The following is a 128,441-nucleotide window of genomic DNA, read 5'->3' on the forward strand; positions in this document are numbered from 1 at the left end:
TATGCTGAGGCAGTGAAGAAAGTAGAGAAAGATGGGCCAAAGGGGGATCCTGAGAGGAGTGGTGTGAGTAGGTGATCTGTACCAGTACAGAGGGATAAACCAACAAGTGATATGTTTCAGTAAGATTGGATTTTTAGCATTGATAGCAATGGTTAATAACTATACTGCAGGGATGGAATGTACACTACCGGTCACAAGTTTTAGAACAAGGGTTTTTCTTTATTTTTACTATTTTCTACATTGTAGAATAAATAGTGAAGACATCAAAACTATGAAAAAATACATATGGAATCATGTAACCAAAAAAGTGTTAAACAAATCAAAATATATTTTATATTTGAGATTGCTCAAATTGGTGAAGTGCCGCAGAGATGGTTGTCCTTCTGGAAGGTTCTCTCATCTCCAGAGAGGAATTCTAGAGCTCTGTCAGAGTGACCATCAGGTTCTTGGTCACCTCCCTGGCCAAGGCCTTTCTCCCCTGATTGCTCAGTTTGGCCAGCTCTAAGAGTCTTGGTGGTCTTGGTGGAAGAGAGAGTCTTGGTGGTTCTAAACATCTTCCATTTAAGAATGATGGAGGCTACTGTGTTCTTGGGGACCTTCAATGCTGTAGATGTTTTTTGGTACCCTTCTCCAGATCTGTGCCTTGAAATAATTCTGTCTCTGAGCTCTACGGACAATTCCTTTGACCTCATAGCGTTGTTTTTGCTCTGACATGCACTATGAACTCTGGGACCTTATATAGACAGGTGTGTGCCTTTCCAAATCATGTCCAATCAATTTACCATAGGTCGACTCCAATCAAGTTGTATAAACACCTCAAGGATGATCAATGGAAACAGGATGCACCTGAGCTCAATTGCGAGTTTCATAGTGAGGGTCTGACTATGTAAATAAGGTATGTTTTTTTTTAGTTTTAATACATTTGTAGATATTAAAAATAAAATAAACTTTTCTCTTTGTCATTATGGGGTATTGTGTGTAGATTGCTGAGGATTTTAATTTATTTTATCCATTTTAGAATACGGCTGTACCGTAACAAAATGTGGAAAAAGTCAAGTGATCTGAATATTTTCAGATTGGCCGTATACCACACCCAGTCATGCCTTATTGCTTAAGTATAGTAGGTGGCTGTAATGCAACATTTATTGTATGCCAACCGCCGTTAAACCTCATCGAAGAAGAAGATGTGCCACCTCGAGTCAGGTTATGTGTGTGTGTGTGTGTTTGCTTCTTTTATGCAAATTCAAAGTAATGAGACAGTGTGCTGACAAGAACAAAGAAACTTTATGATTGAATTTTTATTTCACCTTTATTTAACCAGGTAGGCTAGTTGAGAACAAGTTCTCATTTACAACTGCGACCTGGCCAAGATAAAGCATAGCAGTGTGAACAGACAACAACACAAAGTTACACATGGAGTAAACAATAAACAAGTCAATAACAAGTCTATATACATTGTGTGCAAAAGGCATGAGGAGGTAGGCGAATAATTACAATTTGGCAGATTAACACTGGAGTGATAAATTATCAAACGGTCATGTGCAGGTAGAGATACTGGTGTGCAAAAGAGCAAAAGTAAATAAATAAAAACAGTATGGGGATGAGGTAGGTAAATTGGGTGGGCTATTTACTGATGGACTATGTACAGCTGCAGCGATCGGTTAGCTGCTCAGATAGCAGATGTTTAAAGTTGGCGAGGGAGATAAAAGTCTCCAACTTCAGCGATTTTTGCAAATCGTTCCAGTCACAGGCAGCAGAGAACTGGAAAGAAAGGCGGCCAAATGAGGTGTTGGCTTTAGGGATGGTCAGTGAGATACACCTGCTGGAGCGCGTGCTATGGGTGGGTGTTGCCATCGTGACCAGTGAACTGAGATAAGGCGGAGCTTTACCTAGCATGGACTTGTAGATGACCTGGAGCCAGTGGGTCTGGCGACGAATATGTAGCGAGGACCAGCCGACTAGAGCATACAGGTCGCAGTGGTGGGTGGTATAAGGTGCTTTAGTAACAAAACGGATGGCACTGTGATAAACTGCATCCAGTTTGCTGAGTAGAGTATTGGAAGTTATTTTGTAGATGACATCGCCGAAGTCGAGGATTGGTAGGATAGTCAGTTTTACTAGGGTAAGTTTGGCGGCGTGAGTGAAGGAGGCTTTGTTGCGGAATAGAAAGCCGACTCTAGATTTGATTTTAGATTGGAGATGTTTGATATGAGTCTGGAAGGAGAGTTTACAGTCTAGCCAGACACCTAGGTACTTATAGATGTCCACATATTCTAGGTCGGAACCATCCAGGGTGGTGATGCTAGTCGGGCGTGCGGGTGCAGGCAGCGAACGGTTGAAAAGCATGCATTTGGTTTTACTAGCGTTTAAGAGCAGTTGGAGGCCACAGAAGGTGTTATATGGCATTGGAGCTCGTTTGGAGGTTAGATAGCACAGTGTCCAAGGAAGGGTCAGAAGTATACAGAATGGTGTCGTCTGCGTAGACGTGGATCAGGGAATCGCCCGCAGCAAGAGCAACATCATTGATATATACAGAGAAAAGAGTCGGCCCGAGAATTGAACCCTGTGGCACCCCCATAGAGACTGAATGATAATTCAGATGTATTTGCTTAGGGGCCAGACATTGTTGCAATATCTTACCAGAATCAAAAGCAATTTCTTTCCTTTTCTCTGTTGTCCTTGACAGGTGATTGGTTGCTGATTGTAGCTGCCAGGCAAGAAGAATTGAGTCCATAGATGTCTATCTGAGCGACTACCATCTATGGAATTCAGTTCTCATGGCCAAACACTCATTTGCATCCGCAAATCAAGACTAATGCAGCATCAGGTACACAATTACATTGTATTAGTAGACCACAAAGTAGTACACCAGAAGGCCCAGAAATAAATGTTGTCATACTTTATTGATTTATTTGATAGACATATTAATATGAAATAGCATAGCACTGTTGACATTTAAAGCGAAACATACCTCTACTCTTTGACAGCACATATATGTGCTTATGTCCATTGAGAGTACATTGAAAGTACAATGAATTGACATTGCTCGGGCTGATTCAAAACCCTCCCCACAATCCTAGCTGGAATGACAGTGAAATGTCTCGTCCATTAGCGGGGGAAAAAAGAGTGGCAAAAGCATTACACAATAGATTTGCAGAGAAAACAAACCCCCATGAGAATGAATGAGTCAGGGATATCTCTAGGCCACTCTGAGTCACAGCATGCAGATGTGTGTGATCAGACATGCTGTGTCACATGAGGCCCAGGGTTGGCATCTGATTCCCTACATGGAATGACATACAGTATGTACAACACATACTGTAGGATATAGCCTGCTGTGTCGTGATATGTAGGTTGTGGACCAGTGTAAAGTGATTGATTGATCTTTGTCTTGTTGTTGAGTCCAATTTATGTCACAACTGTTTAATCTCTCTTTTTCTCTCTCCTGTTCACTCTTTCAAACAATACAAGTATGTCGATAAACTAAAAATGATCAAAAACCATCCACTTTACTGAGGTTTTAATTCACAGAATAAAATTGGATAGAGAGCAGTCAAAAGCAACTGTTAGAGGGCGACTAGTAACAATATTGAACAGCATTGGCATAATAATACAAGAGAGAGAATCACAAACTTACCCGTTTCCATTTCTCACTGAAGCTGAAGTTCCACCGGTCCCCAGTCCTTGTTGGAATTGTCACTGTAACCACGTTGTACAACAGATATCTGTTGAAAGAAAAAGACAACTTTGATCCAAAGAAAATGATGTGCTGTCTTCTGTTTGACTTTGATTATTGCAAGCCTTTCTGATACGTACTGTTAGTGTATGACGAGCTCTCTACATACCCTCTGTGCCATATCTACCTCGGTGTCTGTCTTTCTACAAGTTAAGCCAAGCAGTCACTTCCAAGTAATAGGGGAAGGGATGGGAGGGAGCCTCTGAATCAATACAAATATACAGTACAATGCAGTTCTGAGAATAGAGAAACAGATGACTGGCTGGCCGGCCCTTGGTTCCCATAAAAATACAAAAGGGACTGCTTGGAAAAGGAACTAGGAATTCCCCCAGTTGAGATTGAACTGTAACACAGTGCAGAGAGATGGGAACTAAAGATGGCCTGTGGACTAGAGGAAGAAAAACTTGTGATGCATAACAAAAACAAATCATCAAATGTCACCATGTAACCTACACCGTTCTGGCGTTAAAAATGATTATTGGATAGGATAGAGATAGGGGTAGAGATGAAAGGAAGGAAGGAAGGAAGAGACCCCTGCTTGCAGCTGTACACAGTAGATGTGATTCTAGAGGCGGTTCAGACCACTAGACCACCCCAGGGCTCAGGCCATTGTTTAACCTCTTTTTCTTAGAGGTTTATTATTGTAGGTTATAAAATGTGACTGTATGTCTCAGTAGGAGGTGAGTCCCTCAATTGGGAACTATTTGGGGTTTTGTCTCTTCATTTTGGGTCTTGTGTGATATTAGTTATGACTGAAAATCTATTTTAATTGAATAGCCTACTAAAATAAGGAATTGCCTATGTATCAAGCTTCTCAGAGTATGAGTGCTGATTAACGGATCAGTTTAGCCTCTTCGATCAAAATGAATACGGTTATTTAAACTTTATTTAAACAGTGAGGTTAGAACATTAAATGCACTGTGCATTATGTGGGTTGAATGCTGTAACAACACAGAATAAAACAATGAATAAAAGTTCCATGATGGTAGTGACTGCCCATTACTGCTGATCACTTATTAACCATCATTTATTCACATTACATTAAAAAAACATTTGTTTTATTTCATTCCTCTCATCTCTATATAGAGATGCTGTCTGACAAAATCATAATTTTACTAGTTCTTCAAGGTAAATAAGGCATACTTTTATGACTGCTGAATACCGACTATTAATCACTTAAATCATGTATTTTCAAGCTCCTGAAACAACTGCTTGGGATTGAACGTTCTCTTCCGCTCCGCACAAAACAGACGAGTTTAAATGGGTGCGCAATGGATTATGGTCATTGTAGTTCATTACCACATTTTCTGAGCTAAACTTCTGAGCTAAACTACATCGAATATTGGCCTGTTGGAAACTACAACTCCCTACAACATTGCACAGTTCAGGCTTAATCTGATTAACCGTTACAGAAAGGGTTGAGCTCACAGAAAAAAATGAAGAAATGGAATTCAAATAATTTACCTAACATAAGTCAAATTAGTTGTTTAAAAAAAATGAAAAAATAAAATGGTCACTCAGCACTAACAGATATTTAGGAGATCTCATGAGCTGTCCCAACCAGTTGAGTTACCAGGAGGCGTCTTGATAATAGAAAAATGCAATGAGTAAGTGCTTCCAGCAACACATGGAATTGCCTTGCAGTTGTTGATTTTTTTTTGACATAGCCCTCCACATCGCTAGCTTCCTCTGTACCACTGCGATACCCATGTTCCAATTCAGCGTCGCTGAGCCGGAGGTCTCAAAATGGACCCCGAGAATCCTCAGGGCCCCCTCAGAGAGAGAACCCCCGAGCACATCTGTCCTACCGCGCCATCTTCTGAAAAACTTAACGGAAGACTTTGCATGGTTCAGAACCGCTCCCGACGCTCGGGCGAAATCCCCAATGATGGCAAGGGACCTTGTCAGGCACGAGTCCTTGCACAGCAGCAAGGAAGTGTCGTCGGCGTACTGCGTCATCTTAATCTTAAGCCCCCAGAGGCTCCATGTACAGAACGAAGAGGAGAGCCGAGAGTGGGCACCCCTGCCTGACCCCAGACGAGAGGTCAAAAACGTCACCCAAGTGACTATTTACACTAACTCGGCACCCCGCTCCGACATATAATGTACGGATCCATCCTATGAACTTCTCCCCAAATCCTAATCTACCTAACACTCTGAATAGAAAATATCTATTCACGCGATCAAAGGCTTTCGCCTGATCTAGCGCTGCTACCATTAAAGGCAGACCTCTATCTTCAACCCAAGCGATGGAGTCCCTGATTAACTGTAGGTTCCATCTAATAGAGCGGCCCTCTACCCCGCACGTCTGATCCTCATGGACGACGTAGGGAAGGGCTGTGCGCAACCGGTCTGCTAAAACCTTTGCAAGTAGCTTGTAATCTACGCACAGCATGGTCAACGGCTGCCAGTTGCCAAGGTCTGTTGCTTCCCCCTTCTTATACAGAAGTGACAGCACACAAACAGCCATTAATCCCCCCGGGACCCCCGTCTCAAGGATGGCCTTCAAGACTTCGAGGACCACTGGTCCAAGTATACCCCAAAACCTGAGATAAAACTCAGCCGGCAGCCCATCCATCCCAGGCACCTTCCCTTTTCCCATCCTCCTAAGAGCGCTCTCAACCTCTTCTAGTGAGATCTGGGCCTCCATCACTTCTCTAATGTCCTCCGGCAACCGCCTGGAGAAGTGTTCTAAAAACACATTTCCCTGCTCTACATCTATTTCCCTTTCCTTAAATAAACCTCAGAAATTGTCAGTTGTCACCCTGACCATTTCCTCTGGTTTTCTAACTATACTACCATTTTCTTCCCTAATGCCATGCATTACCTTCCTACTCTGTCTGGCCCTAACCGACTTAAAGAACATAGCGGAACAAGTCTCATTGTGTTCTAGAAAGCCACTATGCGAATGCTCCAGGAAAGCTCGAGCCTTCCGCTCCTGCAGCTCCCTGAGCTGCGCCTTTAGGGTTGCGGATCTCTCCCAGTCAAACGACCCGCCGAGGTTGCCTGCCTCGTACTCGATTTCGATTAACCTTTGGATACGATCCACCTCCCTCCTCTACTCCCTTTTTTCCCTCTTGCAATACCCTATTATAAAAGCCCTAATCCTCACCTTAACCAATTCCCACCACTCTAACACCCCCTCGCACATGGACCGGAGGCTTTCAAGCCTCCAAAAGAAACCAAAAAAAGCGTTGACAAAAGCCTGCTCCTCCAGCACATCCCGATCTAACTTCCAGTACCCCCTACCGAAGAGGTAGACTGGCGACCCCACCTGCAGGAGCACCCCGTCGTGATCTGAAAAGAAAACAGGCAAAAGCCGCCCAGACAACTTACCCAAAGATCTGGATACAAAAATATAGTCGAGCCCAGGAACCCAGGATGCAGGAATAGTGTTTTGCACCGGGGTGTCCTGCACCCTGGGTCTACCCCCACACTCCTCCCCCTCCCCAGCGCTGTAGCTGGTTTGGAAAAAAAATAGGGAAGGCTGAGTCCCCAAACAAAAAAACTCCCCAGCTCCTCCTCTACCCAGTCCTGGGCCTTGTTAGGTGGGTCACCACCCAACAGGAGTTGAGGGCCTGGGGAAACCAGCAGCAACCCAGAGGTTTCTCCCACCCCCATCGCTCTCTTGGCCATCCCCTCCCTCTCACTGTCGGCCAATCGCACCCTCGTCTTCACTCTCTTCTCTGGTGATGGCGGCAGTGGAGAGATACCACTCTCACCCCCCGCCAGCTCCTCCACCATACCCCTCATCTCTTCCACCAGGGCACTTTCCCCCCACTTGCCCTTCCACCGTCTCCTTCTCCACCACCCCTCCCTCGCTTTCTTCTCTCTCATGCTCCTCCACTCGCTTGCCTTCTTCCGCCGCTTTTCCCTCCTCTCTTCCCGGTTCTCCTACTCCCGTGCCTTCCGTTTCCTTCTCTCTTCCATCCGCTGCTTCTTGCTCCTCCTCCTTCCTTGCGGCCTTCCCCTCTGAGCCTGTACTCTGGTCATGAGGCTTCCTTCCTTCCCCTCCTCTTCTTCCCCCATCCCCCGCTCCTGCTCCCCCAGCCGCAGACGCGTATGACCTCTGACGAGCCGGGCACCCCCGTCACAGGTGTGCTGACGAGCCACACCCGTGGCACGCCTTAGGGTCGTCACAATCCTTCGCCTCGTGCTCCCCAGATCCACAAAATCTGCACTTTCTTGTGCTGCACGAGGCGAGGATGTGGCCGTAGGCCATACAGCGCCTGCAAAATGGGGGCTGACGTGCATAAAACAACGTCCCCCATTCAGCCCCCAGGGAGAACATAGCAGGAGGATGGAGGTAGCCACCATGTCCCTTTGGGTCCTCCCTGAGGAGGGCCTGGAAGCCTCTACTCCCATTCTAAAACCCTAGGGAGTCCTTGAGGTGCCTTGCTGAGGAGATGTTATCCATGTATCTCCCCAGAAAAGCCCTCACCTCCTCGTCCTTAACGTATGGTTTGTAAATGTTTACAGTCACAACCCTAAAGTTGTTCCTCGCCAAGCTGGTTACTTCATAGTGACACATCGGCCTCTCACCTCCCACTGCTCTTGCCCTTCTCAGGATCTCATCATGTTTCTCCTCTGTGTGTAGTGCCACGTCGTATGCTCCCTCCAACGAGTTGCCTTGGAAGCAAAACACGTCCTTCACCGTCAGCTTTAGGATCCCCAACAAGATGGTCCTTCCAAATGTTTCCCGTCCTAAAGGCTCCATCTCCTTTTCCTTCCATGCAAAACGAATCGTGTTGGCCAGCCCAATCCCAGGGACCGACCGTGTTGAAGTTTGCGCCATCTCCGCAAGGAGAATGGCACACCCGGCTCACGTTCTCTTCCAAAACAAGGAAAAAAGAAAATCCAAAGTGACAGAGAATCTGAAGCTATATATGATAAGTGCAGACACAGGCAACGGACACAGGCAACGGACACAGGCAACGGACACAGGCAACGGACACAGGCAACGGACACAGGCAACGGACACAGGCAACGGACACAGGCAACGGACACAGGCAACTGACACAGGCAACTGCAGGCAACTGACACAGGCAATAACCCACAAATTACCCAAAGAATATGGCCGCCTAAATATGGTTTCCAATTAGAGATGACGATAAACAGTTGCCTCTGATTGAGAACCAATCTAGGCAACCATAGACATACAAAACACCTAGATAGTAAACAACCCCATAAAACATACAAAACCCCTAGACAGTACAAAAACACATATCACCCTTGTCACACCCTGACCCTAACCAAAATAATAAAGAAAACAAAGCAAACTAAGTTCAGGGCGTGACAGCGATGCCAAGGGCTAAAATAGAAGTCATTCCTATTTCTGACACAGATCTCGCTGTAAGTCCTGCCTCTCCCATCTCCTCATTGGTTTATAGAAGCAGGTACCCACGTGCCATCTCCTCATTGGTTATACCCACGTGGGTGATTGAAAGACGAACTGTTTTGCCGGTAGTCGTGGGGTAAATTCTAAGATGAAAAAGCCTGGAAGGAGGAGAGATGACTAGAAACGATTCGGTTGACTGTTATATGTGTGGATTAATTGTCGGAGTAGAGGTCCTTGTGCATTTCAGGTAAAATAACAACTCAATGTTTATATCCCAGGACAAATTAGCTAGCAACAGCAAGCTAGCTAAATAGGACAAATTCATGTTAGCTAGCAAGTGCAAGCTAACTAGCTAAATTGCCATACATGTTTAATGCTTTTCGACCTGTCCACAAATTAATGTCATTGGTTCAGTTTGTTTTGATATTTTAACCTGCGTGTCTTGATCGTGTTTGGAGTGGGGGGGGGATAAATGTATGCACGATGGCGCATGGCAGCTGGTTTGGGTTCCGTGTAACTGTGCCAAAGCTGTTTAGAGTTATCAAACGGGAGTGACGAGTAGCCTGTTCATTTAACAGAATTTTGACAACCATCAGATTTGGTAAAACATTTTTTTTTATAATAAAGGTTATGCGTGTGTTAGTAATTAGATATGTAGAAGGGTGAGCCGGTCAAGGATCGATTCAGACAAAGTGGTAAATTGTTTGACAAGCGACAGTTTATTCAGAGTAAAGATATCTGGTACAGCGTAATTACGGCTCTTCCGTTAGCTCGCACAGAACAGCAGGAAAAGAGACCGTTAACAATTTACATAATCCTTATAAGTGGAACAGAAAGTAGGTTGATTCTAGAAGATCGGATCTTTGGATTGGTTCAGGCTGGGGTGTAGTCTGTAGTCTTCCGCCATTGGCTCAGTTGCCTGTCCGTCATCGTAGAATCCTCTTCGGGCACACAATGTTCGGCTAGAAAGGAGATTATGTGTGTGCGCTGGTTTGGCAGTTAGTGTGTAATGTGGGAGCTATCCTGTAGGGGACCCCACAGGCTTTACTGTGAGTTATAGAAATGTAATAGCAGTATGCTGGTCACCTGCATAAGAAATAGCATTTCTTTACAAAACCCTCTCTTCACGTCTCACCAGAGACGTGACACAACCTAACTAGATCCAGACACAAAGAGAAACTTCTCCCAAAGGGACTATGAAATAAGGCACGGTATTAAACAGAAATAGATATATATGTATTACCATCATGTTCTCCATTCAATCCCACTATGTACTAAGTTGGCTACCAGCCACCTAGGAACTTACAACCCTCATTTAACAGAGCGGAGAACAACAGCTCAAAATAAAAGTAAAATGCTTGTCCACATAAGCCAACTTTTTCCCGCAGGAAAAAGTTGTGATTCCCTCTCTTCACATCTCCAAAGAGATGTGACTTAAACTAGGCAAGTCAGGCGGAATGATCCACTTGCATAACACATACATACATCCCCACAAGGCAACAGCAGATATAATGTAAACTTAATAGGCACTCTCCTCCTCATCCTCGAATTCAAGTAGGTCTTTATCCAGCAGAGGAAACATCTGGGAAGGGGAGGAAGGGTCAATAGCTCTAGAGATAACCCTAGTGGTAAGGGAACGGATGCATGGAATGCAACAGCATCCACAGAGAACTAAAATGGCAGCGAACACCGAAATGGATACCAAAATGGAGGAAACCAGGGTTTTATATTTACCAAACGCACTCATCCAGGAGTCCCACATCGAGGTATCTATCCCAGAATGAGATTTCATTTTACCATTAAGCGTCCGCAGACCCTCCAAAGCGACCGTCAAACTACCATCCGAGGCTGTGTTATTAGGGATGAAAGTACAACACTGGTCACCAAACATAGAGCAAACTCCGCCCTTCTCAGAGAGTAACATATCGATGGCAATACGATTTTGGAAAGCCATCAGGCTGGTTGCAGCCAGTTGACCATGTACTGCTTCAAAACCCTGCTGAGTCCAGTTGCCTAGTCTTTGGACGTTGTAATGTATATAGTTAATACGATCAACATTCTTGTTAATTGTGCACCACCAACAGATGGATGATTCAAACCCTGCAGCTACCTGATCTATTAACTTATACTCATCAGGCACTCCCCTAGGGACTCCGATAGCGTCTATGTAGGAGGGGTCTCCACTAGATGGGGTGGTGTCTCTCCTGGAACGTCCCCTATATCCGGGATTCACTCCCTGGATCCGCAGAACAAGGTCCTCGACTCCTATAGGGTAGATAGAAACAGGCAACAAGAGAGTAACAAGTGCACAGCGTCCAGTACTGTTGGAGGGTAACTTATCAAACAGGACCGTACTACCACACCACCACCACACATCTGCTCTGGATATTGGCCTGAGGCTCCCTTAATATTAACTGTATCCAGACACCAATCCGCAGGAATCCATCCCACCTCGGTTCCTCCTCCCGTCATATTGACACAAGTAAAATTTGCCCTTGCAACCTGGTTGGAAAACACTGGGTTCCTAGTGGTGAATTTAGTAACCGGATAGACCTCATCCCAGGCAGTACAATTATCCCTGGGGTTATCTGTAGTCATAAAAGGGATTAGACATGCTAGAGTCACTACTGCTGGGACAATGCGGAGCAATGGACGAGCTCCCATGCACACCACACAACTCTGCCTGGTGGTATTTGCAGCTTCCTCGGTCAACAATAGCCAATTATTGGAAAAACCTGAGACTCCTGTGGCTGTTAAAATTACATCATCCGGACTTTTAAGCCTGGATATTGCCTCCACCGGGCCAAACAGTGGGGATGACGGGGACCCTTTTACGGGTGTGGTCATGTCATTCCTTACTGTAACCGAAGTCGGTTTAGGATTATTAGTCACGCAAATTCGCCACAACCAATATCTGACCCCGGAATTCCCTGGGGCCAGTATGAAATCATAACACCCTAAGGGCTGGCCCCTGGCCTAACAGTAAGTTTCAGTCCCGTATTTGTCTTAGTTAAAGTCAGTCGCTTCCGCCATTTCACTGCCCCCTCGTCTGTTGTCCAGTCTTCCCACCCATTACCTGTCTCCCCACCAAATTCCTCCAAGACCAATCGCCAACCTTCCCTAATGTCATATACCAGACATGTCCGGCAAACCAGAGTGCATTGGCCCCCACCTGTTCCCTCCCCTTTAGCCTAGAGTACCCTAAAGTCCCCCAAGGGATGTTAATGATATTAGTTGCGTTTGCGGGGACGCAAACGGTCGTGCTCCGTATGTCGTTGGCCTTACAATCAGTGTCAGGGGTGGTGGAATGCCTCTTGCACAAATGATTGGTCAGTTCTATATGTGCCATGGATGTGGTCAGGTTGGATGACCCATTAGAGGGTCCTATATCTGCTTGTAATGTAGGTGTATGATGCTCTAATACCCACAGGAGAATCCCCATGGAAACTCCTGTGACTACAATAAAAATAACAAACATGGGGCCCGATATCCCCAATCTCGTCCAGGGATAGCCCCTATCTCTGGACGACCTGTTAGTTGGTGTGCTGGGGAGTTGCTCCCACATCCTCACCAACTAAGGGTTCTGTGGTTGTAATCAAATTTAGGTCGCTCAAATCGACCCTGACTTCAGTCAGAGTTCTGGAAGGAGTCGGTGCTGGTGTACAATGAGTCAAGTGGTGCCAAGGTGCGCCCGATTTACCTTTGACCTGGACTGAGTGTGAAGTAACCTCCTTCACTTCGTACGGTCCAGTCCACCTGGGATCCGCCCACTTTCTTTTGTGGACCTTGATCCTTACCCAATCGCCGACCTTTACCCTCAGTTGCTCCGGATCTCCCGTCAGCTCCCCTCATGGACTTTGTGTATCTGTTTGGAAAGAGCTGCGGACAGTTCCGTCAATTTTCTTACATAGTCAGTCATACCTATCTGGTGTACATCAAGAGGGGGCATATGACCTCCCTCTCTTGGTGGACCTGGCATTACTCTCCCTGTCATTATTTCGTGGGGTGAGAGATGAGTCCCTGCCCCAGGTGATGACCTCACGGCCATCAACGCCAGTGGCAGGGCCTCCACCCATGTCAGTTTTGTACCAGCACACACTTTGGCTATCTTACACTTCAGAGATTGGTTGCAGCGCTCCACAAGGCCTTGGGCCCGCGGCTTATACACGGAACCAAACTTGTGTATAATGCCGAACCTCTCCTCCACCTGTCTCAGGTGTTTGTTTGCGAAGTGGGACCCATTGTCAGAACGGATATATCTAGGGACCCCATATCTAGGTATGAGTTCTGTCTGTAGCCACTTAATTAATAACTTGTTATGGAAGCGCTTCCCCATTGGGAATCGAATTTTCTGAAATTTCAAGTGCACCACGCATAGTTTATGATAACAATCAAAATTTCATAAAAATTGACATCCAATATACCAAATTAAAGCTACACTCGTTGTGAATCTATCCACCAAGTCAGATTTGTAAAATGCTTTTCGGGGAAAGCATGAGACGCTATTATCTGTACCATGCAGCCTCACATACTGCAACGTCACAAAAACGACAGATTTTTCGTTAGCGCTCGCAAACGAAAAGGCTGAAATAAAATATAAAACATTCCTTACCTTTGACGAGCTTCATTCTTGGCACTCCTAGATGTCCCATAAACATCATTTAGGGTCTTTTTTCGATTAAATCGGTCCATATATAGCCTAGATATCGAGCTAGGAATACCTTGGAATTGGAGGAAAAAATTAGCATTTCATAACGTAACGTCATTTTTTAAAATGCCAAAAGTCGACGATAAACTTTCACAAAACACTTGAAATACTTTTGTAATGCAACTTTAGGTATTAGTACACGTTAATAAGCGATAAAATACCTCAGGAGGCGGTGTGAAATCGTTAGCTTGTCCGTGGAGAAAAATATGTTTGGAAATGGTCGCTCCAAAATCTGGGCGGTGGCAGTAGGAAAGTAGTTCCCTTGTTTGGGTTAGACCAAGAATCAATTGCGAAACTAATGACGTAACTCTAGACAGCATGGGGAAGCTGTAGCCAATGAGAACTCGGCTCTATTTAATTCTGTTCTCTGTAAACAATTGCCTGCAGGCGCGGAAGAATATATTTTTACATTTTCAGTGAACAGATTTTCATGCACTATTCGACCGAAACGCACGTTCTGTAAATGGCACAGGCGTGATTTAAACAGTTTTGGAAAGGTCTGACTGTTTCCTAGCCACACACACTAACCAAATGAACGTACTATATTCCTGGCATGAATAGCAGGGCGCTGAAATGTTGCGCGATTTTTTTTTAAAGACTGCGAAAATTTGCATGCTCCATAACCGTTTTCCCATCCTCCTTAGCTGTTGGAATTGCTTCTACCCATCTAGAGAATCTATCTACCATTACTAGCAAATATCTCTTCCCGTTCTTTACATTGTCTTCTCCCATGTCTGTATAGTCTATACTGATGTCTTGGAAACATGCGTTTGGCACCGGGTAGGCCCCCATCGGGGTTTGGTAAGGCTTCTTTGGATTGTGGCTCCCACATATGTTGCATTCGTCACAGAATAAATCTGTCATGTCCTTCATGTGGGGGTGCCACCATATGTACGAAACCTTCTGTAAAGTTCTGAGTTTCCCTTCATGAGTGGGTCCATGGGCTTCCCTTATCAGTTCTGGACAGAGATTAGCCGGAGCCACCAGTCGGCCATCATGGCATCTCCATATTCCATCTGGTCCCTTAGAGCCTCCCTTCTGTGTCCAAACCGAATGTTCGTAAGGGCCTGCCTCTTCCTGTAGTTCTAGTATGTGTTGGCTTGTCAATTCAGTCCTTGCCGGTTCTATCCCGAGCACCATCTGTCGGGGGCTGTATCCCCCTGCGGCCTTGGCTGCCAGGTCTGCGGCATCATTTCCTTGATTGATTCTGCTGGTCAGTCTTTGGTGGCCTCGGCATTTCATTATGGCCACTGTCTTTGGTAAGGACACGGCATGCATCAAACGTTCCATTTGGGCTCGGTGCTTGATGGGTAGGTTACCTGTGGTGGTAAAGTTGCGCCTAACCCATTGTGGTCCATCTATGTGCACAGCTCCGTGTGCGTATGCCGAGTCCGTGTAAATGTTTACAGTTTTTCCTTCGGCTTTCTCTAGAGCTTGAGTCAAAGCCACAATTTCCGCAAGTTGTGCCGATGCTGGCTGGGGGATAATTCCTGATTCCAACGCGATGTGTTCCAATGTGTTTTGTCATGCAGCTGCTGTACGACCGCATAGGCAGCTACGTTTCCTGTGTCTCCCTTGTAGCAACATCCGTCTGTGTACAGCCATAGGTCTGGAGATGTCAGTGTTCATTTTCCAGGTCTGGTCTCAGTTTGAGCTCTTGTGCAGCCCTCCTCTTGGCAGGAGTGTGCTAGGCCATCTTCTGCGGTGAGTGCATCTGCCATGTTCTTGTCGGTGTTCACAAAAGTGATGTGTGACTGGGTGCATTTGTTCTGGATTTTGTTTTTTCTGTCCGCACTGAAGGTAAATTCTTTGCTGATGAGGTATGCTGCCACCCCGTGGTGGGTGTGTATTTGCATCTTGTGCCACATTACCAAATGGGCTGTCTTCTCAATCGCCTTGGCTACCGCCGCAACGTATCTGGAATAGGCGGTCTGGCCGGTTTCAATGTGGTCAAGTTTTGAAGAGTGGTGCATGAGTACTCTTCTCTCCCCCTCATGTTTCTGAAAAAGGACGGCGGATGCAAAGCCTTCCTTTTCAGAAACATCCAGGTGAAATGTTTTACCGTAGTCTGGTGCCGTGAGAGCAGCAGCCACAGACAGGTCAGTCTTCAGGAGTCCAAACGCCATTGAAGCTTCAGGAGTCCATGTAAGTGGGGCCTGTAGGTTTCTTGGGCCAGCTTCTCGAACAATTTCTCTCAGAGGTTCAGTTCTTTCAGTATAGTCTGGGATGTGAGTACGGCTGTATCCCGTCAACCCCAGGAAAGAGAGCATTCCTGAAACAGTAATGGGCCTGGGATGGTGTAGGATTGAGTCTCGGTGTGATTTTGAGAGGCCGGCCCCCTCGCTTGAGATTTCCCTTCCCAGGAACAGAACGGTTCGTCTGCATGATTGGACTTTTGACATCTTGACTTTGTAGCCTTTGACTGCCAGAAAGTCTAACAGGGTTTTAGTCATTTCTAGACAGAGGTGTGAGGTGGGAGCCCCCAGCAACAGGTCGTCTACGTATTGTATGAGTATCACTCCTGGGATTTTCAGTTCTGCCAGGTGAGTCTTCAGAATATGATTGAAGATTCCAGGGGAAGAAGTGTAACCTTGGGGAAGTACGGAATAGGTAAATTGCTGATTCTCGTAGGTAAAGGCAAAAAGTGGCTGGGAAGCCTTATCCAATGGGATGCTGAAAAAGGCATTGGCCAAGTCCACTACGGTGAAATACCGATGTTTGGGTAACAGGTTGCTCAGTATGATGTGTGGGTCTGGAACAGGGAGATCGATAGGTGTGGTAACTTCATTTACAGCCCGGAAATCCTGCACCATCCGGTATGTTTCTCCTCCTGCCTTCAGAACAGGAAGTATGGGGGTGTTCCAGGGTGACCGAGTCCTGTATATGCACCCAGCTCCAAGGAGGCCTTCGATAGTGGGTCTGATCCCCTCTGTCTGTTCATGCTTCAGTCGATATTGGGTTCGAAATATTGGTACCTGTGCCGGATTGGTTAGGGTAATGCACACTGGTTGGACCTGTAACTTTCCCACGTCAAATGGTGTGGTTGTCCATATTGCCTTGTCTATGGAGTCCAAGACAGCAGGGGAGGAAGGGTGATCAGAATATGGTTTCCCGTGATGCCTGGGGAGAGTGAGGCGCTCAGGCTGGCACTGTTCCTCAGTGTCCACCATAGTCAGACGCCACATCTCTTCGGTGGTTGCTTTCAACAGGCCAGGTGTATGAGTCGCTTCCCAAGTGAGTTTCGAGGCCCTTTTTATCACTGGACCCAGACTTCGGGCCTCGTGTCCATTCCCTACTGCGAGGGTCACGTGTGGAGCAGAGTCGGGTCCCAGTTGATACCAAGGTTTAATATGGTGTGGGAGTATGACTGGGGCTGCCACCCCCTCAGGGCCGCACACGATGGTAAGGCAGCATATGTTTGGGGTAAGATGCATCATGTTTTCATCCCAATCTTGTGTGTACGGCGTGTCTTCGTCGTCAGTGACGTTGAGTGTGCAGTGCAACTCTGCCTGTGGTGTCTTATAGGGATGAAAGGTGTATATTAGCTTCCTCCATTGGTTGAATTGAAATTGGATGGCAGGAGTTCCAGGTCCAGATGGTAGGCATTTGAGCCAGTAAACCTCCTGTGTGGTGGATAGAGCAGGTGCGGGCAGAATTGGGAGCATCAGGATTCGGGCCCTTGGCGGTGGATCGAGCGCGACCTCCACACCTGACTCAGTTAGGTAGATTGCGCATCCTAACTTACAGAGTAGGTCTCGACCTAGTAGGCTGATTGGGCAATTTGGACAATATAGGAATTGGTGTTTCAAACTGGAAAGGCCCCACTGGAACAATAGTGGAGTAGTTTTGTATTGATCTTCAGGATTTCCTGAAACCCCCACCACCTTTATCTTGTCTGAAGAGAGGGGTTGATGAGAATTGATGGCGGAATATGTACATCCAGTGTCCACAAGGAACCTGTGGGTGACCCCTTGTACTACGCATGTAATAGTGGGTTCCGTGTGGACAGAGAATTGTTGGCCATCTACCCCGACTGGTGGTGGTGGGCAGCCTCATTCCCATGGGGGTATCCTCGGACATCCCCTGGAAGGTGGGACCGTAGGGGGCGCTGGGTTGTAGGCTGGTTGATATCCCTGGGCAGGGGCTGGTGGATATCCCTGGGCAGGGGCTGGTGGATATCCCTGGGCAGGGGCTGGTGGATATCCCTGGGCAGGGGCTGGGTACCTTGGGGCCCCTCTTCCCCGTTGTCCACCTCTCCTCCCCCTGTAGGCCAAGTATGACTGGCGCTGCTGTGAGAGGGGAGCGGGGCAGTCTCTGGCGTAATGGCCTTCGTGGTTACAGTTGTAGCAATGAATGGGTCTTGCTTGTGGCGGTCCCCCCCCTGTTTGTGGTTCCCCCCCCCCCCATGCTGGTCCTGGGGGGTTGGAGAAACTCGGCTGGGCATAACCTCCATATCCGTAGCTGGCTCCTGGATTTGGAGGGGCGGCGTATACGACCGGTGCGGGGGTCGGTGGTGCTGGAGCGGCCACCAACATCTGGTTCATGGTCTGAGTCACAATCTTGGCTATATCAGTGGGTTCCTCCGCCACCATTTGCTTTTTAGGCTTTGCGGTCTTTTGGGCCTCATTCAATTGTAATTTGAGCAACTGGAGTTGCAGCGACTGAACTTGTGAATCAGCCGTGCCTTTGTCTTTGTTGTATTGAGAGATGTGATGGTGGACATGGGAGTTGAATTGGGCAGTGGGCAAGGCCATCAGCCCCACTGTGGCCCTAAGCTTGGTTTTCACTTCTGTGGGCGTCCCATTCACCACCATCTCCTTCCACATGCTGAGAGTGGTTCCGCTCTGGTCATGGGGTTCAATGTGGACTGACCTCCAGGTGGTCTTGGCCCTATCTAGGTATTGAGCTGCCTGCTCCCGTCTTCCATGGCAAAAGAGGTAAGGGTTGCATAATTTTTCTCGGTGGGATATGCCCTTCTGAGCTCGTTCCACAGTGATACTCTGTATTTCTCAGGTTCTGTTGCTGACCCAAATGTTCCCAGTCCTGCTGTGTTTATTAGGGCATTCATGGTCGTGTAGTCGGTTGACCTAGCCAATAAGGCCTTCATGTCCCCCAAGGCAAGCCGGACCCCGGAAGTTAGGGACTGAAGCTGAAGCAGCCAGGCTGAGGCACTCCCATGTAAGCTCGGGAGCTGTTCCATCAGGGCCGTCAAATCTTGCATCTTCCAGGCAACGTATTCCTCTCGGTGCGTTGTGTCGTCCATCCTGAGTGGCATTTGATACAGCCCATGTCGTCTTTGGGCTTCTTCTTCTTCTTCTCTCCTTTGTCTGGCTATGATGCGCTTCGACCGTCTTACTGCCGTTTCAACGGGGGTTGATTTTCCCTTAAAAACTCCTTGTATCAGGACTATTTCACCCGTTTCTGCTGCGACTTCTTCCATGAGTTTCAGAAGGCTTTTTGCCTCCCATACACCTGCAGCCGTGAGGGGAACGTCTTCCTCTGTCTCCTCTTGTGGTTCCATATCATCTCCTCCCTGTTCTTCCGGTTCGCTGAAAGTCATTAAATTTTCTTCTTGTCGGCGGCCACTTGTGAAATACTCCTTACTAATATCGCTCCTTGGTTCCCCTCTATGTTCTCTGTACACACTGGATGTGCAGGAGGTGGGGGTTCCCCTCCCCTCTGACTTCAAGCTGCTCCCGTTGCCCCCTGCTCCATCTATGAATGGATTCCTTGTGTGGCCACTGGGGTGGAGCTGTTCTCGCATAGATCGAGGGGCATGCATGTCAGATGGCCCTGGTCTGCACCTTTGTGCACCCCCTGGTGTGGAGTAACCCTGTGGGCCAGGCTTTAATTCTTCACACTCCAGGTGGCCCCCTTTGATCAACGTATCCCCTCGGAGTACTCCTTCTTTTACAAGGAACACAGGGGCCTGTGTTGACGCGGGCCCGGCCCTTTTCCCCTTATCAGTATAAGGTGGAGGCAAATTTGATAGGACCGGGTAAAGGGGTCGGGTCGTTGAGGGCACATGTGTTGGCGGGGCAGAGGGAAATGGATTTGGCGACATCTCCTGGTGGTGGCCCGTCTGCTCATCTTCCCCTTCTGAGGGAGTGGCCACCCCCATCATTTCCGGTTTTTTATTCAGTTGTGCTCTTAGCGCCTCTTCGATGGCCCAAGTTCCTATCTTCAGTTCCACTTCTGCCCTTTCTCTCGGTTTAGTCCCTTCTTTCTTAAATACGTGATTTTTGTTCTTTTCTGCCTCTTTATCTCTAGCTTCCTGCAGCGTCTCTCTTAACCCACATTCCATTGTTTTCAGCTGGACCCCGGTTGGCGGTCCCCCTCCTAAATAACCTGCTTGTGTCCATCTTAGCTTTAATCCCTCCCAAACTTTCTTCATGTGCTTCCATTGTTCCTTTCCCCCTGATCTATATTCTATTTTTTGTTCTAGGAACTCATTAAACCTCAGCTTTGGAGTATTGGGGGTCGCCATTGTGAATTTGCTTTAATCGTAATTTAATTTAATTCAATCGGAATTTAATCGTAGTTTTAATCGGAATTCTCTCCGGCTATCTGAATATAGTTAGCATATACTTCGCCCGACGTTGATTTAATACCCACGATGTATTCGAAGAGACACTGCTGCTCGTGCTCTGTCTTATCTCTGAGCTTCTCCTTAGTATGTTTTAGTTCGAGTAAAAACAAATGGGTTGGTATAGCATTTGTGGAGCGCACAACCAAGGGATCTATTCGACTATTTAGTCTCAATATTTAAATATTATATTCAGATATTATTTCAATTATACATCAGTCATTTTGTTCCTGATTATACATTTAACAAAGAAGTCATAGGTACATACAACATAGAAGTTTCGGATTTATCCAATAACCCTTATTATAATTCTCTCTCTCTCTCTCTATCTAACCACCAACAATCTTAATGGAAACAATTACAACCACATTGCATTTTAATATAAACAGTTACAAATAGACAAAACAAGACAAAACAACACGTTATATCTCTGACCCCTGAAAGCCGACCCCTATCAGTGAATCTCTATCAGACTAGCCTCGACCGGGTCACGGGACAAAATTACAATTTCTCCCCTCGGCGCCAGGTTTAATGAATAGTAGTTAACTATCCCCTTACTGATCTCTATTCCTGACCCCTATCGAGCTGACCCCTATCAGAATTATTACACATGGCCGACCCCTATCAGTGAACCTCTATCAGACTAGCCTCGACCGGGTCACGGGACAAAATTACAATTTCTCCCCTCGGCGCCAGGTTTAATGAATAGTAGTTAACTATCCCCTTACTGATCTCTATTCCTGACCCCTATCGAGCTGACCCCTATCAGAATTATTACACATGGCCGACCCCTATCAGTGAACCTCTATCAGACTAGCCTCGACCGGGTCACGGGACAAAATTACAATTTCTCCCCTCGGCGCCAGGTTTAACCTCTTGCTTCTACCCTCTACTTTTTTGAACATTCTGTTAAAAATCGCGCAACATTTCAGCGCCCTGCTACTCATGCCAGGAATATAGTATATGCATTTGCTTAGTCTGTGTGGATAGAAAACACTCAGACGTTTATAAAACTGGTTAAATCACTGCTGTGGCTTTACCAGAACGGCATTTACATCGAAAAGCACAGGAAAAACTGATCACTGAAAATGGAAAAATATATTGCTGCGCTACTTGAACCCATTGATAAAGGTGAACCACAATTAATTGGCTGAGGTTGCAGTACCTACAGCTTCCAAACGGTGTCTAGAGTCTTGTCATTTGCCTACGAGTTTTTTCTTGGTCAAACACATGCAAGGCAGCGCATTTCTTCAGGTCTAGGACCGGATATTTTGGTTGAGTTTCTAGCCGGACATTTTTCCAGACGGACAGCTAATGATTTTTACATCGCCTCCTGATGAATTTTATCGCTTATTAACGTTTACTAATACCTAAAGTTGCATTACAAAAGTATTTCGAAGTGTTTTGTGAAAGTTTATCGTCGACTTTTTGAATTTTAAAAAATGACGTTACGTTTTGAAACAATGTTTTTTTCGTTTATCACACAGTCTACATATAACGATATCTAGGCTTTATATGGACCGATTTAATCGAAATAAAGACCCAAATAGTGTTTATGGGACATCTAGGAGTGCCAACAAAGAATATGGTGAAAGGTAATGAATGTTTTCTATTTTATTGTGCGGTTTGTGTAGCGCCGAATATGCTAATTATTTTGTTTACATCCCCTGCGGGTCTTTTGTGTTGTAGTGTATTGTTACATGCTATCAGATAATAGCTTCTCATGCTTTCGCCGAAAAGCATTTTAAAAATCTGACTTGTTGCCTGGATTCACAACGAGTGTAGCTTTAATTCAATACCCTGCATGTGTATTTTAATGAACGTTTGAGTTTTAACTAATACTATTAGCATTTAGCGTAGCGCATTTGCATTTCCAGAGCTCTAGTTGAGACGCAAGCGTCCCGAGTAGAAGCAAGAGGTTAATGAATAGTAGTTAACTATCCCCTCACTGATCTCTATTCCTGACCCCTATCGGAACTATCCAGGCCTTAAAGTGATCTCTCATCAATTGAAAGCTATCAGACTGTGCTGACCGGGTCGCGGGACAAAATTACAATTTATCCCCTCGGCGCCAGATTTAATGAATAGTAATTAACTATCCCCTTACTGATATCTCATCAATGATTTATATCACTCCGGCCGTCGCCGGATTGTTACCACATATGTTCACTTCACTGTCTTTGACTCGTCAGCAAATTATAAATTTACACAAGAATTCATACTTACTCGGAAATACTGATCAAAATTTAGACAGACTATACGTCAATATGCAAAGTTTGATTTAACAGGTTTTGCTTACCTTATTTATGGTGCACCTTTAGATCAGTTTCCCGAGTTGAGCAGAATTGTTGTCCACCCCCCGAAAAGTCTTCACCCGTCCTTCTTGAATCGTCCTTCCACCAACTCACCCCCTCTCTCACACCCAATCAGCTCACTTCGACTGGACCGTTAGTTAACTATCCTCTGCTTACCAAGTTCTGTTAGTAATTAGATATGTAGAAGGGTGAGCCGGTCAAGGATCGATTCAGACAAAGTGGTAAATTGTATGACAAGCGACAGTTTATTCAGAGTAAAGATATCTGGTACAGCGTAATTACGGCTCTTCCGTTAGCTCGCACAGAACAGCAGGAAAAGAGACCGTTAACAATTTACATAATCCTTATAAGTGGAACAGAAAGTAGGTTGATTCTAGAAGATCGGATCTTTGGATTGGTTCAGGCTGTAGTCTGTAGTCTTCCGCCATTGGCTCAGTTGCCTGTCCGTCATCGTAGAATCCTCTTCGGGCACACAATGTTCGGCTAGAAAGGAGATTATGTGTGTGCGCTGGTTTGGCAGTTAGTGTGTAATGTGGGAGCTATCCTGTAGGGGACCCCACAGGCTTTACTGTGAGTTATAGAAATGTAATAGCAGTATGCTGGTCACCTGCATAAGAAATAGCATTTCTTTACACATGCCAACATATTTGGCAATAATTAAGATTAATCAAAAAATTATATCAAACGTTTTACCATGACAACATTTGATGTACAGTCACGTTCACTGTGGTTGTTTTAAGCGTGCTATATAGTTCACAGCTGGCGGTGCCTCATTGGTTATTGCTTATTGTCCATAATTTGATTGGTTATTTTCCATAATTTGCAACAGTGTCAATGAGCGTCATCTCTATCTTCCCTTTGCGGTACCTCAAACTGTGCGATTACCAGTGAGATAAACTTTTAGGAGTTGATTTTACTCTTTGCTCAGAGTTTGTCTAGGCAGTGTCTTAACTTCGTCCTAAAACCTACTCTGAGCTGGGGTTTTAAAAACAGGGTTTAACATGATTCCTAGGACCTTACAAAACATTTTTTACATTTGGACCCTGATATCACTTCAACTCCCATGGTCCCCCAACTGGTGGTGCTAAGTCGATGTGAGTGCAGGAGTGCATCTTTATTATGATAAAGTAAGTTTCCTGTATAACCTGTGTGAAATTAATTTGTTGCCACACACACGCACGCATAAAACATTTATTATATTAATTTTAATATACAATCGTAGGAAGCTATTAGAATTGTATATAGGCTTTCCACATCAGGTGCACATTAAGTCACACCAATTCAAATATCATGTTTTTTTAACTAGGCAAGTCAGTTAAGAACAAATGATTGGTTACAATGGCGGTCTACCCCTGTCAAACCCTAACCTGGGTGTGCCACCCTATGGGACTCCCAATCACAGCCGGTTGTGATACAGCCTGGAATCAAACCAGGGTCTGTAGTGACGCCTCTAGCACTGAGATGCAGTGTCTTAGATTGCTGCGCCACTCGGAAACCAACATTTCAACCTATGTGTAGGGACACATCTGACCAATGAGTTGCATGTTACCATGTCAGAAGTAGCAAGGATATGAGCATAGAGATAATTGTTTACAATGGCAAGAAGGGATTGATTAACATTCTAATTTGAAACCATTTGCGAATGTATTGAGAAAGCGAGAGAGCGTGAGCGCGACACCGGTGTGGGGACTAGAATAGACATATGCATGCGCAATATGCTGGTTTGACAGAGCAGAGGCTGGCATATGCGCGCTGGACTGCGCACCACTCCAACACCACGCGGGGACTCACAAATAATTATTCTATAGAAGAGTATTCTCTAGTTTCGTAGAACATTTGCAAGGTAAGGTTTACAACATTGTAACTACAGTAGACTAACTGTACTGTACCCTACTGTACAGTGCTCTGTATTCTATTTCGTTCAGTTTACCTATTCAGTCTTGAATGGGGTGTGAGTTATATGACAAATCGCAGGCAGGTGAAGGTGTGTGAGAAAGCGCTTTAAGTATTTTTAAAATGCTGCAGTGTTCGTCAGACACGTAACATTGTGGAAATGTGTATTGCGTCGCGGTGGTGTATTAGGCTAAATAGGATCATTTATTTCAGACAGAGCACATTGCATGGTTATTATCGGTAGGCTACTCTGAAAATGGGTAATAATAACATAAGACAACGCTTGCGCGCGTGGCAGAATGATCCGAAGTTATGTTGCGATGTGTACAATTAGGTGCTGGGATGCAAATGAAGCCCATGACGGTTTTGTCTGATCTCGGTCATAATGTAAAATATTTATCCTACAAACTTGCTATGATATTGAGAGCATATATAGCACTCGAGTTTACTTATCTATAAGCAACATTTTCCTGGCCATATACAGTGCATTGCTGTTGAAGTTTTCTGATAGGCAAAGCCATATAGGTCAATTTATGTTCACTAGAACAAGCAATGGTGAGGCAAAATATTTCAACTTGGTTTCAGAGCATGTCCTATTATTCTAGTCTAATCCAAGATACTCCATTTAGTATGATATGTTACGTTTCTATGATATCTGACACTTCATATGGTATGTAATAATGCATTTGTGGATCCATCATATATTTTGTATGATAAGTTACGAATTACAATTTGTATATCTTACAAATTGCAATTCGTACAATATGTTATGAATTGCAATTCGTCCATATGTTCACAAATTTGCTAAACGTACAATATGTTATGAATTTGCGAAATGTAAATGTACTCCCTGTTCATCAACAACACCGTGAAAAAGCACGACTCCAACACCATCATTAAGTTTGCTGACGACAAAACAGTGGTAGCCCTGATCACCGACAACAATGCGACAGCCTATAGGGAGGAGGTCAGAGACCTGGCAGTGTGGTGCCTGGACAGCAACCTCTGCCTCAATGTGAGCAAGACAAAGGAGATGATCGTGAAGTTAGGTGAATGATTAGCTAAAATTGTTCAGGTTAGGGGAAGGTTAGCTAACATACTAGGTAATTGCAAAGTAGCTAAAAAGTAGGGAAAAGTATCAAAGTTGCTAATTATCTAAAATGCTAAAGTTGTCCATGATGAGATTCGAACACACAACCTTTGGTTTGCTAGATGTTCCCATCAACTGCACCCTTGCTGTGTGTTTGTGTGTGTGTTTAGGACTGGTAACAAATTGATTTCACACTGGAAACTGCCTTTGGTGCTCTCTTCAAGTATTAGTGGACTGAGCAAGGCCTTTATATTAGATTACTTTATTAGTCATTATTCATGACATGAGCCTTTGGAATACAGGTACATTCCGAAGAGGACAACTCACCAGTCCAGCCAGGGGCGCGACTTTGGTTTTAGAAGTGGAGGGGACATAACCTCGCAGGGGGATCTGGGGGTCCTGCCTCAGATTTGTTTTGGGTCATCGAAAGCTAATTTCCTAGTTTCTATACAATCTACAGTACCAGTCAAAAGTTTGAACACACCAACTCATTCAACAGTTTCTTTATTTGTACTATTTTCTACATTGTAGAATAATAGTGAACACATCAAACTATGAAATAACACATATGGAATCATGTAGTAACCAAAAAAGTGTTTGAGATTCTTCAAAGTAGCCACCCTTTACCTTGATGACAGCTTTGCACACTCTTGGCATTCTCTCAACCAGCTTCATGGGGTAGTCACCTGGAATGCATTTCAATTAACAGGTGTGCCTTGTTAAAAGTTAATTTGTGGAATTTCTTTCCTTAATGCGTTTGAGCCAATGAGTTGTGTTGTGACAAAGCAGGGATGGTATACAGAAGATTGGCAAAAGACCAAGTCCATATTATGGCAAGAACTGGTCAAATAAGCAAATAGAAATGACAGTCCATCATTGCTTTAGACATAAAGTCAGTCAATCCGGAAAATTGTAACAGACACACCTCAACATCAACTGTTCAGAAGAGACTGCGTAAATCAGGCCTTCATGGTCGATTTTCTGCAAATAAACCGCTACTAAAGAACAGCAGTAAGAAGAGACTTGCTTGGACCAAGAAACACCAGCAATGGACATTAGAATGGTGGAAATCTGTCCTTTGGTCTGATGAGTCCAAATTTGAGATTTTTGGTACCAACCACCTTGACTTTGTGAGAGTAGGTGAATGGATGATCTCCGCATGTGTGGTTCCCACCGAGAAGCATGGAGGAGGAGGTGTGATGCGGTGGGGGTGCTTTGCTGGTGACACTGTCAGTGATTTATTTAGAATTCAAGGCACACTTAACCAGCATGGCTACCACAGCATTCTGCAGCAATACGCCATCCCATCTGGTTTGCGCTTAGTGGAACTATAATTTGTTTTTCAACAGGAAAATGACCCACCACACCCCCAGGCTGTGTATGGGCTATTTGACCAAGAAGGAGATTGATGGAGTGCTGCATCAGATGACCTGGCCTGCACAATCACCCGACCTCAACTGAATTCAAATGGTTTGGGATGAGTTGGACAGCAGAGTGAAGGAAAAGCAGCCAACATGTGCTCAGCATATGTGTGAAATCCTTCAAGACTGTTGGAAAAGCATTCCAGGTGAAGCAGGTTGAGAGAATGCCAAGAGTGTGCAAAGCTGTCATCAAGGCAAAGGGTGTCTTCTTTGAAGAATCTAAAATATCTTTTGATTTGTTTAACACTATTTTGGTTACGACATGATTTCATGTGTTATTTCATCGTTTTGATGTCTTCACTATTATTCTACAATGTAGAAAACAGTAAAAATAAAGAAAAACCCATGAATGTGTCCAAAAGTTTGGCTGGTACTGTAATATTACCCCTTTGGGGACATTTTGGGTGAACTTTTATTGTAAAAAGAATATAATGTTTCTAAATACTTCTACATGAATGTGGATGCTACCATGATTATGGATAATCATCTATGAATCATGAATAATGATGAGTGAGAAAGTTAGATGCACAAATATCATATCCCCCAAAAATGCTAACCTCCCCTGTTATTGTAGTGGTAAGAAGTTAGTTTTAGGGGTATGAAATTTGTGCATCTAACTTTCTCTCTTATCATTAGTCATGATTCATTCAGGATTATCCGTAATCATGGTATCATCCATATTAATATAGAAAATGTTTAACACTTCTACTCAGATTTACAATAAAAGTGACTCCAAAATGACATAATACATTATTTACCATTCATTTCTATTGGGCACAAAATAATCTGAAACGCATCCAAAACACATCCAAAACAAATAGATTCAACCAATTTGTAGTCACAAGCTTGATGTAGTCAATGCCTGCTATGAACGGAGATCTTAACTACTTTAATACACATACAAGTTAATTTATCCCAATACTTTTGCTCTCCTAAAATGGGGGGAATATGTACAAAAAGGGCTATAATTTTTAAACGGTTCCCTCGATATCGATTAAAATACTCTCAAATTAATGCTCAGGGTCTGCACTTTAATTTCACAATCATTGTTTGATTTCAAATCCTCACTTTTGGACTAAAAAGCCAAAAGAAAAAAATGCTTAATTGACCCAATAATTACAGAGGGCAATGTAATTCATATCATAGGCCTAATAGTACTGTAGAGCTCTTTTTAATTGCACACAACATAGCTGGATTGCCACTTCCTTCCCCTAGAGATCCACCACCCTGCAGAGCCCCAACCCAACACATCCCACTCAGCTTTAAGATCTTAGTGCAACATTCATTATTGGTTTCAGGTGTGTTAGGCCAAGGCCAGAGTGATAACCAAGAGTATGGCAGACCCCCAGTGCCAGGACTTAGCAGCCCAGCAGCTAGGGATTGTAAGCTTGCTAGCTAACGTTAGAACTAGCCAAAAGTTGGCTAATGGTCCATCAACTGCCGAAAACTAGCCAAGTTACTTTACTTCTGTTGAAACAGGACAAAACAAAGGCTACAAAACATGTCCATACACACAACAGCTGTTAGATACTGTTACCTTACAGAAAACTAGAGGCTATAGCTAAACTGGCTGTGGTAGCTAATTGCTAGCTAGTTAATTCACTTCAGACAGAACTTCAGTCGAGAGGGGATGAAACATGTGTAACTGACACGTTTCATGTCAGTTATACTACTAACTCAGCACTGGGAATAAATCAATTTTTCTGTTAAATCAAACAGCAGTTACCTTGCCAGCTACGTCAGTCAAATGAAGAGTAGCCAGTTTCTGGTCTGCATGCTTTTACAACGCTGATAAAAAGCACCACACACACAGACCACAGCTGTCTCTGTTGGCACGTTCTGTGGTGTCCGCGTGGTTTGAAATCCAGCCTGTTGATTCGCCAAACAGCCTACCCAATAGCTCAGAGGCATCCGCATGGTCCTAAAGCACACCGATGCCGCTTTTTGTATCACAGTGCAGTGAAACTGTGGGGGACCAAAATGCATTTTCAGAATGTGGGGGGGATCATGTCCCCCCGTCCCCAGTGAAAGTTGCGGCCGAGTCCAGCAAATATGCATGGTGACAACTTAGAGCTGGGACAAACTGATGCTGCAGTATATGGAAGCTTTCCTTTGTTACAATATAAGGCACATAATCCCCACGCAATTTATAGGTCAAGTTCAAATGTACAGTGAATGTCTTCCCGAAGGTCTTGCTAATTTCTACCTGTCCTGATGGAGTGAAGCAATAAGGCCAGAGGAGGTGTGGTATATGGCCAATATACCACTGCTAAGGGCTGTTCAAATCAAATCAAATGTTATTTGTCACATACACATGGTTAGCAGATGTTAATGCGAGTGTAGCGAAATGCTTGTGCTTCTAGTTCCGACAATGCAGTAATAACCAACAAGTAACCTAACTAACAATTCCAAAACTACTGTCTTATACACAGTGTAAGGGGATAAAGAATATGTACATAAGGATATATGAATGAGTGATGGTACAGGGTAGCATACAGTAGATGGTATCGAGTACAGTATATACATATGAGATGAGTATGTAAACAAAGTGGCATAGTTAAAGTGGCTAGTGATACATGTATTACATAAGGATGCAGTCGATGATATAGAGTACAGTATATACGTATGCATATGAGATGAATAATGTAGGGTAAGTAACATTATATAAGGTAGCATTGTTTAAAGTGGCTAGTGATATATTTACATCATTTCCCATCAATTCCCATTATTAAAGTGGCTGGAGTTGAGTCAGTGTCAATGTCAGTGTGTTGGCAGCAGCCACTCAATGTTAGTGGTGGCTGTTTAACAGTCTGATGGCCTTGAGATAGAAGCTGTTTTTCAGTCTCTCGGTCCCAGCTTTGATGCACCTGTACTGACCTCGCCTTCTGGATGATAGCGGGGTGAACAAGCAGTGGCTCGGGTGGTTGTTGTCCTTGATGATCTTTATGGCCTTCCTGTAACATCGGGTGGTGTAGGTGTCCTGGAGGGCAGGTAGTTTGCCCCCGGTGATGCGTTGTGCAGACCTCACTACCCTCTGGAGAGCCTTACGGTTGTGGGCGGAGCAGTTGCCGTACCAGGCGGTGATACAGCCCGCCAGGATGCTCTCGATTGTGCATCTATAGAAGTTTGTGAGTGCTTTTGGTGACAAGCCGAATTTCTTCAGCCTCCTGAGGTTGAAGAGGCGCTGCTGCGCCTTCTTCACGACGCTGTCTGTGTGAGTGGACCAATTCAGTTTGTCTGTGATGTGTATGCCGAGGAACTTAAAACTTGCTACCCTCTCCACTACTGTTCCATCGATGTGGATAAGGGGGTGTTCCCTCTGCTGTTTCCTGAAGTCCACAATCATCTCCTTAGTTTTGTTGACGTTGAGTGTGAGGTTATTTTCCTGACACCACACTCCGAGGGCCCTCACCTCCTCCCTGTAGGCCGTCTCGTCGTTGTTGGTAATCAAGCCTACCACTGTTGTGTCGTCCGCAAACTTGATGATTGAGTTGAGGCGTGCGTGGCCACGCAGTCGTGGGTGAACAGGGACTACAGGAGAGGGCTCAGAACGCACCCTGTGGGGCCCCGTGTTGAGGATCAGCGGGGAGGAGATGTTGTTGCCTACCCTCACCACCTGGGGGCGGCCCGTCAGGAAGTCCAGTACCCAGTTGCACAGGGCGGGTCGAGACCCAGGGTCTCGAGCTTGATGACGAGCTTGGAGGGTACTATGGTGTTGAATGCCGAGCTGTAGTCGATGAACAGCATTCTCACATTGGTATTCCTCTTGTCCAGATGGGTTAGGGCAGTGTGCAGTGTGGTTGAGATTGCATCGTCTGTGGACCTATTTGGGCGGTAAGCAAATTGGAGTGGGTCTAGGGTGTCAGGTAGGGTGGAGGTGATATGGTCCTTGACTAGTCTCTCAAAGCACTTCATGATGACGGAAGTGAGTGCTACGGGGCGGTAGTCGTTTAGCTCAGTTACCTTAGCTTTCTTGGGAACAGGAACAATGGTGGCCCTCTTGAAGCATGTGGGAACAGCAGACTGGTATAGGGATTGATTGAATATGTCCGTAAACACACCGGCCAGCTGGTCTGCGCATGCTCTGAGGGCGCGGCTGAGGATGCCGTCTGGGCCTGCAGCCTTGCGAGGGTTAACATGTTTAAATGTCTTACTCACCTCGGCTGCAGTGAAGGAGAGACCGCATGTTTTCGTTGCAGGCCGTGTCAGTGGCACTGTATTGTCCTCAAAGCGAGCAAAAAAATTGCGAAGGGAAAACCGGCCACCTCTTTCCTCCATTCCATTGGCCAATTGATAATAAGATGGATGACCTCCAAATCACAGATTTGCTAACAACGGGACTCTCGTAACTACAATATTGTCAGCTATTCTGGAGCATGGCTTTCAAGAAGATACCCCCCATGGCTATCCAACTGTATGGATTCTCCATTCACTAAGCGGACAGTGGAGTCAGGGAAATCGAGAGGGGATTTGCCTCTTCATCACCAACAAATGATGTGCTGACTCAAGCTCAGTCGAGATCTCAATCCCATTGTTCACGTGTTGGAATACCTGATCGTCAAATGCCAACCCTTTTACCTCCCGAGGGAGTTTTCAGCTGTTATCGTGACTGGTATTTACAAGCAGAAGCTCAAACAGGAAGTACCCGTGACTCGCTCCATTGAGAAATGGACATCAGATCCAGAGATTATGCTACAGGACTGCTTTTCTAGCGCTGATCGGAATATTTTCAAAACTCCGAAAATATCGGCGAGTTAACCACCTCCGTTACCGGCTTCATTAGGAAATACATTGGCGACGTTGTCCCCACAGTGAAAGTTCTCTGCTTCTCCAATAAAAAGCCCTGGTTAACACTGAGGTTCAAGGACAGGGCTACCGCACACAGGGCTATCGTAGACAACTCTGAGGCTATGGCTGAGGACAGGAACAAGAATTTCCACTACGACATCTGCAGTCATTAAACAAGCAAAATGATAATATAGGAATAAGGTAGTAGCATATGACACAGGTTCCGAAGCCTGCCGCATGTGGCAGGGTCTACAGTCATTACGGATTACAAAGGAAGACCCAGTCGTGATCTGCCTAACGATGCCTCTCTACCAGATGAACTCAATGCATTTTATGCATGCTTCGACAATAACAAAACCAACACTAATGCCGACCTAGAGGACTGGGTGATCTTGGTCTCCGAGGCAGACATGAGTAAGGCCTTTAATCAGGCCAACACTCGTAAGGCCGCGGAGCCGGACGGTATCCCAGGGTGCTTTCTCAGAGCATGTGCAGAGTAGCTGGTAGGCATATTCATGGTCATTTTCAACCTTTCCTTGTCCCAGTCTGTAATCCCCATGTCTTAAGTAGAAGTTCATTATTCCTGTTCCCAAGAACTCTACCGCTTCTTGCCACAATGACTACCGCCCTGTTGCACTCACGTTTCAAATTGTTTTATTTTATTTCACCTTTAATTAGCAGGTAGGCCAGTTGAGAACAAGTTACCAAAATAAAGCAAAGCAGTGCGACACAACACAGATTTACACATGGAATAAACAAATGTACAGTCAATAACACAATAGAAAAGTGTATATACAGTGTGTGCAAATGAAGTAAGATTAGAGGGCCAATAAATAGGCCATAGTGGCAAAATAATTTCAATTTATTAATTAAACACGGTTTAATAAATGTGCAGAAGTAATAAATGTAATAAATGTGCAGAAGATGAATGTGCAAGTAGAGATACTGGGGTGCAAAGGAGCAAAACAATAAATGACATGGGAATGAGGTAGTTGGGTGTGCTCTTTACAGATGGGCTATGTACAGGTACAATGATCTGTAAGCTTCTCTGACAGCTGATGCTTAAAGTTAGTGAGGGAGATATGAGTCTCCAGCTTCAGTGATTTTTGCAGTTCGTTCCAGTGATTGGCAGCAGAGAACTGGAAGGAAAGGTAGCCAAACGAGGAGTTGGCATTGGGGGTGACCAGTGAAATATACCTGCTGGAGCGCGTGCTATGGGTGGGTGCTGCTATGGTAACCAGTGAGCTGAGATAAGGTGGGGCTTAACCTAGCAAAGACTTCTAGATGACCTGGAGCCAGTGGGTTTGGCAACGAATATGAAGCGAGGGCCAGCCAACGAGAGCATACAGGTTGCAGTGGTGGGTGGTATATGGGGCTTTGGTGACAAAACTTGATGGCACTGTGATAGCAAATTGGATGCAGTCTAAGTAGAGTGTTGGAGGCTATTTTGTAAATGACATTGCCGAAGTCAAGGATCGGTAGGATAGTCAGTTTCACAAGGGTATGTTTGGCAGCATGAGTGAAGGATGCTTTGTTGCGAAATAGGAAGCCGATTCTAGATTTAATTTTGGATTGGAGATGTTTAATGCGAGTCTGGAAGGAGAGTTTACAGTCTAACCAGACACCTAGGTATTTGTAGTTGTCCACATATTCTAGGTCAGAACCGTCCAGAGTAGTGATGCTAGACGGGCGGGCGGGTGCGGGCAGCGATCGGTTGAAGAGCATGCATTTAGTTTTACTTGCATTTAAAAGCATTTGGAGGCCACGGAAGGAGAGTTGTATGGCATTGAAGCTCGTCTGAAGGTTTCAAAAGTCCAAAGAATGGCCATAAGTATACAGAATGGTGTCGTCTGCGTAGAGGTGGATCAGAGAATCACCAGCACCAAGAGCGACATAATTGATGTATACAGAGAAGAGAGTCGGCCCAAGAATTGAACCCTGTGGCACCCCCATAGAGACTGCCAGAGGTCCGGACAACAGGTCCTCCGATTTGACACAATGAACCTTGGTGAACCAGGCTAGGTAGTCATTTGAGAAACCAAGGCTGTTGAGACAGCCGATAAGAATGTGGTGATAGACAGAGTCAAAAGCCTTGGCCAGGTCGATGAACATGGCTGCATAGTGTTGTCTTTTATCAATGGCGGTTATGATATCGTTTAGGACCTTGAGCGTGACTGAGGTGCATCCATGACCAGCTCGGAAACCAGTTTGCCTAGTGGAGAAGGTATGGTGGGATTCGAAATGGCCGGGGATCTGTTTGTTAACTTGGCTTTTGAAGCCCTTGGAAAGGCCGGGTGGGATAGATATAGGTCTGTAACAGTTTGGGTCTAGAGTGTGTCCCCCTTTGAAGTGGGGGATAACCGCGGCAGCTTTCCAATCTTTGGTTATCTCAGATGATACGAAAGAGGTTGACAGGCTAGTAATTGGGTTTGCAACAATTGATGATTTTAGAAAGAGAGGGTCCAGATTGTCTAGCCCAGCTGATTTGTAGGGGTCCAGATTTTGCAGCTCTTTCAGAACATCAGCTATCTGGATTTGGGTGAAGGAGAAATGGGGGAGGCTTGGGCAAGTTTCTGTGGGGGGTGCAGAGCTGTTGACTGGGTTAGGGGTAGCCAGGTGGAAAGCCTGGCTAGCCGTAGAAAAATGCTTATTGAAATTCTCGATTATCGTAGATTTATCAGTGGTGACAGTGTTTTCTAGCTTCCTAGCAGTGGGCAGCTGGGAGGAGGTGCTCTTATTCTCCATGGACCTTACAGTGTCCCAGAACTTTTTGGAGTTTGTGCTACAGGATGCAAATTTTGGTTTGAAAAAGCTAGCCTTTGCTTTCCTAACTGACTGTGTATGCTGGTTCCTAACTTCCCTCAAAAGTTGCATATCGTGGGGGCTATTCAATGCTAATGCAGTACGCCACAGGATGTTTTTGTGCTGGTCAAGGGCAGTCAGGTCTGGAGTGAACCAAGGGCCTATATCTTTTCTTACTTCTACATTTTTTGAATGGGGCATGCTTATTTCAGATGGTGAGGAAAGCACTTTTAAAGAATAACCAGTCATCCTCTACTGACAGAATGAGGTCAATATCCTTCCAGGATACCCGGGCCGGGTCGATTAGAAAGGCCTGCTCGCTGAAGTGTTTTAGGGAGCGTTTGACAGTGATGAGGGGTGGTCTTTTGTCCGCAGACCTATTACAGATGCAGGCAATGAGGCAGTGATCACTGAGATCCTGGTTGAAGACAGCAGAGGTGTATTTAGAGGGCAGGTTGATCACAATGATATCTATGAGGGTGCCCTTGTTTAGGATTGTACCTGGTAGGTTCCATGATGATTTATGTGAGATTGAGGGCATCTAGTTTAGATTGTAGGACGGCCGGGGTGTTAAGCATATCCCAGTTTAGGTCACCTAACAGTACAAACTCTGAAGATAAATAGGGGGGAGATTAATTCACATGTAATGTCCAGGGCAGAGCTGTGGGCTGAGGGGGGTCTATAACAAGTGGCAACAGTGACAGACCTATTTCTGAAAAGGTGGATTTTTAAAAGTAGAAGCTCAAACTGCTTGGGCACAGACCTGGATAGCATGACAGAACTCTGCAGGCTGTCTCTGCAGTAGATTGCAACTCAACCCCTTTTGGCAGTTCTATCTTGGTGGAAAATGTTGTAGTTGATGATGGAAATTTCTGAATTTTTGGTGGCCTTCCTAAGCCAGGATTCAGACATGGCTAGGACATCAGGGTTTTGGAGGAGTGTGCTAAAGCAGTGAAAAAAACAAATGTAGGGAGGAGGCTTCTGATGTTAACATGCATGAAACCAAGGCTTTTACAGTTACAGAAGTCAACAAGTGCTTAGGGAATAGGAGTGGAACTGGGGGCTACAGGGCCTGGGTTAAGCTTTACATCACCAGAGGAACAGAGGAAGAGTAGGATAAGGGTACGGCTAAAGGCTATAAGAACTGGGCATCTGGTGTGTTGGGGACAAAGAATAAAAGAAGCAGATTTCTGGGCGTGGTGGAATAGATTCAAGGCATAATGTACAGACAAGGGTATGGTAGGATGTGAGTACAGTGGAGGTAAACCTATACATTGGGTGACGATGAGAGATGTTTCGTCTCTGGAGGAATCAGTTAACCTAGGTGAGGTCTCCGCATGTGTGTGGGGTGGGACGAAAGAGCTATTTAGCGGGACTGAGGGCTCTACAGTGAAATAAAACAACAAAAACTAGCTAAGACAGCAGTAGACAAGGCATATTGACATTAGAGAGAGGCATAAAGCAATCACCGGTGTTGAACAGGAGAGCTAAGACAACAATGGGTAAATGGCGATGAATGGGCAGAGTGGGTCAGTTAGGAACATACAGGACCTGAGTTCGAGAATGGGTCCGACAGGTAAACAAAATGAGGTACCGTGTTATTGAAACAGTCCAGGGGGCATCAGCTGTGTAGCTGAGTGATCATAGTCAAAAGAGCAGCAAAAGGTGAGTCAGGTTGCTGTTCAGTAGTCACTACTACGCTAGGCGAGCAGGGGACACAGCGTTCAGAAAAGCTAGCTGGCCGGGGCTAGTAGATGGTTCTTCGGCGATATCGTAACAGAATAGCCTGTGATCGGGTGATCACGTCGGCAGTCCAGTCGTGATGGATCGGCTGGGCTCCATGTAGACAATAAAGGGTCCAGGCCAATTGGCAAATGAGTTATTGTAGCCCTAGAATTAGCTGGTATGTGGGCCTAGCTTGAGGCTAGCTCAAGGCTAGCTGGTGCTTGCTTCGGGACAGAGGCATTAGCTAACAGTAGCCACTCGGTTACAGCTAGCTAGCTGCGATGATCCAGAGTAATGATCCGGTGTAATGATCCAGAGCGGCAGGAATCTGGTGATATGGTAGAGAGAAGCAGTTCGATATGCTCGGATATCGCGCTATGCAGACTGGACTGTTGTCCGAGCTAAGGCTGGCTGATGCCGGGGGGAAAAAGGCGAGGACTGCTAGCTGTGGCTAACAAAGAGTAGTAGCTAGTTAGCTGGCTAGCTTCTGATGGAAGTTCCAGTTATAAGGAAAATAAAAATAGCAGATCCATACCACATTGGGTGAGGCGGGTTGCAGGAAAGTATATTAAGTTCGTAGATAGAAAGCGAGATTAAGATATATATGAAAAAGACTGGCTATTTACATGGGATAAGACACGGGATAAGACAAAGACAGATATTACACGTCCTACTGCGCTGACAGCGTGGAACAAGATCTGTAATCATGAAGTGCTTTGCAAGGCTGGTTATGGCTCACATCAACTCCATCATCCCAGATACCCTAGACCCACTCCAATTTGCATACTGCTGCAATGGATCCATAGACGACATAATCTCAATTGCACTTCATACTGCCCTCACCCATCTAGATTAGAGAAATACCTATGTGAGAATGCAGTTCAGTGACTACATCTCAGCGTTCAACACCATTGTCCCCTCCAAGCTTGTCACCAAGCTTATGACCCAGGGATGGAACACCTCCCTCTGCAATTGGATCCTGGACTTCCTGACAGGCCGACCCCAGGTGGTGACAGTAGGCAACATCACCTCAGCCACACTGACCCTCAACACTGGGGGCCCCAAAGGGATTTGTGCATATTCCCCTTGCTGTACTCCCCGTTTACTCATGACTGCGTGGCCACTCCCCACTCCAACGCCATCATCAAGTCTGCTGATGACACAACAGTGGTAGACCTGGTCACCGGCGACAATGAGAAAGCCTACAGGAGCCTCAACGTCAACAAGGAGCTGATCGTGGACTACAGGCGAACGCGCTCCTATTCACATCAGCGGGGTTGCAGCGGAGTGGGCTTGAAAGCTTCAAGTTCCTCGGTTACAAATCACTAAGGTCTTAAAATTTAACACACACGCGCACAGTTGTCAAAAAGGCGCGACAGCGTCTCTTCCCCCTTGGGGAGTTGAAAAGGTTTGGCATGCACCCTCAGATCCTCAAAAGGTTCTATAGCTGTCCCATTGAGAGCCTTTTGACTGGCCGTATCACTGCTTGGTATGGCAACAGCACTGCCCCCAATTGCATGGCGCTACAGAGGGTGTTGTGGACATCCCAGTGCATCACTGGGGCTGAGCTCCCCGCCATCCAAGATCTTCACATCAGGTAGTGTGAAAGGAAGGCCCAGAAAATTGTTAGACTCCAGCCACCCAAGCCATAGACTGTTCTTTCTGCTTCCGCACGGCAAACAGTACCGGTGCATCAAGTCTGACACCAACAGGCTCCTGAACAACTTCTATCTCCAAGCCATAAGACTGCTAAATAGCTAACAAAATAACTAGACAGAATATTTGAGTTGACCCTTATAATTATTTGTATTTTTTTCTCTATGCATACACACAGCTGTTTATTCAAATGACTGGCACACAGCTCAGACACCCATGCATACCCCACAAGACATGCAACAAGTCCAGAACAGACTGGAAACCGGACAGTACTACACAGAGCCATGACAACATGGAACTCTATTCCACATCATGTGACTCATGCAAGCAATAAAATCAGATACAAAACAGATACAACTACACCTTATGGAACAACGTAGACTGTGAAGAGACACAAACACTCTCCCCATCTTGAAAGCAACAATTTGTAAGTCGCTCTGGATAAGAGCGTCTGCTAAATGACTTAAATGTAAATGTAAATCTTAGCTACCATTGCATCAATATGTTTTGACCATGACAGTTGCCAATCCAGGGTTATACCAAGCAGCTTAGTCTCCTCAACCTGCTCAATTTCCACATTATTCAGTAAAATATTTAGTTGCAGTTTAGGGTTTAGTGAATGATTTATCCCAAATAAAATGTTTTTAGTTTAAAAAATATTTAGTACTATCTTATTTCTAGCCACCAATTCTAAAACGGACTGCAGTTCTTTGTTAACTGTTGCAGTGATTTCACTTGATGTGGTAGCTGATGTGAATAATGTTGAGTCATCGGCATACTGTACATAGATGCATAAGCTGTACTCAGTGCCAGTGGCAGGTCATTAGGAAAGATTGAAAAAATTAAGGGGCCTAGACAACTGCCCTGGCGAATGCCTGACTCTACCTGGATTATGTTGGAGAGGCTAACGTCCCACCAGGCCAACATCCGGTGAAACTGCAGAGAGCTAACATTCTAAATACACCATTTGTTATAGTAAACATTCTTGTAAATACATGTATCTTACATCATTTAAAAGATGAACGTCTTATTAATCCAACCGCTGTGTCAGATTTCAAAAAGCCGAAAACGTGCTATTTTCTGAGGACGGCGCCACGCGCACACACAAGTATTACTAGCATTTTTCAACCAAGCATTAGCGTCATGAAAGTCAGAAATAACAATAAAATAAATTGCTTACCATTGAAGATCTTCCTCTGGTGGCAATGCCAAGTGTCCTAACTACACAGTGAATGTTCATTTTGTTTGATAAAATTCATTTTTATAGCCTAACACGAAACATTTGTAAACTGCTTGTGTCATAATATCCGTCTCATTCAACTTTGGACGATGCTTCGTGGTAATTACACACCCTAAACAAACGTTTATCCAGTCATGGTTGGTTTCATTGCAATCCTCTGGTTGTTACTAACACAACCATACTTGATGGTTCTTTTCCCGGGACGTATTGACCGAAACAAACCGATTTGAAGACACCAATCAATGACATCATTGCGCACCAATGGTAGGACCGGTCTATCATTGATTGACTGTATTCTGGACCAATGACCACTGATCATCTTGAAATCTAGCTTGGAAGATAGCCAATGAGCTGAGGTAAACGGCAATATGTAATGGTTATACGTTTGAAAAACAGCCTTTGTCGTAAACTCTGGCATTGCAAATCCTACTTGACGGAGCCACGGGTGTTGTGCATAGCAGTACATATTCAATAGCATTTTCAACAAGTTTCTATATTTAAAATATGGCGAATAAATCAGGAAAAGCTAAAACAAAGTCTAGGTATACAGATTTAACCCAAATTATAGAGGAAATAGATAGATATGTCGTCAGGCGTGTGAAGGACGGTGCCGGGTCATGGAACACAAAAAATGTCCCCATTCCAGCTGCTCTGAAGGACTACAACAAGAGCATGGGAGGTGTGGACCTGTCATATGCGCTGATAGGATACTACAATGTTCTCCACAAGACCATGAAATGGTACAAGACATTTTTTCATAATTTCATTGACATTGCTGTGGTGAATGCCTTCATCCTCCAGAAGGAAATGGCTGAGAGCTGTGGACAGCCCCCCATCTCACAGCTAGCCTTCAGGGAGCTGCTCATCCAGGAGCTTGCTAGCTACAGCAAGTCCACTGTAGAACCTTCTGTCCCCTCTACCTCTGTCCCTTCTGCTTCCTCCAACCAGTGGTGTTCAGATAGCCAGAACATGCAGGAGGAAAGCCTAGATTCATCTCTGCAGGCATGAATGTGCTCGGGGCAAAAAGGGCGACAGTAGGGAGACGTCGTTGTGCCCTTTGTCACAGGAAATGGAAGAACCCCATCACCAGCACCACCTGTTGAGTTAAAGTCGCCCAGAAAGCCTTTGCTTTACAGCAGAAAGAGAATGCAAAGGAGGCGATGACAGATGGGAAGGGGAGAAAGGAGAATGACCATTGGGAGATCCCGGTGCCACCAGCTGACCAGCAGCACAATATTGTGTAGAGGACTGAGGGTCTTCACAATATTGTAAATAGAAAATATGTAAATAGTTACCCTTGTTAATTGTTTGTATTATTATTTTATATATATATATATATATATATTGTGTTAGAATAGCATTTATGTATTTTGTATATAGATCTTTCCTTCAAAATGTATCACTGTACCAATTCGGCCACTTGGGTACATTTGGTTACATTTGTATGGGACAGCTGGGTGAGTTCATGCTCAATGTCATTTAGCTCGCTCATTTTTTAAGTTATCTGTCCAGAACTTTGCTCAGCTATTGTTGCCATCTTATGTTCTTCATTCAAATCAACCCCAGCATCCTATCTGTATGTTTGGCTGTTCGCGGTCATTTGAAAGAAAACGTATGTTTATTTCCTTGTATTTTCTTCTACCAGATCTATTGTGTTATAGTCTCCTACATTCAATTCACATTTCCACAATATTCAGGGTGTTTCCTTTCAAATGATACCAAGATTATGCATATCCTTGCCTCTGGGCCTGAGCTACAGGCAGTTAGATTAGGGTATGTCTTTAGGCGGAAATTGAGAAGAAGGGGGGGGGTACCCCAAAGAAGTTAAGAACACCTTCTGTGTTCTGTTAGACAGGTAACTCTCTATCCACAATATATCAGGGAATGTAAACCCATAACACATATGTTTTTCCAACAGCAGATTATGATTGATAATGTCAACAGCTGCACTGAAGTCGCACAAAACAGCTCTCACAAGCTTATTTTCGTCTTCATATATGGTACTGCTACTCTGTTTATCATATTTCCTGATGCCTAGTCCCCTTACCGCTATACATATCTACCTTTATCTCTCCAGTATCCCTGCACATTGTAAATATGGAATTGGAACAGACACTATATATATATATCTTATGTGTTTTTCTTATTTCTATTTCACGTGTTTTTTTACCCTACATGATTACAGAATTGTTGGGGTTAGAGCTTTAAAGAAAAGCATTTCACTGTACTTGTGCATGTGACATTACAACTTGAAACTCTGTATACAGTTCTTTAGACTTCTCCAGAATATAATATTCAGATTATTTTAGACACAATCCCCATTTCATGCTACTTTGCCTTGGTCCATTTGAAGTGTGCTTTCTCGGGGTGGATATGAATTTCATTCATCCATCCTCATTCATTGGATAAAGCTCTTCAGTTTCGGTTATTTCATACTTGCGTAACAAGTGTCCAACAGCAGTGATAGCCTAACTCTTTTCCCTCTGCTTTGTGGGTCACAAAATGTAGATCAACCCAATCACTTGAGAGAATAGATGAATACACACTATCGTAAAACTAAACAGCTCAAGTGAGAACAAGACTAGAGACACAGGCATAACTGTGGCTTTGATCAAGTCTAATCACAATCACCTGTGTCAGTTGGCCAAAATTACAGAGCAGCCAATCGGGAAACAGGAACACTTAACAGAACAATTAACAAAAGTACATACAACAGATGCGGCGATTAGTGCTGGTGTGATAGTATAGCCAGAGATGGATGATATAATTACAAGATGCTTGTGTCTCTGCCCTAAACAATGGGAGTCAAAAGTCCACAAAGACGGAAGGCAGGTGGGAGGTGGCGAGATCAGGTGGGAACATTCTACCTAATGAGAGGGCAGATACGCGTGAACAAGTCACAACTCAGATATAAAATATTTTTCTAAAAGTTGCCCGATTGACACTTGAGTCCACTTATATCAATCAGTACACTCGTAACAATAGAATCATTGCAAAACTTCAATGCGATCAAATAAGAATCACGTAGCAAATTATCAGTTACATTTTTTGTTGACCAAATCCGACACTCTCTCGTTGACCATACAAACCATTTCCTCACTTTGTGGAATTCTTTTCGTGGACAGATTCGGGGCGGAGTAAACCCTCTCGCTTCACCCCTTCCTCTCAAGTATAGCTATCTACAGGGTTCATACACATTTTGTCAGATGGAATTTCATGACTTTTCCATGACTTCTTCCTGACTTCTAAGCTGACATATGGAATTGTTTTAAAATGGTCATACCATGGATAATTTACCTATTTGATTTTAGGTCTCCTTTAGGTGTAATTTTTTGAATAAAAAATGTATTTGATAAAATATTGAATTTTACCTTTAATAACTACTATAGTAGAAACACATTGAATAACACATGAATAAATGGCAAAAAAGACAGTAAAACATTTATCATAAGGAATATGGTTTTGAAGGGTCTGTCCTATATGTAGGAGATATAAGAAAGCTCAGGAAATATGTATACAGTACCAATCAAAAGTTTGGACACACCTACTCATTCCAGGGTTTCTCTTTAGGCAGCAGGTAACCACTAGGCGGCAGGTATCCTAGTGGTTAGAGTGTTGGACTAGTAACCAACCGATAGGTTGCGAGATCGAATCCCAGAAAGGACAAGATAAAAAATGGTTGTTCTACCCCTGAACAAGGCAGTTATCCAACTGTTCCTAGGCTTTTATTGGAAATAAGAATTTGTTCTTAACTGACATGCCTAGTTAAATAAAGGTAAAAACACATTTAAAAAAAACTATTATCTACATTGTAGAATAATAGTGAAGACATCAAAACTAAAAAACAACACATATGCAATCATGTAATAACCAGAAAAGTGTTAATACAAGTCAAAATATATTTTATATTTGAGATACTTCAAAGTAGCCATCTTTTGTGCTGATGACAGCTTTGCACACTCTTGGCATTCTCTCAACCAGCTTCATGAGGTAGTCACCTGGAAAGCATTTCAATTAACAGGTGTGCCTTGTTAAAAGTTCATTTGTGGAATTTCTTTCTTTCTTAATGAGTTTGAGCCAATGAGTTGTGTTGTGACAAGGTAGGGGTGGTGTACAGAAGACAGCCCTATTTAATAAAAGACCAAGTCCATATTATGGCAAGAACAGCAAGAAACCACAGTCCATAATCCATCATTACTTTAAAGTCAGTCAATCCAAAAAAAAGTTAAACGTTTCTTCAATTGCAGTCGCAAAAACCATCAAGCGCTATGATGAAACTGGCGTTCATGAGGACCGCCACAGGAAAGGATGACCCAGAGTTACCTCTGCTGCAGAGGATAAGTTCATTATAGTTACCAGCCTCAGAAATTGCAGCCCAAATAAATGCTTCACAGAGTTCAAGTAACAGACACATTTCAACATCAACTGTTCAGAGGAGACTGCATGAATCAGGCCTTAATGGTCGAATTGCTGCAATGAAACCACTACTAAGGACACCAATAAGACGAAGAGACTTGCTTGGGCCAAGAAACATTAACAATGGACATTAGAACAGTGGAAATCTGTCCTTTGATCTGAGTCCAAATGTGAGATTTTTGGTTCCAACCGTCTTGTCTTTGTGAGACACAGAGAAGGCGAACGGATGATCTCCGCATGTGTGGTTCCCACCGTGAAGCATGGAGGAGGAGGTGTGATGCTGTGGGGGTGCCACTGTCAGTGATTTATTTAGAATTCAAGGCACACTTAACCAGCATGGCTACGACAGCATTCTGCAGCAATACGCCATCCCATCTGGTTTGCACTTAGTGGGACTATCATCTGTTTTTCTACAGAACAATGACCCAACACACCTCCAGGCTGTGTAAGGGCTATTTTACCAAGAAGGAGAGTGATGGAGTGCTGCATCAGATGACCTGGCCTCGACAATCACCCGACCTCAACCGAATTGAGATGGTTTGGGATGAGTTGGACAGCAGAGTCAAGGAAAAGCAGCCAACAAGTGCTCAGCATATGTGGGAACTCCTTCAAGACTGTTGGAAAAGCATTCCAGGTGAAGCTGATTGAAAGAATGCCAAGAGTGTGTAAAGCTGTCATCAAGGCAAAGGGTGGCTAGTTTGAAGAATCTCAAATCTAAAATATATTTTGATTTGTTTAACACTTTTTTTGTAAAAATAAAGAAAAACGCTTCTGATGCTGCAAACAGAAGTTGGCACATCGACAGTACCGATTTCACCATAGTCCTTTGGAGCTTGTGGGGGTCGTAGAGCAAAACAGAGATCACCATTGTGTTCGTGGGAGTCTCATCGTTTCATAGAGTGGGCAAACCGTTTGGATGCTTTAGACGTTTTGGTGAGAATACCTATTTTTTTCGGGATGTCTCATGGTCTGATAAATGTGGTGGTTTGAGATGCAGCCCATGCAAATGAATTGACAGATTTTGCTGGAGATTTTTTTGTTATGTTACTTAGCATCAATACACTCTAGGGGGTTAATATTTAATTTTGAAGAAAATCTAGAAACTCTACCAAATTAGGGGTATAGTAGAGAAAATGCTTATTTGCTGGGGTTTTAAGCTTTTAGTATTAGGTGATATTATCTTTTCATAGCTACAGTAAAGCAAGGATTATATGAGACACTTGGGTAATATGAGCGTATTCCTTGGCCATCTGTAGAAATGTCAGGCTGGATAATATCTTTCATATCATTATGTCTTGCCTGACAGATGGCCATATCAAGAGAGACTATAACTCCATTTTATATCTTTTCACATTCTGTAGGCCATCAATCAATATAACTGGGCTTTCTGAACAGGGAGGCAACTAAGGTAAATTTGTGGGAAACTAGTCAGAGACTCTCATGGGAAGTAGCCTACAACATCAGTGCTAAAAAAGTAACATGCAACTGAGCTTCTACAGATAAAACCCTTCAAAATATTTTCAGTCCATGTCAACAGTTAATGCATTTAAAATGTTTGAGCAAAAAATACATGTCAAAAGATGTTTTGGTCAGATTTGAGCAATTTTACCAAGCGTTTCAGAGGACATCCTTCTCGTGCTTTGTGTTCTACCCTTTCTAATTGTTCATGCGTGTTTTTATCCAGGCGTGACATGGCTCAGGCAGATGTGTTTATCTTTCCATGTGCAGTTTCCATGTTGTCGTCACGGTGATGACAGATAGGCGGTCATCGCCCGGGCCACATTCCACACGCAACACCATCGACCCAATATAGTGTCAGATGGGTGAGACGCTGGTGTGTTTACACTGTAGGTTAGGGAGGAGAACATGATTCATGTTAGAGGCCTTTGATCAGTGACAGAGCACAAGAGTGCGGCCAACCAGGCGGAGACTGATCCGATGGCATCGGGCCTAATCACTAGATTAGCCATCAGATAGCCTACCCTGCCAAGCCTAGCCCCCCAACACACACTGCTAATTAGGAAGTGGAGAAGTGGAACCATGTTCCAGAACATTAGAGAAAACAACAATTCTTCTTCATCATCAACTTTTGTAATTGGTGTTTTATGTAATGCATCTTGACTCATGGGGTGACCTATGGTGGAAACAGTGTGATTATGCAAAAATTCAAACAGGCTCAGGAAATGTGTACCTACACACGCGTGTACACACACACACACACTCATCTACAACGACGAGACGGCCTACAGGGAGGAGGTGAGGGCCCTCGGAGTGTGGTGTCAGGAAAATCCTGTCGGGCTGTATCACCGCGTGCTCCGCCCACAACCGTAAGGCTCTCCAGAGGGTAGTGAGGTCTGCACAACGCATCACCGGGTGCAAACTACCTGCCCTCCAGGACACCTACACCACCCGATGTCACAGGAAGGCCATGAAGATCATCAAGGACAACAACCACCCGAGCTACTGCCTGTGCACCCCGCTACAGGTGCATCAAAGCTGGGACCGAGAGAATGAAAAACAGCTTCTATCTCAAGGCCATCAGACTGTTAAACAGCCATCACTAACATTGAGTGGCTGCTACCAACATACTGACTCAACTCCAGCCACTTTAATAATGGAAAAATTGATGTAAAAATGTATCACTTGCCACTTGAAACAATGCCACTTAATATAATGTTTACATACCCTACATTCTCCATCTCATATGTATATATGTAACGGTTTTCTTGACTTGAAGGAGAGGCGGACCAAAGCGCAGCGTGGTGGTTATTCATGTTTAATTTATAAAGACACTATACATGAATAAACTAACAAGAACAAGAAACGTGAAAACCCAAAACAGTCCTATCTGGTGCAAACACAGAGACAGGAACAATCAACCACAAAACCCAACACCAAACAGGCTACCTAAATATGGTTCCCAATCAGAGACAATGACTAACACCTGCCTCTGATTGAGAACCATATCAGGCCAAACATAGAACTAGACAAACTAGACATGTAACATAGAATGCCCACTCAGATCACACCCTGACCAACCAAAACATAGAAACATACAAAGCAAACTATGGTCAGGGTGTGACAATATACTGTACTATATACCATCTACTGTATCTTGCCATCTTTATGTAATACATGTATCACTAGCTACTTTAAACAATGCCACTTTTATATGTTTACATACCCTACATTACTCATCTCATTACTCATCATACATTACATACCCTACATTACTCATAAATCCGGACCCCTACTAATCAGCCGGGCTAGACAATCTGGACCCTTTCTTTCTAAAATTATCTGCCGAAATTGTTGCCACCCCATATTACTAGCCTGTTCAACCTCTCTTTTGTGTCGTCTGAGATTCCCAAAGATTGGAAAGCAGCTGCGGTCATCCCCCTCTTCAAACCCCCTCCCCCTGAAAAGATTTAGATGCACTACTGTTCCACTGGAGGTCATATGTGGGAGCCCAGTCAAAACTGTTCCTCTGACAATGGAGGACACTCTTGACCCAAACTGCTACAGACCTATATCTATCCTACCCTACCTTTCTAAGGTCTTCGAAAGCCAAGTCAACAAACAGATTACTGACCATTTTGAATCTCACCATACCTTCTCTGCTATGCAATCTGGTTTCAGAGCTGGTCATAGGTGCATCTCAGCCACGCTCAAGGTCCTAAGCGATATCTTAACCGCCATCGATAAGAAACATTACTGTGCAGCCGTATTCATTGATCTGGCCAGGACTTTCGACTCTGTCAATCACCACATCCTCATCGGCAGACTCGACAGCCTTGGTTTCTCAGATGCTTGCCTCGCCTGGTTCACCAACTACTTCTCTGATAGAGTTCAGTGTGTCAAATCGGAGGGTCTGCTGTCCGGACCTCTGGCAGTCTCTATGGGGGTGCCACAGGGTTCAATTCTTGGACCGACTCTCTTCTCTGTATACATCAATGATGTCGCTCTTGCTGCTGGTGAGTCTCTGATCCACCTCTATGCAGACAACACTATTCTGTATACTTCTGGCCCTTCTTTGGACACTGTGTTAACAACCCTCCAGGCAAGCTTCAATGCCATACAACTCTCCTTCCGTGGCCTCCAATTGCTCTTAAATACAAGTAAAACTAAATGCATGCTCTTCAACCGATCGCTGCCTGCACCTGCCCGCCTGTCCAACATCACTACTCTGGACGGCTCTGACTTAGAATACGTGGACAACTACAAATACCTAGGTGTCTGGTTAGACTGTAAACTCTCCTTCCAGACCCACATCAAACATCTCCAATCCAAAGTTAAATCTAGAATTGGCTTCCTATTTTGCAACAAAGCATCCTTCGCTCATACTGCCAAACATACCCTTGTAAAGCTGACCATCCTACCAATCCTCGACTTCGGCGATGTCATTTACAAAGTGGCCTCCATTACCCTACTCAGCAAATTGGATGCAGTCTATCACAGTGCAATCTGTTTTGTCACCAAAGCCTCATATACTACCCACCATTGCGACCTGTACGCTCTCGTTGGCTGGCCCTCGCTTCATACTCGTCGCCAAACCCACTGGCTCCATGTCATCTACAAGACCCTGCTAGGTAAAGTCCCCCCTTATCTCAGCTCTCTGGTCATCATAGCATCACCCTCTCTGGTCACCCCCAAAACAAATTATTTCTTTGGCCGCCTCTCCTTCCAGTTCTCTGCTGCCAATGACTGGAACGAACTACAAAAATCTCTGAAACTGGAAATAATTATCTCCCTCACTAGCTTTAAGCACCAACTGTCAGAGCAGCTCACAGATTACTGCACCTATACATAGCCCACCTATAATTTAGCCCAAACAACTACCTCTTTCCCTACTGTATTTATTTATTTTATTTATTTATTTTGCTCCTTTGCACCCCATTATTTGTATTTCTACTTTGCACATTCTTCCACTGCAAATCTACCATTCCAGTGTTTTACTTGCTATATTGTATTTACTTTGCCACCATGGCCTTTTTTTGCCTTTACCTCCCTTATCTCACCTCATTTGCTCACATCGTATATAGACTTGTTTATACTGTATTATTGACTGTATGTTTGTTTTATTCCATGTGTAACTCTGTGTTGTTGTATGTGTCGAACTGCTTTGCTTTATCTTGGCCAGGTCGCAATTGTAAATGAGAACTTGTTCTCAACTTGCCTACCTGGTTAAATAAAGGTGAAATAAAAAATAAATAAAAAAATCTCATATGTATATACTGTACTCTATACCATCTACTGCATCTTGCCTATGCCGTTCGGCCATCACTCATTCATATATTTTTATGTACATATTCTTCATCCCTTTACACTTGTGTGTATAAGGTAGTTGTTGTGAAATTGTTAGGTCGTTACTCGTTGGTTATTACTGCATTGTCGGCACTAGAAGCACAAGCATTTCGCTACACTCTCATTAACATCTGCTAACCATGTGTATGTGACAAATAACATTTGATTTGATCTAAACAATGGCATCTACAGTGTGGGATACTATCTGTTTTTCTTCTTTGTCCTCTGTGCAGTGAGCCTTCCAACAGACAGAGGATGACCTAGAAGCCACCACTGCTGAGCCCAACAGAGGATAATATCACTTGTGTGTGTAAGCAACAAAGGTGTGTGACAGCGCACAGGGCTCCACCTGCACCCAGGTCAGCCTGGCAAACATGGGGGACCACGTCACACTTCTGCCCCCCTTCCTACAGCTGCTCCTCTGTAGCCTGTCAGGGGTATGGGGGTTCCCCTTCGGCCCTGTCCTTGACGTCACCCCCAGGACCACGGTGCTCTACCAAGGTAAGACCAGACCAAGGCTCCAGGTTGCGGTACACTAGACCAGGAGGTTGTCCTAGAAAAGTGACTACACCTGACCTAAAGAAAACTCTGGGACCGAGTTATAGGCTGTGGCATAGGAGTTTTTTCTGGTCAGGCCATATGGCCTGAAAAAAATCCTGGCTGTACTTATAGAATGTGTACGATATACTAGTATCCCACTCACTGTGCTGATTCAATACAAAGGCTGCTCCAACTCCCTCCTGTTCACTTTAAACAAGTGGCACAGTTTTGGAAGTTGGCCCCGAAGACAGCCACCCCCTACTTCCAGGGAGTTGTTAATCCTCTCTCTCAAGTCCTGTCCTAGTTCACTTAGTTCACCATGCAGCTCTAATGAAACAATAGAGAATAGACAGACGCTCTCATCGCCCATAAAAGAGGAACCCTCTACGGTGGAGCCCTGTCCAGTGGCTGTGTTGAAAATGAAGTAGTGCTGAATAGATGATTGTACGAAGAAGGGTTAGGGTACGTCATTTATACACATCAGTCGTCCCCCCCACACACACACACACTCCCCCATAGCAGCTCAGCCTCTCTTTCTCTATCTACTGCAGCAGAAGCTACTGCAGAGGGATCAGCCATCCCTGGCAGGCTCTTCAGACAACTATACTGTACCTGGCTGCTGTCAGCTCTCCAGTCCTCTCCACTCCTGTCTTGAGAGGAGAAATATTATTAACAGACGAGGGGAGTGACGAGAGCCGGGTGCTTCGCCTGCCTGCACTGTGGTGCAGTCACAAAACCAGACTATTGCAGTAGAAAGAGATAGTTAGAGATAAGAGATAGACAGGGTGTTTAAATGGGCATTTTACTCAAAAGTCTTTGCTAGCTATGTTGCTCCTCACCGGAGGTAGTATTAAAATCATGTATGATGTGTAATTCACATGCAATGCTTGAGCACAACAGAAAAATGACATGAAACCACTGAAATGTAGGATGTCACTGGGTTCCCCATTCAGGGAAATGGATTCCAGATAGTGTGATGCAGAAGTATCAGTGAGTTCCTATGGGAACCATGTTAATGTCATGTTCATTTTTGTTCAGAAAGCCTCTACTGCTAATTTGGAACACTCTTTTATTATAGAAGTGTGTGGCACAGAGTCGGTCTATCTTATTTTTCTCCTTATCCTTGTAAAATGAAGCCATTGACCTACATTCGGACTCCCATGGGTTGTGTGTGTGTGTGCGTTTGGGCGTGTGCATGCATGTATGATCTCTACTCACATTGAGAATCTGCACGGGCATGCACCCCCTGTCATTTTCCCTTAGGAGAAACATGCCCAAGTGCAGAACTGGAGAGTGCAGAGTAGCACGTCCTAGAGGAAAATGGCCACCGGGCACTTGACTGCACTGTGTATGGAAATAAGGGCTATGTGGGTGGTGCTGGTGGTGACACTGTGTTTGGTAGAGTCGGAGCATAAATTTATGTGTCGCTCTGGGTGGATTTATAATGTTTTACAGTTGGTCTGTAGGAGTGGGTGTACATTAACTCGCAATAAAACAGAGAAATCATTTAGAACCATGATAGAAAAAGGGCATATTTGACATACTGTAATTGGGGGAAAAAAGTGTGTGTTTGTGTTCTTGTGTGTGTGTGTGTGTGTGTGTGTGTGTGTGTGTGTGTGTGTGTGTGTGTGTGTGTGTGTGTGTGTGTGTGTGTGTGTGTGTGTGTGTGTGTGTGTGTGCCCCTCTCTGTGGATAGATGAATGCCTGACTCTGGTCTGAACTAGGGCTGTGGTGGTCATGACATTTTGTCAGCAGTTTATTGTCATGCAAAAGATTGATCTGTCTATGCCCTACGTCATTGTGAGGACAGACGCTGCGAGACGAGAAGCAAGTACAGGGAGTGAATATTTAATAACAGACACGAAACAAGTCTGGACAAGGGAAACAGAACGACATTAATGCTGACACGGGGATGAAACTGAGGAATACACAGATATAGAGGAGGCAATCAATAAAGTCATGGAGTCCAGGTGAGTCCAGTGAAGCGCCGATGCATGTAATGATGGTGACAGGTGTGCGTAATGATGGGCAGCTTGGCGCCCTCGAGCGCCAGAGAGGGGGAGTGGGAGCAGGCGTGACTAAACTGTTGACAGCCCCCCTGCCTGCTCTAGAAAGGAATAAAGGAGAGAGAGGAGGAGATAGAAGAACATTGTTGGGGTGATATGCTGTATAGCTAAAGGTAATGTGTCACCCAATTAATTATGAAAATGCCCTATTAATAGGCTATTCAAAATCAAATACAAATTCACTATAATTGTAGGCTACCTCTGTAAGCCGCCATGCACAATCAATGAACCAACAGCATCGCCATGGCCTATATGTTCTCTCCCTGACTCGTGGATAGACATTTTGGACCATAGCATAAAGTAACCAGTCCATCCAGCATGAATAATAATACAGTCCACATTCAAAGGCGATTACTTCAATTTGTTTAATTTTTGAGTATTTGGGAGAACCAATTATTTACCAAAGACATCTTAAATCAGTTTAGATGTGTGTTGTTCTGCCATGCTTACTATGCAGTAGGCTATGTATTGTATAACGGCACAATGCTAAATATAGGATAAAGAAAATTAAAATGAACAATCGTCATTTTAATTCTGTTTTTTTGGGGCTCATAACCCTATGCGTATGGATGTTTTGAATGAATCATCACCTTAGAAAGTACTATCCATTTTGTTTTGTTAGGCTTTGAAACAACATCCACAACGAACATGTTTTACACTCAGTTTCAACCTGTCGTTGAACTTCTTTCTTCAAACTGATCATCACAGCGAGGTGAGTTTTAAAAGCAAGATACTGTTTTGATGATAAGTGTTTGATGTGATTTTTGACTGGATTTGCATTAATGTCAGAGTGGTTAGAGGGACACTAGAGCCCTGAGTAGGACCAGTCACTGCAACAGCCCTAGTCTGAACTCAAGGGTGTTCCTGAGGGGGTTGTCTCCCATGTCCTGCCCTCTTTGCTGGTGCCAACCAGACTTGAAGTAATGGAACCATGCAATATTGATGCATGTGTAAGATCTGTCTACTGTTGCTACGAGGAGAGGGCAGCGGAGGGCTTGATAGTAGTGGATTTCTGTGTATTATTTAGACATGGTTTAGAATAGTTTTTTCTCCTCTCGAGTGGTGCAGCGGTCTAAGGCACAGCATCGCAGTGTTAGAGGCGTCACTACAGATTCTGGTTCTCGACATAGCTCCCGCAGCCCGGGATCAACGTACAGACCATACAGGAGTTGCAGCGATGGGACAAGACTGTAACTACCATTTGGGGAGGAAATACTGGTTAAAATAAAATAATCTCCTTGAAATTGCAGTTTCATCAGTTGGGAGATTTTATGTAGACTAGCATACCAATCCTGAGGCATGAACCTATGCGATTGTAAGGTAAATAAATAATAAATGGCAATGTTGACCTGTAAATCACAGGTATTTATTCAAGTCAGTTGTTGTGACGAGATGAACAGACAAAACATTTAAAACATTTGTACAGAATAAAGGATAAATTACTCACAAAAATTCTAATGAGTTAACTCAATCTGGAAGCAAATGTTTTGTCTCTCTCAGCCTCTAGAGTAACTCTCTGCCTTTCATTCTTGTTGTTGTATACAGCATTTGACCATTTGTTCTCACCAGTCAGTGTTTGCAGAAAATGGCTTCTTTTAATGTGAAATTCCTCTGGTGACAATAGAGAGGAGTTGGAGTTATCCTCAGCTGCTTTGATCTATCTCTTTCCCTGGGCTCGGTTTTGACAGGATCTGAGCAGCGACAGACTTTGCGCAGATACAGTACCTGAAATAGCACCAGGATAGGAGTAGTGTACTGTATGCATTCACTGGGAGATTTTGTTTGATTTGTCACCGTGAGATAAAGATCTCTGCTCTCTGTTAATGCTGTGCGTGCACTGCTTTCATTGTTATATCATCATTCGAAACAGTCACGGCAAAAGTTTATATTCGAAATACACAGTCACGCTGATACAGGCAACCACGAGCACTGAGGTGAAAACCACAGTACTGCCAAAGATCACAAAGCGTGATGGTAAATATGACAGACTTCACTAGTGATCGAGAGAACAAGTCTTGTTTATGCTGACTGTGTGTGAACTGTTCCAGATGGGATGATTCACTTAAGGAAATTAAGCCACCGAGGCTGAGGCAGCTATGCCGATCCTTTGGTCCAAATAATCTATTGAGAGATACTTTCAGACATTTTGGAGGTTTTTGAAAATAGGAAACAGGAAATGTTGGTCCTCTGTAGCTCAGTTGGTAGAGCATGGTGCTTGCTACACCAGGATAGCGGCTTACATATCATTGATCAACTTAGCAACAGCTGACAGTATTCACCAGTGTCTACAGTGGTTAAGTCATGTGACAACAAAACTTGAAAATGATTGAAACTGTTGTCCCCCCAGCACATGTAAGGGAGTTGAGGCATTTTTTACATTCAGCATCACTCCGTCAAGGGAAATATAGTATTCTTTCCAACAAAGATGTCTACATATGGGGGTTACGGCCATCACAGCTCTGCAGATTTTGCTGCAAAGAGACAGAATCATTCGATAATTTGTTTTGGTACCGCCCATATGTAGCTTGTTTTTCGTCGCAGGGTCAGGAATGGCTTAATTAAGAATTGCAGCATTTACCTGGAGCTAACTCTGCAAATAGCGCTGCTGGGTGATTTCAAAAGTCACAGTCAATCGATCAATAATATAATAATACTCATAGCAAATGTATTTTTATGTACAATATGTAGAATCTATGAGAATAGAAAGGTTCAGAACTTTTGTGAAACATCACAGCACAGATAAAAAAATATATGGCAATTAGAAATCAAGACTGGATGGTGTTCAGAGATAGATGGGAGGTGTTGAGTGGAGCTGAACGCTGGGACTAACAACAAACAAAAGATAACTATTAAAGAAATAAGGCACGAGGGGGTGTGGCATATGATGCAACGTGGAGTGCCTGGATACAGCCCTTTCTCATGGTATATTGGCCATATACCACAAACCCCAGAATTGCCTTATTGCTATTATCAACTGGTTACCAACATAATTAGAACAGTAAAAATAAATGTTTTATCATACCCGTGGTATATGGTCCGATATACCACGGCTATCAGCCAATCAGCATTCAGGGCTCGAACCACCCAGTTTATAATGTAAAATATTCTGTCTGTAAAATGTATATAGTATGTACAGTTGAAGTCGGAAATTTACATACACTTAGGTTGGAGTCATTAAAACTAATTTCTCAATCACTCCACAAATGTCTTGTTAACAAACTAGTTTTGGCAAGTCGGTTAGTACATCTACTTTGTGCATGACACAAGTAATTTTTCCAACAATTGTTTACAGACAGATTATTTCACTTATAATTCACTGTATCACAATTCCAGTGGGTCAGAAGTTTACATACACTAAGTTGACTGTGCCAGATAGTAAACAGCTTGTACAATTCCAGAAAATGATGTCATAGCTTTAGAAGCTTCTGATAGGCTAATTGACATAATTTGAGTCAATTGGACGTGTACCTGTGGATGTATTTCAAGGCCTACCTTCAAACTCAGTGCCTCTTTGCTTGACATCATGGGAAAATCAAAATAAATCATCCAATACCTCAGAATAAAATTGTAGACCTCCACAAGTCTGGTTCATCCTTGGGAGCAATTTCCAAACGCCTGAGGTACCACGTTCATCTGTACAAACAATAGTACGCAAGTATAAACACCATGGGACCACGCAGCCGTCATACCGCTCAGGAAGGAGACGCGTTCTGTCTCCTAGAGATGAACATACTTTTGTACGAAAAGTGCAAATCAATCCCAGAGCAACAGCAAAGGACCTTGTGAAGATGCTGGAGGAAACAGGTACAAAAGTATCTATATCCACAGTAAAACAAGTCCTATATCAACATAACCTGAGAGGTCGCTCAGCAAGGAAGAAGCCACTGCTCCAAAACCGCCATAAAAAAGCCAGACTATGGTTTGCAACTGCACATGGGGACAAAGATCGTACTTTTAGGAGAAATGTCCTCTGGTCTGATGAAACAAAAATAGAAGTGTTTGGCCATAATGACCATCGTTATGTTTAGAGAAAAAAGGGGGGGCTAGCAAGCCGAAGAATACCATCCCAACTGTGAAGCACGGGGGTGACAGCATCATGTTGTGGGGGTGCTTTGCTGCAGGAGGGACTGGTGCACTTCACAAAATAGATGGCTTCATGAGGGAAGAAAATTAGGTGGATATATTGATGCAACATCTCAAGACATCAGTCAGCAAGTTAAAGCTTGGTCGCAAATGGGTCTTCCAAATGGACAATGACCCCAAGCATACTTCCAAAGTTGTGGCAAAATGGCTTAAGGACAACAAAGTCAAGGTATTGGAGTGGCCATCACAAAGCTCTGACCTCAATCCTATAGAAAATTTGTGGGCAGAACTGAGAAAGCGTGTGCGAGCAAGGAGGCCTACAAACCCGACTCAGTTACACCAGCTCTGTCAGGAGGAAGGGGCCAAAATTCACCCAACTTATTGTGGGAAGCTTGTGGAAGGCGTTTGACCCAAGTTAAACTATTTAAAGGCAATGCTACCAAATACTAATTGAGTGTATGTAAACTTCTGACCTACTGGGAATGTGATGAAAGAAATAAAAGCTTAAATAAATCATTCTCTCTACTATTATTCGGACATTTCACATTCTTAAAATAAAGTGGTGGTCCTAACTGACCTAAGACAGCGAAGTTGTACTTGGAATACATGTCAGGAATTGTGAAAAACTGAGTTTAAATGTACTTGGCTAAGGTGTATGTAAACTTCCTACTTCATCTGTATACGCTGGAAGTTGAAGCCTAAGTGTTGTTGTCTGTTAGTTTACTCTAATTAGGGGAGAGTTAGGGGAAAATAATATAGGAACATATTGGAAGTGATGATTGGAAGTGATGCAGACAATTACATTGATGGAAGCTACAATCTATCTGCAATATTAAAGCTGGTCTACCCCTAACTTAATACAAATTATAACAAATAATACTTTGTATGCTTAGAAATAATCAGAATTCATGTAAACATTCCATTTTATAAGCCATAGGTTGTCTTAAAAAGTGTTCTCTTGGCACAGCGTGGGGTAAACTGAGCCAAGGGGGTAAACTGAGCCAAGGACAGGGCAAGTTAAGCCGCCTACACATTTCTGTACTGAATTAAGTATTAACACTACTTTTTATATCATGTCTATCTTTATTTCCTAAACACTCTTCAACACAATCACAATCTCTTTTTGTCTTTTAATCATTTTAAGCATTTTATAACACAGTCTTAGCACCTAATAAAACGTTGTACTTTTTTTGAAACACTTTTAGCATGGGCCAGACCCTGTTGTTACCTCATATCCCAGTAATAATGCCTGGGAAGAAAACACTTCAATTTAATACATTTGCCATTGGCTCAATTTACCCCAAGGTTCCCACTCTCTCTCTCTCTCTCTCTCTCTCTCTCTCTCTCTCTCTCTCTCTCTCTCTGTCTATCTATCTATCTCTCTCTCTCTCTCTCTCTCTCTCTCTGTCTCTCTCTCTCTCTCTCTCTCTCTCTCTCTCTCTCTCTGTCTCTCTCTCTGTCTCTCTCTCTCTCTCTCTCTCTCTCTCTCTCTCACACACAGATACTGAAAGAGTTTTGAGTCAGGTGAACTGCCATAGATGCAAAGTGTGTGTGTTCAGTGTACACACAGGGTGCATTCGACAATGTTAAATAGAAACCGCCCTTTCAGCTCAGATTCAACTGGCATGCCCCCTCGCTTTGTCGACTCTCATCATCGATTAACAGAGCCCAATGTGCAGCTTGTGCTGTGGGTTTAGAGCAGGAACCGCAAGCCAATATATGTCTCTCTCTCTCTCTCTCTCTCTCTCTCTCTCTCTCTCTCCCTCTTTCTACCTGTCTTTTTGCTTAGTCAGGAGAAGGCGGGCCTTACTAATACTTATGTGTAGGGCTGTCACAATTATTGTATAATCTTGTAACCGACCTTGGTTTTTCTTGTCATAATCATTTTAGTACATTTGTTGTAGGAGGGGGGATTCAACTTTATTTTCAAGTAGATTTACCCAATAAACTTTGGAAAAAAATGTACGTGCAGAAAGGCAGAGGAGGAGCATCAATTCCAAAAGTTCCACGCTGTCAAAACCATTTGTTTTTGAGACAGGGTGTCACCAAAGCTGTGCTGTATTGATTAGGTATGTCGTAGGTCATTTTCAAAGATGCATTATGATACATTACAAGCTTAAAAAATTAATGAAATACAAATAAATTATGACATATACCTTGGTCATTAGCATGACAATTAATTTTTACCCAAAATTCCACAATTGTCATAGCTGTACATATATGCTTGTTTGGCCTCAGAACATTGCCTTTGGAGCAGCTCATTGGTCAGGCTTCAAACAGACATCAAGGAATCTTCGCCCCCAACTGCCTTGGGTGGCGGCCATTTTGCGTCATCCTCATCATTGTCATCATGCGTGGCATGTTACGTCATATGGTCTGCCACTATTTATTTTATGTAGAATCCAAGCCACTTCTCGTGCACACTCTTGGATGACTCATAGAATAAGTGAAAAATGAAATGTGTTTTAGATTGCCATGGGCTATCATTGTGATAGCCATGGGCTATCATTGTAATCTTAGACTAAACATACCGTTCCTGTGGGGTTCAAGTTGGGTTGTTTAGAAAGGGACAGTTATGGTGTGAGTGTGTGTCTGTATGTGTGTGTCTGTCTGTCTTCCTGCGCCTGTGTGTATTTGTGTCTGTGTGCACGCACGCACGTCTGTCAATGTGTTTGTGTGTCCTGCTGTGTCGTGAATGCACCTACCTCTCCTCATAACCCCCCCAGTGTGTCCTGACCTTTGAGTTTGTGAGTGGAGAAGAGATCATCATGGCTCTGCCTGTCTCTCTGCCTGCTTGTCTGCCTAGCTCTCTGCCTGCCTAGCTGCCTAGCTCTCTGCCTGCTTGTCTGCCTGGCTGCCTGTCTCTCTGCCTGCCTGGGTGCCTAGCTCTCTGCCTGCTTGTCTGCCTAGCTCTCTGCCTGCCTGGCTGACTGTCTCTCTGACTGCTTGTCTGACTAGCTCTCTGCCTGCCTAGCTGCCTAGCTCTCTGCCTGCTTGTCTGCCTGGCTGCCTGTCTCTCTGCCTGCCTGGGTGCCTAGCTCTCTGCCTGCTTGTCTGCCTAGCTCTCTGCCTGACTGGCTGCCTGTCTCTCTGCCTGCCTGGCTGCCTAGCTCTCTGCCTGCTTGTCTGACTAGCTCTCTGCCTGCCTGGCTGCCTGGTGCCCTCAAGACATAGGGGGTGGGCAGTGGGTTGACACCGACTCAGTCTGGTTATAGTCATGGGTGCTACTCATAGTATCACCATTGTATCCCTGAGAGACTATTTAGGTTGTTTGTGTGGGAAGGGGGTCTTCAAAGAGGTTTGACAATATATCAAAGTGACTTAACCAGTGACAGCAACATGTAGTATTTGTTGTAGTAACTGGCAGTCCCAAATTCATTTTAGCCATTGCAGTCTGCGAGGGTGGTTGAGGTATTTGTAATTGTGCACCTGCCCACAGAGATGTATTGACTTTTTTGTCCAAAACTTCAGTAATGCATTTAATTACATTATTAAAGGGATTCTCCGATTTGTTTGTGTACTTTTCAGCCAGTAGTTCTGAAAGTAGAGCTCACGAGCCAAAAGTGCTTCCCGAAAGTGACGTACTCTGTCACATATGTGCAGATATGTGGACCTTGTCATTGCTCTCTCTCCAGCTCTGCTGTGGGTGCATCATGTGCATCTTGCTAGCTGTCACTCATATGGCGAGGGGCTGAAGCTCATTGGCTGAACTGGAATTGCTAAGGGGCTGGCCTACATGGGGGAAAATGTAGGAAAAATAGTGCAGCACAGCTCCCAGAAAAACAATTGCTTTCAAACTAGGGATTTTGTGACTAATTAAGGCAAGACAATAATTCTGAATAAAGATTCTGCATGTATGAACTACACATTGATACATCCAGCCCAAAGTGGGAGATTTAAAAAATACTTTATAGCCACCAAAGTACCGGAGCATGTCTTTAACCCTATTAGAATAACCTAATCAATCTGACTGGCATTACTGTGTGTATCGTGTGCCTTGGCACCCTGCAAATCTATATTTCCAAATTTATGTGTTGTTTGACTATTAGAAGACCAAAGACTCAAAACATTGTTTCAATATACCTCACGGGAGCATCAAATCGATGAGTCTTTTCATATTTGCTGAATATGCACAGCACCCGCTCAAAACCATTGCATGTTTCTATGGGTTGTACATGTTGTACAGCGTCTGCGCTTCATATCCCTTGAAAAAAACACAGCACACAAACAACACAGGGTTACACATTCATTCCTTTGTGTTTTTCCCTTCATTCATGGAAAGTCATCCAACTAAATATTTGATCAGCAGTCTAGAACGTCTGAAATGGGGGCAAACTGCCCTACCTATGAGATACGAAGAAAGGTCATTGTTTTCATTGAGGTTGCTGCAATAATAAGATGTGGTCTTATTTAGTGATAAGATCGCAGATATTCATTTGATATAGGAGCGCTGAAAGTGAATCGATGGAGTTTGAAGATCAAGATGCAAAAGTGAGGATACGGGATAGAAAGAGAAAGAGCGATTAAGACGGAGATGGAAGCTGACAGAGATAGTGTGAATAAGTGAGAGATGAAGAGGGTGGGATGGACAGAAGGAGAGAGGAACAATGGAAAATACACTGAGTAACATGAGTCAGCGTGGTGCAGATGGGTATAATAATATAGCACACATCCTACCCTCCTCTCTATTATCCTCTCCTCCCCGTGTGCTTCTCTTTTTCCTTCCTCTATCCTCCTCCACCCTCCTTTCTCTGGTGAATTGATGGGAGTGTGTCCCAGGCTGCTCGCAGTAATAAGGGAATTTATGTTCATTTCGTCCCGCCCATTGATTTACTGGGGACAGATGAACGTTTGTTTCAGTCAATTTGTTACACTCCTTTACTTCTGATAGAGAGTCTATACTGCAGCTGTGTATGGAGCAGAGGGTCAGAGTTAAGATACTGGAAAAGAGAAAGAATTGGTAGAAAACACAGCCTGCTAAAGTGTCACAGAAACCATTGTAAAGAGAAAGTATGTGCATAATATTCCAACTATATTACTTTTAAGTACAACTTAGAGTACAGACAGTTTCATTCTATGAGGCAAGACATATACCCGAATACAAGAATAATACCAGACCCAACATAATGTTTTCTTATTCTGAAAAGTGGAAGCATGTACAGTTGAAGTCGGAAGTTTACATACACCTTAGCCAAAGACATTTAAAGTCATTTTTTCACAATCCCTGACATTTAATCCTAGTACAAATTCCCTGTCTTAGGTCAGTTTGGATCACCACTTTATTTTAAGAATGTGAAATGTCAGAATAATAGTAGAGAGAATGATTTATTTCAGCTTTTATTTATTTCATCACATTCCCAGTGGGTCAAAAGTTTACATACACTCAGTAAGTATTTGGTAGCATTGCCTTTAATTTTTTTTACTTGGGTCTGTCAAGACTTCTTCCGAAGTCGATTCCTCTCCTTGTTTGGGCGGTGTTCGGCGGTTGACGCCACCGGCCTTCTAGCCATCACTGATCCTTTTTTCATTTTCCATTTGTTTTGTCTCGTTTTCCCACACGCCTGGTTCTCATTGTCCCTCATTATGTGTTGTGTATTTAACCCTCTGTTTCCCCCATGTCTTTGTGTGGTATTGTTTATCTGTTTTGATGTATGTGCAACTTAGTCTGGTTGCGCTGGGTTATGTATACCCATTTTGTATTTCGTGTTCATTGTGCCGTGTGCTTTTGGTTCACCTGAATAAAAGGCTCTGTGTGCTACCCAATTTCTGCTCTCCTGCGCCAGACTCCCTTGCAGCCATTTACGCATACCAGACAGGATCAAATGTTTTGGGGTAGCCTTCCATAAGCTTCCCACAATAAGATGGATGAATTTTGGCCATTCCTTCTGACAGAGATGGTGTAACCGAGTCAGGTTTGTAGGCCTCCTTGCTCGCACATGCTTTTTCAGTTCTGTCCACAAATTTTCTATAGAATTGAGGTCAAGGCTTTGTGATGGCCAGTCCAATACCTTGACTTTGCTGTCCTTCAGCCATTTTGCCACAACTTTGGAAGTTGAAGCGACCAAGCTTTAACATCCTGACTGATGTCTTGAGATGTTGTTTCAATATATCCACATAATTGTCTTTCCTCATGATGCCAGCTATTTTGTGAAGTGCACCAGTCCCTCCTGCAACAAATCACCCCCAAAACATAATGATGCCACCCCCGTGCTTCATGGTTGGAATGGTGTTCTATGGCTTGCAAACCTCCCCCTTGGTCCTCCAAACATAACGATGGTCATTGCGGCCAAACAGTTTTTGTTTCATCAGACCAGAGGACATTTCTCTAAAAAGTACGATCTTTGTCCCCATGTGCAATTGCAAACCGTAGTTTGACGTTTTTATGGTGGTTTTGGAGCAGTGGCTCCTTCCTTGCTGTGTGGCCTTTCAGGTTATGTCGATATAGGACTTGTTTTACTGTGGATATAGATACTTTTGTACCCGTTTCCTCCAGCATCTTCACAGGGTCCTTTGCTGTTGTTCTGGGATTGATTTGCACTTTTTGCACCAAATTACGCTCATCTCTAGGGGACAGAACGCTTCTCCTTCCTGAACGGTATGATGGCTGCGAGGTCCTATGGTGTTTATACTTGCGTACTATTGATGGTACAGATGAACGTAGTACCTTCAGGCGTTTGGAATTTGCTCCCAAGGATGAACCAGACTTGTGGAGGTCTACAATTTATTTTCTGAGGTCTTGGCTGATTTCTTTTGTTTTCCCGATGATGTCAAGCAAAGAAGCACTGAGTTTGAAGGTAGGCCTTGAAATACATCCACAGGTACACCTCCAATTGACTCAAATGATGTCAATTAGTCTACCAGAAGCTGGAATTGTCCAAGCTGTTTAAAGGTACAGTCAACTTAGTGTATGTAAACTTTTGACCCACTGGAATTGTGAATTATAAGTGAAATAATCTGTCTGTAAACAATTGTTGGAAGAATTCCTTGTGTCGTGCACAAAGTAGATGTCCTAACCGACTTGCCAAAACTATCGTTTGTTAACAAGAAATGTGTGGAGTGGTTGAAAAACGAGTTTTAATGACTCCAACCTAAGTGTATGTAAACTTCCGACTTCAACTGTACCTGTGCTTGGCAGTAGTAATAGTAATTATAGGTTTTTCCAGTACCAAAACCATTCTGTGACTTTATTTGACCATTGGAAAACTGTGCAAATACCACATTGCAGGCTCAGTTAAATTGCCCCAAAGTCTCAGTAAGTTTGTGTGTTTGTTTTCAGGCCTGCTGGGTTGCCAGCGGTTCAGCAGCCCATCTCAGAACTACAGCACACTGCTACTGGAGGAGGACAATGGGGTGCTGTATGTAGGGGCCAGGGGGGCTCTCTACGCACTGGACACCACCAACATCTCTACACCTGGCAATCTCACGGTGAGCACCAGCCTGGACGCTAACTTTCCGTTTCGATGGGCAACAGAGTTGTATTGTTTTATAACTGCTAAACTGGTTAGCTGTGACAGCACAACATATCATATAACCGATATGTTGCAATGGCAAAACTAATCCTATTTCACAAATCTTTTTCTCTTTCACAACTTTTAAACAGGACTGGCTAATAATAGCCTTAAGGAGATTCAGTAAATCCTATAATAGGTACATTTTTTGCAGTGTGACTATTGGATTAAATGTAGGTGGCAAGTTTACTCACGGGCCAATAGAATAGATTAAAACACAATGATGTCGTTGATGGGAGTAACTGGAGTATTAAAATGGAGTATTCACTGGAGTATTCAAGTATTGCCATGGTACACTGCCCCATGCTCCCACTGGGTGGTCATTATTGTCTCCCAATGTTTGCAGATTGATTGGGAAGCTTCGGCAGAGCAGAAGAAGCAGTGTCTCAACAAAGGAAAAGACAATCAGGTATAACCAATGGCGTGTAGCACCCACTGCTCAACACACAAAATATCTCTCTCTGCTTCTGACTCTTTCTCTCTTTATTCGATGGCCCTATCTCGTATAACAATTATGTGGTGTTGTTATTATAATGTAACAATGTATTTCTGATCAAGAAGGAGTCAAGTGAATGTGTTAGCCTTCAAGATTAGGTGGATGTTATATAGATGTATAACCACACTGTTGTGTCTCTCCTACAGACAGATTGTTACAATCACATCCGCTTCCTGCAGAGGTACAATGAGACTCACCTGTACGTCTGTGGCACGCACGCCTTCAGGCCCCTCTGTGCTTACATAGTAAGAGCTGTCCTTCCTTTTGCTCGGGATTCCCTGGTTTACATTCAGGCTCCCAACAAACTGCCCATAGAGCCCCACTGTGGACACGTCATAAAACCCATAGAAACTAGTGGTCAAACACAGAAATGGTTCCAAATCTTTTTTCACCATCCATTTTTCCCTACGGGGACCACTTCAAACAAGGTCTGTGTTTCATGTAGGCTTTCCCTGGTGTGATGTTTTGATAACAGCGTAAATCTCTCTCGGACAAATGCTAATTAGCATCAAATGAGACGTCCTGCAACACTACAAATCCCTGCAAGCTCCTGCACGTCATCTGTAGTTGACACCTTTGCTGTCAGCTAGCTGGCTACTAGCTTCCTTGATCCAAAATGAAAGATATGTTGAACATTTTCATTTACTGTTCCATATTTTATTTAACTAATATTTGTTGTCTTATTTATGCATTTGGTCTTGTGTCTTGAACATAATACTAACCTAGTAGCAGTCAGATATTTACAATGTGCTACGAATTCTAGGCCACTCGAACAATTACATCAATGAAATAAAATAGTAAACAATGCATGCATATGCCTTTCATACATAACATATAAACATCTGACTTGAAGTAAAAATTACATTATTTATTCATCAATGCCAGGAACCTGGGACATCGAAGAGCACAGTATTAATTATTATTACTAACATATCCGAGAGAGCACAGATTCTCCTGCTTTTCCATTTGAGGAATTAGACCAGCACGAATAACAAAATGTAAAACGGCATGTTGTGATTTTTGGTGGGTGAGATACAAATGGAGAAACAACTGGGTGTGTAAGGTATGTTTCATCTAAAATACTAGCTCAACACCAGCAGAATGAGAAACCGACTCAAAACAAGGAAGCCATGCCTACAAGCAGCTGTGTCAACACCCATCTTGTCAATTTAACGGGTCCGTGTTGCTGCTGTCAATTGTGACCAGCATGAGAACTGCATTACACAGGCAAAAAAAGGTAGCAAAAACAGATGTAATCAAATCAAAAGTAGTAGTGAAGGAAGCAGCATAGGGAAATTGGGAAGGTAGGGTGGGTTTATAAGAGATAAGATGGAGAGTTCCAAAGTGTGCGAAGTTCGAGGGACCATCGGGCATAAATGGCATAGTCTGGAATAAGGGGTAGCTAGAGGGATGGTTGGTCATGGAATAAACATAAAGTGGGGTGTGTGTTTCTCCACCCCTTTTTAGGTCATTGTCACAAAAATCCAGTCGCAATCGGGGTCTCAGCGTAGTCATTCTGTCAGTTGCAGCATTCATATCATGGTCATTGTGTGTAAGTGAATCACAACATTAAAGGCGATGAGTGATCACAGCATTTCAACATATTGAGCCATACACAATATCACTTTTTTACATTTATTTTTATTTTACCAGGTAGGCTAGTTGAGAACAAGTTCTCATTTGCAACTGCTACCTGACCAAGATAAAGCATAGCAAGTCGACACATACAACAACACAGAGTTACACATGGAATAAACAAAACATAGTCAATAATACTGTAGAAAAAGTCTATATACAGTGAGTGCAAATGAGGTAAGATAAGGGAGTTAATGCAATAAATTGGCCATGGTGGCGAAGTCATTACAATATAGCAATTAAACACTGGAGTGATTGTTGTGCAGAAGATGAATGTGCAAGTAGAGATACTGGGGTACAAAGGAGCAAGATAAATAAATCAATAGAGTATGGGGATGAGGTAGGTAGATGGGCTGTTTACAGATGGGCAGGTGCAGTGATCTGTGAATTTAAGGCCAGTCACCACAGAATTAAATTACATTCTTTTTGAGATTTGTTGGTATTTTGGTCCATTAATATTAGTATTTTCAAAAAGTAAACATAAAAATGACAAAAACTTGATGAAAAAGTATATTTTCTTATACTACCTTCAACATTTTAATGAATTTTAAACACCTAAAAAATGGACATACATCAATGATTTGAAATCTCACTACATTAAATGATTTAATTTAAATGCCCATTTCATAGAGATTGTTACAAACTGGACTATATAAGGAACTTACTTTGAAAAGATGGTTATTGGGTCACAGAAGGGTTGGGTTAAATGTGGAAGACACATTTCAGTTGAACAACTGACTAGGCAACTAGGTTGCCCTTTCCCCTTTCTGAATAGACGTTTGGTAGTCTAAATTCAGTGTACTTGTCTTTAACTGCAATTTCCCGAAGGACAGACTCTTCCCACACACCAACTCATTTTTCTCAGCTTCAGAAGCATCTGAATAGATATATTCTCCAGACCTACCCAGAGGGAATTGTTGATATGCTTTTTAATTTTTTTATTATAGATGATTTTCTTTGGAAAAATATGCCAAAATGCAATTTACATACATGTCTTTTGTATTTTACAGATAGAAAGATTAAAAATGTATTTATCCACAATCTGCTCTGGACAAGTCCCATCATGAAGTGTCTTAAAATGAAATCAAAATATTTAGTCTTGACTTCATCCAGTGTCCTGAAAAATGGATTTGCGCGATATGGAAATATTTGCATATTTTAATAACATATTTCAGAAATGTTTCATATAAAATATTCATAAATTTGAGTCTACATTTAACTGGTAAAAGTTGATTGTGATATGATTAAGGGGGGGAAAGTACCCTATGAGGGTGTGGTGCCTGGCCTTAAGCATTGAAGACAGCATTTTGTTGACACTATGTCAATCAATCAATCAATCAATCAAATGTATTTATAATGCCCTTCTGACATCAGCTGATGTCACAAAGTGCTGTACAGAAACCCAGCCTAAAACCCCAAACAGCAAGCAATGCAGGTGTAGAAGCACAGTGGCTAGGAAAAACTCCCTAGAAAGGCCAGAACCTAGGAAGAAACCTAGAGAGGAACCAGGCTATGAGGGGTGGCCAGTCCTCTTCTGGCTGTGCCGGGTGGAGATTAGAACAGAACATGGTCAAGATGTTCAAATGTTCATTGATGACCAGCGGGGTCAAATAATAACATTCACAGTGGTTGTTGAGGGTGCACCAGGTCACCACCTCAGGAGTAAATGTCATTCGGCTTTTCATAGCCGATCATTCAGAGTATCTCTATTGCTCCTGCTGTCTCTAGAGAGTTGAAAACAGCAGGTCTAGGACAGGTAGCACGTCCGGGGAACAGGTCAAGGTTCCATAGCCGCAGGCAGAACAGTTGAAACTGGAGCAGCAGCACGGCCAGGTGGACTGGGGACAGCAAGGAGTCATATCAGGCCAGGTAGTCCTGCGGCATGGTCCTAAGGCTCAGGTCCTCCGAGAGAGAGAAAGAGAGAATTAGAGAGAGCATACTTAAATTCACACAGGACACCGGATAAAACAGGAGAAATACTCCAGATATAAGAGACCGACACATAAACTACTGCAGGCTGAGACAGGAGGGGTCGGGAGACACTGTGGCCCCATCCTACGATACCCCCGGACAGGGCCAAACAGGCAGGATATAAGCCCACCCACTTTGCCAAAGCACAGCCCCCACACCACTAGAGGAATATCTTCAACCACCAACTTACCATCCTGAGACAAGGCCGAGTATAGCCCACAAAGATCTCCGCCACGGCACAACCCAAGCGGGGGCGCCAACCCGGACAGGAAGATCACGTCAGTGACTCAACCCAGTCAAGTGACGCACCCCTCCTAGGGACGGCATGGTAAGCCAGTGACTCAGAGGCTGAGAAGAGGCAGAGAATCCCAGTGGAGAGAGGGGAACCGGCCAGGTTGAGACCGAGTCTGCGTCTCTCACATGGGTAGGCAGACCATTCCATAAAAATGTAGCTCTTATAGGAGAAAGCCCTGCCTCCAGCTGTTGCTTAGAAATTCTAGGGACAGTAAGGAGGCCTGCGTCTTGTGACTGTAGCGTAAGTGTAGGTATGTACTGCAGGACCAAATTGGAAAGATAGGTAGGAGCAAGCCCATGTAATGCTTTGTAGGTTAGCAGTAAAACCTTGAAATCAGCCCTTGCCTTAACAGGAAGCCAGTGTAGAGAGGCTAGCACTGGAGTAAGAGGATCACATTTTTTGGTTCTAGTCAAGATTCTAGCAGCCGTGTTTAGCACTAACTGAAGTTTATTTAGTGCTTTATCCGGGTAACCGGAATGTAGAGCATTGCAGTAGTCTAACCTATAAGTGACAAAAGCATGGGCTATGTCTACTGTGTGTGAATGATGAAAGAATCTTACCCTAGCTGGAGTTCCATTTGAGTGTGTGTGGTCACTTAGGCCTGCACATCAACCAGTACTGGGACCATTGAAGACTTACAGATACATGCTCTCAAAGTGCTGCTTGAATGTCTTTGGGTCTGCGTCTATAAAAGGTCAAGTACAAAATGAAGTAAGTTAACAATCTGTGGCTAAGATTGAATTCAAAGTTGACACAAATGATAAACTAAGCAATACGATGCAACAAATTACGACACATATGAAAGACTGCACCACAGAGGCCAGTACATTAACTTACAAATAGATAGGACAGGGCAGGTGTGGACCAGTGATACCTTGGCTGCAGTCTTCTGGTCTGCAGCTGCTCCCTTCATCTTCGCAACCACCGCCTTGGCATCAGTCAACAAGTTCAACTTGAGAGTGGAGCATGCGTTATATATAACATCTACAGTATATGAATCCATCCCTGATTACAAAGCATACCTGACTAGAAATCATAGCCTATCGCTGTGATTTGTTATGTTGATTATCAGGTGTTAGAGTTGGGCTGGGACAAAACCCTTCACACACTCCTGCTCTTCTGGACTTCCTGCAATGACTGAAATATTACAGGAAGTTGAAACAGCTTTCCTAGTGGAGGTGATAAGAGTTGATAAGACTCAGGGTCACCCATTGGTTCTGGAATAATGTTGGCAATTTGGCATCAATATCATGACAGTATTTCTACCTCAAAAACAAATGTGTGAATAACAATTCATTTAAAACCCACCAATGCAAATAGGACTAAATAAGGTTACATTACCTTTCCTTGTAGCTATACTGACGACCCTCCCACTCTGTCTGCTGTAATCTCTCTTTGTTCTTGTTTCCTTATTAGGATGCCGGTGGGCGGAGTTGGGAGGGTCGTCAGCTACATTTACTTTTGATACTTCAGTATATTTAAAACCAAATACTTTGACTTTTACTCAAGTATAATTTTACTGGGTGACTTTCACTTTTACTAAGTCATTTTCTATTAAGGTATCTACCGTAATTGCTGGACTATTAAGCGCACCTGAATATAAACCGCACCCACTGAATTATTAAAAAATATGTATTTTGTACATAAATAAGCCGCACATGTCTATAAGCCGCAGGTGCCTACCGGTACATTGAAACAAATTAACTTTACACAGCCTTTAAACGAAACACGGCGTTGTAACAAAAATAAATAGGCTTTAACGAAACACGGCTTGTAACAAAAATTAAAACAGTAGCCTACCAAGAAAGTCATTGGTCACTATCTTCCTCCTCCTGTGCACTGAAACCACTGAAGTCATCTCCTTCGGTGTCGGAGTTGAATAGCCTCAGAATTGCTTCATCCGATGTTGGATCGTTTTCATTGTCGCTCTCGTCACTTTCATCCGGAGGCAAATACCCAGCTGAGCTCATGCTGCCCCTTCAACACGCAGCAGTCCAGCCTTTCGAAACCCGTTGATGATAGTGTATTTTTTGACAATGCTCCACGCTGTCAGGACCCACTGGCAGACTTAACCATAAGATGCTCTCCTGCGGCCCGTTTTAGTGAAGGATTTCTCCCCACTTGTCATCCAAGCCTCCCACTGAACAAGGAGCGCCACCTTAAATGCACGATTTACACTGATGTCGAGTGGCTGCAAATACTTTGGGCCATCTGCTTTTCTTCCCTCTGAAAAATCCATAAATTAGCCGCGTCATTGTATAAACCGCGAGGTTCAAAGTGTGGGAATAAAGTAGCGGCTTATAGTCCGGAAATTGCGGTACTCAAGTATGACATTGGGTACTGAAGCCAGGGTAAGCCTACACAAAAGGGGCGGCAGGTAGCCTAGTGGTTAGAGCGTCGGACTTGTAACTGAAAGGATGCAAGATCGAATCCCTGAGCTGACAAGGAAAAAATCTGTTGTTCGGCCTCTGAACATGACAGTTAACCCACTGTTCCTAGGCCGTCATTGAAAATAAGAGTTTGTTCCTAACTGCCTAGTTAAATAAATACATAAAACACAGCCCTTATTTTGTAAGTAAGCATTTCACTGTATTTGACTGTATTTGGCGCATGTGACAAATACACTTTGATTTGATTCTTTTAAGTGTTTCCCTTATGGGAAAATTAAGGATGTAAAATCGATTGGAACCATTTCCGTATTTGACCGCTAGGTTTTATGGGTATTATGATTCATACTGAAGTGCTCTATTAGAATGCTGGGTTACCTGCTTTGGTGATGGTTTGATTTATGGTTTGATTTATATTCCTCTACAGTAGTTATTGATCCTCTCTCTTCTCTTTTCTATCAGGATGTGGAACGCTTCAGTTTCTCCTCTGGCTTCGAAGAGGGCAGGGACAGGTGTCCCTACGACCCAGCCAAGGGCTACACCGGCCTCCTTGTGGGTAAGAACCCTAATCCACCCCCTGGGCTGCACTATTTTGCCCTAACCCACCACTCAGAATGAACTGAGAGACACTCATCTATCCCCTGTTCTGTGTTCTCTCTCTTTGATCCCTCCATCTCTCTGGTCCTGATTGCAGACGGTGAGATGTTCTCAGCCTCCCAGTATGAGTTCCGCAGCTCTCCGGATGTCCGTCGGAACTTCCCCTTCCCCACTCTGAGGACAGAGGAGGCCCCCACCAGATGGCTGCTGGGTAAAGAGAGGCTGACCCATCCGTTATCTTATAGACATTGGTTTCATTTTGTGGTTTGTTCCCATATACATTAAAACCAGTAGATAGTGACAGTGCTGACGTCATCCGCGTATTTCTCCTGATCGGCAGAAGTATTTGAATTTGAAACGTGCCGTATTGCTGAATGGGGCTGAATGGCACCAAAAACTATCTAAGGATCATGATGAAAGTGGCCATAACTAGCAAAAGATCAAGGTCGATATAGTCATTTTCATCCTGCCTGATAGAGTTAACCTTAACGTCTATGGAGCCTTCTCATAGCCTGCTGGCCTGTGATTGGTCTGTGTGATTTGTGTGTGACGACATTTGTCGTGTGTCGTGCGTGACGACAAATGTTGTAGTCAGAATGGATCACTATTTACTTAAATGTCTCAATTTGTAATGAACTTAATTCACCTTGGGGAGCCCAAAACGACCATCTAAAAAAAAATGTGTTCGGGCGATTGTAATTTATATAGGCTTTCTAGGGCAGACCAGGGTTTTTGGCATCACTAGGTTGCTACGCAGTAGCTGACCAACAGAGCTCTTGACTTCACGCTCCAGACCGGACCAGGGGCATAGCCAGAAATTTGTTGATGTGTGGAGAAGCATTTTTGTAATAATAATGTATTCTTTTTTTGTTTTTGCTCAATCTGATTGGATGGGCCTGGCTCCCCAGTGGGTGGGCCTGTGTCCACCCAGACCCACCCATGCATACGCCCCTGAACCGGACACTGTGGTCCTGTTTGATCCGTACAGCTATGCAATTTTGGAATACCAATGTAATCTGTAATTCTGATTCATTATACTACAACTATATGGTACTAAGCAGACCTAGGTTCAAATACATGCATATTTACATATTTGTATTTGAAATACTTATTTTCTGTGTATTTGAGTATTTTCAAATTTGCCAAATCAACTATTTCTATTTTTCGGGGTCCCCTTGGGCTGACCTAAACATGCAAGTCAAACTGGGTGGGGTCTTCAATGGGTAAAGTATTAGTATTTGAAAATACATTACTTCAAATACCGGCGCCGACAGAGATGGCCGCCTCGCTTCGCGTTCCTAGGAAACTATGCAGTTTTTTGTTTTTTTTACGTGTTATTTCTTACATTAGTACCCCAGGTCATCTTAGGTTTCATTACATACAGTCGAGAAGAACTACTGAACTACTGAATATAAGATCAGCGTCAACTCACCATCAGTACGACCAAGAATATGTTTTTCGCGATGCGGATCCTGTGTTCTGCCTCTCAAACAGGACAACGGAACGGATCCCATGCAGCGACCCAAAAAAAAACGACTCCAAAAAAGAGGGAAACGAGGCGGTCTTCTGGTCAGACTCCGGAGACGGGCACACCGTGCACCACTCCCTAGCATTCTTCTTGACAATGTCCAGTCTCTTGACAACAAGGTTGATGAAATCCGAGCAAGGGTAGCATTCCAGAGGGACATCAGAGACTGTAACGTTCTTTGCTTCACGGAAACATGGCTCACTGGAGAGACGCTATCCGAGGCGGTGCAGCCAACGGGTTTCTCCACGCATCGCGCCGACAGAAACAAACATCTTTCTGGTAAGAAGAGGGGCGGGGGCGTATGCCTTATGACTAACGAGACATGGTGTGATGAAAGAAACATACAGGAACTCAAATCCTTCTGTTCACCTGATTTAGAATTCCTCACAATCAAATGTAGACCGCATTATCTACCAAGAGAATTCTATTCGATTATAATCACAGCCGTATATATCCCCCCCAAGCAGACACATCGATGGCTCTGAACAAACTTTATTTAACTCTTTGCAAACTGGAAACCATTTATCCGGAGGCTGCATTCATTGTAGCTGGGGATTTTAACAAGGCTAATCTGAAAACAAGACTCCTAAATTTTATCAGCATATCGATTGCGCAACCAGGGGTGGAAAAACCTTGGATCATTGTTACTCTAACTTCCATGACGCATATAAAGCCCTGCCCCGCCCCCCTTTCGGAAAAGCTGACCACGACTCCATTTTGTTGATCCCTGCCTACAGACAGAAACTAAAACAAGAGGCTCCCATGCTGAGGTCTGTCCAACGCTGGTCCGACCAAGCTGACTCCACACTCCAAGACTGCTTCCATCACGTGGACTGGGATATGTTTCGTATTGCGTCAGATAACAATATTGACGAATACGCTGATTCGGTGTGCGAGTTCATTAGAACGTGCGTTGAAGATGTCGTTCCCATAGCAACGATTAAAACATTCCCTAACCAGAAACCGTGGATTGATGGCAGCATTCGCGTGAAACTGAAAGCGCGAACCACTGCTTTTAATCAGGGCAAGGTGTCTGGTAACATGACCGAACACAAACAGTGCAGCTATTCCCTCCGCAAGGCTATCAAACAAGCTAAGCGTCAGTACAGAGACAAAGTAGAATCTCAATTCAACGGCTCAGACACAAGAGGCATGTGGCAGGGTCTACAGTCAATCACGGACTACAAGAAGAAATCCAGCCCAGTCACGGACCAGGATGTCTTGCTCCCAGGCAGACTAAATAACTTTTTTGCCGGCTTTGAGGACAATACAGTGCCACTGACACGGCCTGCAACGAAAACATGCGGTCTCTCCTTCACTGCAGCCGAGGTGAGTAAAGACATTTAAACGTGTTAACCCTCACAAGGCTGCAGGCCCAGACGGCATCCCCAGCCGCGCCCTCAGAGCATGCGCAGACCAGCTGGCCGGTGTGTTTACGGACATATTCAATCAATCTCTATACCAGTCTGCTGTTCCCACATGCTTCAAGAGGGCCACCATTGTTCCTGTTCCCAAGAAAGCTAAGGTAACTGAGCTAAACGACTACCGCCCCGTAGCACTCACTTCCGTCATCATGAAGTGCTTTGAGAGACTAGTCAAGAACCATATCACCTCCACCCTACCTGACACCCTAGACCCACTCCAATTTGCTTACCGCCCAAATAGGTCCACAGACGATGCAATCTCAACCACACTGCACACTGCCCTAACCCATCTGGACAAGAGGAATACCTATGTGAGAATGCTGTTCATTGACTACAGCTCGGCATTCAACACCATAGTACCCTCCAAGCTCGTCATCAAGCTCGAGACCCTGGGTCTCCAACCCGCCCTGTGCAACTGGGTACTGGACTTCCTGACGGGCCGCCCCCAGGTGGTGAGGGTAGGCAACAACATCTCCACCCTGCTGATCCTCAACACTGAGGCCCCACAAGGGTGCGTTCTGAGCCCTCTCCTGTACTCCCTGTTCACCCACAACTTCTACAGATGCACAATCGAGAGCATCCTGGCGGGCTGTATCATGCCTGGTACGGCAACTGCTCCGCCCACAACCGTAAGGCTCTCCAGAGGGTAGTGAGGTCTGCACAACGCATCACCAGGGGCAAACTACCTGCCCTCCAGGACACCTACACCACCCGATGTTACAGGAAGGCCATAAAGATCATCAAGGACATCAACCACCCGAGCCACTGCCTGTTCACCCCGCTATCATCCAGAAGGCGAGGTCAGTACAGGTGCATCAAAGCTGGGACCGAGAGACTGAAAAACAGCTTCTATCTCAAGGCCATCAGACTGTTAAACAGCCACCACTAACATTGAGTGGCTGCTGCCAACACACTGACACTGACACTGACTCAACTCCAGCCACTTTAATAATGGGAATTGATGGGAAATGATGTAAATATATCACTAGCCACTTTAAACAATGCTACCTTATATAATGTTACTTACCCTACATTATTCATCTCATATGCATACGTATATACTGTACTCTATATCATCGACTGCATCCTTATGTAATACATGTATCACTAGCCACTTTAACTATGCCACTTTGTTTACATACTCATCTCATATGTATATACTGTACTCGATACCATCTACTGTATCTTGCCTATGCTGCTCTGTACCATCACTCATTCCTATATCCTTATGTACATATTCCTTATCCCCTTACACTGTGTATAAGACAGTAGTTTTGGAATTGTTAGTTAGATTACTTGTTGGTTATTACTGCATTGTCGGAACTAGAAGCGCAAGCATTTCGCTACACTCGCATTAACATCTGCTAACCATGTGTATGTGACAAATACATTTGATTTGATTTGATTTGTTAGTTGTAAATACATGACAATACATTCCAATTTCCAAATACATTCCGGAAATATTGAACTACTTGTATTTTCAAATAAACGTTGTCCAAGTAATTGTTTTGAAATGTATATGAAAGTCATTAAAATGCAGTAAATATTATCAAATCTAATTATTTGATCCCAAGTGTGGTACTAAGTACTGGCCGAAAACATAGGGCATTTAATAGTCATTCCTTCATAATACAAGCTCTGCCTTCACCTTAGCATACTCTAATTCAAAACTGTGGTTATCCTTGCTTTCCACCTACATTATCTCTGTATCAGTAGGTGGCATGGTATGATGATGACAATAACATGAATCTCTCCATAGTATGTGCTTTGCCAGGAGTTGGACAGAATGTACACAGTGTGATGATCTGTTTTTGTCATTGTGTGAGCAGAGGCGGACTTTGTGGGCTCAGCGCTGCTGAAGGAGAGTGTCAACAGCTCAGTGGGCGACGACGACAAGATCTACTTCTTCTTCACAGAGAGGAGCCAGGAGCAGATGGCCTACCCCAGCCAGACCAGGGTGGCACGGGTGGCCCGCATCTGCAAGGTAGGCCTGAAGGGGGACATGTGTTATGGCATTAGGGGTTGCCCAACTCAATGGAGGGGGAAAGTGGAGAAATGGCTCAATGGCTGCAATGGAATGAATGTAACGGTATCAAACACAAGGAACCTCAAGATTACTTGCGTAACCCAGGTTCTCTGATATTATGAGTGAGATCTCACATGTGGGATTCACCTCAATCTCAGAAGCTTGAAGAACCAATTACACACGTACTGCCAAACCAAACCCTAAGGTCTGAAGAACTGCTGCTTGGTGAAGCATATCCAGCTAGCCAGATTTCCTTGACAGTTTGAACACAGCCCGCGATGCGGATAGCTCTTGTGGCTGGGACCGCGGATATTCACGTGGCTTGTGGCTGTTTAAATCTCAGCTTTTTGTTGCTGTGTCCAACGGCTCTACAAGCTGTGCTGTCTAGAACTGCGTGGAGTATCAGCGTTAGCCTACATCGCAACCATGACAAAGACCAAAGCCATTGGGAATACCATTGAGGACAGTGGTGTCTCTCTATCACAGGTGAAGGATCTTTTAAATTAACAAAAATAGTTCTACAAGCTGTTGTCACAACAACAAGAAAATAGCTTCAGGTGTGTCCAAATACTGAGTCAACTAATAAAAGAATGGACGATCTGACCAGAGAGTTCTAGGACCTGAAGAATAGTGTTCAGTTCTCCCAGGGTCAGCTCGATGGGACTGTAGACCCCACCTGTAGACCCCACCTCTGGCCCAGGTGACAGGCACAGGCCGATAGTGTTCAAGTTCCTAAGGTTCAAGGACAAGGTAGCTGTTCTGTAAAGAGCCAAGAACTTGAGAGGAACGTACATCTTCCTCAATGAGGACTATCCTGAAGCTGTGCGCCAGAAGAGGAAAGAACTTATCCCATCCATTAAAACTGCCAGAATACGTGGGGACATTGCTTACATTCGCTATGACAGGGTCATTGTACACCCTCCCTCCCAAAAGCCTGGAAGTCATCAGAGAGCCACGCCTGTGGGTTCGTAGCGTCAACTCCTCAGCACACACACAGACTTATGCACAACAACTGGTTAATGGACTGCTGAATTATGTTTTTCCTCTTGCTTGAAAATTGGTCGTTCTGTGCCTGAACGAGGCAGTTAACCTGAACAAGGCAGTTAACCTGAACGAGGCAGTTAACCTGAACAAGGCAGTTCCCCGGTAGGCTATCATTGTAAATAATAATTTGTTCTTTAAAACTGACTTGCCTATTTAAATAAATGTTAAATAAAAAAATATATATAAATAAAGTGACTATACATAGACAATACACAGAGAGTAGCAGCAGTGTGAAACGAGGGTTGGGGAGGACAATATATGATCAATACAAGTGGATGTCACAGACCCAACACTATTGGTATGCACTCTGTTTAGTTGAGTGATAACTGGGGTCCTATTCAGGGCTGGACAAATGCAGAGGCTTGCCGGGGCCCAAGAGGAAGCAAAGAAAAAAATTGTAATAAAAATAAAGGAACATATTATTTGTGTAATAAACAGTAGATATATTTTTTAACTGCAACCGCCAACCAGATTCAGAAGCCCGCCCTTTTTTTGTTTAACCTTTATTTAACTAAGCAAGTCAGTTAAGAACAAATTCTTATTTACAAATGACGGCCTACCTCGGCCAAACCCTAAACCAGGCGACGCTGGGCCAATTGTGCACCGCCCTATGGGATTCCAAATCATAGCCAGTTGTGATACAGCCTGGAATCAAACCAGGGTTTGTAGTGACGCCTCTAGTATTGAGATGCAGTGTCTTAGACCACTGCGCCACTCGGGAGCCCCAAAACTCTACCTACACTACAGTTCTAAAGTTTGGGGTCACTTAGAAATGTCCTTGTTTATGAAAGAAAAGCAAATGTATTGTCCATTAAAATAACATCAAATTGATCAGAAATACAGTTTAGACCAAGAGGTTAATGTTGTAAAAGACTATTGTAGCTGGAAACTGATGTTTAATTGAATATCTACATAGATGTACAGAGGCCCATTATCAGCCACCATCACTCCTGTGTTCCAAAGGCACGTTGTGTTAGCTAATCCAAGTGTATAATTTTAAACGGTTAATTGATCACTAGAAAACCCTTTTGCAATTATGTTAGCATGGCTGAAAAGTGTTGTTTTGATTAAAAAGCAATACAACTGGCATTCTTTAGACTAGTTGAATATCTGGAGCATCAGCATTTGTGGGTTTGATTACAGGCTCAAAATGGCCAGAAACAAAGCACTTCTTCTGAAACTCGTCAGTCTATTCTTGTTCTGAGAAATAGAACAGTTCAAATTGGCTCTAACCAGAATAGAAATAGGAGTGGGAGGCCCCAGAGCACAACTGAACAAGAAGACAAGTACATAAGAGTGTCTAGTTTGAGAAATATACGCCTTTAAAGTCCTCAACTGGCAGCTTCGTAAAATAGTACCCACAAAACACCCGTCTCAAAGTCAACAGTGAAGACGCGACTCTGGGATGCTGGACTTCTAGGGATCCAAACAAACCAATAAACCCAGGGACAGAGTTAGTGTATTCGTCTATATTATTCCCAGAGATGGACCGGAACATATCCCAGTCCGCGTGATCAAAACCATCCTGTTGCATGGATTCTGGTTGGTCAGACCAGCATTGAACTGTAACGGCTGTTGGTGGAAGAAGGTGAGGACCAAGGTTCAGCGTGGTACGTGTTCATCCTTTTATTAATGGAACTGAACACTGATTAACAAAACAACAATGAGAACAACCAAAACAGTTCTGTCTGGTGCAGACACAAAAACAGAAAGCAACTACTCACAAACACAGGTGGGAACAGGCTACCTAAGTATGGTTCTCAATCAGAGACAACGATAGACAGCTGCCTCTGACTGGGAACCATACCAGGCCAAACACATAGAAGTACAAAACACAGAAAAAAAACATAGATTGCCCACCCCAACTCACGCTCTGACCAAATCAAAATAGAGACATAAAAAGGAACTAAGGTCAGGACGTGACATGAACAGACATTACCACGGGTGCTTCCTGATTTAACTTATGCCTATAGGTGGGGAGGGGCAGAATAGAGCCATGGTCTGATTTGCAGAAGGAGGGCTTTGTATCCATCTTGGAGTAGAGAATAACAATGCCAGGGCTACCTGGCATGATGACTCCCTGCTGTCCCCAGTCCACCTGGCCGTGCTGCTGCTCCAGTTTCAACTGTTCTGCATGCGGCTATGGAATTCTGACCTGTTCACCGGACATGCTACCTGTCCCAGACCTATTATTTGACCATGCTGGTCATTTATGAACATTTGAACATCTTGGCCATGTCCTGTTACAATCTCCACCCGGCACAGCCAGAAGAGAACTGGCCACCCCTCATAGCCTGGTTCGTCTCTAGGTTTCTTCCTATGTTTTGGCCTTTCTAGGGAGTTTTTCCAAGCCAACGTGCTTCAACACCTGCATTGCTTGCTGTTTTGGGTTTTAGGCTGGGTTTCTGTACAGCACTTTGAGATATCAGCTGATGTACGAAGGCCTATATAAATACATTTGATTTGATTTGGTCTAATGTATTTTTCCCGCGAATGGGGCAAAAAATGTGTTGGTGGAATTTCAAGGGAATTTTCCTTACAAGTCCCCGGCTACAACAGATGTGGCCTTGGAAAATGCTGTTTCCAATTTGTTCAAAGTCCTGTGTAATTCCTTGAGTGCCAGCGTGGTGTAGGCTTGGGGTGGATGAACACAGTTGTGATACAAACAGCTGTGAATTTTCTCAGAGATAATTGGATTGGCATTTGATTGTGAGGTATTCCAAGTCAGGGGAACAGAAACTCTTAAGGGTTTGTACAGTTGTTGATCATGAATCATACTCCTCCGCCTTTGGTTTTTCCCACAAAGTTATTTTCCCATGTCTGCGTGATGTATGGAAACCCCAATGTTGCCAGGCTGTATAGCCTGATCAAGCACCTCCTCCATCAGCCAAGTCTCTGTAAAGCAGATTGTTACAGTCGCTCATATCTCTCTTGTAGGACATCTGCGCTCTGATCTCACAAAGGTTATTGTCCAGAGACGGTACATTAGCAAGTAAAATAGTAGGAAGCGGAGGGTGGTTTGACCTTTTCCTTAATCGGACTAGAACCCCAGCTCTCCTTCCTCTTCTCCAGCAACGTCTTTTTAAAAAAAGGGCTCCTGTGATGAAGGGATCCAGCTCCGCTAAGTAGATTTTGTGGTGAGTAATCTCAGTAACACAACCCAGCTAAGCCGCATTGCTTATTGACACCACGCCTGCTTAACCCGGAAGCCAGACGCACCTTACACCTGGCGACCCTGTCAGCGTGCATTGCTCCCGGCCCACCACAGAAGTCGCTAGTGCGCGATGGGACAGGAACATCTCTGCCGGCCAAACCCTTCCCTAACCCGGATGATGCTCGGCCAATTGTGAGCCACCCCATGGGTCTCCCGGTCGCTGCCGGCTGCGCCAGAGCCTGGACTCGAACCAGGTTCTCTAGTGGCACAGCTAGCACTGTGATGCAGTGCCTCAGACCAGCCATCTCGGCTGCTTTCTGAGGGGTTCCTTGGTGTGCCACTGTTGCCAGGCAGAGTAGAAGCCCACCCAAGCCCGCTCCAATGGCAGTCTTTCTTTCTCTCCCCCTTTCTCTCTCTCTCTCTCTCTCTCTCTCTCTCTCTCTCTGTCTGTCATTTTCTCTCCTCTCCCCCTCTCTTCCTCCCACTCCCTCTCTCACCACCTCATTTCATTGGAGATCAGCATGCCCAGAAACCACTCCTGGAGATACAGAAGGCTGTTTTTTTCACTCCTCCTCCTCTCTCTTTGGCTGTGCCTGGTGTAACTGTAATCTCCATTGTTTCATGCTTGCAGTACCCCTATATACAAAAATTCAGCTTTCTGGAAATGGGGACATGTCTGCTCTGTGGTAGTGGCGATGGTGGGGGGTAGAACGTGATGGATCCAGCCCTAACTGGGCCACAGCAGCCCATGTAGATTTAAATCTGGGGGTGGGCTCGATTCACCCCAATGGCACAGTGGAAGTCGCCCATGATGATGACAGTTGTGGCGGCGACAGATCCGCAGACACAGAGTTCACATTAGTCGCTAGCCAGACCACAACTGGAGGCGTGCCACAGGTCTGTCTGCTTCTCAGCAAATCCCCAACCTCCTTTCCATCGGCAACCAGCATCTACGGTGTACGGTCTACCGCACAGCCATCCAGTTGCCAGATGTGGCGTCCATGCTTGAGGCAGGCCTATTTGGCTAGCAGCCCAAAAAGCTATCGGTCCTAGCTGAAAGAATTTCCACAAATGAACTTTAAACAAGGCACACCTGTTAATTGAAATTAATTCCAGGTGACTACCTCATGAAGCTGGTTGAGAGAGTGCCAAGAGTGTGCAAAGCTGTCATCAAGGCAAAGGGTGGCTACTTTGAAGGAACTCAAAACTGAAATCTATTTTGATTAGTTTAACACTTTTTTTGGTTACTACAGTACATGATTCCATATGTGTTATTTCATAGTTTTGATGTCTTCGCTATTATTCTACAACGTAGAAAATAGTAAAAAATAAAGAAAAGGTCTTGAATGAGTAGGTGTTCTAGAACTTTGGACTGGTACTGTATGAGTAACGTGTGCTGTTTTGTGTTTGTTTAATATGCTTTGTTTACTGGGACTACTGTATTTTCTGAAGGATAAAGTACTGAGGCTGGGTAGAAATATGTTTTTATGTAAAACAGAAATGAAGAGCAACCCACTGGGCACATTTCATTGAAATGAAGTAGAAACAACATTGAATCACACAATGTGTGCCCAGTGGTGATCTATTAAAACCCCAACAAACAAAGAGACGAGAAGTCTCTGCTCTAAATGAGGGGCACAATCTGTCTATTCAGGCTTTTTCTCAATGCCATCGCCTCCGAGAGCCTCCTATGCTGTTGTTGCTGCTGCCCGAAATGCAATTAGAGTAAATATGCTCAAGTAGGCACACTTTGAGCCAGAACCAAACACTCTCATTCAGTGGTACTTGGTAATGCTTCTATTGTGTAGTGGGGTTGTGTTAGTGTGTGTGTGTGCACCTGTCTCTGTGTGTATAACGTATGAGTGCGTGGTATAGGTATGTATGACCATGAGAAAACCTGTGTTGATGTGTGTTTGTGTGACTCTGATGACCTGTTTATCTCTAACCTCGCTCTCCTCCCTCCAGGGTGACTGGGGGGGCCAGAGGACCTTGCAGAGGAAGTGGACGTCCTTCCTGAAAGCCAGGCTGGTGTGCTCCGTTCCTGACTACGAGCTACACCTCAATGTGCTGCGTAGTGTCTTTGTACTGGAGGGCCGAGACATACACAGCACCGTCTTCTACGGGATCTTTGGCCTGGAATGGTAAGAGGATGGACTAATGCGAGTTGTTTACCATACTGCTACTGGCTTTATACTGTTGTATGGTCATGCACTCACAACTTAGTATGCAGAGATTTGTTGTCTGTTGACTAGTGTAAGTAGATAGTCGTTTTTGAGAGGCTGCAGTAGGGGCGTATGAATGGGAAGGACAAGCGAAGGTATAGAGTAGCTGGCAGCAGTGGTGTTTATGTTTTGTGCTGATATCAAATGTATTTATATAGCCCTTCTTACATCAGCTGATATCTCAAAGTGCTGTATAGAAACCCAGCCTAAAGCCCCAAACAAGCAATGCAGGTGTAGAAGCACGGTGGCTAGGAAAAACTCCCTAGAGAGGCCAAAACCTAGGAAGAAACCTAGAGAGGAACCAGGCTATGAGGGGTGGCCAGTCCTCTTCTGGCTGTGCCGGGTGGAGATTATAACAGAACATGGTCAAGATGTTCAAATGTTCATAAATTACCAGCATGGTCAAATAATAATAATCACAGTGGTTGTCGAGGGTGCAACAGGTCAGCACCTCTACTGCTCCTGCTGTCTCTAGAGAGTTGAAAACAGCAGGTCTAGGACAGGTAGCACGTCCGGTGAACAGGTCAGGGTTCCATAGCCGCAGGCAGAACAGTTGAAACTGAAGCAGCAGCACGGCCAGGTGGACTGGTGACAGCAAGGATTCATCATGCCAGGTAGTCCTGAGGCATGGTCCTAGGGCTCAGGTCCTCCGAAAGAGAGAATTAGAGAGAGCATACTTAAATTCACACAGGACACCGGATAAGACAGGAGAAATACTCCAGATATAACAGACTGACACTAGCCCCCTGACACATAAATGACTACATAAGGATCTACTGAAGAGATGAGTCTTCAAAAAAGACTTAAAGGTTGAGACAGAGTTTCCGTCTCTCACATGGGTTGGCAGACCATTCCATAAAAATGGAGCTCTATAGGAGGAAGCCCTGCCTCCAGCTGTTGGCTTAGAAATTTTAGGGACAATTAGGAGGCCTGCGTCTTGTGACCGTAGCGTATGTGTAGGTATGTACGGCAGGACCAAATTGGAAAGATAGGTAGGAGCAAGCCCATGTAATGCTTTGTAGGTTAGCAGTAAAACCTTTAACTCTGCCCTTGCCTTAACAGGAAGCCAGCATAGGGAGGCTAGCACTGGAGTAATATGATCAAATTCTAGTCAGGATTCTAGCAGCCGTTTTTGGCACTAACTGAAGTTTATTTAGTGCTTTTTCCCGGGTAGCCGGATAGTAGAGCATTGCAGTAGTCTAACCTAGAAGTAACAAAAGCATGGATTCATTTTTCTGCATAATTTTTGGACAGAAAATGTCTGATTATTGCAATGTTACGTACATGGAAAAAAGCTGTCCTTGAAACAGTCTTGATATGTTCATCAAAACAGAGATCAGTGTCCAGAGTAACGCCGAGGTCCTTCAGAGTTTTTATTTGAGACGACTGTACAACCATCAAGATTATTTGTCAGATTCAACAGAAGATCTATTTGTTTCTTGGGACCAGGAACAAGCATCTCTGTTTTGTCCGAGTTTAAAAGTAGAAGGTTTGCAGCCATCCACTTCCTTATGTCTGAAACACAGGCTTCCATCGAGTGCAATTTTGGGGCTTCACCATGTTTCATTGAAATGTACAGCTGTGTGTCATCCGCATAGCAGTGAAAGTTAACATTATGCTTTCGAATGACGTCCCCAAGAGTTAAAATATATAGTGAAATGAATAGTTGTCCCAAAACGGAGCCTTGAGGAACACTGAAATGTACAGTTGATTTGTCAGAGGACAAACCATCCACAGAGAAACTGATATCTTTCCGACAGATAAGATCTAAACCAGGCCAGAACTTGTCCGTGTAGACCAATATGGGTTTCCAATCTCTCCAAAAGAATGTGGTGATCGATGGTATCAAAAGCAGCACTAAGGTCTAGGAGCACGAGGACAGATGCAGAGCCTTGGTCTAACGCCATTAAAAGGTAATTTACCACCTTCACAAGTGCAGTCTCAGTGCTATGATGGGGTCTAAAACCAGACTGAAGCATTTCGTATACATTGTTTGTTTTCAGGAAGGCAGTGAGTTGTTGCGCAACAGTTAAAACATTTTTTTTGAGAGCAATGGGAGATTCGATATAGGCCGATAGTTTTTCATATTTTCTGGGTCAAGGTTTGGCTTTTTCAAGAGAGGCTTTATTACTGCCACTTTTAGTGAGTTTGGTACACATCCGGTGGATAGAGAGCCGTTTATTATGTTCAACATAGGGAGGGCCAAGCACAGGAAGCAGCTCTTTCAGTAGTTTAGCTGGAATAGGGTCCAGTATGCAGCTTGAAGGTTTAGAGGTCATGATTATTTTCATCATTGTGTCAAGAGATATAGTACTAAAACACTTGAGTGTCTCCCTTGATCCTAGGTCCTGGCAGAGTTGTGCAGACTCAGGACAACTGAGCTTTGGAGGAATACGCAGATTTAAAGAGGAGTCCGTAATTTGCTTTCTAATGGTCATGATCTTTTCCTCAAAGAAGTTCATGAATTTATCACTGCTGAAGTGAAAGCCATCCTCTCTTGGGGAATGCTGCTTGTTCTTATTTTCCTCAATGAAGTTGGAGAAATAGGATGATCGAGCAGCAGTGAGGGCTCTTCGAAATTGCACGGTACTGTCTTTCCAAGCTCGTTGGAAGACTTCCAGTTTGGTGTGGCGCCATTTCCATTCCAATTTTTTGGAAGGTTGCTTCAGAGCTCGGGTATGTTCTGTATACCAGGGACCTAGTTTCTTATGACAATTATTTTTAGTTGTTAGGGGTGCGACTGCATCTAGGGTTTTGCGCAAGGTTAAATTGAGTTCCTCAGTTAGGTGGTTAACTGATTTTTGTCCTCTGACATCCTTGGGTAGGCAGAGGGAGTCTGGAAGGGCATCAAGGAATCTTTGTGTTGGCTGACAATTTATAGCACGACTTTTGATGATCCTTGGTTGGGGTCTGAACAGATTATTTGTTGCGATTAAAAACGTAAAAAATGGTGGTCCGATAGTTCAGGTTTATGAGGAAAAACATTAAGATCCACAACATTAATTCCGTGGGACAAAACTAGGTCCAGAGTATGACTGTGGCAGTGAGTAGGTCCGGAGACATGTTGGACAAAACCCACTGAGTCGATGACGGCTCCGAAAGCCTTTTTGAGTGGGTTTGTGGACTTTTCCATGTGAATATTAAAGTCTCACAAAGGTGATGTGATATGCAGAGTCAAGCTGCATCCAACTGTCCTAACGGGACTAAGAATCAGATGGAGGGTAAAAACAGCAAAAAATAGCATTCTCACGCTCACTGGCTCTCTTCTCCTTTGTATTGGGACTCTCTCTCTCCCTCTCTCTCCCTCACTGGCTCTTATACTGTCTTGCCCCCCCCCCCCTCCCCGATTTGTGACATACGAAAGTGCACCTTTGTGAGTTAAACCTGTCACCATGTGTGTGACTTGAGTGAGTAAGCCAGACTCTATATTTCAGCAGAGAGGAAGAGTCGAAGAGAGAGGGCTCACTCTCGCCAAAATCTGTCCAGAATAAGCCCAATGCGTTTCTATGGGCATAATATGTAGACCTAAACCTTCCCGCGACTCCCATTGTTAAGGCGGAGACATGAGGATCTCGTCATTATATAAAGATATCTGGTTTCAGCCTCTTGCAAATTGGAAAGAAAAGTTGGCGGGTGCACTGTTAGGATGCTGGTTTCCCCTAAACTAAATTGATGTTTTGCCAAAATTATATAATTACTCCTGTCTAAATAAAAACATTTGAAAGAGAGCGTGACTTAGCCACACAATTTATATAGTTTTTCCACCCCGTGGATTGTTTGAAATCACAAATGTGATTTGGGCGCGATTTGGGCAGCGCACGCGGCAATATGTCTAGCTGATTGAGTTGCGTCTGTCAGTGAAAAGTATCTCAAATATGTGTGAAGACGATGTGTCTTGAGTATAATTTAAAATATTGCAACAAGAAGAAGAGGGATGTGTGGCGAAGCGTAGTCCGGCATTGTAAATAAGAATTTGTTCTTAACTGACTTGCCTAGTTAAATAAACCAATAAAAAGATCCATGCACTCAACTCTCCAGAATGGGCTCAGCAATCTCCCGCTAATGTATTTATTGTTTCATTGTGTGTAACGATGTACGCTGAGAGTCGGGAAGCAAGTAAGTACAGGGAGTGAACACATTTAATGAATAAATGAACAAACCAAGAAACACAAACACGTACATTTCTGTTAATGCATGTATTAATTAGGCTACAGTCATTTATCATTCTCATTTCTCGGAGCGGAAAGGATGTTTGCGGAGTTCACAACCGGCTATACTTGTGAGAAACAAGTTTTTGTTTATTTCATAACCATTACGAGTTTTGTAAATCTTTTCATTGTCTTTTGTTTGGAGTGCTCCGAAAGCAATGAGCATGTGTCTGGTTTCTCTGTCATAATTTTGAGCGCGCCCGCCTGAGCACGGATAGAGGTATGCCTACCTGGCCTGCTGCATGCGAATGTAGGAAAAGTGCCCATTAGGCAATGTCTGATTTCTGATTGTCTTAACTAACCACGTACACCACGAATAAGCTGAGCTTCTCAGTCTTGTTCTCTTCACCTCACACATTGTTACATCCATTGCGAATGATAGTTCCTCAGTATTTGAAATGTCTTTCCAACACTCCTGGCCTCGATAATCACCAAGCCTCGATAATCACCAAGCCTCGTTGTGAAAGGGCAAAATATGACGATCCCATATATCTGGCTGGTTCCAGTTGATGATTTGAAACAATGTTGCACTGCACTAGCAATAGCTCAAGTCAAGACAAGATAGATAGAAACAAAGTAGAGAGTGGAATGTGATTGAAAGAACCAACATTTTCATTAGGATATTTTCTACTGTTTTATTTTGTCGGCTTTAGGCCTATGTTTTTTTACTTAGATGACAATGGAAGTTATAGACCTACTCCTGCATTGGCCTATAGGCTACCTCTGAGTTATATGCACTAATTTCTTTGGTCGCCAATGTACCACCGTGTATCAAGTATGGTGCTCTCGCCGTCGTTGAACTTTAACTTTTAGATTTGTATCACGTGATTAACCACGTGACAATGATTTTGCGAAACAAAAACGTTATTATTCAAAAGAATCTGTTCCATAAAAATGTGCATAATAAAACAATAATTTCTTTCACTCGGACCGGTAGAAATGGTAGGACAAGTTGTAAGCTTCCCCAAACTTGAAACTCACGAGCTGCCAATGGTCTTTACTATAACATGTAAGCCCGTGCACACAGGAAGTCCTGTGAAAAAACTTGCCTGGCTATGGATATCAGAGGGCCATCCAACTGATTCGTTCTGGCGCCGGCCCTGAGCACATGACTAAAGTGTACATTGAATGCAAATAAAGCATAAGCTTACTACTGAGATAAGAAGACCTTACCCCTGTCAGTGACATACTCCCAAATCCCCATATCCCTGTTGTAGACAAGACAGAAACAAGAAAATATGACTGTTGCCCAAAACCAAACTTCCACTCCCTTCCCCACCCACCACAGCTTTCAGCTTTCAGTGAATGATCTACTACAAACTAACTAAAGTCTATTCAAATGTTCCCTCTTGGTGAGTGCTCGTGGATTTAGACATTCGATCTGGGTGGCAGGTGGTATTTACTTTCCAAGAGAACAAACGCTTCAATGTTGATGTAACGTTGAATTATTCATCTCTGACTTTGTGCATTTTTTTCTCTCTCAGGAAAAATATCAAGGCATCTGCGGTGTGCCAGTACTCCTTCACAGATATTCAGAGGGCCTTCGAGGGGCCTTACATGGAGGTGCAGGATTCCAAATGGAGGGAATATACAGGGAAGGTTCCAGTACCAAGGCCTGGCTCGGTAAGTCTCTAGTAATACCCCTCTATTTCCCTGCTACAGAAAACCTTATGCCTCCCTCTCTCCCCTTGCCCTCATTACATACATCTTTTGGATCAATCTCAATACTCTCTACACAGTGTACTCCTTTCCTCGTCTTCTTTCCTGCATCTAGAAAGACTGAATTGGTGAAAGCAGTATTTATACACGGTTTTCACTAATTCAGTCTTTCTATAGTTATTTTATATGCTAATGTATGAACGGAGAGGAGAAGAGGAAGGCCATCAATGCTATTGAGGTGCACCCTTGTCTCTATTTCTGTCTCACTCACTCTTTTCTGATCTGCATTGACTGCTCTCTCACTCTCTTTCCTTCTCCGACCTCTGTCGTTCTCTCACTGCCCAGTGTATGACAGACGTGCACAGGTCCCAGGGCATCAACTCGTCCCGTGACCTCCCAGACGACGTGTTAGCCTTTGCGAGGCAGCACCCCCTGATGTCCATCCAGGTCCACCCCATAGGAGAGCACCCCCTACTGTTCAAGAGACGAGTCAATTACGTAAAGATGGTCGTGCACAGGGTGGCAGCCCTGGACCGACACGTCTACACAGTGCTCTTGTTGGGAACTGGTGAGTCTGGCTAGGTTTATAATGCATAAACATAGTACACAAGGAATAGTTGAACACTTATTTAACTTCAGTTTTTTATTGTATTAATGTTATATAAATGTTTTATGAGAGTTATCAATGTTATATGAAGGTTATGATGGTTATATGAATGTTATATGAACATTATATGTCTGTTTTTCCCTGCAGATGAGGGTTGGCTGCACAGGGCTGTGGAGATAGGAGGTCAAATGCACATCATAGAGGAGCTGCAGCTGTTTGTGAACCCTCAGCCCATAGACAACATGGTCATCTCCCAGGCACAGGTGTTACACATGGCACATACATGCTTATAAAGCATGATACCTTTGGCTTTGAGTACAGTGTTATCAAAATCGTATTGAACATCATTTATCCATCAACAGGAAAGTGTCTATGTTGGCTCCAACTCTGCAGTGCTCCAGGTCCCCTTGTCATCCTGCCAGCGCTACACGTCCTGTTTCGACTGTGTGTTTGCCCGGGACCCCTTCTGTGGCTGGGACGGGGCTCTGTGTGTGAAAATTTCCTCACGCACAAACAGGTGAGGGCAGGCACACACACACATTTTATTAGAAGAAGCTATCAATCTTTTCTATCAATGATCTCACTATAATATTTTTTGTGTTGACTTTAGAATAGTTGTTCTATTTTCTGTGTTATTCCATATACTGTACAGTACATTTATAATTACCAATCAACTTACTCCCGTGTTTCTGTATGCCTGCAAATAATAAATGAGAACTGACATTCTTCTGGCTCCTATTCAGGTCCAATCTAACCCAGGATATACAGGGGGGGAAAAGAGGCTGTGACAACAGCACAGGAGTTGGTATGAACTGAACACACACACCACTGCCACCCGCAGTGCGAGGGGACCCACAAGTGTAGCATATGAACACGTCATAAGCTTGGATTTTTGGGGGGGGCCGGAATTACAGGAAATGAGCTTTAAAACGGCTGAATTTTCTCTCAGCCTCATGGCAAAAGGTGTAAAATAACATGAGATTAACTATAAAACTACCAAAGAAATGGGTTGGGGGTCTTGATTGGACTTTCTCTCTCTCTCTCTCTCTCTCTCTCTCTCTCTCTCTCTCTCTCTCGCTCTGTGTCTCTCTCTCTCTGTGCGTCTCTCTCTCTCTCTCTCTCTCTCTTTGTCTCTCTCTCTCTCTCTCTCTCTCTCTCTCTCTCTCTCTCTCTCCCTCTTTCTCTCTCTGTGTCTCTCTCTCTGTGTCTCTCTCTCTCTCTCTCTCTCTCTCTCTCTCTCTCTCTCTCTCTCTCCCTCTCTCTCTCTCTGTGTCTCTCTCTCTGTGTGTCTCTCTCTCTCTCTTTGTCTCTCGCTCTCTCTCTCTCTCTCTCTCTCTCTCGCTGTGTCTCTGTGTCTCTCTCTCTGTGTCTCTGTCTCTTTCTCTGTGTGTGTCTGTAGTCCACCGCAGGCGTACAGTGATGTCTGGGGATGATGTCCTCCTCCATTGCGATCTGCGTTCCAACCTGGCCACTCCACGCTGGACCCTGGATGGCCACCAGCTCCAGGGCTACGGCCTCGACTCTGGCCATCGTGTGGGCACTGACGGCCTGCTCCTCATCTGCGCCCGGCCCGACCAGAGCGGAGAATATCGCTGCTACGCCGTGGAGAACGACGTGTGGGTACCCGTGAGGATGTACACCGTGACGGTGCAACCTGACCTGCCTTTCCCTGTGGGGCCAACAGTCGTGACGGACACTTTATCAACCACCACCACTACCGCCCCACCAAGCCCTTCCCTTCCCCCCAGCAGCCCCACCGAGCAGCCCCTGCCCTCCCTGCTGGCTCCCCTCCCCCTGGACCCAAGTTCCAGACCTACAGGCACATGGAGGCCGTGTATATCTCCCTGGTGGCTGTGCTGGGCGGGCTGTGCCTGGTGCTGACCGTAGTGCTGCTCTACGTCAGCTTCTGCAGCCGGGGGCCATACCAGGGCCGCAAGTACTCCCAGCAGGGGCTGCCCGAGTCGGGGGCCGCAGCCGAGAGGAAGAGGAGCTCCCACCTGGAGCTCAAGACCATCTCCAGCCACTGCAACGGCAGGCAGGAAAGCGAGCACGGACGCCGCTCCCTGTCAGTATCCAACATGGACGACATGGGCGATGGCTTCCTCCAGATCGTGCCCGCAGAAGGATCTCCCGGGAAATCGCCGCCCCCTCCCGCTCCGCCGCTCCCAATGCCACCACCCCTGCCCCCCTCGGAGTACGCGTCGTCAGAGTATACCAACGGGATGTCTGCGACATTACCCAGCGTCCTACGCAAGATGAACGGCAACAGCTACGTGCTGCTGAGGCAGACGACGGACCCAGAGGGGAGCACGTCTCCCCTCTACCACTCGTTTACCGAAGAGCTCAACCGCATCCTGGAGAAGAGGAAGCACACGCAACCGGACCCCCAGGAGACAGACGACGATAGCTCCGTCTAGCCCCACCTTGAGCTCTTTCCCGTTGATCTGTTTATTGGTTTAACCCAACTACAAAATAGTGCCCCCAAGAGGCAGGGAGGTCTAACTTGTATTATACAGCTTTAGTTTACCCAGTGCCAAAGCGACCTGTGGGAGTATTCATACCTAAAAACCCAATGTGCAACTTCCCGTGACTCGAGACGAGTGGCCCACCCACATAATTTCACTATTGAACATTGGAGTAAAGAGGACTTTTTGACCTTTCCCTAACTGGAGCAGTCATGGATATCGTCATGGTATCCATTTTGGTCACACACTGTACTAGTGCATGGACCCTTTGATGAACTTCCAAGCAAATACATGATACATACACAAGTTAGTTACAATCCTACCTCAGACCCTAACCCTATTGTGGAAGCTGGTCAATTACGATAAGGTTCAGTGCTGGTCTAGACAGCTGACATACTGACAGAGAGCGCTGTGATGCATCGTGGGACAAGGGACACAGACATGAGAGTCCAGGTCCTATGACCAATGACCATGAAGTAAGATGGTAATGAGTTCGACTGAGGAACTATTCAAGCCTGTATGAACATTATAGACCATCTTCGGAACTGTTGAGTTTAGACAACGATGGCTACTGTAGTTTAGTGCCACACAGTGTACTTATATGATGGCTCTTAAAGACCCAGGCCTACTGAACAAATAATACATTTCAGTCATAACTCAATAACACACACTTATCTTTGTTTTCTTTTGTTCTCATGTAAATAGCTATTATATTTCTGTGGCAACCACCAGTAGCAACTTTGGAAATAATGGCAATTGAAATGGTTGTAGCGAAACCAAATTGAAATGATTTTTTGCATCTTTGTGTTGTTAGCATCTGACTGTGTCAGAGAGGTAAAACAGTAGTATTATAGATAGACAGCAGGCTTCATCTAAGCTTGGCCGGATTAACACTATCATTGAAGGATGAAGACTATCATGAAGGACTGATCTCTCGCCAGATTGATCAGAGAAGCTGAGTGATGATGATGGTGATGATGATGATGAAGACGGTGGGACCTGATTGCCAGAAATGTGTGAGCCCAACAGGAGACAAGAAAGCAAAGGTAAGACTGAGAGAAAGCTGTGCCCTGCACGTCTTGTTGAAATACTTCACAATTACTATGAACATGTACAGTAACACTATGTCATTACTATGAACATGTACAGTAACACTATGTCATTACTATGAACATGTACAGTAACACTATGTCATTACTATGAACATGTACAGTAACACTATGTCATTACTATGAACATGTACAGTAACACTATGTCATTACTATGAACATGTACAGTAACACTATGTCATTACTATGAACATGTACAGTAACACTATGTCATTTGAACCTTTTTTCAAATTCAGTCCACCACCACCACCAAACAGATTCTGTCAATATCAGCTTTCATTTTCCTCTCCATAAAAGATGAAGGGCAGAGCGGCAGACAGATTCATTCCAGCCCAGGTTGATTTGTGTCCTTTGTTGTCCCAAGCTGGTGGCCACAAGCCAGATGAGCTGTAGGGCCATCACACTGAAAAAGACCTGTGTCACTGTTACCTAACCCGCAACACTCTCTCAATGTCTAAGTGACATCAGTGTCAACTCGATAACAACATACGCTAGCAACAACCAGGGATATACTCCATTGCCTTGAGAGAGAGAGTCCACTCTGACCAAAACAAATATTGGCAGAGACTGAAATGGCATCCTTCTCTATAGGGACTATTTAGGGCTCTGGACAAAAGTAGTGCACTATATAGGTAATACATTGCTATTTCAGGCACATCCAGCTTAGTAACAAGTTGACTGAAACGTATCTCCCAGCAGCCAGTCAGCCAGTCAGTCGGTGCTTTATAAACATATCAAGGCTGGCCGTGTTAAATAGAGGTGTCTCCTCACCACAGTAAAGTGTTGAATCAGCTCTTGCCCTGTGGCTTCCCTTGTGGCTCGCAGCACAGCACGCCGGTTTGTGTATCTGCCACTACGTCGCTGACAGTAACAGCAGCGCTCATCACTCCTGGGCTGGACTCCATAGACACCAAGTTAAGGCTTGTTGTCCTTTTTGCGCAGACTTTATCGAATGCGGCCAAGCGGCACAGGAAACATTTGACCTGTGTGTCCTGGTCAGTGATGCAGTGAGCTGATAGAGTAGGAGAGGGAGGGAGTGTGTGTTTGTGTGCGTGTGCGTGTGGAGGGGGACAGGAGATGCTTTGCACCATCAGCAGGTTTCCTCCTCCTCCCCCTCTCTTTATTCCCACCCTCTCTATCCGTATATGCTCCCTTTTCTATTCCCTGTCCCCTCCACACCTTCACCTCCACGCTAGAGGATCATCATTCCATCCATTACCCTTCCTCTCCCTCCCTCTTCCTCTCTTATTCCCCCTCTCCCCTAGAGGAGCCTGCTGAGTTCACAAACCACCACGATAGCCCTCCAATCAATTAAGCCTGGCCTTCAAACAGAGCCTGTGACCTTGTCTTTGCAAAGGGGCTACTGCAGTGTTTCTCCATCCTGTTCCCTGGGCCTGGAGGTCTGACAGGGTGTGCACGTTTTAGTTCTCGCCCAGCACTGTATTCAACCAATCGAGGGCTTGGTGATGCGTTATGTGGAATCAGATGTTACAGTGCCGGGCTATAACAAAGATGTGCCCATATAACAAAGACCTCCCCATTGGTCATTATAATAGCCGAGCAGAATCTTCTTATTGGTTGATTAGAATATTGATGCACTATAACAGGTGTTGCATTGGACATGGTTTCCTCAAGGTGTCTCGTGGAAGGGTAAAATAAACTTGTCACAGGACCATTATATTAATGTTGTATAAAAGCTTGTCTACAGCGAGGGTCAAGCAAGCCTGATGAATGTGTTTTCCTTATTGTCTCTTCGTGTAAAATAAATAACGCTGTATCGATAAGTGCAATCACAATGAGGGTAGTTGAGGATGAATATTCAAAGTTGAAAGAACAAACTGAACATTTAAACTTTCGTGTGTGTCATTTCTCATTACAGGTGTTATGTTTAAAGTCTCTCTGTTTTGGGATATTTTTTCTGTCTTTAGATACACAAGGAGATGGAGAAGCTGGTGAATGGAAGATGAAGTGTGTGACGAACCCTGATGATCTGTCTGCTCAAAACACACCAAAGGACAATCAGTGTGTCCAATCTCCACTGGCAGTGAACTTGGATGCGGTTATGGATATTGTACTGTACTTGCAACTTATGGTCAAATGGCAAACATGCTGGCTGCTACACTCAAAACACACCTTCAGTATACTGTATACCTCCAGTACACACCTTCAGTATACTGTATGTCCCCATAAACAGTGTGGAACACTCATTTCAACAAACCTAGGCACTCACATCATACAGACATGACAACATTCAAGTCAAGGTTTAGACATGAACTCTACGTCACCTACAGAATACATTTGAGTGAACAATGACTAAAAGACGCATTTGCACTATACCTCTTCTGAGGACTTATTTGCTCTGTACATAAGAACATTCAGTATACCCTTGTAAAGTGTTACATCCATGTGCTACATCCATGTTATGTGTTTTGTTGTTTTCTGGCGCGATGTAGAAATTACTAATACTTTACAATCTACACTGAACAGAAATAAGCACAACATTTAAAGTGTTGGTCCTATGTTTCATGAGCTGAAATAAAAAAAATCCCAGAAAAGTTCCATACGCACAAAAAGCTCATTTCTCTCAAATGTTTTGCATGAATTTGTTTACATCTCTGTTAATGAGCATTTCTCCTTTGCCAAGAATCCATCCACCTGACAGGTGTGGCATATCAAGAAGCCGATTAAACAGTATTACCATAACACAGGTGCAGCTTGTGCTGGGGACAATAAAAGGCCACTAAAATGTGCAGTTTTGTCACACAACACACTGCCACAGATACCTCAAGATTTGAGGTAATGTGCAATTGGCATGCAAACTGCAGGAATGTCCACCAGAGCTGTTGCCAGATAATTTAATGTTAATTTCTCTACCATAAACTGCCTCCAATGTCGATTTAGAGAATTTGGCAGTATGTCCAACAGGCCTCACAACCGCAGATGATGTATAACCATCAGTAGCGATTTTAGCATGTAAATCTTGGTGGGGCAAACTCAAAATGTTCTAGCAAAGCCACAACACTAAACAATACATGAATTGCATCACAACAGTGACAAACGGTGCCCACACAAAGCTGTCCCAACAGCAGAGCTTTCTTTTCAGCACCATAGAGTGAATCCTTACCACTGCTACAACAGGCTATCAGCGGATCCTTGTCTGGCGTAGTGCCCCCATGAGTGACAGAACACTGAGCCAATTACAGCGCAACTAGAGAAGATTACCAACCCCTACGCTCTGTATTTTCTGCTGGCTGCCCACCACCACAGAAAGCACTGAGCTTGAATGAAACACCTGCATTTTGGAGCTGTCTTACTCAAGAAAGCAATATCATATTTGTATGCTGCTTTGTTAACTCAATAATTTAATTACATTGTTTGCAAACTGATACATTGAATAAAAAACTTTGTATGTAGAGGTGCTGACTAACAGCAAATAAACAATAAGCTATAAAAAATATATTTTTTTAAATCAAAAGTTTCACTTAGAAATGTCCTTATTTTTTAAAGAAAACCACTGGTGCTTCCTGCTTTAATTTTTGCTTGTAAGCAGGAATCAGAAGGATAGAGTTGTGGTCGGATTTACCAAATGGAGGGCGAGGGAGAGCTCTGTACGCATCTCTGTGTGTGGAGTACAGGTGATCTATAATTTTTTCCCTCTGGTTGCACATTTAACATGTTGATAGAGATTTGGTAGAACTGATTTAAGTTTCCCTGCATTAAAGTTTCCAGCCACTAGGAGTGCCGCCTCTGAGTAAGTGGTTTCCTGTTTGCTTATTTCCTTATACAGCTGAATAGCGCAATTGGTTAGGATACCGTAAAACGGCGGCCATCTCCTCCGGCACCAAAGGTAACCAGAATAGAAAGAGGAGTGGGAGGCCCCGGTGCACAACTGAGCAAGAGGACAAGTACATTAGAGTGTCTAGTTTGAGAAATATATGCCTCACAAGTCCTCAACTGGCAGCTTCATTAAATAATACCTGCAATACACCAGTCTCAACGCCAACAGTGAAGAGGCGACTCCCGGATGCTGGCCTTCAAGGCTAAGTTGCAAATAAAAGCCATATCTCAGACTGGCCAATAAAAATAAAAGATTAAGATTGTCAAAAGAACACAGACACTGGACAGAGAAACTCTGCCTTAGAAGGCCAACATCCCAACATCTTCACTGTTGACGTTGAGACTGGTGTTCTATTTTTGTGGCCATTTTGAGCCTGTAATCGAACCCACAAATGCTGATGCTCCAGATACTCAACTAGTCTAAAGAAGGCCAGTTTTATTGCTTCTTCAATCAGGACAACAGTTTTCAGCTGTGCATAATTGCAAAAGGGTTTTCTAATGATCAATTAACCTTTTAACTTGGATTAGTTAACACAACGTGCCATTGGAACACAGGAGTGATGGTTGCTGATAATGGGCCTCTGTACGCCTATGTAGATATTCCATAAGAAATCAGTCGTTTCCAGCTACATAGGCGTACAGAGGCCCATTATCAGCAACCATCACTCCACAAGCTTCCCACAATAAGTTGGGTGAATTTTGGCCCATTCCTCCTGACAGAGCTGGTGTAACTGAATCAGGTTTGTAGGCCTCCTTGCTCGCACACGCTTTTTCAGTTCTGCCCAAACATTTTATATAGGATTGAGGTCAGGGCTTTGTGATGGCCACTCCAATACCTTGACTTTGTTGTCCTTAAGCAATTTTGCCACAACTTTAGAAGTATGTTTGGGAGCATTGTCCATTTGGAAGACCCATTTGCGACCAAGAGGTGAGGAGGAGATGTTGCTTCAATATATCCACATCATTTTCCTGCATCATGATGCCATCTATTTTGTGAAGTGCACCAGTCTTTCCTGCAGCAAAGCACCCCAACAACATGATGCTGCCACCCTGTGCTTCACGGTTGGGATGGTGTTCTTCGGCTTGCAAGCCTTCCCCTTTTTTCTCAAACATAACGATGGTCATTATGGCCAAACAGTTCTATTTTTGTTCCAAAGTACGATCCTTGTCCCCATGTGCAGCTGCAAACCTTAGTCTGGCTTTTTTATGGCGGTTTTGGAGCAGTGGCTTCTTCCTTGATGAGCGGACATTCAGGTTATGTCGATATAGGACTTGTTTTACTGTGGAAATATATATTTTTGTACCTGTTTCCTCCAGCATCTTCACAAGGTCCTTTTCTGTTGCTCTGGGATTGATTTGCACTTTTCGCACCAAAGTACGTTCACCTCCAGGAGACAGAATGCGTCTCCTTCCTGAGCTGTATGACGGCTGTGTGGTCCCATGGTGTGTAAAGTTGCGTACTACTGTTTGTACAGATGAACGTGGTACCTTCAGGCATTTGGAAATTGCTCCCAAGGATGAACCAGAATTGTGGAGGTCTACAATTATTTTCTGAGGTCTTGGCTGATTTCTTTTGATTTTCCCATGATGTCAAGCAAAAAGGCACTGAGTTTGAAGGTAGGCCTTGAAATACATCCACAAGTACACCTCTAATTACCTCCAATTATGTCAATTAGCCAGAAGCTTCTAAAGCCATGATGTCATTTTCTGGTCTTTTTCCAAGCTGTTTAAAGGCACAGTCAACTTAGTGTATGTAAACGTCTGACCCACTGGAATTGTGATACAGTGAATTATAAGTTAAATAATATGTCTGTAAACAATTGTTGGAAAAATAACTTGTGTCATCAACAAAGTAGATGTACTAACCGACTTGCCAAAACTATAGATTGTTAACAAGAAACTGGTTGAAAAACGAGTGTTAATGACTCCAACTTAACCTACCTTCCGACTTCAACTGTATAGAGACAATATACAGTGCATTTGGAAAGTTGTCAGACCCCTTTGACTTTTTCCACATTGTGTGACGTTTCAGCCTTATTCCATAATGGATACTTTTTTTTTTGCAAATGGGTAAATAAATAAAAAGCAGATAATACATTTCCATAAGTATTCAGACCCTTTACTAAGTACTTTGTTGAAGAACCTTTGGCAGCGATTACAGCCTCGAGTCTTCTTGGGTATGACGCTACAAGCTTGGCACACCTGTGTGTGGCGTTTCCCCTATTCTTCTCTGCAGATCCTCTCAAGCTCTGTCAGGTTGGTTGGGGAACATTGCTGCACAGCTATTTGCAGGTCTCTCCAGAGATTTTTGATCGGGTTCAAGTCCGGGCTCTGGCTGGGCCATTCAAGTACATTTAGAGACTGGCCCGAAGCCACTCCTGCATTGTCTTGGCTGTGTGCTTTAGGTCATTGCCCTATTGGAAGGTGAACCTTCGCCCCAGTCTGAGGTCCCGAGCGCTCTGGAGCAGGTTTTCATCAAGGATCTCTCTGTACTTCACTTCGTTGATCATTCCCTCGATCCTGACTAGTCTCCCAGTCCCTGCCGCTGAAAAACATCCCCGCAGCATGATGCTGCCACCACTATGCTTCACCGTACGGATGGTGTCAGGTTTCCTCCAGTTGTTACGCTTGGCATTCAGGATAAAGAGTCCAATCTTGGTTTCATCAGACCAGAGAATCTTGTTTCTCATGGTCTGAGAGTCTTTAGGTGCCTCTTGGCAAATTCAAAGTGGGCTGTCATGTGCCTTTTACTGAGGAGTGGCGTCCCTCTGGCCACTTTACCAAAAAGACCTGATTGGTGGAGTGCTGCAGAGATGGTTGTCCTTCTGGAAGTGTCTCCTATCTACACAGAGGACCTCTGGAGCTCTGTCAGAGTGACCATCGGGTTCTTGGTCATCTCCCTGACCAAGGCCCTTCTCCTCCGATTGCTCAGTTTGGCTGGGCGGCCATCTCTAGGAAGAGGCTTGGTGGATCCAAGCTTCTTTAATTTCAGATTGATGGAGGCCACTTTGTTCTCGGGGTCTGTCAATGCTGCAGACATTTTTGGTAACCTTTCCCAGAATTGTGCCTCGACACAATCCTGTCTCGGAGCTCTACGGACAATTCCTTCGACCTCATGGCTTGGTTTTGCTCTGACATGCACTGTCAACTGTGGGACCTTATATAGACAGGCGTGTGCCTTTCCAAATCATGTCCAATCAATTGAATTTACCACCGGTGGACTCCAATCAAGTTGTAGAACAGTGGAGATTTTAGCTTGTAAATCTTTGTGGGGCAAACTACATGTTTTGGGGGGGGGGGTGCATGCCAGCAAAGCCACTACACTACACAACAAAACACAACACTAAACAATACATGAATTGCATTATAATGGTGACAAACGGTGCCCACAAACTGTTAGGGCCTACATAAAGCTGTCCCTTTATTAACTCAATTATTTATTTTATTTTTTAACTTGTTTGCAAACTGATGTGTGGCACGTATTAATGTCAAAATAACATGCATAACATACAACCCCTCCACTTAAAAAATAATAATAATATAAAAAATGTTAAGCTAAAATTGTGGTGCTCAAAAAAGGTGAATGACGGGTCGCAACTGTTGTAGAAACATCTCAAGGATGATCAATGGAAACAGGACGCACCTGAGCTCAATTTCGAGTCTCATAGCAAAGGGTCTAAATACTTGCGTAAATGTGATATTTCAGTTTTGGGGGGGGGGGGGGTATAAATTTGCTAAAAATTCTAAAACCTTGTTTTTGCTTTGTCATTAAGAGGTAATGTGTGTAGATTGATGAGGGGGGGAAACTAATTAAGCTATATTACCTTAAGGCTGTAACAGAACGTGTTATAGAAATGTGGAAAAAGTGAAGTGGTCTGAATACTTTCTGAATGCACTTTAAATGCTTTTATTTGGGTTTCTATGCAAAGTATATGAGTTGATGTTTCTTAAAGCCTGCAGCTAGTTACTTGAAATGAAACACATAATCATACCAAAACATGATAAAACATGTGAACTTACTGACAGAGGCAGCTAATAAACACAAATTGGACATTTACAGTAGCTGGCTAGGCTAAACAAACTGCACCACTGGATAGCTTCCCCGGAGGGTTGCCTCCTGCCCTACCTGGAGCAGTTCAAGCGGGTCACCCTGTGGCTGGGAGGGGACATGCGCTCCTGGGAGGCCTGAAGCGCCGCTCACTGGTGCACCCGGGAGGTCCTGGGCGAGGGCAGGAATCTGACCTGCATCGTCAAAGCCTTCATCCCCGCCACCCAAAAGTCCATTGTGTCGTTCAGGCAGCTCAGGGAGGATGTCTTTGGGGAGCTGGCCAACACAGAGCAGGTGGGTGGGCAACAGGTAGCCTAGTGGTTAGAGCATTGGGTCAGTAACTGAAAGGCTGCTGGATCAAATCCCTGAGCTGACAAGGTAAAAACCTGTCATTCTGCCCCTGAATAAGGCAGTTAACCCACTGTTCCCTGGTAGGCTGTCATTGTAAATTAGAATTTGTTCTTAACTTAGAGTGAGCTCAACAGGATAATGAAGGCCCTTCAAAAGGGGGAGCTGACTGTCTTCACAGGTATAGTCTGTAGTTGGTTGGCATGCACATTGACATTTGGTCATGATGCTTTACACTGAAGTATATAGTTAGCTATGGAAGAATATTCTTCAAATGGGGGATTGATTTTTAACCTGAGACTAGACTGAGTGAGAATATTGCTTCGCTGTGTAAGTCAAAACAAAAGTAAAACTAAGCAATTGATCCGTCTGTTGATTGTGCCTCGAACTCACTGTACCATACCTCTCATATTTTCTTGACCTCCAGGAACCACGGGCAGCGTCAAGACCACCTTCATCAGTGAGTTTGCCCTGGACCCGTGCATGCAGGGTGTCAACCCGCTGTGGGGCACCTTTGAGATCAACAACGTGCGCCTGGCCTAGATCATGCTGACCCAGTTCGTCATGCATAGGCTGGAGGGGAACCTGGACCAGTATGACACGTGGACTGACAAGGTCGAGGACCTACCCCTCTACTTTATGACCTCCCAGGGGCAGCAGAACATCAAGTGAGTCCTCTGAAAGTGTTGAGTGATATGTCAATCAATAGGTGACCTGTACTGCTTGAGTTGTAAATAACTCCCTCCTCTCTCTCCCTCTGCAGGTCTGTGCTGGACACCATGCAACACGCTGTCTACCGCTATGTCTTCAGTCACGTGATCATTGACAACCTCATGATGGGCCTTCCAGGAAGACATTATGGGAGCTTTCAGGAAGTTTGCCACCGGCAGCAGCTGTAACGTCACTCTGATCCTCCAACCCAGGAAGGAGGAGGACAACAGAGAACTAGACTGAATCCATCTTTGGAACAGCCAAAGTGAGTGGAGGGTTACATCTAATTCTGAATTATATAAATATAGACATCAATATAACGCTCTTTCCTTGTATGCCTCTCTAAAGCATGCAGTGTTTTTATTAAACCTGTCAGTGTTGGGTGCATCTCCTTGTTTGATCAATAGGGGGTGTTTGTGACAACGTTATCAACAACAGTTGCACGTATATATCTTCGTTTCACAGACCCAAATAATTTTTCAAGCAAAGAGATTCACTGTAACACACACACACACTGTCACCAATGTATTTTTAATCAATGTGTGTTGGTGCAAGCTGAGAAAGGTCAAAGGTGACAAGGGGGGGGGGGTCAGAGAAGGAGGAGACTTTAGGATAGACTCTAAAGAAGGAGGAGACAACGGTAAAGAAGGAGACAACGGTTAAAAATGAGAAACTAGTGAATTTGGAGAGGCCACCCAAAGCTACCAAAACGCTAAGAGCTGTTAAGACTCCTGCAACAGGGAAGGGCACGACAGACGGAGAGGGGAAGAGCCATAGAGGACAGACAACACACATTGATCTAAGCAAAGTACAGGGTCTCGGTGTATGGCATTATATAATGTATTATGTTATGATTTGATATGATATGACAGAAAAAGCTATTTGGGTTTCCGTTTATGGTACAGTATGATATAATATCCAGAAAAAAAAATATTGCTTAATATTGATGATTTGTCACCTGATTGGAGAATGTGCTTGCTTTTGTGACTGAAAGGTGGGGTGAAAGCTGTTATCTAAAGGTGAAAATAGTTATGTAAAATAAGGTTAGTATGATATGGATGACCGTTGAAAAGTAATAATTGAAAGATCGCTGACCCACCGCATTGCTGCTTGTTTGCCTCATTTAAACGTGAAGCGCTTTTGTCAAACATATGATCAGAATTGGAGATGCAGACAAGGGTGTTTGTAATTAGAGGTTGACAGATTCATCGGAATGGCCGATTAATTAGGGCCGATTTCAAGTTTTCATAACAATCTGATTTTTTTTATTTTTATATACCTTTATTTAACTAGGCAAGTCAGTTAAGAACACATTCTTACTTTCAATGACGGCCTAGGAACGGTGGGTTAACTGCCTCGTTCAGGGGCAGAACGACAGATTTTCACCTTGTCAGCTCGGGGGATCCAATCTTGCAACTTTACAGTTAACTAGTCCATCGCAATAACGACCTGCCTCTCTCGTTGCACTCCACAAGGAAGTTGCTAGCTAGCATTAAACTTATCTTATAAAAAACAATCAATCATAATCACTAGTTAACTACACATGGTTGATGATATAACTAGATATTATCTAGTGTGTCCTGCTTTGCATATAATCTGACTGAGCATACAAGCATACAAGTATCTAAGTATCTGACTAAGCGGTGGTAGGCAGAAGCAGGCACGTAAACATTAATTCAAACAGCATATTCATGCGTTTTGCCAGCAGCTCTTCGTTGTGTGTCAAGCATTGCGCTGTTTATGACTTCAAGCCTATCAACTCCCGAGATGAGGCTGGTGTAACCGAAGTGAAATGGCTAGCTAGTTAACGCGGGCTAATAGCGTTTCAAACGTTTGCAGTGGTTGTTTCCCTTGCTCTGCATGGGTAACGCTGCTTCGAGAGTGGCTGTTGTCGTTGTGTTCCTGGTTCGAGCCCAGGGAGGAGCGAGGAGAGGGACGGAAGCTATACTGTTACACTGGCAATACTAAAGTGCCTATAAGAACATCCAATAGTCAAAGGTTAATGAAATACAAATGGTATAGAGGGAAATAGTCCTATAATTCCTATAATAACTACAACCTAAAACTTCTTACCTGGGAACATTGAAGACTCATGTTAAAAGGAACCAACAGGTTTCATATGTTCTCATGTTCTGAGCAAGGAACTGAAACGTTAGCTTTCTTACATCACACCTGAAACCCCACCTCTTTAAGGAATACCTAGGATAGGATAAAGTAATCCTTCTCACCCCCCTTAAAAGATTTAGATGCACTATTGTAAAGTGGCTGCTCCACTGGATGTCATAAGGTGAATGCACCAATTTGTAAGTCGCTCTGGATAAGAGCGTCTGCTAAATGACTTAAATGTAAAATGTAAATGTAAATAGCACATATTGCACTTTTACTTTCTTCTCCAACACTTTGCTTTTGCATTATTTAAACCAGATTGAACATGTTTCATTATTTACTTGAGGCTGAATTGATTTTATTGATGTATTATATTAAGTTAAAATAAGTGTTCATTCAGTATTGTTGTAATTGTCATTATTACAAATGAATAAATAAAAATCATCCGATTAATCGGTATCGGCATTTTGGTCCTCCAATAATCGGTATCGGTATTGAAAAATCATATCGGTATTGAAAAATCAATCGGTCGACCTCTATTTGTAATTCACCAAAACAGTTTCTGCTCTGAGTTTCCATACATGATCATGCGTGTACAGGAGGCCTATGTAGTTAACCTACAGCTGAGTATTAAGGTATATTGTATGTATGGATGAGCCAGTTCTGTGCTTTAAGGAGTGAATGTTGGTGGACAATGTTTAGCTTCTTTGTCCTGGGGTCCTTTAAGGAGTGAATGTTGGTGGACAATGTTTAGCTGCTTTGTCCTAGGGTCCTTTAAGGAGTGAATGTTGGTGGACAATGTTTAGCTTCTTTGTCCTAGGGTCCTTTAAGGAGTGAATGTTGGTGGACAATGTTTAGCTTCTTTGTCCTGGGGTCCTTTAAGGAGTGAATGTTGGTGGACAATGTTTAGCTTCTTTGTCCTGGGGTCCTTTAAGGAGTGAATGTTGGTGGACAATGTTTAGCTTCTTTGTCCTGGGGTCCTTTAAGGAGTAAATGTATATTGTTTGTGTTAGATTCCTGTTGTGAGTCAATATGGCTTTAATCATTGACAAAGGCTTCAGACTAGTGTGCATACTTGTCTCTGATTGGCCAATGAAACTTCACAGGTGTCAGATGACCTTGTTTATATATTATTTAGGAGAGACTCAATCAATCAAATGTATTTATAAAGACCTTTTTACATAAAGTGCTTTACAGAAACACAGGCTAAAACCCCAAACAGCAAGCAATGCAGATGTAGAAGCACAGTGGCTAGGAAAAACTCCCTAGAAAGGCAGGAACCTAGGAAGAAACCTAGAGAGGAACCAGGCTCTGAGGGGTGGCCAGTCCTCTTCTGGTTGTGCCGGGTGGAGATTATAACAGAATATGGCGAAGATGTTCAAAGATGACCAGCAGGGTCAAATAATAATAATCCCAGTGGTTGTCGAGGGTGCAATAGGTCAGCACCTCAGGAGTAAATGTCAGTTAGCTTTTCATAGCAGAGACAGCAGGTGCGGTAGGGAGAGAGTCGAAAACAGCAGGTCCTGGACAAGGTAACACGTCCGGTGAACAGGTCAGGGTTCCATAGCCGCAGGCAGAACAGTAGAAACTGGAGCAGCAGCAAGACCACGTAGACTGGGGACAGCAAGGAGTCATCAGGCAAGGTAGTCCTCTGGAAGGGGAGGGAGAGAGAGAGAATTAGAGGGAGCATACTTAAATTCACACAGGACACCGGATAAGACAGGAGAAATCCTCCAGATATCACAGACCGACACTAGCCCCCCGACACAAACTATTGCAGCATACATAGTGGAGGCTGAGACAGGAGAGGCCGGGAGACACTGTGGACCCGTCCGACTCTACCTCCGGACAGGGCCAAACAGGCAGGATCGAACCCCACCAACTTTGCCAAAGCACAGCCCCTACACCACTAGAGGGATATCTTCAACCACCAACTTACTACCCTGAGACAAGACAAAGTATAGCCCACGAAGAGCTCCCCCACTGCACGATCCCAAAGTGGGGTGCCAAACCCCTTGGGGGACGCCAACTACTGTATGCATCACATAACAAGCCTTGTGCAACCACATTAGCTCCACTGGAGTATTAGGTAAAACCATTGTCGGCTCCAAGTGTCAGGATGAAAATCTGCAGGTGTGTACCCCCCACTGAAACATTGTTTGACACCTCTGATAAACTGTGTTTCAATGTAATATCGTCATGAAACGCTACACAGACCATATGATTCTACGTTAGTTACTAACTCAAGAACACTACATTTTGTTATTTTAACGTGCATACCATGTCAGGGATTCTCGTGATATTCAGATTGATGTTCAGTACAGGGATATCGGGTTCGTCTCTGTGTTTCATATTGTTCTAACCGCCTCTTTCCTCAGGACTGAATAGATAAGACTGTGGAGTCTGTCAGATCCACTATAGTTTTTCCCTACATAGACCAGTCCTGGGAAACTCCTGGCAAGACACTAGCCTGGTAGTCCTGGCATGTATCCTAGTGGTTAGAGCGTTGGACTTGTAACCAAAATGTTGCAAGATCAAATCCCCGAGCTGACAAGGTAAAAATCTGTCGTTCTGCCCCTGAACAAGGCAGTTAACCCACTGTTCCTAGGCTGTCATTGAAAATAAGAATGTGTTCTTAACTGACTTAGTAAAATAAAATGTAGCTTGCTGGAACTAAAATGTTGTTCTAAGCACAGCCAACCATCCTCCTAAAATGTTATTGTATTCTTGTATTCTAGCCAAGGACTTGTATTCGGTCATTGACTTAAGGAGGGGAGACCAACATGATATTATCCACTCAATGCAAACAAAAGGCATGGAGATGGGAAACACAGCTTTGCTGAGACCGCAGGGGAGACAGTTTTTGAACAGATGCGGTGCTAGGTTTTTTGTTCGATAATTTCCCCCCTCAGTTCTGAGGTTAGTCATGTGAATGCTTAACTGCTGTGGAAGTAGGCTACAGTAAGAGAACATCCCATAATGATTCTAGGCTGTGTGGTTCTGGTTCCGTAGGTCTGGGCATCTTCCCCCTCGGGAGACTGAAAAGATTTGGCATGGGTCCTCAGATCCTCAAAAGGTTCTAGAGCTGCACCATCAAGAGCATCCTGATTGGTTGGATCACTGCCTGGTATGGCAACTGCTCAGCCAGGAGGTGTCAGAGGAAGGCCCTAAAAATGGTCAAAGACTCCAGCCACCCTAGTCATAGACTGTTCTCTCTGCTACCGCACGACAAGCGGTACCGGAGCGCCAAGTCTAGGTCCAAAAGGCTTCTTAACAGCTTCTACCTCCCAAGCCATAAGACTCTTGAACAGCTAATTAAAGGGCTACCCAGACCATTCTTTTACTCTGCTGCTACTCTCTGTTTATTTTCTATGCATAATCACTTTAACTCTACCTACATGTACATATTACCTCAGTTACCTCGACTAACTGGTGTCTCCGCACATTGACTCTGTACCGGTACCCCCTGTATATAGCCTCCACATTGACTCTGTACCGGTACCCCCTGTATGTAGCCTCGCTATTGACTCTGTACCGGTACCCCCTGTATATAGCCTCCACATTGACTCTGTACCGGTACCCCCTGTATATAGCCTCCACATTGACTCTGTACCGGTACCCCCTGTATGTAGCCTCCACATTGACTCTGTACCGGTACCCCCTGTATATAGCCTCCACATTGACTCTGTACCGGTACCCCCTGTATATAGCCTCCACATTGACTCTGTACTGATACCCCCTGTATATAGCCTCCACATTGACTCTGTACCCCCTGTATATAGCCTCCCCCCTGTATATAGCCTCCACATTGACTCTGTACCGGTACCCCCTGTATATAGCCTCCACATTGACTCTGTACCGGTACCCCCTGTATATAGCCTCCACATTGACTCTGTACCGGTACCCCCTGTATGTAGCCTCCACATTGACTCTGTACCGGTACCCCCTGTATATAGCCTCCACATTGACTCTGTACCGGTACCCCCCTGTATATAGCCTCCACTCTTGACTCTGTCCACATTGACTCGGTACCCCCTGTATATAGCCTCCACATTGACTCTGTACCGGTACCCCCTGTATATAGCCTCCACATTGACTCTGTACCGGTACCCCCTGTATATAGCCTCCACATTGACTCTGTACCGGTACCCCTGTATATAGCCTCCACATTGACTCTGTACCGGTACCCCCTGTATATAGCCTCCACATTGACTCTGTACTGATACCCCCTGTATATAGCCTCCACATTGACTCTGTACCGGTACCCCCTGTATATAGCCTCCACATTGACTCTGTACCGGTACTCCCCCTGTATATAGCCTCCACATTGACTCTGTACCGGTACCCCCTGTATGTAGCCTCCACATTGACTCTGTACCGGGTATATACCCCCTGTATATAGCCTCCACATTGACTCTGTACCGGTACCCCCTGTATATAGCCTCCACATTGACTCTGTACGTACCCCTGATACCCCCTGTATATAGCCTCCACATTGACTCTGTACCGGTACCCCCTGTATATAGCCTCCACATTGACTCTGTACCGGTACCCCCTGTATGTAGCCTCCACATTGACTCTGTACCGGTACCCCCATATATAGCCCCCAGTATATAGCCTCCACATTGACTCTGTAGCCTCCCGGTACCCCCTGTATGTAGCCTCCACATTGACTCTGTACCGGTACCCCCTGTATATAGCCTCCACATTGACTCTGTACCGGTACCCCTGTATATAGCCTCCACATTGACTCTGTACCGGTACCCCCTGTATGTAGCCTCCACATTGACTCTGTACCGGTACCCCCTGTATATAGCCTCCACATTGACTCTGTACCGGTACCCCCTGTATATAACCTCCACATTGACTCTGTACCGGTACCCCTGTATGTAGCCTCCACATTGACTCTGTACCGGTACCCCCAGTATATAGCCTCCACATTGACTCTGTACCCCCTGTATATAGCCTCCACATTGAACACCCTGTATATAGCCTCCACATTGACTCTGTACCGGTACCCCCTGTATATAGCCTCCACATTGACTCTGTACCGGTAGCCTCCCCCTGTATATAGCCTCCACATTGACTCTGTACCGGTACCCCTGTATATAGCCTCCACATTGACTCTGTGACTCCGGTACCCCTGTATATAGCCTCCACATTGACTCTGTACCGGTACCCCCTGTATATAGCCTCCACATTGACTCTGTACTGATAGCCTCCCCCTGTATATAGCCTCCACATTGACTCTGTACCGGTACCCCCTGTATATAGCCTCCACATTGACTCTGTACCGGTACCCCCTGTATATAGCCTCCACATTGACTCTGTACCGGTACCCCCTGTATATAGCCTCCACATTGACTCTGTACCGGTACCCCCAGTATATAGCCTCCACATTGACTCTGTACCGGTACCCCCTGTATGTAGCCTCCACATTGACTCTGTACCGGTACCCCCTGTATATAGCCTCCACATTGACTCTGTACCGGTACCCCCTGTATATAGCCTCCACATTGACTCTGTACCGGTACCCCCTGTATGTAGCCTCCACATTGACTCTGTACCGGTACCCCCTGTATATAGCCTCCACATTGACTCTGTACCGGTACCCCCTGTATATAACCTCCACATTGACTCTGTACCGGTACCCCCTGTATGTAGCCTCCACATTGACTCTGTACCGGTACCCCCAGTATATAGCCTCCACATTGACTCTGTACCGTAACACCCTGTATATAGCCTCCACATTGACTCTGTACCGGTACCCCCTGTATATAGCCTCCACATTGACTCTGTACCGGTACCCCCTGTATATAGCCTCCACATTGACTCTGTACCGGTACCCCCTGTATATAGCCTCCACATTGACTCTGTACCGGTACCCCCTGACTCTGTATATAGCCTCCACATTGACTCTGTACCGGTACCCCTGTATGTAGCCTCCACATTGACTCTGTACCGGTACCCCCTGTATATAGCCTCCACATTGACTCTGTACCGGTACCCCCTGTATGTAGCCTCCACATTGACTCTGTTCCGGTACCCCCTGTATATAGCCTCCACATTGACTCTGTACCCCCGTATGTAACACCCTGTATATAGCCTCCACATTGACTCTGTACCGGTACCCCTGTATATAGCCTCCACATTGACTCTGTACCGGTACCCCCTGTATATAGCCTCCACATTGACTCTGTACCGGTACCCCCTGTATATAGCCTCCACATTGACTCTGTACCGGTACCCCCTGTATGTAGCCTCCACATTGACTCTGTACTGATACCCCCTGTATATAGCCTCCACATTGACTCTGTACCGGTACCCCCTGTATGTAGCCTCCACATTGACTCTGTAACGGTACCCCCTGTATATAGCCTCCACATTGACTCTGTAACGGTACCCCCTGTATATAGCCTCCACATTGACTCTGTAACGGTACCCCCTGTATATAGCCTCCACATTGACTCTGTACCGGTACCCCCTGTATATAGCCTCCACATTGACTCTGTACTGGTACCCCCTGTATATAGCCTCCACATTGACTCTGTACCGGTACCCCCTGTATATAGCCTCCACATTGACTCTGTACCGGTACCCCCTGTATATAGCCTCCACATTGACTCTGTACCCCCGGTACTCCCCCTGTATATAGCCTCCACATTGACTCTGTAACGGTACCCCTGTATGTAGCCTCCACATTGACTCTGTACCGGTAGCCTCCCCCTGTATATAGCCTCCACATTGACTCTGTAACGGTACCCCCCTGTATAAAGCCTCCACATTGACTCTGTACCGGTACCCCCTGTATATAGCCTCCACATTGACTCTGTAACACATTGGTACCCCTGTATATAGCCTCCACATTGACTCTGTAACGGTACCCCCTGTATATAGCCTCCACATTGACTCTGTACCGGTACCCCCCTGTATAGTATATAGCCTCCACATTGACTCTGTACGGTACCCCCTGTATATAGCCTCCACATTGACTCTGTAACGGTACCCCTGTATAAAGCCTCCACATTGACTCTGTACCGGTACCCCCTGTATATAGCCTCCACATTGACTCTGTAACGGTACCCCTGTATATAGCCTCCACATTGACTCTGTAACGGTACCCCCTGTATATAGCCTCCACATTGACTCTGTACCGGTACCCCCTGTATATAGCCTCCACATTGACTCTGTAGCCTCCCATTGGTACCCCCTGTATATAGCCTCCACATTGACTCTGTACCCCCTGTATATAGCCTCCCCCTGTATATAGCCTCCACATTGACTCTGTACCGGTACCCCCTGTATATAGCCTCCACATTGACTCTGTAACGGTACCCCCTGTATATAGCCTCCACATTGACTCTGTACCGGTACCCCTGTATAAAGCCTCCACATTGACTCTGTACTGTATATAGGTACCCCCTGTATATAGCCTCCACATTGACTCTGTACCGGTACCCCCTGTATATAGCCTCCACATTGACTCTGTAACGGTACCCCTGTATATAGTCTCCACATTGACTCTGTACCGGTACCCCCTGTATATAGCCTCCACATTGACTCTGTACCGGTACCCCCTGTATATAGCCTCCACATTGACTCTGTACCGGTACCCCCTGTATATAGCCTCCACATTGACTCTGTAACGGTACCCCCTGTATATAGTCTCCACATTGACTCTGTACTGGTACCCCCTGTATATAGCCTCCACATTGACTCTGTACTGGTACCCCCTGTATATAGCCTCCACATTGACTCTGTACCGGTACCCCCTGTATATAGCCTCCACATTGACTCTGTACCGGTACCCCCTGTATGTAGCCTCCACATTGACTCTGTACCGGTACCCCCTGTATATAGCCTCCACATTGACTCTGTACTGGTACCCCCTGTATATAGCCTCCACATTGACTCTGTACTGGTACCCCCTGTATAAAGCCTCGCTTGTTGTTTTACTGCTGCTGTTTAATTATTTGTTACTTTATTTACTTTTTTTCTTAAAACTTCTTAAAGCATTGTTGGTTAAGGGCTTGTAAGTAAGCATTTCACTGTAAGGTGTTGTATTCGGAGCAGGTGACAAATCATTTGATTTGATTCCTGACCGTGTGGGTGTGGGACATTGGCATTATAAGCGTTAGTTGAAAGAGGCCCTTTGTGCCCCATTCAGGCAGTGGATAAGAGGACCGTCTTGTAAGAGGCAGTATGATCAAATACTGACATCCTGAAGCTTATCATTTTGTTTTATGGTTTGTTACCTCTGATCTGAGTTCTGTGCTCATTCAAATGGCTGACATCTGGAGGAGGAGAAGATGGAACAACTTCATACTAGGGCTGGGAGGTATACCGTATTTTATGATATACCGGTATTGTTGCAGGGACCGGTTTGGATTGTTACTTTACTTTCTATAACGGTATTTGAATGTTTGGTTTGTTAAATGTGATACACCATGTGTAATGTCAATTTTTGTAGTTTACTTCGCTACTTGAGTCTCTCTCTGCTCTTTCTCTCTGTGCCACTTTCCACACAGACCTAACCACACCCCCTGTCACTCGAGGAGCGCATTTGATGTTCCTCAACCACGAAACACTTGCATTCAGTCTGCATGGTCAATGCAGCACATGCAATAACGTTGATGACCACAATGACGTTTTCTCTTTGCTTCTTAACTAGGCTAGGCCACTTTTTTCTCAATTTCCGCCTGAATGACATGCCCAAAGTAAACTGCCTGTTGCTCAGGCCCTGAAGCCAGGACATGCATATAATTGGTACCATTGGAAAGAAAACACTTAGAAGTTTGTAGAAATGTAATAATTATGTAGGAGAATATAACACAATAGATGTGGTAGGAGAAAATCCAAAGAAAACCAACCTGGATTTATTTTTTGAAAGAGACCATCCTCTTAGAATGGCACAAAATTAAGTCACAAGTCATTCGGGGTTGTAACTTCAAAAACTAATAAGAAATATCAGTTTTACTACAGGGACACAGGTTTGGAAATTAGTGTTTGCGTGTGCCATGAAGATAGAACGCACCTGCTAAAATCGGTTAACTATTGAACATACACATTTCCGTAAGAAATATTATAGTTTGACTACATTTTAGGGTATCTGAGGAGTTAATAGAAATGTATTTTCACTTGTTGAAACAAAGTTTAGGGGTAGATTTCCAGAATCCTTTCTCTGCATGTTGAACGAGAGCATTACTCAAATCGATGGCACCAATCGATGGCACTAATCAGACTTTTTGGGGTATAAAGAAGGATTGCATCTAACAAAACGACACTACATGTTATAGCTGGGACCCTCTGGATGACAAATAGAAGAAAGATTTTCAAAAAGTAGGTGAAAATTTAATCGCTATTTATGAATTTATGAAACCTGTGCCGGTGGAAAAATATTTTGATGTGGGGCGCCGTCCTCAAACAATCGCATGGCATGTTTTTGTTGTAATAGCTACTGTAAATCAGACAGTGCATTTAGATTAACAAGAATTTAAGCTTTCAACCGACATAAGACACATATGTACAGTTGAAGTCGGAAGTTTACATACACCTTAGCCAAATACATTTAAACTCAGTTTCACAATTCCTGACATTTAATTCTAGTACAAATTCCCTGTCTTAGGTCAGTTAGGATCACCACTTTATTTTAAGAATGTGAAATGTCAGAATAATAGCAGAGAGAGTGATTTATTTCAGCTTTTATTTTTTCATCACTTTTCCACAAGGTCAGAAGTTTACATACACTCAATCAGTATTTGGTAGCATTGCCTTTAAATTGTTTAACTTGGGTCAAATGTTTCGGGTAGCCTTCCACAAGCTTCCCACAGTAAGTTAGGTGAATTTTGACCCATTCCTCCTGACAGAGCTGGTGTAACTGAGTCAGATATGTAGGCCTCCTTGCTCGCACACACTTTCTCAGTTCTGCCCACAAATGTTCTTTAGGATTGAGGTCAGGGCTTTGTGATGGCCACTCCAATACCTTGACTTTGTTGTCCTTCAGCCATTTTGCCACAACTTTGGAAGTATGCTTGGGGTCATTGTCCATTTGGAAGACCCATTTGCGACCAAGCTTTCACTTCCTGACTGATGTCTTGAGATGTTGCTTCAAAATATCCACATCATTTTCCTCCCTCATGATGCCAGCTATTTTGTGAAGTGCACCAGTCCCTCCTGCAGCAAAGCACCCCCACAACATGATGCTGTCACCCCCGTGCTTCACAGTTGGGATGGTGCTCTTTGGCTTGCAAGCCTCCCCCTTTTTTCTCTAAACATAACGATGGTCATTATGGCCAAACATTTCTATTTTTGATTCATCAGACCAGAGGACATTTCTCCAAAAAGTACAATCTTTGTCCCCATGTGCAGTTGCAAACCGTAGTCTGGCTTCTTTATGGCGGTTTTGGAGCAGTGGATTCCTCCTTGCTGAGCGGCCTTTCAGGTTATGTTGATATATACGACATGTTTTACTGCGGCTATAGATACTTTTGTACCTGTTTCCTCCAGCATCTTCACAAGGTCCTTTTCTGTTGCTCTGGGATTGATTTGCACTTTTCGACACCAATACATTTAAGTACATTAATCTCTAGGAGATAGAACGAGTCTCCTTCCTGAGCAGTATGATGGCTGCATGGTCCCATGGTGTTCATACTTGCGTACTACTGTTTGTACAGATGAATGTGGTACCTTCAGGCGTTTCGAAATCGCTCCCAAGGATGAACCAGACTTGTGGAGGTCTACAATTTTCTTCTGAGGTCTTGGCTGGCACAGTCAACTTAATGGGTGTAAACTTCTGACCCACTGCAATTGTGATACAGTGAATTATAAGTGAAATAATCTGTCTGTAAACAATTGTAGAAAACATTACTTGTGTCATGCACAAAGTAGTAATCCTAACCAACTTGCCAAAACTATAGTTTGTTAACAAGAAATTTGTGGATGTCACGCCTTGGTCATTGTATTTTGTGTTTTTGTCATATGTTTGGGTAGGCCAGGGTGTGACATGGGTTTAATGTTATGTTTCGTATTGGGGTTTGTATTATTTGGCTGATTAGGGGTGTGGTATAGGCTTGGCTGCCTGAGGCGATTCTCAATTAGAGTCAGGTGCTTTCGTTGATTGGGAACCGTATTTAGGCAGCCTGAGTTTCGCTTGGTATTCCGTGAGTGTTTGTTCCTGTCTCTGTGTAGTTCACCAGATAGGCTGTATTTAGGTTTCACATTCTGTTTGTTGTTTTCATAGTATGAGTTATTTCATGTACCACGTTTTCTTTCATTAAAGTCATGAGTAACCAACACGCTGCATTTCGGTCCGACTCTCTTTCCACAAACGAAGAACGCCGTTACAGAAACACCCACCACTCACGGACCGAGCAGCGTGTAAACTGGCAACGACGTAGACAGCTTCAGGAGCGAAAGGAGGACGTTATGGATATCAGAAGCATGGAGTATTCGCTTCAGCAGTGCGAAGAGGGCTACAGGCTAATGGAGTCAAAGAGGAAAACCGAAAGTAACGGGGGAGAGCGCAGAGAGAGAGTAGCTGAGTCAGGAGTCAGACCTGAGCCTACTCTCCCTGTTAATCGTGAAGAGCAGTTGCAGTGGGAGAGGCTGCACCACTTGGAGATTTGGACATGGGAGGAGGAATTAGACGGTAAAGGACCCTGGGCTCAGCCTGGAGAATATCGCCGTCCCAAGGAAGAAATAGAAGCGGCTAAAGCAGAGAGGCGCAGGTATGAGGAGGCAGCACGGCAACGCGGTTGGAAGCCGGAAAAGCAGCCCAAAAAAATTATTGGGGGGGGGGCTAGAAGGGAGTATGTTTATGCCAGGTAGGAGACCTGCGCAAACTGCCTGTGCTCACCGTTGGGCTAGAGAGACCGGGCAGGCACCGTGTTATGCTATGGAGCGCACGGTGTTTCCAGTGCGGGTGCAGAGCCAGGTGCGGCACATACCAGCCCTTCCTATTGGCCGGGCCAGAGTGGGCATCGAGCCAGGTAAGCTTGGGCAGGCTCGGTGCTCAAGAGCTCCAGTGCGCCTGCACGGTCCGGTCTATCCAGAGCCACCTCCAACCACCAGTCCTCCGGGAGCAGCTCCCCGCACCAGGCTTCCTGTGCGTGTCCTCGATCCAATACCACCAGTTCCAGCACCACGCACCAGGCCTTCAGTGCGCCTCGCCTGTTCTACACAGCCAGAGCCTTCTACGCTGTCGGAGTCTCCCGCCTGTTCAGCGCAGCCAGAGCCTGTCTCCTCTCCTGCGCTGCCGGAGCCTCCTGCCTGTTCAACACAGCCAGAGCCTTCCTTCCCTCCTACGCTGTTGGAGTCTCCCGCCTGTTCAGCGCAGCCAGAGCCTGTCTCCTCTCCTGCGCTGCCGGAGCCTCCCGCTTGTTCAGCGCAGCCAGAGCCTGTATCCTCTCCTGCGCTGCCGGAGCCTCCTGCCTGGTCGGAGCAGCCTGAGCTGCCGGTCTGCAGAGAGCTGTCAGTCTGCCAAGTGCTGTCAGTCTGCATGAAGCAGCCAGAGCTGTTAGTCTGCCCAGCGCCGCCAGTGCTCCCAGTCTGCCCAGCGTCGCCAGTCTGCCCAGCGTCGCCAGTCGGCCCAGCGTCGCCAGTCTGCCCAGCGCCGCCAGTGCTCCCAGTGCCGCCAGTGCTCCCAGTCTGCCCAGCGCCGCCAGTGCTCCCAGTCTGCCCAGCGCCTCCAGTGCTCCCAGTCTGCCCAGCGCCTCCAGTGCTCCCAGTCTGCCCAGCGCCGCCAGTGCTCCCCGTCTGCCCAGCGCCGCCAGTGCTCCCAGTCTGCCCAGCGTCGCCAGTCTGCCCAGCGTCGCCAGTCTGCCCAGCGTCGCCAGTCTGCCCAGCGTCGCCAGTCTGCCCAGCGCCGCCAGTCTGCCAGGATCCGCCAGAAGTGCCAGACAACCAGTCTCTTCCAGATCTGCCAGACAACCAGTCTCTTCCAGATCTGCCAGACAACCAGTCTCTTCCAGATCTGCCAGACAACCAGTCTCTTCCAGATCTGCCAGACAACCAGAATCTTCCAGTTCCGCCAGCCAGCCAGGATTTACCGGAGCCTACTACCTCTCTGAGCTTCATCTCAGTACTGAGCTTCCTCTCAGTACTGAGCTTCCTCTCGGTCCCGGGCTTCCCCTCGGTCCCGGGCTTCCCCTCGGTCCCGGGCATCCCCTCGGTCCCGGGCATCCCCTCGGTCCCGGGCTTCCCCTCGGTTCCGAGCTGCCTCTGTCCCGAGATGCCCCTCTGTCCCGAGCTGCCCTTCTGTCCCGAGCTGCCCCTCTGTCCCGAGCTGCCCCTCTGTCCCGAGCTGCCCCTCTGTTATGTGGGGATCTGGGTGAGGACTATTAGGCCATGGTCGGCGGAGAGGGTGGATTATCCCAGGACGCGAAGGGGAGGAACAAGGACATTAATGGAGTGGGGTCCACGTCCCGAGCCAGAACCGCCACCATGGACAGACGCCCACCCGGACCCTCCCTATGCTCTTGAGGTGCGTCCGGGAGTCCGCACCTTAGGGGGGGGTTCTGTCACGCCTTGGTCATTGTATTTTGTGTTTTTGTCATATGTTTGGGTAGGCCAGGGTGTGACATGGGTTTATATGTTATGTTTCGTATTGGGGTTTGTATTATTTGGGATTGCGGCTGATTAGGGGTGTGGTATAGGCTTGGCTGCCTGAGGCGATTCTCAATTAGAGTCAGGTGCTTTCGTTGTCTCTGATTGGGAACCGTATTTAGGCAGCCTGAGTTTCGCTTGGTATTTCGTGGGTGTTTGTTCCTGTCTCTGTGTAGTTCACCAGATAGGCTGTATTTAGGTTTCACGTTCTGTTTGTTGTTTTCATAGTATGAGTTATTTCATGTACCACGTTTTCTTTCATTAAAGTCATGAGTAACCAACACGCTGCATTTCGGTCCGACTCTCTTTCCACAAACGAAGAACGCCGTTACAGTGGAGTGTTTGAAAAACAAGTTTTAATGACTCCAACCTAAGTGTATGTAAACTTCCGACTTCAACTGTACCTAAATGTTTAATATCCATAATTTTTGGGATTTATTTGAATTGCGCGCCCTCCAGCAGGACGCCTAGCCCTAAATAGTTAAGTATATTTAAAACAAAATACTTTTAGACTTTTACTCAAGTAGTATTTTGCTGGGTGACTCACTTTTACTTCAGTAAAAGTAAAGATATGTTCATAGAAAATTACTCAAGTATGACAATTGGGTACTTTTTTCACTACTGCAATTGAGCGCAGGAAATGCAGAAATGATAAAAGTGCTGACATTTGTTTTGGTTGAAGTTGAATTGAACACTATAAAACAATCAGAATGGAGAAAGACTCAATGAAATCATGTAGAATTTATGTGGTGCCACTCTAGGATCACTCACTACTCATAAAGTAATGTAGAACTGTACCTATTTAAAAACTCAACATACCGTCAAATACCGTCATACCGTCCACTTTTTTAAAAATATACCGTGATATAATATTTTGGCCATATCGCCCAGCCCTACTTCATACCAACAACTTAATTATGGAGAAGGCAAAACATGAGATCTGGGAAACCAAAGGAATTTCCCCTAATCAAACTCAAGTGTCTGACGGGTTCAGAAAATAAGGGAAATTGGCCAAAGCTAATAATCGAATCACGTAGATTTAGAGGGTTGTCTTTATATTCAATAGTTATGTAAATGTACTATACACATTGTCTTACACAAGCATGGAGCCATACAGATATGGCAGGAATCTCAACCATTTCCTTCCCCTATGGAAGCCTCTGCTGCTCTTTTGTAATACTAAGGTTGGTGGGGATGGATATGCACAGTTCTTCGGCTCCTTAACTTCCCTTCATTTGACATCAAGGCAACTATGTCGACAAAGCTGGAGGTCATTTCAAAGAGCCTAAATCACAGTCAATCATCAACGAGGCTTTGGCATCAGATTGCTTTTGTACTTTGTGAGGCTAACTGTGGGACAACCACAGAGCTTTTCTTCCTTATACAAGGACGTAGCGAGAAGACTACTGCAAAATATGTGCTTCCTGTTCAGCATTGATCCTGAAATAATCCCCTGGAATACGTTATTGGAGGAAAACTCCAAAAACAAACAAGGATTTCTTGAAGCAGACACTGTATCTGTTCTTTCTCTTTATAGTTTTTTTGTGGAGGAGTCTTTTGAAAGTTGGCCTTTGGGGTAATGAAGTGTTTTCTGTCTTAGTCTTTGATGCCTTTCTTCGAGTTCCTTCCTTCATTCCATCTGGAGCTTCTCTCTCTCGTGCTTCTTTCATCTTCATTATGACAAATATTTCAATTACATGACCTGGTTTCTGCTTAACACTTCGGTGAACTCAAATTGCCTTGTTGTTGGTATTGTGCTTCCTTCTTTATAATCAAATTTTTGTTTTGTATAATTGCAATGGTTATTTCTCTGTGTACTTCATGCTTAGTGTAGCATGCAAGACACATCTATGACTAAACTCCCTCATAGCCACACTACAGGCCAGTACTGGCTCAGATTAAAATATGATGAAGAAGCTCTCTGCCCTCCGCTCTGGTTGCAAAGACATTAGGGGGATATTTCTCCGCCTGACTAACACAAGTGCGCTCGGCACCTTTGTCCCAAAATATCCTCCATCCTACCCCCCAAAAGTGCAGACTGTATCCAGATGAGGATATACAGTGGGAAGAACAAGTATTTGATACACTGCCGATTTTGCAGGTTTTCCTACTTACAAAGCATGTAGAGGTCTGTAATTATTATCATCATAGGTACACTTCAACTGTGAGAGACGGAATCAAAATCGCATTGTATGATTTTTAAGTAATTAATTTGCATTTTATTGCATGACATAAGTATTTGATCACCTACCAACCAGTAAGAATTCCAGCTCTCACAGACCTGTTAGTTTTTCTTTAAGAAGCCCTCCTGTTCTCTACTCATTACCTGTATTAACTGCACCTGTTTGAACTCGTTACCTGTATAAAAGACACCAAAATTACTTAAAAATCATACAATGCGATTTTGATTCCGTCTCTCACAGTTGAAGTGTACCTATGATAAAAATGACAGACCTCTACATGCTTAGGACACAGCTACTCATTCAAGGGTTTTACTTTATTTTTTGCTATTTTCTACATTGTAGAATAATAGTGAAGACACCGAAACTATGAAATAACACATATGGAATCATGTAGTAACCAAAAAAGTGTTGAACATATACATATATTTTAGATGATTCAAGGTAGCCACCCTTTGTTTTGATGACAGCTTTGCACACTCTTGGTATTCTCTCAACAAGCTTCACCTGGAACGCTTTTCCAATTGTCTTGAAGGAGTTCCCACATATGCTTAGCACTTGTTGGCTGCTTTTCCTTCACTCTGCGGTCCATCTAAAATAGGGTTGAGGTCGGGTGATAGTGGAGGCCAGGTCATCTGATGCATTGCTCTCCATTGCTCTCTTCTCCAGCCTGGAGGTGTGTTGGGTCATTGTCCTGTTTTGTTAAAAAAAGATATTGTCTCACTAAGCGCAAACCAGACGGGATGGTGTATCGCTGCAGAATGCTGTGGTAGCCATGCCGGTTAAGTGTGCCTTGAATTCTAAATAAATCACTGACCGTGATGAAATTGCACATTGCTGCATTTGCAGAATAATTATACTGATTCATGTGTATTCCACACAGATCTTACAGGGTCACAATATAGGTTGATCAAACATCAACAGCCAACAGTGTAATGACTTTTAAAGCTTGATTTCCAAATTCCTGTGTTTGTTTGACAAGATTCAAACACAGTAAACTTGCAGGTCTAAGCTGTAAGGACTTTGATGTGTTACACAGGACTGGACCTGAGTGAAAGCTGTGTGACATGAGCCGGATCCCTCTGAGGATGCCTGTCCTGGTGTGTTCTCTGTCTCTAGCTGTTGCTGGAGACAGAAAGGTATTCTGACGCGTGATACTTAAGTCTGCCTGCACCAACCTTTCCTTCGGTCACCTTCAATTGCACTTAAACTTCACATCATGGTATAGACAGCCTTCCTTCCGAAAGCTAATTGCTCATGTAGATCAGAGACCGTGACCTACAGTTACTTCAACTCGGTGAAGTGTGCACACAGTTTGCCGAGGCCTCACATGCTTTGCTACCACATGTTATCAGGGCTGGAACTTCACTCTGACACACTCCTGCTGTCTCACTCTTACACACTGTGCTCAACCGCCTGCATTTCGCCTTTGAATGCAACAGGAGGCATTTCTGGAGAGCACAAGCCAAGTGAGCCCGGTCTTACATCATGTGCTTTGAGACCCAGAGAGACCTGACAGCTTAATTTGTGCACCATCAGGGTGGATGTGGATGCAATATAATCCAGAGCCCTGTGGGAGAGTGAGAGGAAAGGGGGGATTTCATGGTAAAGGTGCTGGCGGTGGGCTGATAATAGATGTATAATTAAATGCAGCGGTCAGACCATTAGAGGCTTAGGTGTTAGGAGGTGGAAAGATGGAGGGTAAAATAATCAGAGAGGGGGGATAGTGAGTTTGAAAGCTGTGGAGTGGGGCTTTTAGGAGCCATTGAACTCCTTGTGGAGGACACATAAAAAAAACTCTGCTGGAGTGAGGGCCTCGTACTACTAATAAGGGGGCTTTCAAAATTAGCATCCCACTACATGCTGAATGAGTTGCCAGGCCTCTGACACCTCACACAAGATGGCTTCACAGACTGAGGAGAGAAAGAGAGATAACAGAGCCACATAGAGGTCATGAGCAGTTGAACTCCCAAAATTTTCAGTATGTTTTTAAAAAAAATATAGAGATTTAGAGTTAGACTTTTTTGGCAGGAACATATACAGGATGCTACCTTCCACAACAACCTTCACTCCAAACCTACAACCTGATTTTGGATGGATATTATCTGCAAGGCTAATTCCCAAACAAGCAGCAAATGCGCTGGCAAACCAACAGAAACCTGAAAACACCATCCAACCTGGAACTGAGTGAGTAATGTTTAGTCTGAAGCTACATTTTATTTTCAAAAGCCAAGAAGAAAAATATATTACAATGATATATTTTACATTATAAGGACTGAATGCTAAATAAAGGCTACCAAGCTTGCTAGGACAAAGAGATACAACTTTAATTATCACTGATGTGTGAAGTGAAAGGTTTCAAAGCCCTTGAGCCCAGAGGTAATTCAAATATAGTCCCCTATGAATGTAAAACAATTACAAGGTAAGAAAGGAGTACAAAATGAAGCTCCTTATGGAAAATCAATCTACACGTTTTGCTAACGGTTACAAAGATGGGAACATAAGCAACTTAATCTTCCGCGCAGACCATTCCCTGGCATGGCACAGTGTTATATTAACACACTACCCCTCTGTTAAGAGGGGGGATGTTACCGATAGGTGGAAACTCAGGATATTAGACAATGAGTAGTCAGCAAATGTGAACGTGTACAAATCTGGAACAGTAATTGTCACGGTCGTTGTACAGAGGAGACCAAGGCTCAGCGTAAGATGAATACATACTTTTAATGAAGACGAAGAACACTTAACAAACTATACAAAACAACAACCCCACCCATGACGCTATAATAATACTAGTACAGGCAACTAGACATAGACAATAACCCACAAAATACCCAAAGAAGATGGCTGCCTAAATATGGTTCCCAATTAGAGACAACGATAAACAGCTGCCTCTAATTGAGAACAATCTAGGCAAACATAGACATATATAAACACCTAGATAGTAAACGACCCCATAAACCTACAAAACCCCTAGACAGTACAAAAACACATACCTCACCCATGATACACCCTGACCTAACCAAAACAATAAAGAAAACAAAGAATACTAAGGTCAGGGCGTGACAGTAATGGTACAGGGAAATCCCAACCATTTCAGCTGGATCTTCACATTATCAAAAGAGAGAGCTGTGATCGGGAGTCCAATATGGCAGCGCACAATTGGCCCAGCGTCGTCCAGGTTTGGCCAGTGTAGGCCGTCATTGTAAATAATAATTTGTTCTTAACTGACTTGCCAAGTTAAATGAAGGTTAAAAAATTAAATTAAATAAAATATAAAATCCCAGCACAGAGTGCTACTTCCTCATTTAAATGAAGGATAGATTCACCCAGCTGGAGGTAAGGCAGGTGGAGCAGGAACAGCAGGTGAACTCACTCCACTCAGCACAAAAAAATCATCCAGCTCAACAACACCCCCTCAACCAAACCCAGAGAGCTGGAGGTGGAGAGAGACACATCTGCACTCTGGACTGTGGTGAGACAACATCAACAGGAGAAAGAGCAGGAGAAGAATAGAGCACTAGAGGAGAGGATCAGAGTGCTGGAGGAGAGGGTGAGGGGGAAGGCGTGTGACAGAGAACAACCATTAAAGAGGTGGCCACCCCCGCCGAGAAGCCAGCAGAACAGCCCACCTCAGCTCCCGACATAAGTCTTGACACCACAGCAGAACAGTCCACCCCAGACCCTGACCATAAGTCAACATCACAGCAGAACAGACGAATGAAGAGCCCCAAGCCTAGGGGATCCCACCCCCTCTGAGTACGCTCCCTGTCAGCCACCCTTATAGCCCTCCTGAAAACAGCCCCACACCCACTGAGGACATACACAAGACACATATTGTACTCCTTATGGATTCAAACAGGAAATATATACACTCAAAAGGAACATCAAGCTCGACATACCAATTAGGATCTGGCAAAAAATACTTGAATCAGTTATAGAACCCATTGCCCTTTATGGTCGGGGGTCGCTCAACAACCAAGAATTCACAAAATGGGACAAACACCCAATTGAGACTGTGCATGCAGAATTCTGCAAAAATATCCTGCGTGTACAAAGTAAAACACAAAATAATGCATGCAGAACAGAATTAGGCCTATACCTGCTACTTATCAAATCCAGAAAATAGCAGTTAAATTATACAACCACCTATAAGGAAGCTATTCCCAAACCTTCCATAACAAAGCCATCACCTACAGAGAGATGAACCTGGAGAAGAGTCCCCTAAGCAAGCTGGTCCTGGGGCTCTGTTCACAAACACACCCCACAGAGCCCCAGGACAGCAGCACAATTAGACCCAACCAAATTATGAGAAAACAAAAAGATAATTACTTGACACATGGGAAAGAATTAACATAAAAACAGAGTAAACTAGAATGCTATTTATCCCAAAACAGAGAGTACACAGTGGCAGAATACCTAATCACTGTGACTGACCCAAACTTAAGGAAAGCTTTGACTATGTACAATCTCAGTGAGCATAGCCTTGCTATTGAGAAAGGCCGCCATAGGCAGACCTGGCTCTCAAGAGAAGACAGGCTATGTGCACACTGCCCACAAAATGAGGTGGAAACTGAGATGCACTTCCTAACCTCCTGCCAAATATATGACAATATTAGAGACACATATTTCCCTCAGATTACACAGATCCACAAATAATTCGAAAACAAATCCCATTTTGATAAACTCCCATATCTACTAGGTGAAATACCAGTGTGCCATCACAGTAGCAAGATTTCTGACCTGTTGCCACAAGGAAAGGGCAACCAGTGAAGAACAAACACCATTGTAAATACATCCCATATTTATGTTTATTTATTTTCCCTTTTGTACTTTCACTATTTGCACATCATTACAACACTGTGTATATACGTAATATGACATTTGAAATGTCTTTATTCTTTTGGAACTTCTGTGAGTGTAATGTTCAATGTACATTTTTATTGTTTATATCACTTTTGTTTATTATCTACTTCACTTGCTTTGGCAATATTAACATATGTTTCCCATGCCAATAAAGCCCTTGAATTGAGAGAGTGGGAGAGAGCTGTGCTCAGCCAAGCAGGAGTAGCTAATACTCCAGAGCCTCCAACCGAGAGAAAAAAGCCAATTGAACTCTCTCTCAAATTAGGCATCTGTACAGGCACCTTCAAAGTGGGCCCTAGTAAGCCTAATCCACTATTACCAAACGCATCCAATGTCTGTCTACACCACCATGAAAGTCGGTGTGCAGCATACTGTGCCAGAGCCAATGATCTCTCGGCACAGCCATTCATTGCAGCGTTATAGGCATAAGCCATGTCCCATAAGCCGATTAACTAACTGCGCAGTGTCCCCCCAACGGTCCTCATAAATATACCCTCGAAATATGCCAACCCGTCTATTATATATGAGCGAGGGTCATTTTTTAATTCATGTTTTTAGTCCTTATGCATACTAACGTGATGACTTTGTAGAATGACTTGGTAAGGTAGAGCGATGTAGATAGTGGTAGGCATGGCATTTTACCTTTATCAAAGGTGGTATTTCAAGTATTGTGTCATTCTGTATTGGATATCATCAGATCATTTTATCTGAAATAAAGTACCAGACTGAAACATTACATTAGAAAAACACATATGATATTGTACTTCAGTTACCAAAAGAGTATTATAAACTGGGTGGTTTGAGCCCTGAATGCTGATTGGCTGACAGCCATGGTATACCACGGGTATGAATGTATTTTTACCGCTCCAGTTACATTGGTAACCAGAGGGTGTGTGGTATATGGCCACTTCGCGTTGCGTCGTGCCTAAGAACAGCCCTTAGCCATGGTATATTGGCCATATACCACACACCCTCAGGCCTTGTAACTTAAATAAACCTGGCATCAAAGTAAGTGCACCATTCACTAGATAATAAAGCAATTCCTCTGGCCCTCTGATTGGCTACACAGGATACTTTGCTTGGTTGGAGGACCTTTGGCTCCAAGCCGGTCAAGTCTCCAGCTCCAGGCAGTAATCACCAGACTGATGCCTGTAGAATTACAACAGATAAAAACCAGGGAGACTGAATCGAACCAGAAAGAAAATGTATGCTCATATTGAATGGCACATGTGGACCGCACAATGACTGAAAATAACACTTGCTATCCCCATTTCCCAGTCGTTGTCCCAATTGTTCATTTACAAGCACATTAGAAAATACCAAATAAAACATTCAAGTTCTTTTAACCTTTATTGATAAAAACGCAGGATTACGGGTAATGACATAACTGATATATTGTTTTTACTCCATGGAAAGCAGTTGAAAATGTAATTTACAGTGGTAAGAAAAAGTATATGAACCTTTTGGAATTACCTGGACTTCTGTATAAATTGGTCATAAAATTTGATCTGATCTTCATCTAAGTCACAACAATAGACAAACACAGTTTGCATAAACTAATAAAACACAAACAATTATACATTTTCATATCTTTATTGAACATACTGTGTAAACCAAACGTTTTCTGTAGTTGCGATCAGACCTGCACAACGGTCAGGAGGAATTTTGTCTGGTGTGAACCTCTCTCTTGAGGTCATGCCCTAGCATCTCAATCGGGTTGAGGTCAGGACTGTGACTGGGCCACTCCAGAAGGCGTATTTTCTTCTGTTGAAGCCATTCTGTTGTTGATTTACTTCTGTGTTTCGTGTCGTTGTCCTGTTGTATCACCTAAGTTCTGTTGAGCTTCAATTGGCAGACAGATAGCCTTACATTCTCCTGCAAAATGTCTTGATAAACCTGGGAATTTATTTTTCCATTGATGATGGCAATCTGTCCAGGCCCTGAGGCAGCAAAGCAGCCCCAAACCATGATGCTCCCTCTACCATACTTTACACTTGGGGTGAGGTTTTGATGTTGGTGTGCTGTGCATTTTTTTTCTTCACACATAGTGTTGTGTGTTCCTTCCAAACAACTCAACTTTAGTTTCATCTGTCCACAGAATATTTTGCCAGTAGCGCTGTGGAACATCCAGGTGCACTTATTTTTTTTGGACAGCAGTGGCTTCTTCCGTGGTGCCCTCCCATGAACACCATTCTTGTTTAGTGTTTTACGTATCGTAGACTCGTCAACAGAGATGTTAGCATGTTCCAGAGATTTCTTTAATCTACAGGATCGGTGGGTCCCCCGCAGGACGGTTGAGCTAACGTAGGCTAATGTGATTAGCATGAGGTTGTAAGTGTGCTAGCACAAACTGGAATATGTTCCAGGATTCATAAAATGGCATTGAGGAGAATACCACCTCAGTCACCGGCTTCATCATTAAGTGCATCAACGACGTCGTCCCCACAGTGACCATATGTACATATCCCAAACAAAAGCCATGGATTGTAGGCAACATCCTCACCGAGCTAGAGGCTAGAGCTGCCACTTTCATTGAGCGGGACACTAATCCGGACGTTTATAAGACATTGCGCTATGCTGCCCTTAGACGGACCATCACAGGCAAAGCGTCAATACATTCACAAGGCGGATTACCAGGACTTGTACTCAGAACATGCGCGGAACAACTGGCAAGTGTCTTCACTGACATTTTCAACCCTTCCCTGACAGAGTCTGTAATACCTACATGTTCCAAGCTGATCACCAGAGTCCCTGTGCCCAAGAAACCGAAGGTAACCTGCCTAAATGACTACCACCCATAGCACTCACGTCGGTAGCCATAAAGTGCTCACATCAACACCATCATCCCGGAAACACTAAACCCACTCCAATTTGCATACTGCCCCAACAGATCCACAGATGCAATCTCAATCGCTCTCCACACTTCCCTTTCCCACCTGGACAAAAGGAACACCTATGTGAGAATGCTGTTCATTGACTACAGCTCAGCATTCAACACCATTGTGCCCACAAAGCTCATCACTAAGCTAAGGACCCTGGGACTAAACACCTCCCTCTGCAACTGGATCCAGGTGGTAAGGGTAGGCAACAACACATCTGCCCTGCTGTTCCTCAACACGGGGGCCCCTCAGGGGTGCGTGCTTAGTCCCCTCCTGTACTCCTTGTTCACCCACAACTGTGTGGCCAAGCACGACTCCAACACCATCATTAAGTTTGCTGATGACAACAGTGGTAGGCCTGATCACCGACACCGATGAGACAGCCTATAGGGAGGAGGTCAGAGACCTGGCAGTGTGGTGCCAGGACAGCAACCTATCCCTCAATGTGAGCAAGACAAAGGAGCTGTCACGCCCTGACCTTAGTTATCTTTGTTTTCTTTATTATTTTGGTTAGGTCAGGGTGTGACGAGGGTGGTTTGTTTAGTTTTTGTATTGTCTAGGGGGTTTTGTAAGTCTAGGTGTTTATATGTCTATGGTTGCCTAGATTGGTTCTCAATCAGAGGCAGCTGTTTATCGTTGTCTCTGATTGGGGACCATATTTAGGTAGCCATATTCCTTTGGTAGTTTGTGGGCTCTTATTCTATGTTTAGTTGCCTGTCTGCACTAGCCATATTTGCTTCACGGTTCGTTTTGTTGGTTTGTTAGTTTTGTTCAGTGTTCTTTCTTTAATAAAGAAGTATGTAAGCTTACCACGTGGCGCCTTGGTCTCATCCATATGACGACCGTGACAGGAGCTGATCGTGGACTACAGGAAAGGAGGGCCGAACATGCCCCCATTCACATCGACGGGGCTGTAGTGGAGCGGGTCGAGAGTTTCAAGTTCCTTGGTGTCCACATAACCACAATCATGGTCCAAACACACCAAGACAGTCATGAGGGCATGAAAACACCCTTTTCCTCTCAGGAGACTGTAAAGATTTGGCATAGGTCCTCAGATCCTCAGAAGTTATACAGCTGCACCATCAAGAGCATCCTGACCAGTTGCATCACCGCCTGGTATGCAACTGCTAGGCATTTGACTGTAAGGCGCTACAGAGGGTAGTGCATGCAGTACATCACTGGGGCCAAGCTTCCTGCCATGAAGGACCTACAGTATATACTAGGCGGTGTCAGAGGAAGGCCCACAAAATTGTCAGAGACTCCAGTCACCCAAGTCATAGACTGTTCTCTCTGCTACCGCACAGCAAGCGGTACCGGAGCACCAAGTCTAGGTCCAACAGGTTCCTTAACAGCTTCTACCGCCAAGGCATAAGACTGCTGAACAATTAATCAAATGGCTACCCGGACTATTTACATTGACCCCCCCCCTTTGTTTTTACACTACAGCTACTTGCTGTTTATTATCTATGCATAGTCACTTTACCTCTACCTACATGTACAAATTACCTCGACTAACCTGTATCCCTGCACATTGACTCTGTACCAGTACCCTCTGTATATAGTCTCGTTATTGTTATTTTATTGTGTTACTTTTTATTTTAAAAATTTAGTAAATATTTTCTTAACTCTTTCTTGAACTGCATTGTTGGTTAAGGGCTTGTAAGTAAGCATTTCATGTTAAGGTCTATATGTGTTGTATTCGGCACGTGACAAATAAAATTAGATTTGATGTTACTTGGACCATTTTATCTGTCTTGCTAAGCATTCAAAATGTAATGAGTACTTTGGAGTTCGTGAGTACTTTGGAGTTCGGGGGAAAATG

At 44.3% G+C, this 128,441-nt stretch overlaps 2 pseudogenes; both read left to right on the plus strand.

Moving 5' to 3' along the window:
- The first annotated feature begins 24,420 nt into the window (after positions 1-24,420).
- LOC115143927 (semaphorin-4G-like) lies at positions 24,421-94,601 on the plus strand (annotated as a pseudogene).
- Positions 94,602-98,692: 4,091 nt separating this feature from the next.
- Positions 98,693-101,406, plus strand: LOC135561157 (twinkle mtDNA helicase-like; annotated as a pseudogene).
- Positions 101,407-128,441: the final 27,035 nt, after the last annotated feature.

This window comes from Oncorhynchus nerka, linkage group LG16 (assembly GCF_034236695.1).
Source record: "Oncorhynchus nerka isolate Pitt River linkage group LG16, Oner_Uvic_2.0, whole genome shotgun sequence".
Taxonomy (NCBI): domain Eukaryota; kingdom Metazoa; phylum Chordata; class Actinopteri; order Salmoniformes; family Salmonidae; genus Oncorhynchus; species Oncorhynchus nerka.